This window comes from Archocentrus centrarchus, chromosome 16, assembly GCF_007364275.1.
Source record: "Archocentrus centrarchus isolate MPI-CPG fArcCen1 chromosome 16, fArcCen1, whole genome shotgun sequence".
Taxonomy (NCBI): Eukaryota; Metazoa; Chordata; class Actinopteri; order Cichliformes; family Cichlidae; genus Archocentrus; species Archocentrus centrarchus.
Window position 1 is genome coordinate 2,941,190 of NC_044361.1, and position 144,179 is coordinate 3,085,368.

The 144,179-nt window shown below is 41.6% G+C and overlaps 3 protein-coding genes across 8 annotated transcripts; all 3 read left to right on the forward strand.

Annotated features, from left to right (window-relative positions):
- Window positions 1–8,369: 8,369 nt before the first annotated feature.
- ube2e2 (ubiquitin-conjugating enzyme E2E 2) lies at window positions 8,370–46,203 on the forward strand. Of its 2 annotated transcripts, XM_030748920.1 has the most exons (6): window positions 8,371–8,547; window positions 12,427–12,610; window positions 14,931–14,981; window positions 39,838–39,970; window positions 43,060–43,207; window positions 45,382–46,203. In XM_030748920.1, the coding sequence occupies exons 2-6, from the start codon at window positions 12,435–12,437 to the stop codon at window positions 45,477–45,479; spliced, it is 606 nt and encodes a 201-aa protein (XP_030604780.1). In that variant the 5' UTR covers window positions 8,371–8,547; window positions 12,427–12,434; the 3' UTR covers window positions 45,480–46,203. The 2 variants fall into 2 exon arrangements, with proteins under 2 accessions (XP_030604781.1, XP_030604780.1); XM_030748921.1 differs by lacking the exon at window positions 14,931–14,981 and having other exon boundaries at window positions 8,370–8,547.
- A 5,099-nt stretch (window positions 46,204–51,302) lies between these two features.
- On the forward strand, window positions 51,303–68,209 carry LOC115793803 (ubiquitin-conjugating enzyme E2 E1-like). 5 transcript variants are annotated; one of them, XM_030748922.1, is made up of 6 exons: window positions 51,303–51,458; window positions 53,142–53,307; window positions 53,624–53,674; window positions 61,658–61,790; window positions 65,446–65,593; window positions 67,938–68,209. In XM_030748922.1, the coding sequence occupies exons 2-6, from the start codon at window positions 53,171–53,173 to the stop codon at window positions 68,033–68,035; spliced, it is 567 nt and encodes a 188-aa protein (XP_030604782.1). In that variant the 5' UTR covers window positions 51,303–51,458; window positions 53,142–53,170; the 3' UTR covers window positions 68,036–68,209. The 5 variants fall into 5 exon arrangements, with proteins under 5 accessions (XP_030604782.1, XP_030604785.1, XP_030604784.1 ...); XM_030748925.1 differs by having other exon boundaries at window positions 51,329–51,454; XM_030748924.1 differs by lacking the exon at window positions 51,303–51,458 and adding an exon at window positions 51,567–51,703.
- A 13,754-nt stretch (window positions 68,210–81,963) lies between these two features.
- nr1d2a (nuclear receptor subfamily 1, group D, member 2a) lies at window positions 81,964–88,280 on the forward strand. The gene is made up of 8 exons (XM_030749509.1): window positions 81,964–82,273; window positions 84,797–85,024; window positions 85,106–85,194; window positions 85,293–85,437; window positions 85,539–86,233; window positions 86,344–86,529; window positions 86,930–87,140; window positions 87,227–88,280. Exons 1-8 carry the CDS (start codon window positions 82,243–82,245, stop codon window positions 87,424–87,426), a joined length of 1,785 nt encoding a protein of 594 aa, XP_030605369.1. The 5' UTR covers window positions 81,964–82,242; the 3' UTR covers window positions 87,427–88,280.
- Window positions 88,281–144,179: the final 55,899 nt, after the last annotated feature.

Here is a 144,179-nt window from a genome sequence, read left to right on the forward strand (position 1 = left end):
TGGATTGGATCTGCTGTCAGGGACTGAATAAGCACTTTGGTGCTTTATGGATGCTCAGCTGAGTGGATGGGAGCGTTTGCACGGTTTCACAGCGAGTGAGACCACACTTACTCTCAATATTTCATGAAAGTGCGGCACTAGCGCAGTGTTGTTTGAACTGAGAGAATCACTGAACAAAGTATTTAATTCATGCATTGACTTTTCCACTACAGTTAAAACATCACGGAGCTATTTTTCTTTGGGATGTGGTTATTCAGCTCAGCAGCATTGGGTTTAGTCTGCATTACTGCGCTGCCTGACACAGGCCCTTGGGTTCTGTCCACATTTGTTTCACCAAAACAGTGATATTGATAGATATCATGGGTTAGTGGAGTGCAGTGAATGTGTCACAAAGAACTCCGTCCAAAAACCTCAAAGAAACGTCACCCACCACCAACTTTGAGTCAGTGTGCTGCTAAATTTAGGCTGGTGAAAGCTTGATGTGAGTGATTCCCCGTGGCTGCTTCGTGCTTCACTCGCTGCCGCTAAATGTTGCTTTTTTTGGTTGCTTTTCTAACTTCTTGCAGCAGCTGTGAGGGCGATAATTCCAGCGTTTCACAGGCGCTGTGAGAAAATTAATTTCTCCACACCCTATAAAAGGAATGAAAAATCACCTTTCTGTTTCAGTTACTTATCTTAAGGCGATACTGTGCCAGCTGGAGTCTAATGAGCATGATCACACAGTAATTTTGGAAGTTTACACTGACCCTTCGTGACCCTAGATCAGTTTCTTTCCTGCATCAGTCTGTAAAAGCAAAGCCATCCTGTCATTCAGTCAGAGGGTCTCAGTCAGAGAGGTCTGCTGCAATATTTGCAAAAACATAAAACAGACTTGTTGCGCTTTATTGTCATGTTTGACTCCAGTGAAGCGTAACTGCCTTTGCATAGAGTCTGTGTGGGTGTTTCCTTCACGGTGCTGCAGTGAGTGATAGCTGCTTGTACACAAACTAAGAAAGAGAGAGTGAGATCTCTCAGCTGAAGTGGGAATAAGGAAAAAGCACCTTAGACAAAGGTCTAAATCTCATTGGAAATTAGACAGTCATTATGTATGTTACAGGCTGACCCAGCCCACTGTGGTTTTGCTGTGTGGGCATGTTGTGTTGCTCTCTCTGCAGTCTTAGCAACCCCCCCCCCCCCCATCTTCCTGTATAACTAGGAAATTTCTTAGTAATGATCCCTCTGAGTACTTAAGCTGTCTGCTTGTACTTGCTTTCTTCTGCGTGTGAAGGAGCGTGTGTTTTAAATTTCTCTCATCTACCAGTTTTTATTTGTTTGTTTGTTTGTTTTGTTCTTGTTGAAAACAGATGCTTGGCGGTCTCTTTGAGTTCAATAATCAATAAAACCCTTTTGTCTGACCTCTGACTCTGACTCCCTGTCTCCTTTTCCTCTTGTAGACTTTTAATGTTCCTTCTCCACACTGGAGACTGGGCTTTCTGGAAAACATAACAAATGAAGGATTCAGACCCAGGACCTCTTACTCATGTCGTTTTTAGCTTAGATCATTCTCTGTTCTATTCAATTCAATTCAATTTTGTTTATACAGCGCCAAATCACAACAAACAGTCGCCTCAAGGCACTTTGTATTGTGGGTAAAGACCCTACAATAATACAGAGAAAAGCCAACAGTCAAAACGACCCCCTATGAGCAGCACTTGGTGACAGTGGGAAGGAAAAACTCCCTTTAAACAGGAAGAAACCTCCAACAGAACCAGGCTCAGGGAGGGGCAGTCATCTGCTGAGAGGGGGGGGGGGGGGGGGGGGGGGCAGAGATTAATAATAATTAATGATTAAATTCCGCCTGCTAATTCCGCCTGCTCTGTGTCATATCACGTATGACAGACAGACTCTTTTTAATATCAGAATACAGCACTCTGGCTGTATTCTGACACCTTTTTCTCCCGACCCGACTTGGCCTCAGGAGATCCAGCGTTTCCAGTGGGCCAGCTCAAACAAAGGACGGCGCGGAGCCCCCAGGTCACGGACAAGGCCCCGAGGGAAAAGAGCCGGCGTAAGAGAGAGGCTGAGGCGTAGAGCGCACCAAACGCCACTGCCGAGCATCCTGTTGGCTAATGTCCAGTCACTGGATAACAAGCTGGACGAACTCAGGGCCAGGATACAGTTTCAGAGGGACAAAAGGGACTGCAACATCATCTGTCTCACGGAGACATGGCTGACTCCCCTCATACCGGACCACGCCGTACAGCCGTCGGAGTTCTTCAGTGTTCATCGCACGGACAGAACGAGTGAGTCTGGAAAATCAAGAGGAGGAGGTGTGTGCCTAATGATTAATAACAACTGGTGTGACAGTAGGAATGTTGTCCCTCTGAAACAATCATGTTCACCTAACCTGGAGCTCCTAACCCTGAAATGCCGCCCCCACTACCTGCCCCGCGAGTTCACTTCGGTCATCTTCAGCGCCGTCTATATTCCACCTCAGGCGGATACAAACACTGCACTATCCGAGCTACATGAGGCTATTTCCACCTATCAGGCTAACCAGCGTGATGCGGCTCTCATCGTAGCCGGGGACTTTAACAGTGCAAACTTGAAAAAGGTGATACCGGAATTGATTCAACACATCGACTGCCCCACCAGAGGAGAGAGGACCCTAGACCACTGCTACTCTCCATTCAAAGAGGGCTACAAAGCAAAGCCTCTTCTGCCTTTTGGGAAGTCTGACCACACCGCTGTCCTTCTCATGCCGAAATACAAACAACGGCTCAGGCAGGAACCCCCTGCTGTGAGAGAAGTGACACGGTGGTCTGATCAAACAGAGGCCGCTCTGCAGGGTGCGTTGGATTCAACCGACTGGGACATGTTTCGCAGCAGCGCGGGCGGAGACATCGAGGAGTTTACGGAAACTGTCGTGGGATTTATTGGGAAAGTTGTTGATGACACTTCACTTAGGAGGACCATCAGGACTTTTCCCAACCAGAAGCCGTGGGTGGATAAATCTGTCCGCGACGCCCTGAGGTCCCGCACCGTTGCCTACAACTCCGGCCTCGCCTCTGGGAACATGGAGGACTACAAGGTTGCATCATACAACGTCCGCAGAGCGGTGAAAGAGGCTAAACATCGCTACGGCCGCAGACTGGAACAGCAACTACAACAGTCTGACTCCAGGGGACTGTGGCAGGGACTACGCACCATCACGGACTACAAAGCACCACACACACACCCGGTGAGTGCCGACGCTTCTCTGGCTGATGAACTCAACATCTTCTTTGCGCGCTTTGAGTCGGGAAGCCGACAGCCCGCTGCGCTCCCGGCCGGAGGGGCGGAGACACTCACTGTGACGGAGCGCGACGCGAGGAGGGCGTTTAGACGTGTAAACACCAGGAAAGCGGCTGGACCAGACGGTATTAGTGGACGTGTCCTTAAGACCTGCGCTGACCAGCTGGCACCTGTGTTTACACTGATATTCAACCTCTCACTGAAACTGTGTGTGATTCCCACCTGCTTTAAAAAGTCCATCATAGTCCCTGTCCCAAAGAAACCACACCCCAGCAGCCCCAATGACTTCAGGCCCATAGCGCTCACCTCTGTGGTGATGAAGTGTTTTGAAAAACTCATCAAGACATTCATCACCTCCTCACTGCCCACCACCCTCGACCCACTACAGTTTGCATACCGGCCAGACAGATCCACAGATGACGCCATATCCTTCCTTCTCCACAAGACCCTTTCACACATAGACACTGGTAAGGGGAACTATGTGAGAGTGCTGTTTGTAGATTACAGCTCAGCATTCAACACCATAGTTCCCTCCAGGCTGGTCTCTAAGCTGCTGGACCTGGGCCTGGGCCCATCCCTGTGCAGGTGGGTTCACAGCTTCCTGACCAGCAGACCACAGGTGGTACGAGTGGGTCACCTCACCTCATCCTCCCTCACCCTCAACACTGGATCCCCCCAAGGCTGTGTGCTCAGCCCTCTGCTGTACTCACTGTACACCCATGACTGCGAGGCCACGTCAGAGTCCAACGTCATCATCAAGTTTGCTGACGACACTGCTGTTGTGGGACTAATCTCTCACAATGAGGAGACAGCCTACAGGAGAGAGGTCTCCCGCCTGGAGAACTGGTGCCAGGAGAACCACCTCCTGCTCAACGTCAGCAAAACGAAGGAACTGATCGTGGACTTCAGCAGGAAGCAGCAGAGGGACTACCATCCACTTGTCATCAGTGGTGCTGAGGTGGAAAGAGTGGACACTTTCAAATACCTGGGAGTGACCATCTCACAGGACCTGTCCTGGACTCATCACATAAACATCACTGTGAAGAAGGCCAGACAGCGACTACTGGAGACATGCAGAGTCATAAACTTAAAATGATTGTGACAGGATGCATTTAAACTTGTGCTGGGATGAAATTGATATGTAAATCTTATTAGGGCCAACCTATAAAGACTGCTGTTGCGACCTTTACAGAAAATAGACCAGGATGCTCAGTCAGACATGAAGCAGACACATTCAGTGAACATCTGAAAGCAGCTTTAGCCACAAGATGTGACATTTGCTGATCTAAGCGGCTGACTTCTAAATTTTTAAGCATGGCTTTTTGTTTTTAGCTCTGTGGGAACAGCATGTGTAACAATAATCCAATCTCAAATATCCCCTTGCTATCGTTTTTCAGATATTGCATTTCATAGTCGAAATCATCGCTGAATCATGTGGTTGAAAGCGCCGTAAAAAAGCTGGTAGGTGAAAGTCTGAGCTCAAATTATTTTTTATGCTTCAGTTGTCTTTCTTTTTCCTCTTGACTGTCTTTTGCATGTGCTCCTGCTGCTTACGTAAAATCATGATTTTCACATGAATTGGCGCCGAGCAGGACGAATCTGTTATTGTTTGTTCTCATGCATCTTCAGAGCCGCAGATTCCCGCTCCTAGTTCGATGTGAAAGCACAGTCAGGGCTCTGTGTTCAAGCTGCAGCCCGATGTCCCCTCTGAGCTCTGAGCACTTAACGCTCACAGCCTTTAACCGACGTCACCGCCGCCATCCTGCCACGATCGGTGATGAAATGCACCAGTGCGTTCATGAACTGGGGTGTTTTTAGAGTGTTTCATAAAGCCATTTTATCAGGCTTGTTTCAGCGCTGAGCTGCAACTCATCACATTAATTTATTATGAACTTTACATCCAAAAGCAGATCTTTTCCACTTGAAAGAATCTGCAAAGTATTCCAGTCGATATTTATGCTTTTAGCCTGTGATTAAAAGAAATGGACAAGTTTGATGCATAAGAGGGCTGCATCAGACTAAGTTAACAGGACTGCACCATGCTGGCAAAAGCTCTCCTGCAGCATTTTACTTCACACTTTCCTCAGTTTTCTGGCTCTTATCCAGATCCAGGTTGCAGGAGCGTGCCCTAACCACCTCACCTAGGATGCCTCCTCAATAGGTGGAGGAGCAGTGGCTCTACTTTTAGCCCAATGATCAAGTTCCTCACTCAGACCCCCCCATTAAGAGGAACCTCACATCTGCTGCTTGTATCAGCAGCCTTATTCTTTCAGTCACTTCCCACCGCTTGTGGCCATAAATGAGGGTAGGAATGTAGATCAACCAGTAAATCTACCTGCCTTCATGCTGACTTCCCTCCTTACCACAGACTGGTACAACATCCCCATCACTGCAATTAATCTACAGTCTCTCGCTCCACTCTCCCCCCCACTCATGAATGAAATCCCAAGATACTTGAACTTCTCCACTTGAGACACCAACTGATTCCCAACCACGAGTGGGCCACTCCACAGTTTCAAGAACCACAGTCTCAAACTTTTCATCCCAGCCATTTCTCACTTGGCTGCAAACCATCACTATGCATGTGGAGGTCGTCACTCAATGAGGCCAACGGGGTCTGCAAAATGTAGACACAGCGATCCTGAGACCACAAACCTGGCACACTCCATCCTTTGGATGCACCTAGAAATTCCTATAATGAAAGTTAGAATCAGTGACTGAGGGCAGCAGTGACAGTGTCTCCTGGAACAAGTCTACCTCAAGTATGCTGCTGTGTGCCTGGGAATCTCATACTTGTGTCTTAACATGTCAGATTTCTTCATTGTGGATTTTTGTGGGCAGTGGTTGATGACTCGGTTCCCATAAGTCACATAAATAAAACTACACGCATACTTGATTTGCTGCAGGCTGCTTTACTGAACCAGATAATCCCATTAAGTGTGAGGCTCACTGAAACCACCGTTACAAAACCTCTCAGTGCTGAAAATCACAATATAAGATTGGTAAGATGTATTTTTATTAATGAAAATTTCCTTCATTAGGTGGAATTACACAGTCATTGCTGTATAGTGTTATGCCTCATCTGGCTACTCTCTCAAGGAAAGACTGCAGACTTGATGGAAAGTGTGCAAAAATTCAACCACAGACCCTTCAAGTACTTACTGGTTCCACAGTGGGACCATCCCGTCACAGAGTCTGTGAGCATGTAAAGGGAGACACAGGAAACTCTCAGCCATTGACCCCACTTACCCACACTGTTGCAGCAACGCCTCATAAAGAGATAACAATACAAGAGATTCAAAAGGCAAACAAAGACTTTGGATAATATGCTGTGTAATGATGAACACCTGTCAGATGAGGCTTTCATTTCCACAGTATAATAATTAAATAATGCAAATGGATTTCTTCTTCCACAGCATTATTTTAAAGAATGTATTCAGAGGAACATCTGGATACAGCAGCTGGTAAAAGCTCTATTTTGGTTTCTAGTATTAACGTCTTTTCCTGTCTAGGAAACCATCATAAAGTCATAAAGCTAAACTATATCTGAGTTTAGCACTTAATGATGAAGAAACGCACAACAGCCAAAGCCCGTTATTTAAGGTATTTAAGTTTCTTTATGGATAAAAACAACCCTCCTCCTGCATCTGTCCCATCTCTATCCTAAGCTCCACTCCACAGACTTGCATGGGCAAGTAAGTGTAAGCAGGTTCAATTTAATTTTTATTTATGTGGTGCCAGCTCACAACAACAGAAGTCAGTTTTATGGTAAAGACCCTACATGCACATGTGTCAGCTGATTGTTGGCAGCCATTAACAAGTGGAGGCTGCAGGACAGCAGGGAGATGTGAGATGATCAGAGGATATCCACCTCTATCTGTCCATTTATTTGAATTATATTCACAGTTGAGGAAATCTGCAAACAAAATTTTTTTTTGAAGTTCAATAAATGCATGTTTGTTAAATTAATAAATAATTGTGTTAAACTCCTGGTTCAAAGTGGGCTTTAGTGGGTGAACAGGCAGGACTGGTCCACATGATAAAGGCAATAACCCTGTCTTATCTTGCCTAAGAAATGTATACATATTTCATATCATTTTTCTCCATTTGATTAATAAAACTATATTTTATACTTGAATAAATGAAATCCATTTTTTAAAATAACGGTTTAACCTTTTTTTTTTTAAATTCAAATTCTGGTGAGTTTCCATTTCGGGTGTAGGCGGGAGGATTTGGGAAAAAAAATGTCTGAATTATTAATCATGGTCAGTGCCATAAATAAGAAACCCTAGCTTCAGTTACAATATCCTGAAAGGTTGTGGATGTTTTTGTCCAGTGGAGCCAAAGCCATTATCAATGGCCACCATTTCTGTGCAACTTTGCACTCATAAAAGTGTTGATTAGACTAAACAAACATAACATGAGCTATTCTATGTCATTCTGTGTTACTCTATGTCTGCATATGTAGGAGTTGGGACTTCAGCTGTGCGCACTGTAGTAGAGTAGAGGAGGAAAATATAAGGGAAGAACACTTCCTGCACACACGGGGCTCATAATTTGTGGCTACGCTCCTGAACGTACTCAGTAAAATCTGATAAAGACATTTTATATGCTACTTTACAATATGCTGAAAGCCCCCCCACCTTAAAGAGACCAAAAATATGTTGCCTGCTGCAGCTTTAAACCCTGCTTTCCTGTCAATATACAGGACTTCTAACCAACTTTGCACTCATGCAAGTTGTCTACTAAACAAACATATCATGAGCTATCTATGAGCCCATATGCTGCAGTTGGAGCTTAAATACCCCTGAGCTGTATGCATTGCAATGAAGTGTGTGTGTGTGTGTGTGTGTGTGGGGGGGGGGGGGGGGGGGGGGTACTTCTTGCACACATGGGGCTCATAATTTGGGACTACGCTCCTGAACAGGCTGATAAAGACATTTTACATGACTAACCTGCAGCGCGACTAACGTCTTTTATTCCTTGTATATATATATATATTTTTTTAATTTACTCATTAGGCCTTTATTGCCTTGGCCTCGTGCACTTCTCTCACCAATGCGGCCCACGTGCACGAGCGGTACGCGCAAGCCCGGGAGCGCGCGTGGAGGCGGTCCGGGGCTGCCTCAGTTTTCTGTAATCGCTTTTCTGCTGCTGCTACCTCCAGTTAAATAGCAAGGACACGGGAGCGAGCAGACGGCCGTGAGAGGATATACTTTTTTCGGTACCTTGGGATTACGACGCGGAATTGCAGCATCGACGGCCAGCTGTCAGGTAAGGTCGACACACGCGTTCAGCCGCCGCTCGTAGATCCGCGAAAAGTAAGTAAATGTCCCGTGAAAAGTGTCGTTTTCCAATGAAGAAGAAGAAGGGAGGAGGAGGAGGAGGAAAAGAAGGGGGAGGTGGTGGATGTGTGGGACGAGCCTCCCTTTGTGCCGAGGCAGGGTCACTGCTCTTCACCGCTCAATGTGGACACTCCAGAAACGGCGAGGATCCACACATTACCCCCCCTCCCGCCCCCTGCGCGCTCCGCTGGCCCTGCCGCCGCTCACCGTCCTCCATCAGCCCCGCCGTCGGTTGTTTCGGACGAGTCCGGCATTAGCGCCTTCTTCTCTGCGTATTTTAATTGAGTTTAAAACACCGAGGCCTGTTCGGCTTCTGTTCTTTCTTTTTAAATACCCCTCAGCGGTAACATAATGCACCCTACTTTCCCACCCCTCCTCCCCCCCGGCCTTTTAACGTTAGCTAGCTCCCAATTATGTTTATGGTCGCTTTTGTTTTAGCCGACCCCTTTTGTGCGTTTCACCCCCACAAATGTTGACCTCCTTGCTTTGGCAAAGCAATGAGGTGACGTCTCAATGCCACACACACCTTTTAACTTGTGTCTGTTGTTATTTTTGAGGGGATATAATGACCCTGGCATCTCAAAAGCGGGTACATTTCAGCCGTTGGTGTCCTTATCGCCTCCGTGAAACACCCTTCCCCCCCCGGGAGGGGAAAGATGACCTACCCCCTACTTCACTTGATCGTTTTGATTAACTTCGTGCCTATCAGAGAGCTTAAATCGAGCTGTTGTGTGTGTGTGTGTGTGTGGGGGGGGGGGGGGGGGGGGGGGGGGGGGTTATACAAGTTCACGTATTTATTTAAGTCCAGGGGCGTTTCCAGGGTTTAAAAAAAGAAAATGAGGTGGCATTTCTTTTTTCAGAAATTAATACAGTGTGGAAAATTGTTGGGAAAACAATGGATATGAATTTCAGGCTCATGCTGTGGCATGAAAAGTGCACTATACAGATCCTTTTTATATTAACTGTTTTGTAAAGTGGCAATGCGAGTGAAGGGGCCTTCACACAGGAGCAACCAGAGACCACTGAGAGTCAGTGGCGTTCAGTAACTTCAAGAGGACAGGTCTCAGCTGTGGGGCCTGAGATTGAAGCAAATACTTAATGACTTGATTGACATATGAAGGTGGTAAATACATTAGAGGGTTACCTAGGCAACCGGAGACTGCAATGACCAACTGTCAGCTACAAAGCATTTTGCCACGAGCAAATCGATGTATTCGTCCTTCGCCCGTTGCTTTGGAACTCATGGTTGGTTGGTTGCTAGTGGACATTTCCCGCCTGTGGTTGCCGAGGTATTTACCACCCCCTGTGTTGCTGCTAGTTGCTTCCCCTTAATGATATACGTTCATGCCAAACTCAACGTTTTCATGCTGCATGATGGCATCACAAAGTCGGCAACTCAAGCAGAGGTGAATCGGTGTACGTGTAAGTTGAAATATTTCAACTTTGGTGACAAATTCACTTCATGCTGCATTGTGGGAAAAACTCATCAGTTAGTGTTCTCCTGGCAACACAAAAAAAATCTGAAATGGTTCATGGACGCCATTTGAGGGCAGCTAGACTAGATGTGCGACTAGATGACAAATCGTCACTATTGTCACTAGTTGGCACCAGATGTACTAGTCAATTAATCCAATCAAGATTTTAACTGATGCCCATTATCAGTAAATGGTCATCCAAATGGATGACCTCGGTACTGGACGATCGCTTGCTAGTGCTGCCTGCTCACGGGCTACCTCAGCCCGGCGCAGCACCAGGCGATCAACTGCTAGCTAGAACGCTGACATTGTTGTAGTAAAACCCAATAACTCTGTTAGTTTAGGCCTGAAATTTTTGCTACGCCTATTATTGTTAGTTATTTTGAAGGCGAAAGATTTAGATTGCAGGTGCAAGTGGTGGAAATGAGCTTTCTCCGAAGAGTGGCTGGAGTCTCCCTCAGAGCCAGCGTGATGAGTTCAGTCCCCGTTTACGCTGTTTCGATGCGTTTCAGCCTTCCGTTTAAACGATAGCGTTTCAGAAACGATCTGTGCTTACACAGGGATGCGTGAAACGATGAAAACGATGTAGTTCCCATGCCAGGCCACAAGTTGGCGTTGGTTTTCTCTTTGCAAAGCTTGTTTATGCAAGACGCGCATGCGTGGAGGGACACAGTAGCAGCAAATTGGTCATTACTTACAAAATGGACAATGTGAGAGGTTTTGTGTGGACTGACGATGAGGTTGGATCGCTGCTGCACACAATGCTGAATTACAAAATGGTAAAAACACAAGAAAAGCACAAGAAGCACTCGTGAATCCGCGAGTACTGTTTATCAATTTGCGCATGCGCGGAAAACTGTGGCCGTCGCAACCATAGTGCGCATGTGTGAGTCACCCGTTTTCAAATCAAGCGTTTACACGAGAACGCAAGCCGGTGCGTTTCTGAAACGCTCCACTCTGGACCCCGTTTCCGAAACACATTGTTTTCACTCTGTTGTCGTGTAAACGGAAGGCCGGAACGCATCAAAACATCGTGTAAACGGGGCCTCAGTCATTCTGAAGGTGCTTAGAGTCGAGCCGCTGGAGCTATTAGCAGAATCATCTCTGCGTTGTGCTGAAGAGATATCAAGCGAAGCTGAGCTAGGGCTGGGCTGTGCTTTGAGGTAATACCAGTTTGTATCATAAGATGGAGCAGCAAGTCATTAAAGAAATTTAGATTTACAGTGATTGGCAAAGCATTGTGAGGAAATGGGGAATAGAGCTAAAAATAAGTTGAAAGAATAAAACAGTCACCTGTGGGTAAAATGCTTCCCTCTACAGCTGAAGGTTTGGGATAAATTTGCAAAGAGGAACCACAAAAAGTACGATGAGTACCTTTTACGTAAAGTAAAAGTGCTCATCGTTAGTTATCAGGACCTTCACCTTAAGAAAAATATCCAGAAATTAATTTATTCAAAAATAAAATACATTAGTGGAGGTTTTTTTTTTCTTTTTTTTTGTAGTAAATTATTTCAGTGTTTTTGAAGAATGATATTACTCTCAATCCAGAGCCAACCACATCAGGGGTTTTCCTGCTGAAAATGGGCCTATGAGGGAGAGAGTACGCACATTATCATGACAGGTCTGCATACAGCTAAGGCAGCAAGTCTGTGTTAAAGTCTTTGTATTTTTATGTCATATCCATTTCAGAAACAAAAATAAACGTTTTCTTGAGGAAATGAAACCCAGATTAGACTAAAACCTGTTTTGAGGGAGTACCGTATTTTTTTTTATGCAGAAAAACCCTGCTTACATACTGCTAATGCAGCACAACACATAAATAGATTTATATGTTAAAATCAGCAAAATAATATTTAAATACTAAGTATAGTATTTATCATCTGTAAAGAAACAACAAAACCAGGGTAGTGTATTAATGCCCTTTAGGACAACAAAAGCTCTTTATGGATGAGAAATATAAACTACCACATTATCCAGTAAAGAGCAGGAAGCGTGGACACAGAGCAGCGAAAGGACCTCTAGTTTGTTTTAGAAATCTAGGCCAGTGGAGTCTACCTAATGACTGCTCTGCTGTGTGTAACCCCTAGTAGATCATTGGGTGAATGTCTCATTATATTCTTAACAGGGGCCTTATACATGTGTAATCTGCTGCACTGTAGGCTTTGACAAATGTCTTTTCATCAACTTACAGTCTGCGCAGTTTTAACCCTCATCCACACCCAGCTTTTGATTGATTAAATTAAAGAAATCTTACTGTGGCTTCCTTCAAGTCTACCCAACTGTCTGACCTTGTGGAAACTTGCTGCCTATGACTATTTATTTGTTCCTTTTAGGGCCCACGATGTCCAGCGAAGTGCAGAGACCAGACGACAGCCCCAGCACAAGCGGGGGAAGCTCGGATATTGAGCAGCGGGAATCGGTACCGCCTGAACAGGAGCGAGAGCAAGCACAGCCCAAAAAGAAGGAGACCAAGATCTCGAGTAAAACCGCTGCTAAACTCTCAACTAGTGCCAAGAGGTAAGAAAAGGGAGCTCGAATCTGGCTTTGAGAGAGGCGCGTTTACACAGGAGTTGTTTGTTAAACTGAAGGCCTCTCCCCCTTTCTCGTGCCTCGGGGGTGTGAAGTAATATAAAAAGACTACAGTCCCACAGGCATTGTCATTTCAAACATCCACGCTATTCAGTGTGACACTAAACCCACAGAATGGAGGTAACTCGCACAGCTCTGCACCGAGGTGTCACCGCTGTCATTTATAAAAAGAGAGAGATTCCCGTTTCAGCCTGTTTGTTCGGCTGGATGCGCCTCGTGCTCTGCAGTCTCCTACGCCACCACCAACACTCACCTCCAACCAGTCTTCACACTTATTCCCAAAAAAGACAGCCAATGAGAGAATTATGCAATCATTTGGCTCAGGCCACTGAGCCTTTTTATGACAGACTGACATTATGAACATCTTTTTTTGGTTGTTTGTTTTCCTGTAAGCAGCAAGAGCCGAAACATGCACAGACTTCAGTGTTGTTTTTACTCAGCACTGCCTGAATCCTAATTTTATGCTTATCTGCAGCAAATGATCAAAGCTGCCTCTTTCATTCTTGTGCTTGATGTTAATTTTGTGTTTAATAAACAGACAATAGGAATGCTTAATCCGGTTATATTTAAGCTGGTGACATAAGCAAAAGAGCTTGCAATCTGCATCATTACAAACTCTGTTAATAATTATTTTTCCACCCGCAAAAGCGTGACTGATTTGCATATTGTTAAGGCAATTGTCAACAATTGTCCAAAACCACAATTTCAGTTCATGCCTGTGTTTTTCGTTAGTGGGGTGGATGATCGTGATGTCCCTGGAAAAAAAATCACAATAACTAGTCTAAAAGAAAATATTTGGCCATCAGTCAAAGCTGAGCACAAGCAAATGGACAAAATTACATACCCTCGATACAAATGTTCCATTTGTGTTATGAGCCATTTGAAACTGTTCATCATATACTTCAGAAACCCAATCATATTTTTAATATCGCGGAAATGTGTGGCACAAATTAGCTCACCGAGTGTGGCTCACATCAGCAGGCCGGCATCCACACGGATGTGCTGACACATGGCGATAACCAGCAGTATCATCACCATCAGGGCAGCTGCCGAGGAGGTTAATGTGCACCTACTGTGGTAGCGCTTTCCACCCTCCATAACGCATGTGTGGCCCAAATAGAAAAAAAACTCAGTAGCTTGTGGGTGAGAGAGGACCACACAGATGGGGAGGTTATTTCTGACTTCCAGCGTGAAAAGACGTTAACCTGTTGATATAGAAAGATGAGCGATTTAGTGCTGTGTAGGTGGCTAATTAGTTAAAAGTGGGTGAAAATCAGGTGAAACTCCTGAAACAGTATCAAGTCTTACCTTAGAGTCACAGCCCTGCTAACTCCTTCAGTCTGTTTCTAGATGTTTAAAATATCTTACCTACCTCTCCGCCTCCTCCTCCTCCATCGTGCCAAACTCGACACACTGCAGAAATGAAAGCGTCTCTCTAAGTGCAGTCACATTACACTGTAACTTAAAAATCAATCAGACTGTCATAAATATCCTCCTGTTCTCTCTCATGATGATAGATCAGTGATTAGATCAGTACACACACACACACACGAGCATGAGCTTGTTAGGTCATGTCCATGTTGCAAGTGTTGGCTGGTTGTGGAGATAGCGAGGCAGGTTCAGCTTATTATGAATCAAATCATAATATTAAAGCATCAATAACCGAGCTGTTGCCAATCATTTGGTCCTCAGTATCATCCACCTGCACGACCTTATCACACATCGCTCCAGTCCACAGGTTATATGTCAGTTTTCTCTGACAGAGCAAACAGCCGCCCATTGTCTACATCAAAATAAAATAAAGACAGTTTAACTGACTAGGATTTTGGGTGCAGACTATCGAGGGCAGCAGCATTTAATTGTGTAGTCGACCGCAGGCATCAACACTTGATTATGATTGGATTGCTTTTTTAGACTCAATATAGTGCTGTGGTGTGATGCTGAATGTCTCAGGATCTTGTTAGTTATCAGCCGTTTCATAGACAAAAGTGTTTTCTGCTTGAGTAAATGGCGCCAAAATTACAAGAAAAAACAGTTAAATTTCTTTGATTTTCTTTATGGGGAAAGGCCAGACCCTCTGAGGCTGCTGACAGCTTTGTTTTTCTTTAATGTGTGCAGGAAGAGCAGTGATGTGGTTAGAGATTTGGGTGAAACACGCACCTGTTTGAACGCTTGTATCACTGAAGAAATGAACTGAAGAAATCTCCACTCCTTCAGATGAATTTTAATGCAAATATTTCTTTTGCAGGATTCAAAAAGAGCTTGCGGAAATAACACTAGACCCACCTCCAAACTGCAGGTAAGGCGATGTTACACATTCAGAGCGTTTCTGTAATGACTCAGTCTGTGTGTTGATGCTGACGCTGATACGGACAGCGAGGTTCTCTTCTCATGGCTTTTTATCCGAGAAAAGGAGAAGTAATGCACTTGGTTTTGTTTTCGTTCCCATAATGCTGCTGTTTGTTTGTATTCTTTGTTTGCTGTATTCGAGTGAATTAAGGCCACTCTGGAGTTGTTGCTGCTGCATAATGCATGCTGCCTTTTTTTTTTAGATGACAGTGTTCTGGTTCCTCTGAAATGGTGGAAAACGAGTGTGCGGTGTGACTTTAAAACCTGTTTCGATTCTCGTGTGGTCCACATACACACACACACACGCGCACACACACACTCACTGTGCTGGGGATTTACCACAGACAATGGTTATTGTGTGCTACTGTCGCGGCTCTGAGCCCTTTGAGGAAGAGATACGGTCGCGAGCGAGCGGCAGGCCACATGTGCATCAGCCTCTGCGGACATGACAAAAGGCATACCTTTGGGAGGGAGCCAGCTTTTATTAACCCAAACCACACAAAGTGACGCTGTCATTGATTGTGGCTTTGTTTATTACTGCACAATAATTACTCTCTGAATCAGCACTCCACTGCAAATTAAGAAAGAAAATGGATGCCGGTGTTTGTCGAGGACACTTGTGGGAGATGCTGATGTTTTCTGACCGCTCTGATTGGCCATATCCGTTCAGGCACCTGCTTAAAATGATTAAGGAAAACGGCTTTGTGTGACTCATCTGGCAATTTGAAATTACTACACCCTAGACGGCCTTGTTTATTGCATGAATTAATCACCCCTGCTGGGTCTCATCAGAAGCCCACCATCATTAACGATAAACATTGAGCTAACCTTTTCATTTCAGCTCACAGCCCAGTTTTGTTATTGTACTGGGGGCTAAAAGAGATGTTGTTTTTCCTCGAGGTCTCTAATCTATTTCAAACCCCCCCCCCCATCCTGCCTCCCTCCTCTCTTAAAACTAGGTTGGCTCACATGAAGGATTTAGCTTGAGGACACAGCTAAGTCATTTGAAAGTAAAATAATCGCTAGCGGAAATTTCACAGTCATCGTCTTAGTGGGGGAACTAGTTGCCTGGGAAACAATTAAGCTTCTTCAAGATAATCCTTTTCTGTGTGTGTGTGTGTGTGTGTGTGTGTGTGCGTGTCTGTGTTTTTCCCCTTTTTGTACTTTTAAAATGACACCAAAAATCTAATAATGTGTTTTATTTTGGGTGTTTTTTTTCTGTGATGTACTGAACTACATTAGGCTTGTGTTAACAATGACAGGGTGGGGTGGGGGTGGGGGTGGGGGGGTCAGATGCATCAAAAACAATTTCTCATGCAAACGATCACAGCGCCATTTACATTCTCGCACGAATGAGCGCCCGACCGCTGCGCCATCATTTGTATGCCACACGCTCCTCCCGGCCAGGTTAGCCTGAGAGGTTATTCAATTCATTCCCCCCCCGCGACAAATGGAGTCACAGACTGTTGGCCCCCCTTCAGGAGGCAGACAGTGAGTTGTACCTAAGAGATTCACTTTAGTACTTTCAGTAAATGCGGTGTTGGGGGCCAGCTGATGCGCGTTATCTCAGCTCAGGAGCTCTCCAGACTCTCCCTCTGTTTGTGCGTCCTAGTCAGAGAGAATTTCCCCTCTTTTTATCGTGTAGTTCAAAATCTGCAGTCTCCTTTGTTTCACCGACAAGCTTTTCACCTTCAGGGCGGTGGAAGGGACCCTGCAGCTTTCCTCTCTGCAAAATGGAGAGCCCATCTTTGCATGTTTAGCCTTTTTCACGCATGCACAGCAGCTCTGAACTTTTTTAGGACTTGAGCTTGATTTATAGCACCTCACTGACTCCCCCCCATAGAGCCTACACTGTAGTGGGGGATGTCGTCGTTTGCTGGTCCGCTGGTGGTGTGTCTGCATTTCTCTCCCGTCACTAGGGAAGCTGAGCTGATCAGCTTGGTCTGTTGATCCGAGGGAAGGCTTCAGAACGGAGTTTATACACATCAGAGCTGTGAACATGAGGAAAACGGCTCACATCTACACTGGAAGAATACCAGCTATGTGCTTGCAGAGCGATGATGTAAGCTTCTTGTGCATTGGATGAGGCTCTCGTCTTTGTAACAGGCTGCAGTGCTTTGTCTCATGTTTTTTGTTTGTTTTTAAATAGACCTGAGCCCCCAAAAACTGTTCAGTTGTCGTTCTTTGCCTCTGCAGCCTTTTATAAACACTATTCATGTACACACGTTTTTTTTTTTGTTTGTTTGTTTGTTTGTTTTAAACTCTCTGGGTACACTACAGAGAAGCATGTATGCTCCCTTCAGGGCATTTTCTCAGGAGTGCAAACATGTCCAAAGTAGGGATGGGCATTTCATTCCTTTGGATTTGGGAAGCATTTGGCTTTTCTTCGAAGGCCCGCCCCCCTGCGCCTGGTCTTAAGCGTGGTTGGACTACACTTGTGACAGGCTAGCTTTACCTAGCAGAATCTGCAGTGTAGTTTTTTTTTGTACATGACACCTATAGCTGAAGAGGTTTGGGCATCTGGTCAGGATGCCTCCCTTTGAAGGTTTTCTGTACATGCCTAACTGGGAGTACACGTAAGGATGAAGTGGACTGGAAGCACCTCAGGATTCCCCCACGAGGAACTGCAAAGCAATGTTAGGGAGGAGGGCATCTGGAATACCCGGCTTAACCTACTTCCACTGTGACCCAACTTTGGAGAAGATGGATGAAAAGGGGACTTTTGCTTTTTGTGTTTGTTGTGTTTATACAGTTGAATCTAACCTCACCACGCCTCACGTTTGCTTATGGTAGTCAAAACATTTTTCTTGTTTTGCACGTTACAAAATAACAAGTGAAATTTTATATTTTGAGACAAATATTTATTTTAAAGCCTATTCCAATATACAAAAAAGCATGACCGTAGTCTGAGCGGGATTGTTTCCTGTCGTGTGACGAGGGGAAAGACAACTGTTTAATATTCCCTCCTTATTCTCCTGAAATGATCCAAAGTTCATGTGTAAAAATGTCTCATCAGTGTAGATGTGTGCTAAGAGTCCAGATTTACCTTTAACACCATGGGAAGTGTTGAAGATCTAATTTAGCAAAGCATCTGTGGCAGGAGGTTCCCACTTGATAAATATAATAAAACACCCACGCCTTTTCTTCATTCCAGGTTCCTGTGATAACCCTCGTCTGCATTAAACATCACAATCTGCTGTTTAAATAAGCTGCCTGTCCTGATAAATCTTTCTTACTAATGTCTCCTGGCTTTCTTTGGCTATAAAGAGGCTGCAATATTAATGCTTAAGTTGTTTTTAAAAAAAAAAAAAAAAAAAAAAATCAATTTCTGTGCAGTGTGAACAAACCTGTCATACCTTCAATGCGATGTCACCACTTGGAAATCGCAAGCCGGTATTTAAATGCGTCTCCGAGCTTTATCTCACCCTCGGCTTTGTGACAGTCTGCTTGTCACCTTGGCAGTTGTCATGCATCAAACGAACAGGAACATGTTGAAAGCCCAAGAGGATTTGACATGGCAATTATTCTCACTGTCATACACTTCAAGTATATTGTACAGGCAGCTTGTGCTTTTACACCTATTGAAGCATATAAAGCAGGTTTTGCAATGAATTGTTTTTTTATTTTGCTTTTCTTTCCATCAACATGTGCAAATATTGCATTGATCTTACCAGGATGAACTTTTGATTAGATGGGCTTAAAGGGAAGCATGAAAGGCTTATCACTAATACCAGATTTTCAAAGCCACAAAGATTCAAATGTATGCTGCTGCCATCATCTGAAAGTGTTGCACCTCTTCAGACAGTCAAAGGCAGCAAAGGCTGCTGACCCACAGAGGGTGTTTTCTTTTTATCAGCTGTTTACTCTCCAATAACATACAGATTATTTTCTTATTTGATTATTTAAATATCAGAAAAGGGTTTCATCACTTCCTAAATCCCTCCGTAGTACAAATCTGTGATGTACCAGCGTGCAAACAGTACAGGTAGTATTCTGGTACATTTGGTGCTTAATCAGATTTTAATCTTAATTATGAATTTGGCTTCCAGCGATTTTATGAAAAGAAAATAATCAATAAAAATAATTTTAACTGAGTGTAAAGGTGTGTTATGAATCAAGTGTACACCTGTCCCTTACAGCGGCGTGCTTTAGCTTTAAACACATCGGGAACTTTTCCATCGGGAACGTCCACGGAAGCCCGTTCAGTACCGTAGTGTACTCATTTTCTTTCTTTTCTTTAAATCATGCAAACGGAGAATGAATCAACTCAAAGAGACTCTCTATCGCCAGCTAGTGTTTTGGTGCAGGAAGCACAGCGATACAGGCATCGTGTCGATTCCTTACATAGGTCACATCGTAGGCTCTTGAGGAGGACGTTATTCTCTGGTGCAAACCTGGACAGCTGCGCACACCACGGATGAGTAGTCATTTGTGTTACGCTACTTTAAGGCTGGAAGGCGCATGTGGAGTTGGTTGATTGTTGTGAAGTCTCCCTGCAACTAAAAAATGGGCAGGCATGCACAAATCCCTGCGTTTACCATCTGACAAAATTTACATGGCTTGGACCCAAGCAGACCCGAGTATACTTATGGACATGGAAATTATAACCCGCCTTTAAAACTGACTCCTTTGTCAAGAAGATCCATGTAGAAGCAGTAAAGTTTCTGTAACAGAACCCATGGAAGGATTATCAGCTGCCTGCAGCTGTCTTTGTTTCCGGACCTCTCCTGGTCCCTTACCCAGTCCACTTTTGGTAGAACACAACACTTAGTTTGGCTTCGGCTCGCTGTCACCCTTTTCCCCCCGAGGCACCCAAGTCGACTGCTCCCTCGGGCCGTCTTCACCCTCATTTGCTCCCACAGTGGAGACGGGCTGGCAGGGAGCAGCATTTGCTCTTGTCAGAGGGGCTTTTCGGTTAAAAACTCCCACTAGTCAACTCCCTGACAGGAAGATCCTGTGCCCTCCACATGTCCGCCTTGTTATTCATTTATGTATTTCTCTTTCAGTTGAATTATATTTAAAGTTCAAGGAAACAATCTTTAAAAGCATGTTTTAACATAAAATGACTGCGTGATGTTTAAGTTAATGAATGGTTGTGTGAAATAATTGAGCCTTATTTTGGTTATGATCGGCAGCCTTACTAGTGAGTGGGTGTTGTGTGTCCTGCCTCCTGCACACTAAGTCCAGGCAGTTACCTCATCTAAACCACAGAGTATTTAACAGTGTAAGGTCACCTGAAGCGGAATATTTCCTGCTGCGTGGAAAATATCCTGACTTAGTTTTCCAGAAACTGTCCTAGGTTTACATGGGAAAACGGCTTTTGGTGCAAAATGCAGAAAAACAGGAATCCTCACAATTTATTAAGTGAAAATTAATGAATACTCGCTGCTTTTTCTGGATTATGTGAATTGTTTTCCAGCCCCGCGTGAATATCACAGATTTGAGCTCCAGCTGAAGAAGTTAAAACGTGGTGCTTCTCCCAAGGCGACCAGAAAAGTGGAATCATTTTTGCTTTATCTGCTAAATCCCATTTCATCATCATCATCATCCCACATCTTCCTCCTCGGCTCACTTTAAAACGCTCCTGCCAAAAACGCTCCTTCCTGCTTCTCGGCTGACCCGTCTCCTCATTTCTGTGGAATCGTGAGTTGTCGCTACTCATTCTGTCCACATTTCAAACAAAAACCCAGCGTCTGTGTCCAAAATGTGTTGGTCTGGACGCTGTGCTATTCCACCTCACAGTCAGCCAAACAAAAACTTCCATTACAGTGTCAGAGGAGTGATAGCCAAATAACGCTCAGCTGCCTGAAACGTTAATAGTAAAAGCCAGCTTTGTGTGTCAGCCCATCCAGACTCAGAGAAACGGCTGCTATTGTTCAGCGATGTTCAGCAATCACGGCAGAATAATCCGTCGCTGAAGAGCTAGACGTACCAGTTTCTCTTCCTGGAGCAAATCGAATAGATTAAAAGCAGCGCAGCCACAACCCACGGTGCACTTTGAGTAACAAGTTCAGCTCTCTCTTCTGTCAGGATGCGTTCAGGGAAATATAGGAAACCACTAACTGAAGTGGAAGTAGATAAGGTTGAGGGAGACTTGATTAAAAAGTCATTTAAAACAGAAAAGCTTCGGTGCTGATTTGAGAATTATAAACTGAGAGCACTTGAACAGTGTACAAATACGCAGTCGCAGGCCCCGTGTTACCGTTAGTAGTAGTGTTCAGTAGTTTTTTTATTTCAGACAAAAGAAGACCAAACCAGGTTTTTTTTATTTTTATTTATTTATTTATTTATTTTCTTGCAGTTTCAGCATCCATTTAACATCATATTTATGTTCATGCAGCACATCATTAAAGACTAACACTTAAACCATTTGTTAACCAAAGGGCAGACTGGGACTGAGAGCCGCTGTCAGTCCAACAGAGCCAATTGGGGTGAAGCTCAGCTCCACCCAGCTGTGATTTATAAGTTAGTAATTATTTACCTAAAATGCTGGAGCAGACCAGTCACACATAACTGACCCTGAACTAAGCTTTGGAATAAAGAAGCATCCTCGCTATCACTCCCGGTTCTCCTGGGTTCTTTAATTATGGTGCATATCTCTGAAATGCACAGTCCACACACGGCGCCCTCTGACCTCTCTCTCTGTAAAGCCGGCTGTGCAACAGGTGCAGAGGGGCTGTCTGCAAAGTGCGAAAAACATACTGTTTACACTGTGACCAAAGTCACTCCATAAATCATGGGATTTCTTTGCATATTAGTAAAATTTACCCCAGATTTTGAAACCTCATTTTTGGCAGGTATTAACCAGAACTGTTCTTATCCTAAAATCTAAAGTTAAATGGTTGAAGTATTATAATATCCCAATTAACTGGTCACATTATGCAAACAAAGACACTACTCTGTGGTGTTTCCTGGCTCAGAGAAGTCATGTTCCTGTTGTTTCTGGCCATTAGATGAACAAAATATTAAAAGAAAATCAGTCCTCGTAATTTTCCTTTTGTGAAAGGTGGAAGGCCAAAACCACCTTGCTGATTTCTTTTTTTTTTTAATTAGACATATTCAGAGTATGCAATTATTATGGATAATTGAAGAGTAGTTCTGTTTTTTTTGTTTGTTTTTTTTTAAGCAGTTTGCATTTGTTTCTTAAAAGGAGGGATTAGCTTTGGTCTGCCTGTTTGTTATGCTGGTTTTACACCGTTTGCTGACATATTTAAGACAAGATTAACCGGCAGGTTATCAGCGGGTTAATCAAAAATAATCCCGTCTTGCAGGCCGAGTTATTTTTGCTTGATTGGAGCATCAGCTGGCTGCCTCACACATCATTCTTCCCTTTGTCGAGCTTTGTGATACAGATGTATTACATGGCTGACCTTTGGAGCAAATAGTCTCCTTCGCTCCGTGCGTTTCCTTTTGTGTTGACATGATTCCAGAACTGAGCCGTCGCTGCTCGATGATGTCAGGCGAGCTGTTAGAAAAGTGTCCTTTTCACACAGCATCACGCGCTCGCTGGTTCACAGCCTTAACGCGAATACGCACCTCCATCATCATCATCATCAAGACTCCCCCAGAAATGAGGCTGCCGCTGTCGTAGGTTCTGACCTCTAATTCTCTTCTCACTGATGGGATCGTCTTGGTGTCTGAGGTGGCCGCTCATGCATCTTGTGCCCCCCCCCCCCCCCCCCCCCCCCCTCCAGGGGGATTATGTGCGAGTGACGCAGCCAGCATAATTTTTCATGGCGTTACCATTAAGCACAGCAGGGAGGGCTTATCAATATTCATAAAGGGGAGGAGGGACCAGAGGAAAGGAGGTGGGGGTGGGCTGCAGGAACACCTCCCGGGTGTTCGACTTGATAACCGTGTTGTGCCTTGAAGCATCGATGAATTGTTATTGGTGGGATTTTAGTGCTTTGATGTGCTGCAGATTAACACACACTGATAGGCAGATGGGTCACACACAGAAGCTGTTTCAACTGCAGACCTCCACGAGGTGTTTCTCCACAGTGTCAGCCGCACGAAAGGAGAGACAGCCTGGATGACCCAGAAAACACACACAGACACACGCCATCTGTCACCGGTATCAATCATTCACTCAGTGACGGATTTGTCGTAATTCTGGGCTAATTTTGCATGCTGAGTGTTTTTATGTAAATAAACTCGAGTTATTTGCATCCTGCAGTGGAAAAACACATCGTTCTTTTTGTGGCTTTTCTTTGATGTTCATTTTACTCCGGAGAGTGATGTACCTGCTGAGTTTCTCACCTTCATCTGCCATTTACGCAGGTGTGATGCACATGAAGATTTCTATTTACATACATTGTAAATAGACTTGTCTGTGAAATGGAGACAAATGTTAGTTACTGCTATCTCAGCTGACTGAATTCTTAAGAAAAGTGTAGACCACAGTTTTCCACCTTTTGGATGTTTTTTTTTTTTTTTTGGTCTGGCCAGCATTGTTAAATAAAAAGATATTTAACACACAGCAAACACAAACAGTGGAGATTGTGGGGCTGCAGAATGTGTTGTTTTTCTTATGAATGATTGAGTTAGTGAAACTATTTGGATCTATGGCACTTCTCTGATTCTCCTCATGATGGTCTAAAGCTGCGATGACACAGGAAGCCATTCACATGTCACTTATGGCTTTGAAGCTGAGGGTCGAACGCTAGCGGCCATTCGGGCTCCACTTGCTTAGGTAACCCTCTAATGCATTTACTACCATCATATGTCAGTCAAGAGTGTCCTGTGTCCTCGCTGGTAGTTGCTTCAAATCTCGGGGCCACCCACTTTGTGACGCCAGCATATTTTTTTTGTCTGTAGTCGGACTTTATCGACTTTATGCTCTCTGGTCATCACGTTGCTGCTGGTCACTTCCTGCGTGGACGATGGTTTACATTCATTTTTGTTTGTTTTTTTATTTTGTTTTCTTTCCAATAACAGTCACTGATAAAATAATAATAATAAAAACATTGTCAGTTTTAAAATCATATGTATTTTCTTCAAACTCCACCAGTTTACTGGATCTTCTCTTTCACTTAACCAAATCTCAAAATCAATTGCTCTAGAAATTAGGAGAGCTAACACGTTTAACATGTCAGCTCTGTAACTACAACTCCAGAACTCTGGGTAGTGGTAGTCTTAGTAGACGTTTGTCATTTTTATTGTTTTCTTTCCAAGAGAATAATGCCTTCTGTAATGGATTTACAGGTGGAAAAGCCCATAATTGTTATAAAGGTTCAGTCGCTGTTAGCCAGCAAGCACAGGCCTTTCTAATATGGTGTTTCCTGCCTGCTCTCGGGCGGACTCCACCTGCATGATTTGGACTATAGCTGGTGACGGCAGTCCTTTTTTAATCTGGAGAACATGAGGGTGACTCTAACCAGGACCCATCTAACACTGAAGAAGTAGGACTACCATCGGCAGCTGCAGTCTGTGACAGATGAATTGGAGTCTGTCCACAAGATGAGAAACTCGCAGGAGAAACAGCTGATTATATCGTTCTATTATTTTTGTCACAAAGTACTTATCAATTAAAAGCATTTGTTAGAATACTGCGTTATAAACTACTTTCAGCTGCTTCCTTATACACAAGGGGTCGCCACAGTGGGTCGCTCCACGAGTTTGATTTGGCAGATTTTTTTATGCCGGATAGCCTTCCTGATGCGACCCCAAAGGGATTTCTTCCCAGAATCAAACCAGGAATCTTTCACTTGTTAGGTGTAAACCGCTACACTGTGGAGCCTCTTCAGAAAGTACCTTTTACAATCTGTATTATTTGATCATCGATTTAAGAAAGCGTGTATGAACCTCCATTCGCTTTATGCTGACAAACCTGAATATCGTATAGTACAAAATATGTAGTTAAGTTTATTTGCTCAGATGCACAGTGATGTGTTCCTGAAGAGCAAAGTACTCTCAGACTATCAGGGAAAAATGTTAAATAAAGAGATCTTAAACGTGCATCCTTTCTGTGTCCCCTGTACGAGAGCTCCAGACAAACGAATCTGTCCTGATTGTTTTTCTCCTCACACAAAGCTTTGAGTGCAGAAGGGATAAATCTTCTCCTATAGATTAAAGCTAGCACATGCTCTCCCTCTGACACAAGCCAGAGTTTAATTCATCCTTAATGTTTTCCACTGCGGCACTTGTTTGACAGTGAACGCGGCCTGGCTTGATTCATGCGTGTCATTGTATTCTCGATGTCCTCGTTTGTGAGGTAGTTTTTCTGGCAAAAATTTGTCCGCAGCGTTATTAATGGGTTTGTGGGGAAGTCGAGCGTGAAGCACGGCGTGTGGACATTTTGTGGTGGAGTGTTGCCGTTACAGCGCTGCTTTCACACAAGCCGTTTAGGTCATTGAGAATGACTGACTGGTAATCTGAGGCTGGCGAGAAAGCAAACAGAAGGAATCTTTTGGCAAGCAAACGAATACTGTAACTCACAAGTAAACAGTCGCTCTGAGATCCCATTACCCCTGTGACTGGGATCTTAAAACGTAATAGATTTCCCCCTGAAGTCACAAATCACAGCTCCTGCCAAGAAGCTTTAAAGTGTCTTAATGACACATTTGCGGTCTCGGGGATGAAATGTTAGCGCTCTTAACATTCTGATGTGAGTGGTGAAATGAATAATAAGCAGTGAATAAAATCCCAAATGAATGACCTTTTCTCTTTGCCGGGTTGTTTAATGTGCAGCTTTAAAAAAAAAAAAAAAAAAAAAACTCGATACATTTCTCTACCTGCAATCCTTGGAGCTAATACGGCGTCGAGGGAATAGACCGGAGAAGTATCAGGCTCTGTAGCAGACCTGGCAGCTCAGCTGTTCTGATCACTGACCTTTTTGGTAATAAGTCCACTCCCTCAGCCATGAGACCAAATGGCTGCCCAGAGCACCTCTGTGGAGGGAGCAGAGAGGCTGAAGAGACCAGCTCCAATTATGGCTGAACAGACTTTAGCGGATGGCTGTAAAATTAAAAATATTAACACTGCACACTTGGCTAATTTAGTTCATAAATTGCAAGATGCTGCAGTTTTGTCTCAGAGGCAAATCTGTTTTTTAGGCAGTTTTCTTTCCTGAAGCAGCGTTCCTGCGAGTCCCCGGCCAGGCGACCAGTTTGCATGTCAGCACAAATTCTAGCTTATTTTATTGAAGCAGAGCAAATGTTTATAATTACATGCTCATAAAGCAATTATAAAAGCTTCTGTACACAGATTCTGTTTATGATTTGGATCTTGGCATGTTTTTTTTGGTTTTTGTTAAATTTTGCCAAACTGTCCACATTTTGTTTGTGTGTCCTCATTTTAGGGAACTGAAGTTTCTCCTTTTGTAGTTGTCATCATTCAGTTACGCGGTGTGGCTTTGTTGGCTAAGTGTTATTTTTATGACTCATGATGTTGTGCTGTAGTTTATGCAAAGCATGTGTGTGTTATGGTAATGATATATGCTCTGCTTTATACATTTTTAGCTTGAGGCAAACATTTGCACTGCACCAGATGCTGGCAACAAGCAGCAGGAGCAGAGATGGGAAAAATGCTTACTACACTGAATTCTGTGTTGCACCTCAGAAGTGTTTGCAGACATCAGATCCCCTGGTTTATTTACAGCTTCGTGAACATGGGAAGAAAAATGCGCATTTATTTGGAACAAAAGAAATTTCTTTCAGAACCAAAGATAAGATTTTATTTAAGTCCTGTAATCTGCTGTAAATTGCCTCATCGTACTACAGTGAGCGTTTTTATTCCATTTCTTGTCAGCAAGTGTTTATTCCTCATGCAGTATATATCTCTAGGGCCTTTACTTTGAAAGGAAAGGACAGGAAGAAGCTGCTCTCACTCATGTGTAGAATAAATTGGTTTTCTGGTACAGATCTCAGTCATTTCCCTTAACCCTATAATGGTGAAGGTGTTGGCTGTGACACAATGTTCTTCAAAAGTGCTGCCGTTTGCAGACTTCCAGCAATAAATACTGTAACACCCCTTGTGTGGCTGTGAAGTGCAATTTCTGAACTTTCAGGAACTGTTTGAATTTTTCCGATAGGACAGACGGTCATGGGGTTATGGTAAAAAGTCAGCGATACGCTATGTCTTAACCAGCTGTTGGCGACTAGTAAGGGCAGGTAACCGGCACTTCAGCGGCGATCGCCCGACGTTAAAGGGTTAAGCAACTTTGGTTGTGATTGGCTGCCTCTGGCAAACAAAGGGTTTGAATAGCAAGTGGGTGGGGCTTCTCTGCTCACAACCAGAGCTGTCTGAGAAACGGTTATTGTTGTTTTACTTTTATTCAAATAAAAGTAAAAATAATTAACCTTTAGGGAAAAGTAGCTTTTGTTCTTAAAAAAAAAAACTCACAAACTAAACTAAAAAAATATGACAGAAAGGTCTTTTAGTTTTTGCTGATACTGATAAATGTGTCACCATGTTAAGCATGAGGAGGTACTGGTGCGTGTGTTTATTGTGGCTGGGATGTCTACATGAGCGTACATTTTTACCCGTCATATACCCTAAATATCCCATATATTATAATAATTAAAATACAGCTGTATGAACATGACTCCAAACCCCGGTGGGGACAAACCTCTGAGGAAAAAGGCCACTTCTCCAAACCTCTCTCTTAAAGCATGCTTCCTCAGTTCGATACTCACTGCTGTGTCAATTGATTGAACCCAGCGTGCACAGTTGTCTCCCTGTGGGAATAAAACTGGATTATTCCCTTCGACTTGGAAATGCATGCATCCACCTACTCAACCATTTCCCTTGTTGCTGTATAAACCTTCCGGTCAGTAATTGCAGTATTCATTGTACAGACTAACAAAAAAAGGCTTGATTTTTTAAAAAAAAAAAAAACCACACCATGTCATTTGAGACAATAAAGACGAGAGAACAGAGGAAGGAGGTGTCACCCCGGCTGTCGAGCTGCACAGTAATTGGTCTTGGGGCTCTTTCACGGTTGGGGGGAAAGAAGATTGCTTCATTATAGTTCCTCTTCTGATAACCGCCACAGCCGCTCTGATAGAAAAGAAGATCTTAACTGAATGGTGGTGCTGTTGTTGAGGGGGGGGGGTGCCTGTGGGGAATGAACTGGAATGGCGAATAATGCAGATAATAGCTTTATTTGTGCTTCGCGGTATTCACAAGCTCCAAAACATACTGATTCACATTCAATTACGAGTTTACTTCCCTGTTTTATTTATCAGCCCCTTGGTGCAGTTTGTGGCTCAGACAGCTATTTACCTGCCACTATAAACAGCGCTCTGTGTGACGGGCTGCTTCTGGACCGCTCTGTTTTTCTGCTTTGTTTTGCTCACCCACACACACACACACACATGCGGCATCATGTTTGATTATGTTTGCATGTTTCTGCTGGGTGACCTTTCATATTACGTGCGAGCAATATCGGATCTAACAGCATCTTTTCAGCATCGCAGTCCTCACCCTTTTTAACACTTTAAAGGTGGCGGCGTAGTTTCTGGTTTCAGGGAGGGTGCCAGCTGTAGTTGGCTCGGAGCCGTGCCGATTACACCGGCTTCCTGTAGAGACCAGTTTTTACAGCGGCTAGAAAAATAAATCCATAGAAACCTTTAAAACCATTCCTGCAGCTCACAGCTGTAAGTCTATATGTTCTGTATATAAACAGTCATATGTCCAGACAAATATTAACAGATCGGTGTCAGGTGAGCTGACTTCATCCACGTGTTTTAATAGAAGTATCAGCTGCGAGCGTTGGGAAAGCATTCTCAGGAAAATGTTGAAACATTCACATCCTTTTATGAGAAAAGTGGAAGACCAGCACTGTGGCCAGAAATTTCACACATTACTCAACATCAACCTTTCACACGGTTGATTAAAGGGGACCTGCTATTATGTTTATTTCCAGCTCCATATTTTTATTCTCGGACTCTGCTAGAATAACTTTGCATGATTTACAGTCAGTAGTAATCCCAGATTATCATACGATTCATCTTACAGTGAACCTTGGTGAAGATGATTTACTCTACATGTGTTACTACACCCCTGCCCTTTAAAACAATTATTTTCTTTTGTTACCTGCCTTGTGTATATTATGTTCACATATAGAGTTGTGTTGTATAGAAATGGAAGTTTCTTTCTTTTTATTGTTATCTTATTGATAAGGGTGATTTCTTCCATCAGGGTAAAAACTAAAATAACTTCTAAAACAGGATGTTTTATGGATCTTGTATTGGGATTCTCCTCCTTCTAATGCTCAGTTTAGTTCAGCTATGCTCTTTTTTTTTTTTAAATACTAATATTCATGAGGACCAGAAATATGTGCATCTTGACCCTAAACATGCAGGGTGAGGCCTTGGTGAAGAGTTACAGGACAGAGTCAAAACTTTGGGCCGTCCACCCGCACCAGTAAAGCACTCGCTTTGATAACATCTCCCCCCCTCTCATTCCACACAGTATACACTCCTAGTGGCAACCGTCACAACCACAGCCAGCACAAGATAAGGCAATCACAAGCCTTAGTGAGTCACATTTATTTGATTCTTTTAAATACTTACCTCACATGGAAATGCCTACAAATACATGTGCAGTCAGGCTAACTGCTAGATTATGTCCACGCCTCTCAGTTGCAAAACTAGCGCCTTTTAGTAAAACCAACTGTGGCTTTTTAAAAGAAGAGGGTTTGGCACTGGTGTGTACCATTGGTAAATCTGGCCCTGTGTCTCAGCCGGCTCGGGAACGCCTCGGTGTTCCCCCCAGAAGAGCCGGAGGAGGAAGAGTCTCTGCTTAGACTGCTGCCCCCACAGCCCAGATAAGTGGCAGATGATGGATGGCTAACATGAGCAGTGTGTATGACAGGATCAAATTAAAAAGGATGATAGTTCCCCTTTAATTTGATATGACTGTGAACTACTGTTGCTGAACAAAAATAAACATCAGATGCAGATTTATTAAATTATATCCTGTTACCACTGCTGCCTAATATGCTGTGTAACCAGAGAGACCATTAAAGAAGTGGTCTTACCGCCAAATTTGTTGGTTGTGTTTCAGTGACTGTGAAGAGGGGATTTGTATATTGTTTATCAGTCAGTTTCTGTAAGACTCCATCACCGCCACGCAGCACACAAGACGGTTTGTTCCTGCTGTTTCCCTGCAGCTGTGCTTTTCACTCTTACATTCTTTAATGGTGATTGCTTGCAGTGTTTTCTTTGATGTAGAAAAACTTAAGTTTATTCTGGTCTGACATTTTCAGTTTGCTCCAGAGCATCCTCACGTGACATCTGATGTGTAACAATTTCCCCCTTAAAGAGTCCGTGAAAAGCTTTTTCCTGTAAACACGATCAGAGCAGATAATTTTACTTTGCCTTATAAATTCACAAGCCTGTCTCATGACTAACACTCTTTCGTCAACTTAACTTGATCCCTGCTGCCTCTAGGTGACAATAACTATGAGATAGGTTAGCAATGTTGCAAAGATTAGCATAGCTCCCATGCTTTAAGATAAAGGTTATCTTCTGCCATTGGCACCTATCTGTGGATTACTCTATGAGGTGAGGCTGTGTGGATGATTAAATTTGCAAAGGACTCTCTGGTCACACGGCCGAGCTGTACTGTGGGAAGGAAAGATAATTTAATATATATGGAAATATGGCCGTCTGTGATTATGGGACAGAGCTTGGATAGTTTGTAGGCACTGAGAGTGAGAGGTAAAAATGATGAAGCAGGCCTGTAGTACCGTGCCCTCTTTATAAACCACAAAAGAAACTGAAACCTCAAGATGGTTTGCAGAGGAAAAGAAAGCACTGTCTCCAGTTGTTTTTCAGCTTTTGGCTCACTTGAGGGTTTTTTTTTGTTGAGTCAAAACACGCAAGATGCCATTACTCGAACCTCCTCACAGGCACCGCAGTCATGAATTTATTGAAGGTTTCATACATGCAGAAGCCCTAAACTCTTCTAGAGATCACCCAGCAGAGGTGCGTGTGAGAACACCGAACATTAGCCAGTGTTAACCTCTAATTTTCTTAGTCTGCGTGATGTCAGAGTTTGGCGAACAAAGACTCAGGCGGGAGCAGAGTCGTGGCTCAGAGTAACTGCGTGGTAGCTGTATCTGTCACAGTGACTCTGAGCGATCCCACGGCAGCTCGAGGTTGATAATCCTTCTACAGGCTCACCTACAGAAACCTACAGATTTTGTTGAGTGAGGGCTCTGCTTTACTCGTTTTAGCTGGAGCTGAACTAAGCAGTGAGTGAGCTCAGGCTTGGGGGGGGGGGGGTCAAGGTGCACCATCGTAAATGAAAGGGGCAAAAAACAAGAGTTGTGCAGCAAAGGTGGAAGCAACCGATCTCACACCTCACTTTCATCAACACAGCCTTCATATTTTTTATATATATATATATCTGTTTAACCACATCTGTTAGATTTTGCTCAGTTTTGACTGTTTTCTGACCGTTGACATGTTTTTTTGTTTGTTTGTTTGTTCTGTACTGTTTTAATCAACTATTAAATTAGTCATTGGGGGCATCTCCAAGTACCCAGAAGCAGGGGCAGTATGAATCTGTGGTAAAACATCATTTTGGGGCTCTGCTGTGCAGGAAGCAGCACAGCTGTCAGAGAGGGTTCCTCCATGATTGTAATCTCAGAGGACAAGGCAGTGGCAAGATTCTCACAGACACCCGCACACTAATGCATCCCAGACACTGAAACAAACTACCTAAATATTAAATTGAGGTATTTGGATGACAGGGCGCGGCAGATGTAGCGTGTTATTAATACAGAGATTATTGTTATTTCAGCCTCTAACAAAGCCCTTAAACAGCACTGTTAAGGTGGTTAACGTCATATAAGTGTGCAGAGCTTCATCTGTGTTCCTGAAGAGGAGACGGTTTTCCCACAGAGGCAGAGAAAGACAGAAGTGACGGGGAATATTCATGACTGTCACTCTCTGTTTCAGGACTTCAGCACTAACCTGCAATAATCTGAGTGTTTGTAAAGCACCATCCACGCATGTTTTAGTGACCAAGACATTTTGAGTGTATCTGATGAAATATTTTAAATATTATGTATCTACAAACAAGACTTAATTCAGATTTAGTTTGAAAGAAAAACATAGGAGCATATGAAAAAAACAGCCTGAGTATGATGACTTCATTGTAATTTGTTGACTATAAACTGGTGACTGAAGTATTAAGTCACCAGTTTATATACTAGTAAGCGGTAATGTAAAATTTAAGGTATTGTTGTGTGTATTTTCATATTTTTCTGTTTATGAATCACCCCAAAAATTTGCTTTCTTGAAAGTGACACGTGTAATTTTTGTTTGTGCAGTTTTTTTTTTCTTTCAACTCATTTTTATATAAAAAGACAACGATGCATAGATGCACATGGACTATAAAACCTCTCTGTGCGAATTAAAAAGTATTATAAGACTGAGCGTAGACAGCCGCTGTTATCCACAGCTGTTGCCGCTGTAAATTATGGTGAAGCTGGAGCCGCTCTGACACACACGGTGAGCAAAGGGGCAGCGCCGTGATTGGCTGGAGCTAAAGAAAAGAGAAGGTTCCCGTGCACTGCGGGTTTGTTGACAAAGCTGTAGAATAAGTTTGAATAAAAGCTGTCTGTTGTATAAACTGTGAGCTTTTTTTTCCACAATCTCGAAATCTCCTGTGAATTTTGCTCCAAGCTGACAGCGGCGACCCCTCAGAGTCGCAGGGATTTAAATCTAAAGGGGGGTGTAGGCACCTAGGTTAGTTTCAGAGCTCATTATTTTTGCAAGCACTCGTTATTTTGCTAATTTTGACTATTAATCTAAAATGTACAAATAAAATTACTACATATTTATAGTCATACTGTGTTGTCAACAGCCTTGTGAGTCTGGAGTGGTGGTGGCTCCTCGGTGTGTTGCACCCTCAGTGTTGCAGTGATTCTCACACCGTCAGGACGGAGGTACGGCGTACATTTTATACTTCCTAGCACGTCTCTGCTGAACAAATCCAGGTGAAATGGAAAGGCTGTGTTAATTGTACTTTGCGGTGCTTTCAGCCTTGGTGATGCTGCTGTTGTTGTTATGGAGCACTTTGTTTTTTGAATATGAAATGTCTCTAATTGCAATGTTGTCTTTGTTGTGGTTGTATTTCTCGTGTCTGTTGCCACATGTGCAGCCAGTGTGGGGGAATCATGTTACATTGGCCTCTGATAAGATAAAATAGAAATAGCTTGGAGTGTGAACTCAAACAATGCCTTGATTACCTGCTAATTACTGCATACTGTGCAGGGCGAGTAATGTAAGCATTTAACTCCTAATATTACCACATATTAATAACAGCCTGGTAAAGAGAATCGCCTGCAAACGCTGACCCAACTCGAACTTTATGACGGCCGCACCGCTCGAATCTCCCAAAACTAATAGCAGAGAAGAGAGACTGTCAGATCCTGAATGAGCTGGCCTTCAACCAGCTGCAACAAAGCACCATGGGAGCGCCGGTGCCGGTGGGGGGAGGAGGTCTCCAAGCAACAGCCAGTGGTGGCATGCACATTCAGCTATTGACTTAGCCTTTATCCACAGCCCTTGTGCGGTTGTCAGCTCCCCTACAGCAATCTCGCTGCTGAGCGAGGACCTCTCCCGTGCCCTATCATCACTATCGTTCCTTCATGTCTGAGTTATCGCCGCTACAATCTCATCATCCTCAAAAGAAGTGAGCATCTCCTTCTGCTGGGGATGCCAGAGAATGAAATAGTCACCTTTTTTATTCACCGCAGTGTCACAGAAGCTTTTGAATAGATGTGATGAAAGTATTACCTTGATATGTGAGTGTGTCTGTGTGTCTGTAGCACAGAAATGTAAGCTAAAGAGTCACAGAGGGAAGATATCCTCAAGCAAGAAAAGAAGCAGTCTTTTTGGTTCTTCCAACAGCAGGAAATACAGAGTAATGTTGAGCCAGAGTGGCTCGGTTCAGTCGTCCACATTTGAAAAGAACCAAATCCTTTATCAGTCAGATTTACACTAAAAGGTCTGCATGCGAAAGCAATACCCACTCACAGATAAAGGTCGGTGTATGCTTAGAATAAACTAGATATACAAAGTGTCATCTGACAGCATCTGAAGGTTGTTTTGAACAGTTGTTCATACCAACTGATGAGGTAAAAACCTGCTGTTCAGAGGGACTGAAGCACGAAAATAATTCGCGTAAAGGCCGGCACTAACATAACGACTGCTGTGCCAGTTATGACAACATGTCGGGACCAATTTGGACCCGTGTGGGTCGGCTGGTGCTCACATTCAGTCGATAAATCAAATGACGTGTGATGTGTAAAGATTGGACTCATCAGTCTCTGTGCCAGTTGGTGTTTTTTTTTTGTTGCTGCAGCATCAGCAGTGATGGCAAAAATGTCGTTTCTTGAAGATTGTTCATTTTTATAATTTATCTTTTTTTCACAAGTTATTTAGATCATCACATTACAGATCAAATATGTTTTAGAACCTACTCATAAATAACTAACACATCTAAATAGTTTTCACTATTGTTGAAAAAGATCCATCCATCCATTAGTATCTGAACTCTAAGGCTAAGTGGAGGATTTCAGACATCCTTTTCCCAGCAGCACTTTCCAGTTCCTCTTGGGGGATCCTGAGGCATTCCCAGACCAGACAAAATATATAACCTTTCCAGTGGGTTCTGGGTCTACGCCGGGGTCTCCTCCCAGTTGAGCGTGCCTCCAAAACCTCCAAAGGGAGGCACCTAGGAAGCATCCTAACAAACCCGAACTGCCTCAACTAGTTTATTTTGCTACAGAGGATCAGGGGCAGTTTTTCTCCGAGCTCTGCACCCAGTCTCTAAGGTCACTTTTCCACCGATGGGGTGCTGGTGCCAGTATTTAAACCGTTCATGTTCCACGGTGAACACACTCGGTCCTTGGCCGAAAAACGGGTTCAACTTGGGCCCCGCAAGCTAGCTGGTCTCGAACCAAGAACGCATGACAAAAGAGGCAGAAGGGCGTGACTCTGCCGTCTCAACATCAAGTTTTCTACCATATTACATGTGTATTACATGAGAAAAACGAAGCGATTTTCACGGCTGTGAATTGGGTTGGGCTCTAAGGGTGAACTTGCTGCTTTGTATCAGTTCATATCACAGATAAAAGGACACAGTGCGTAGTTTTCGTCCTTTGCGTCCTTGCTCTAATCCCTGTCTGTGTTTACCTCTGTGCTGCACACAGATGCTGCAGTAGTTTGGTTTGGACTGTAAAGTGTGTGCGCAGCACAAGAAAGGGGAGCGTGTTCTCCCACGTTTGCGCTCTTCGACTTCTGTGTCCAGACGAGGACCCGCTCACACTCATACGTAAAGGAGCGGTTCACAGAAACGCGGGCCCGTTAAGCGTTCACTGAAATCAACACCAGCACTGGCACGAGCACCGGCACCTCGGCGGTGGAAAAGTAGCATAAGGCTGCCCCCAGCCACCCTACATAGAAAACCAGTTTCAGCCACTTATATTTGCAAACTTGCTCTTTCACATCTCATGACTGTAGGAGAGGGTTGGGATGTAGATGGATGGTAAATCAAAAGCTTTGCTTTTCGGCTCAGCTCCCTCTTCACCACAACAGTCTGGTGCAACGCCTACATGACTGCAGGGTATCCCGAGATACTCGAACTATGCTTGGGGCAGCCTCTCTTCCCTCCAGCCCAACTGTAGTCTCTCCTCCTCAGGCCTGAAACCCATCCAATTCAGCTACTCGCTGCTAGATTTCGCTCTCGACTTGATTGAATGTTTCCCGCAGTCTGGACCATCTTCTCAGTCAGCTACAGTTCCTGCTCTGTATAGACTGCTGCCCTCATGTTTCCCCACTCTGGCCCACTTTGCCCTGGCTCAACATGCCATCCCCGAGCCATTCAACCCTCCAGAAGTTATTCATCTTTTATTTGACTCCATTGTCTATATGTTTATCAATCAATCCTAGCTAACGTTGGGTCATGATACAGGGCTTTCAAATTGTTTTAGAGTAGCAGGGGGGCATACCAAAGTAGCAGGCGCCTTATGACCGAGACCGAAGCCATGATGGCAGCAGACGATATGAATAGTCACATGGCAGTCGTGAACCAATCAAATGGCTCAGATTGAAAGAATGTAAATATTGCCACGTGCGTCCACATGGCGCTGGAAATGGAGACGGCAGACAGTGCAAAAAATTTTTTTAGGAAAATGAAAAAGTAGACGGTGCAGAGAGGTGGAGTAAGTGGAAAATGCGCCTGCTGTCGGCATAATTTGAAAGCCCTGATGATATAGCAACCTGCGTGTCAAAATGGGAACGTCTGCATTTATACTTCTGCGGCATGTGCCTGCAACACTGCTTGTCAGTGGGGTTTCTTTCTTCAAGTGGATCCATTATCTTCCATTTGAGTGTAAAAAAAGTAGTAGTAGCTGGAAATGCACAGGAGGAAATGATGGTACCAAATGGGCCCATCACAGTTGTGAGCTGCATTGATGTAGTTATATTTCCTGGGACGTGTTTGTCAGGTTACAGCGTAGGATCTTCACTTTATATGTCCTTCAAACTGCCTGTGGATCAGATTGACTCCCTTGGTGGTTCTAGTGTTCAGCCTGTTTTACATTTATGACTGACCCTGGTAAATGACTAATTAGACATTAGTTTTACTTGAAGTGAGCTTTGTTTTATACCATTCAAGCCCCTTCTGTTCTGTAAGCTCCACAGGCCTGCGTCTTTCTCCCTCCAGGATCTCAGTGAGATTCTTTTCCTCTGTTTTTCTGAAAATATGGATATTCTCCGAGCCCTCGTCATGCAGACATAAAAACACAATTCCTTGGCTCTGATTTAATTTCATTTTTAAAGGGCGAGTTAAATATGAGCAGTGGTTCATAATGTGGGTTTCCCCTCACTTTACATTGTTATGACAGGCCCAAACTGCTGGCTATCAGATGTCAGCATCTGTCTCTGTGTGCCTGTAAATCCTCCTACTTTCTGGTCACTGCCTCCAGTGGGTTTAGATGTCCGAACGTTTGTTTGGAGGAGAAACAAAGCATCAAATTTTGGGGTTATTTGGTGCCTTTTGAACATATTTAGACAGCACTGTTTGTGCCTGCTGAAACAAACCAAACCAGTGTTGTAATACCCCGTGGTTTAGATAGACCTTCTTCTTACCGTGTGTGCTCTCTAACACCACCTGTGTCCTTTGTATGACAATCGCTCATCCAGCACTTACTTTGTACCACTTTAAATATCACACTTTAAAGTTTACAGATACAAATGACCAAACCACAGTTTCTTTCAGAGCCCAGATTGTTTTTATTATCATATCAAGTGTAGTCTGCTGTAATTCCCCAGAGAATAAGTAGTCATAATGAGCTAATTAAAGCAGGCTTAAGAGAGGGGCAGTGTGAAGGAGTGGCAAAGTAGATTAGTGGAAATTTGTGTGTGTGTGTGTGTGTGTGTGTGTGTGTGTGTGTGTGTGTGTGTGTGTGTGTGTGTGTGTGTGTGTGTGTGTGTGTGTGTGTGTGTGTGTGTTGACACTGGAAGGAAGAAGGAAATGTCTCAACTGTGATGTCTGATTTCTATTTATGGAGAGTGATCTATTGTCAGGGGCATGCTTGGAGCCAGATGCTGCTTTTAACAGTTTAATGTTGGAGGTTCTTCCAGGAAACATCCTTCTCAATCTACTGGTTTAAATAAAAGTGCTTTCGCAGCCCTGCGTGCCTGCATTTCATATCCACACATTTGTTAGCACATCTGCCAGATACTGAGGTTTGGCGTTAAACACCATCCCTGGTAATTACATGAAATAGGAGGGATTGTTCATTGTCCTGGGCTTTGTGATCTGGACATTGTCCCAGTCTCTTCCTGGCTCTGTGCCAGATCAGGGTCTTACTGCAAACAATGGTGGGAGGGGGAGGAAGCCCTTAATATGGAAATGGTATTAATTACGGCGCCTATACAACAGATGTGACCTCCAGTCTCCACTTTACATAAATACTCATCTAATGCAGAAAAAAACCAGCCTGAATATGAAATCATTTTGCACCCTTTGGCCTATAAATATCTTATGTTAAAGACTTTAAAGTTATTTTTGTAATTTTTCAATGCAAAATAGAACAAATAAATCCCACAGACAGGGCTGTCAGCGGTAAAATGAAATGCATGCGGTATCAGTTACATCTAGATTACTTTAGAGCAGGGGTGGGCAGCACTTTTCCTCTGAGGCTCAGATTGAACATCTTTTCTGCATGCAGACATAAAATACACCAGACTGTAGTGGACTTACATAATTTATACATTAAATCTGCCTCAGTGCATGAAGAAAGTATAAACATTTACAGAGACAGTATGGATTAACACAATATTGTTTTCACTTGTGTAGCCAAGTCTAAATCTAATGCTACCACGTAATAGGAAAAAACGTGGCTAATATTCATTTATTTATGTGGAAATATGATTTTTTTTTCCATCCATCTGAGACGTTATTGATTTACTATCAGAGAACATCCACACTCGTTTTTAAAATACAGTCTCTGCTAAGCAGTTAGCCCCGGCCCTTCTCTCTCCTCATGTTTCTCTGCCGGTGGGCTCCTCGGGTCACTGCCGTGAGCCTCTCGTCTCCAGCTCCACCGTCTTGGGCTGCATCTGGTGACGGCAGTGCTTCTTCTGCTATGGAGATTTGCTGAGCCGGAGGTCCACTCTAACCAGAACCTACTGCAGGTTGAGATGTGGGTGAAGCTTGTCCACGCTGACCTCATCACGGCTGCAAAGCAGAGCGAGGACTGCCGTCACAAACTGCTGTCTGAGATGTGGAGTACGAGTCTGTCCGCAGGAAGAGGAGCAGAATGAGGCCAATAACTTGGTGGTTTTATTGTCAGTGTATTTAAGCAGGGGTGCACCTCCTTCATGCTCACACACACACACACACACACACAGCAGACCCTTTCATTCAGATTTATATATAGATTGGTTTCGTTTTTGTTTTTAGGAGAGGCGTCAAACACTCACATCCAGAGATCTGCTCTGTTGGGTCTTCCTCCAAAAAAAAAAAAAATATACAATAACACAAGATTTTCAGAACAAATCGATGCATATCATTTCACAGTTGAATACAATATCCATTATTTTTCCCAGTATTTCAATTGTTCCATTTCACACATTTCCTGAAGTATTTTTCTTCATTCAGAGAGAGCTGCAGATTCTTTCTTCAGCCATTTCTCAGTTATTGCTTGTCCTGTTTTTTAGTGTCCAGTCAGCAAATTTTTCCAAATGAGTGTCATGAAAATCAAAATGAATCTGTGGGCAGATTATTGACCTCCTCTGTTACCACATCAAACAGTGAGAGGAAACCACAGGACAGACCAAGCACACATTCTCCAACACTGATCATGTTTTGGTCTATCACTGTTTGATTTTTGGTGCTATGAACATTTACAGTGTTGGTGCTTTTGCAGATAAATTATCTCCATTTACCTGTATTTCTGTTAGCTTTATGTGTATTTTTGGGTTTGTTGAGCTCTCGTGCTCCTGCAGCATCATTAGTGTGTGTCAGTTTGTCAGAAATGCTTCACTTCCTCGACTCCCGGTGGCCAGAAATCCGATCTTCTGATCAAAATTTTTGAAAGATCGTGTAAATCCTACAAAAATAGCCTTGAACTAAAAAAATCCCTCAACCCTCCACGGCTTCAGCATTCCCCAAATCTCCATCATTAACATGTCAGAAGCAGGCATTTACCCCCCACCCCCCCAAAAGAAAAAAAAAAAAAAATCTATCAGCCTGCTGGCGGTCTGAACTCCAGGATGTCGATTTCAATGCTCTGTGCTGATTAACATATTAACCAGTCTTTTGTTTCAATTTTCCAGCGCTGGTCCCAAAGGAGACAACATCTATGAGTGGAGGTCGACCATCCTGGGGCCACCGGGCTCAGTGTACGAGGGAGGGGTCTTCTTCCTGGACATTGCCTTCACGCCAGACTACCCCTTCAAACCCCCCAAGGTCAGCAGCCAGAAGGCACGACTGTTCAGATGTTTGGATTGTTTTTTAGCAGCAGGCCAAATATTGACTTCACACTGCAGAGTCTGGAAGGACTGGGAGTGTGGAGGATGTCTGGCTCATTTCTTAATCTGGGATCCGAGTGATTGGCGTGTAACAGCGCACAAAGTATGACCGCATATTTCCTTTCATAATAAAACCACATTCATTTTATATTTTATATTTTCTGAGCAGCAATTTACATAACAGTATCTAAACTGACCGTTCCCAAATGTAGACAGCCTTATCTCATTCTGAAATCTGAAGTATTTTTGTAGTTTTTCAGTGGTTGATTCTCCACTAACAGCTTAACTTCAACGTCAAAACAGCTCAAAAAAAAAAGAAAAATAAAGTCTCGTGTAGCCTTTGTCATCCACAGAGCCCTCGCCAGCCTCACAGAGACGTTTAGCAGCATTTACTCAAGCAAAATGATGCTACTTTATTATAAAGCATCATCTTTACCAATAATGAATTAATTTCTTTGTGTAGTTTGGCTTCTTTAAAATTAAGAACATTTAAAGTGTGCAGAGGGCCTTGATTGACACGTGCTCGCTGGGACGGGCAAGTATGAAAATGAATCAATAGGTGCATGGCTGCAGTGTGACTGCATATAGGAGACAAACTGCAATTAAAAAATATGAATCATCATTCAGTGGAAATTAAGGCCGGAAAGCTGTTAAAATCGAGCCGTTGTGAATCTGTTCTGCAGCTTTTGGTCACAGCTGCTTCCCTCCTCGGTTTGCACTTTCCTGCTGTGCTGTTTTAGGAATAAGTGCTGCGGTTGAGTTGAAAATCGGACCCGTCCCGTTTTCAGTGAGTGAAGGGCTCCTGTTCTGGTTTTTATGTGGCGTTGTCTGCAGAGCGCTTTAGCGATGTCGAGTGGATGTCGTTACCGAACACGCAGCCTGTCGGGGAAAATCTCCTTTAGTTTGCAGCGCTCCCGATTGCCCTTTTACTTGGCCTTCATCTCCCCCGGGCCCCCCCCCTCCCCCCCGTCAGTTAGGCGCACCCCTCCCCGTGCTCGCTCTCCCTCTTCCTCCCTCTTTGTGCCGTGTAACCACCAGCTATGTGTTTGACAGCAGACTCAAACAAATCCACAGGCTTCAGCCCAGCTTTCTGTAGCCAGAGGCAGCTCAAGTGTTTCCGCCCCCTTCAGTACCTCCACCCCCTCCAACACACTGTGATCTGCAGCCAGACCCCCCCTCCACACACACACACCAGACCACACCACACTCTCCATCCTGGAGCCACCACACACTCCCTCACTATAGAAATCTGAGCCTTGGGAATCTTGGATCCACAACCTGACCTGCTTTAAAAAAAACAGCACTCGGCCTGACAAGTTCACCAGGTGGATGTTTGTGTTTCTGAGTCAGGAGAGGAGCGCTGCATCTGCAGAGGCGGTGGGGGTGGGAAGGTTATTTATAATGTCCTGCTTTGTGTGTGATTTTTTTTTTTTTTTTTTTTTTGGGGGGGGGGGGGGGGGTGCCAAGGCTCATTAGAGGTTTCCTTTTGGAGGGTCAGGAGGGCCAGATGTTCATGATTGGAGAAGCAGAGGTGTCCAGTGTCAGGACCGAACAGATGTCGAGCTCAAATCTGAGCAGAGACGGCCGACGTAAGCGGCCCGGTGTTTGGAGGCTGTTAGCTGGGAGGGGTGTGTTATGCTACATGTTGCAGTGTGTGTGGTTGGATCAGGCTGTTTACAGAGACGGGAAAACTGATGAGCCCCTGGGTGTTGTATTGTTTTTACACCATGCTGCCCTCTGTTGGCGAGCCAGTTTCAGTAAAAATATAAAAATGTGAAATTATTCCAGAGGATAAAACCGAAATAATGATGTTCACAACAATAAAAAGCTGCCGTTTTAGGTAAGCTGTGTATTTGTGGCTCAATATTGATCCAGGAGCTGTGACAAATGGTGTAAAATGGCCCTCAGTGGAGCGATCAGGCAGACCCATTATACTGGACCTGATACTGATACATCAGTGTTAATGTGAATAACAGAGAAAAGCTTTTAAGCTACCTCTGCTGTCTCACCTGCTATTATCACTAAAAGTATCAGACTACACAGCCAAATACTCTTTAAGGATTTACAAATCATCTCCTTCAGAAAATCCTTTTTGTTTTTCTCTTTAATCCCATTTACAGCTAACGTGCTGTTTTTTTTTTTTTTGTTTTTTTACAGGTTTATCAAATTATTTGTTGCCTTCTTCACCTTCTGCTGTTGGAGCTTTCTGTGCAGCATTAATACTGGAGCATCTCCATTAAACAGCGACTCATTACTATTGATTGGTGGAGCGTTAGCTTTTATGGAATTAAAACGGGCGGGGTGGCGGCAGTCTAAACAGAAATGCCAAGACCTCCTTTTCCATTGCCACTGCCTCTAGCTTCTTGAGGGGGGGGCACAGAGGTATTTCTGGGGCAGCCAAGGTTGCATCCAGGAAGCATCCTGGTCAGGTGCTGGAACCACCTCACTTGGTTTCCTTTGGATGTGGAGGAGCAGTGGCTCTACTGAGTCCCTCTTGCATGTCCGACCTCCTCTCCCTGTCCCTGAGGGAGAGCTCGGGGGCCCTTCAGACGAAGCTCATTGTAGCCGTAATCTTTTTCTTTTCTCCCCAGAGCTCGTGGTGATATTTGGGGTGGTAACGTAGATTGTCTAGTAGCTCAGGTTTGCCGTAACACTCGGCTCTCGTGTCACCACAACAGACTGGTACAATTTCCACAAAGCAAAATAAACAGATATCATGTTTTTCTTAATGCCAATGGGTCCGAACAAAATATCAGCAAAGATCACCAAAGCAGTGTAAATATCACAGATTTGAAAATGTCAAAATATTCCTAATATTTTCTAATTGTTTTCATTTTTTTCTACTTGTGTTTATTTTTTTCCCTACTTGTTTGTTTTTGTAGTTATTAATCCAGTACCGTATTCTCTTTATGAGCACTCATTAAGAACACCATTTCAGTAACACCTGCTCCCACGTGCCCTTTCTGTCCTGCTCGTTCCTCAGCGCTCCAAACTTCAGCTCTAAGCTGCATTCGTTTGTGTCTGCAGGTAACTTTCCGTACGAGGATCTATCACTGCAACATCAACAGTCAGGGGGTGATCTGTCTGGACATCCTGAAGGACAACTGGAGCCCCGCCCTCACCATCTCCAAGGTGCTGCTGTCCATCTGCTCCCTGCTCACAGACTGTAACCCAGGTGAGACGTCAGCATCGTAGCACAGAGACATTTGGCATCTGTTTACATGAAAATCTTCAGTCGTGAAGAAGGCGACTGCTCTGTGCTCAGTCACTGCTTTCTCTGCTTTGAATGCAGTGTTTGTTTTTAACTCAAGGCCACATTTCACATCAGAGTTGTTTCCAGACTACTAACTATTCCAGTGTATTAAATAAACCGCAGCCAATTCAAGACCTCATTGTTCCCCCAAGGCCGTCAGATGCTGACAGATATTTGGCACAGTCAGAGTTTTAAAGTTGTAAATAGCAAAACCACATTTCACAGCACGAAAGAACAACTGACCCACAGTGTTATATGAAAAAAACACAATGTCATAAAAAAAAACTAACACTGAGTTGTTATTAGCTTTGTGGCTTTAGAGCAGGATGTTATGCTCACACTGTTTCTGCCACCATTAAGCAGCTAAACTTTGAAGAAGTGGGAGAGGAAGGGGTACAAGCTGGAAATCAGGGCTTAATGTAGAAAAATGTAAGTGTGTCAAACATTAAATATTTACATTTATTTACAAGCTTAATGCCTCTGAAATTAAGTCACTGTGGGTTTAAGCTCACAGCTGTGGAGAAGCTGAGCTGTCCTCCTCGGGCTCATACGTAACGAGGGCCCAGCGGCCCGCAACAGTAACAAAGTATGCCGGTAAGGCGATTGGCCAGCTGCTGGTCCCTTCAGGCCAATGACGGAGTTTCCAGCAGCCACAGCTGTGAGTTCACCTGTGAAACAAACAGGCTGAAGTCAACCTCTGCAGTCAGTGTGCTGTTTGCAAATTAAGGACGCGTTTGCAGTGCTTACAGCTAGTTTATGCTTGCTTTTGTCGTCCTCATGAACCGCAGCGTGCACCAAAAGTCACATCACAACTGCTGGTGCGCACCTCACTTTGTACATGCAGGTCAGTCTTTACCACCGCTCCAATGTTATCAGTGCAGGAACGATTACAGAGAGGGAGGGAGAGGCTGCAGCAGCTTCAAAACGTGAGTCGTGGAATAAATCTCTGCGACTGCTTTGTGCGTTCTCCCCCGACTGCACCAGTGTGGGGCTGTGCTCGTGTCTTTTTGTTCTGAGTGGCGACACCTATCGACACGCACCTCGAGCGGTTAAAAATAAATACGCACAGACTCTAAAACACATTTATGAGCGCGTGTGTGTGAATAAAAGTTAAGATTCAGCACAAACAGCTGGAGGTTTTCTCAACAAAGGTTTATAACTCAGCAGCAGTGAACCAATCACATCCTTTGTGGGTAAAAAGCCAGTGAAAATCTTATCGGTCCACCTTATAAAGAAGCTCAAATGTGAAGAAAAGCACCCTTTCAGCTGCGCCCATCCACAGGTGGTTTCTTTTACAAAGTGGCAAAGCTCTGAGGTCTAAGTCCTCAGTCATCAGTGATGATCCTGTGCTATCAGAGTCTCAGCAATCAGGGGACAAAAAAAATAATCATTCTGCATGCATCAAAAACGTTTGCATTTTAACCAAAAAGTACTTTTTGCTTTTCTCCAAAACTCAGGATCAGGATTAGGACAAGTTAAAAAATAAAGTCTGTCTGTATGCAGATAAACTGCTGGTTTAGCTTCAGTCTTTAAATTTGGCAGATTTCGTGTAAACGCTGCTGCCGTCTGACAGCAGCCCTCCAGCATGCGGGGGGGGGGGGGGGGGGGTCAGAGCTGTGTGTGTGTGTGTGTGGGGGGGGGGGGGGGGGGGGTCAGAGCTGTGTGTGTGTGTGTGTGTGGGGGGGGGGGGGGGGGGTCTCAGAGCTGGGGAGTGGGGTGTACTCAGCAATATTTACTTCCAACACTTGAGATGTTTTTGGTTTTGTGGGCCAGTTAGGAGGAAACGGTTACTTTGGAAGAAGTTAGTTCATTTATTTATTTATTAGGGCTCCCATTGGCTGTAACACTGCACTAAAATTAATGAAAGCAAAAAAATAAAATGCTAAATAATAATTAATCTGACAGCCGCATATAAATGAAGATCCACGGGTTTTGCTTTAGTGACTGTTTGATATTGTTTGGCACCCAGAACCTTAATGATCTGCATCCTGTGTTTTTCACTGCTTATTTTATTTGAGCTGCTGTTTGTTTTACGTCTGGACTTCTGAGCCTGCGATAAAGATTTATTGATCTCGCTCTCTGTTTGTGCCTTTCAGCCGACCCTCTGGTGGGAAGCATCGCCACACAGTACCTGACCAACAGAACAGAGCATGACAGAATAGCCAAACAATGGACGAAGAGATACGCCACATAGACTCCCCGCCGTGACCCGCCCCCTCCTTCACCCCCCCTCGCCCCTCGCTGAACCTCTCTCTACCTCTCTCACCCTTAGTCTGTCGAAGCACACACACTAAGTGCAGCGGTAAACCTGCCCTTCTGTCACCCTTCCACCTTCCTCACCCTCCTCCTCCTCTTCTTCTTCTCCCCTGTTTATTTACCTTTTCTGTGTAAAAACAAAAAACAAACAAAACAAAAAATGTCCTTTTGTTCCTTGTTGACTTGAAAGCTTCTTTTTTATACAAAGAGTAGATTGGGATTTTTATTTTCCAATATGTGAATGTTGGAAGTATTGTATTGGAGAAAAAAAAAACACAGAATATTATAATTATCATAAGCATTGTCCTCCAGCTATACATTACGTATTCTCATTTTCTTAGTGGCACCTGGAACAAACATGCAGAGTATGCTTTTACTTTGTTTTCCTTGTTTTTATTTTTGTTTTTGTCAGTATGATATCTGCATGGAACGGGAAAGTGGCTCATTCATGCTTTTTAACTTTCTCTGATTTTGTTTGTACTGTATGTATTTTTTCAAAGGCTTTTGAGGCAGACCACAAAAGTATAGGTCTGCCTGTGAAAGAGGCAGGACTTGTATATTTACTGGCTACCCGCCACCTCTGCAATTGCAGAGTGGTTTGTTGTGCACTTGTATTACTGAAGCACCCAATAAAACACACTGTGGTTGGCTTGTGAGAAAAACGCTCTGCTCCCTGTGTGTAACTGCAGCCTCTGCAACCTTAAACATTTACACTTGTTCACTCAGTCGCCTGACTGACTGCAGATGTCACACGTATCACACAAGCAAACACGCCTCATTTATAAAACATTACAGTCAGAAACATCAGCTCAGACCTACAGTGCTTCTTATCACACGCTGTGGGAGTGGTAGCTTTTATTACCCACATCGAGAAGATGTGAAGTTTTTATGTTGGCCAGTCTTAGAGCTCCAAAACTCACAAATGGATCTCCAGTGTGTGGACAGAAAGATGGACCTTTGGAAGAACTGTAGAGACTATACAAAAGATGGATGTAGCCCCCCATATCACCCATGGGTTTGCATTTTCTTCATTTAGTTTTGAAGCCATTAGAGTTTTGGCTGCTGCTATGCTGGCTTTTTTTTTTTGGTTAACAGACTAATAAAATATGAGATTTTTACTCTCCAAAACTGAAGGACAAACATCTCGGGACGGTCTTTCTCTCATAGCAGGGCATATTATTTATCAAATAAATCCATTAAAATGTTTCAGAAAGCTCCAGCGCACAAGTGACTCCATATAGCAGTGATGAGCGACTTTCACCTGTCAGGACATCTGTCAAAGTGGCCACGCCCCTAATGTTGTTATCCAGATGGATGAGTTTTAAAAAAAAACATAACTCTCAGATGTGTCAGGTGGGAAATTAGCTATATATATATATATATATATATATATATATATATATATATATATATATATATATATATATATATATATATATATATATATATATATATATATATATACACATTTACTCCCTTTTGGAGCCTCAAGTGGCCACGAGTGGAACTGCAGTTTCTTTGGCACTTCGATGCCAGGTTAATTTTTGAGCTCCGGAGGACACGACTTATGTTCTGGCCAAGTTTATTTAATTCTATTTAACTAGTTTAGTCAGCTGAACTAAAAAACAACTTCAGAATAAAACAAAATTAAAATATGCTGTATTTTAGTCATTATCAGCATGGTCAAATTTGTCAACACAACCTGATGACGTTTAGGTGCATTCGTTTTGTGTAACTGGTGTGTGCTTTGTATTGTATTTTATTATTGTACAATTCTGAACTTATAAAATACAGTATTTGACTTGTCCTTATAAGAATTTTGATTAAACTGTAATAAAAATATTTATTTAAAATGCAAAAACACTTCACTTTTAAGTTCATCAGCTCAAAAAGATTCATAGTTTTTTTTTTTTTAAGTTCTCTTAAATTTGGGGGGTTTACAGGGCCAGATCAAAAGTTGGATTATGCTTTAAATACACTTAATTTAAATTATTACAACTAGGTCACACTATTGTATGCTGTCAAGTATTATTGGGCGTAATTCTCTCATTTTAATAATTTGTACTTGATTTTTCTAAGTATGAAACACTTTGGCGATGGTTAGTGTTGTAAAGACCTGACAGCCTCTGACAGTGGACTCATCTCTGTGCTTGTCCTGTTGGACCTCAGTGCAGCTTGATACTGTTGACCATAACATTTTTTTACAGAGATTAGAGCATACTATAGGTATTAAAGGTACTGCACTGCAGTGGTTTGAATCATATTTATCTAAGAGACTCCAATTTGTTCATGTAAATAGGGAGTCTTCTTCACACACTAAGGTTAATTATGGAGTTCCACAGGGTTCTGTGCTAGGACCAGTTCTATTTACATTATACATGCTTCCCTTAGGCAGTATTATTAGAAAGCATTGCATCAATTTTCATTGTTATGCAGATGATACTCAGCTTTATCCATGAAGCCAGATGATACACATCAATTAGTTAAACTGCAGGAATGTCTTAAAGACATTAAGGCCTGGATGACCTCTAATTTCCTGCTTCTAAATTCAGATAAAACTGAAATTCTTGTACTCAGCCCCACAAATCTTAGAAACATGGTGTCTAACCAGATACTTACTCTGGATGGCATTACTTTGGCCTCCAGTAACACTGTGAGAAATCTTGGAATCATAGTCCCGTATCACCTCAATAGAGCACTTCGCTCTCAGACTGCTGGCTTACCTGTGGTTCCTAGTAGAATGGATACTTGATATTCTACATTAAACATAACGATGATGCACTGAGTATTCCTTCTTCACTCTCTGTGTTTATACCCCACTCTGCATTTAATCATTAGTTATTATTAATCTCTGTCTCTCTCCCCTCAGTCCCAACCGGTCGCGACAGATGACCCCCCCTCCCTGAGCCTGGTTCTGCTGGAGGTTTCTTCCTGTTAAAAGGGGGTTTTTCCTTCCCGCTGTCACCAAGTGCTGCTCATAGGGGGTCGTTATGACTGTTGGGTTTTCTCTGTATTATTGTAGGGTCTTTATCTACAATACAAAGCACCTTGATGTGACTGTTTGTTGTGATTTGGCGCTATATAAATAGAATTGAACTGAACTGAATTGAATTAGAACTGTATAACTAAAATTGTCATTACACCAAAAGGATTCACAATAGTGATATTAACACTATCTATTGAAAATTTGAAAAACCATAATAATTTAAAACATAATGTCCTCTTTAACTTGATTTGTTATGAGTTCTCTCTCTTTTTTGGCAAATCTGTAAAGTATAAAGTATGCAGGTGGACAGAGACAAACGTCTGAAGTTCTCTTTTGTTTGAGTAAAAAAAAGTAAAATCTGAAAACTTTCTAATTTAATAAAAATCAGTCTACTGTCATTACAAAGGAAGAACTGTTATAACTGTTATAGATGCAGAGATGTGTCAGTGTGGCTCCTTGGGGTTACCACCTTAAAACTGACAGTGACTCAGATCTCTGGCTCAGCTCAAATTACCAGTTCAGAAAAACAAGTCCCCCGGTGCACAACGCAGCCAAAAGGCATCAAACCTCTGCAGTTTCTGAAGAGCCACCCAGTGGGCCGGGTTGGACCTTTTAGTGTGCCGATTATGGCCCAGGGGGCCTTATGTTTGACACCCCTGGTTTATAGTGTCGTATTAAAAAAAGGTTCATGCCCATTTTTTCCATTAAACAACGGTCAATAAATCCCTCCAGCTTGTTGGCACAATCAATCGTGCTTCACAAGGGAAAATAAATGAGATCTTTTATGAGTGTGTGAGCTTTGGTCCAGAAGTATTTAAATATTCAGAGCTGAAAGAATGGACCCGCAGGGGGATTAAAAAAAAAACAAACTTTGTAGGACTTCACTGAAGACAATATGTTTGGCAGCGTGCCATGTTTGAATTATAAATGAGTCATAGAACAAAAAGCTTTTATGCCTTTTCAGTAGAACAACAGCCGACTCGATCCTTTATTTTCTGCAGATTTGGTATTCCGGTTACTCTCCTGATTAATGCTCCAATTGGCCAGAGCTTTGCATAAGTAATAATGTGGCCATTAGACTGTAAGACTAACCAGGAGGCTGCTCGCCAAACAGGATAAAGTCTCCATGTCAGGCTAAATTGGTGTTTAAAATAACTGCATTTTTACCAGACAGTAGAGGATTAGGTTGATGTGTTGCTTTAAAAACAGCAATCTTTCCTTTGTTGCCTCTCATGCTGTTCTTAATGCCCACGTACAGTCCATGGGCTTTTTCCAAAATAATAAAGGAGAATTGTATTTTAATTCCACTCCATTACAGCACGTTAGGTGGAATTTTTTCCACTTGATGCACTTTATAACATCAGTGAAGTGCCAAAGCAGCTAGAGTCAAAAACCTGTAAAACAACTGGGTTAAAGAAAACAGTATTCCACCATCAAAACACAGCAGCAGTCACAGTTTGACTAAATTACCCCATTAACCTCTTAAACCAGCGCACCCATTGTAGGTAACCGCATCGTGTACTTCATGGGTCATTTAACAGCTGCAAGGCACTGTTTCCCTTACAAATCTATTAATATGTAATTTATCAGTAATTGAGCCAGGGCCAGCCCAAATAACAAGGTTTTGAAATGGGTTTTTTTTTCTGTGCATAATGGCAGGCACGAGTGCAGAGGATTGATGCACTTTTAATACTGAAATGCAAACTAGCTCCCATTAACCTTCTGAAACTGTGAAAATGTGCTCTCAGGCCAACATTGGTCGCAATACTTTCAACTCGTGGTCCTATAATAACACCTCATGAGTAATTATTGGAGGAGTCCACAGACATGTGGTCAGTTTAAGTATAGATTTTTTTTTCAGTTTCTGTGGCTGATGAGGCACCAGCTTAGTCATAGCTGAAGATCTGTTAAATAAGAGCTCCTGAATATAGCACACAAAACATCGCACTTCTCAATCTGCTTTAGGTGTTGCGAATGTGACCGAGGTTTAATAAACACCTCATGAAGTATTTGTTCAAACTAATCATATATTTGTTAAATTGTAGTTGTTCAGTGGAATTAAGGCTGATTTGGGATAGCCCTAAACTACTGCTAGTCCATCCATGTTGTTTCTGTGGTCCTCCAGGTCACAGAATGTGACAGGTTGTTGAACTGACCACTACCAATTTTTTTTCCTCTAATTGCTTTATTGATCTTGTTTCCAGCTTAATAATGGCATCATTCAACTGCACTGACATCTGTTTGGACCTCATATTGATGTCCAAAGAGAAGTCCTTGAGATTTGTCAGGGAGCAATGAGGGTACAGGCCTCACCTGCCTGTGAAGCTGCTTGTCGGTCAGTTGCTTGTGAGAAGGGTTTAATAAAAGTATTGCAGCAAGTGTTTTATACATAGCCCCCCCCATTTTCAAACACTTGCTGCAATACTTTTTTTAAACCCTTTGAATTAGAGCTGGAAGCCTGCACTTCAGTCACTTCTGGACGGTTAAAATCCACCGTCATGGTGTGCAGAGGCAAAATGACAGTAACTGTGGGATTGTCCAAATGTGCATGGGTCTGACTGTAAAATCCTGTTTCAAGTGCAAGCTGAATGTTTAAATTAATGTCGTGATTGATTAAAAATGCAGGCACAATAACCGAGCCTGCTTTAACACATTCCCCTTGTTTCTGGATTCACTGGAACAGCTGCCCGTTTGCTTTCTAATCGCTGCTCTTTCTTCTTGTGTACTGAGATGGGCTGCAGTGCCTGAAATAAACTTTTGTAATTATGTAATCAGCGTGAAGCACCCGCTGTAGGCCTGTCCCGTCTCCAGAGTAGGACCGGTGCCGTTCAGCCCACTGCAGCCGCGGTAGGCTACTTCCGTTCCGCAGAGGGCGACAAGCACCAGCCAGCCAGCCTCGACTGTGGCGGAGGTCCAGACACAATAGAGTGGGTAAGTTTAATTAGCGAATAAAAAAAAAAAGATTATTTAATAGTCTTTATTTTTATTGTATTATTGACCAACGCGTTTGAAACGCCTGCGCGCGCGCGTTCAGCTGGAGTGGAAGGTTTAACAAGAAGAGCACGCGAACAAGAAGGTCGCGGTTATCACTCGGGCTCCGGCTATGTGCTGGAGCGCAGCTGTTGCTACCGGCTAGTTCCTGACGTGTTAAACGGTTCACTCTCACACTGACACCGGTAAGGTTAGTTTGACTTACGAGAAGGCGACGCGAGCATAAGCGATGCTGCACAGGCCCGACGTTTAAATGTATATTACTGCAGAAGGCCGCAGTCTTGCGAGTTGAAGTTGGGGTGAGTGAGGAGATTTACGGGGTGGGGGAGAAGGGTAGCAGGTAGCATTAGCTTTGTGCATTAAAAGGAGGTGGAGGTGGGTGGTGTCACCACCGATATAAACTTAGAAATTATCTGAATTTATCAGCAGTTGCTTCGCAGCAGGCAGCCTGGGGTTATGGCTGTGAAATTATTCATTTCAGTGTGCGCTTACAGCTAGCTAGCTAGCTCGCCTGCTAACGTTACCGTCACGGAAAACGTTAGCTAACGTTAAATCAGTCGTTACCAGCTTTGTTTGCACTCCCTCACGCGTACCCCTACAACCTGAACAGACGAGGAGGTAGTTGGTAAATATTTTTAACATGTACGTATAGTGTTTGTTGGGTTATTACGTAATCCAAAATACTTCAACTGCGTCCAATTAATCGAGTCGAACTTTAGTTTTCGCGAATTGACGCGAAATCGAGTTCGTGTCAACGTTCGCTTCACGCTGCGTCCCGAAAACCGATCAGCTGGTGTTCTCCTGAGGCCACGGTCAGTCAGAAACACGGCTTATCGACGCCCTTTCAGGGCAGCTGGGGCTGTATTGTATAAAAACACACCGCCAGGCTGCTGGTAAATACAGCAACAACAAAATAAATGACTTTAACCTCTTTTTGCTTGAGCCTCGTGGGAAAGGTGTGAAGAGTTCTTTGCTTTATGCCGGTCATATACGATAGACTGATGGAAAAACATCACTTTATTACTGAGGCTGGAATTTTAAAGAACATAAATAACTGTCCTGTAAAGTGAAATGAAATGCGTCGCACTGAGTTCAGTTGCTCGATCTTTCCACTCCACTCTTCCCACAGGATGATCCGGTTTATAAAGACAGTCTGTGTTAACTTGCTTGTCACCAGTTTGTCCATCTGTTATTCCTGGTCATTTTAAAATTAATTTTAAGCTTGAGTAAATTCAAACACACTTAAAACAAATAAAACAGGTGGCAGACCGGAACCTCATTGGTGGGTGCCAAGATTTTTTTTTTTTTGTGCAAGGTTGATCCTGTTTACTTAAGAGGAAAATGCACAGATGTCTCTTACTTCTGGTCATTTGATAAATAAATACACTCTTATTATATCTGCCATACGTTCCTTTAGTTAAAAACCTTCCCAGAAACTGAGTTTTCAGCTGCAAATGAGTTCAGTTTGAAGCTCTGTGTTCACTCCTCCATCAGCTGCTTTTCTAAACATCCACATGGATGTTTCTAAATAATGGAAGTGGTTGTAAACCGGCCGCTTGGAGGTCAAACTAATAGATGTCCCGGTCAGAAATGCTCTGAACCCGTTCTGCTTTCCGCCTTCAGGTTCCGGCTCTTCTCCAAACCAAACCGGTATGTCGGATGAAGACTCCCGTGCCAGCACCAGCTCTTCCTCATCGCCATCTTCTTCCAGCCAGACCAGACAGAGGGACACGTCTTGCAAGAAGAAGAGCAAAGCCAGCATGAGCAAGACTTCCACCAGCGCTAAACGGTAAAAACATAAAGCTGATTCTAATCTGTCAGCACAGGAAATGTCTTACGGACATCCCAGTAATTCTCTTTAATCTCATGTTTTTGATCACTTTTAAAATTCTGTGTGTTTACTTTTAGCAGTAAATTTCAGCATAATTCAAAGGAAGAAGTCCATTATAGACTCTTCTCCTTATATTAAAAAAAATTAAAAATAGCAGAAATTGCATTAATCCCCAAGTGAATATGTAACGCACATAGATAAGAGGGTCTGATTGATAAGCTCTGTGGTTTTTGGAGTTATTATTGCTGTGACTGATTGTGTCTTTGATGTGCAGGATTCAAAAAGAGCTGGCTGACATTACACTGGACCCTCCGCCAAACTGCAGGTGGGTTTCACTCTGTTACACCTGAATTTTCTACCTAGTGGTGAACTTTACTAGTAATAAACCCATCACTGTTTTTTTTCCTTTGATACCAGCTGTTGTAATATACACTACAGTAGCACTGTGCTCAAATCCAAATCTTAATTATGCCAGTCAACAATTTTTCAGAAGTTGTCTGCTTTGGATTTTGTTTTAAATCCAAACATAAATAAAAACAGCTGATTAGTTGCTGTTTCCAAGATATTTGTTATATTTGATACCTGTGTACGTTCTTTAGATGGAGCTTTAATCAGAAATGTAAGCTTCTGCTCTGTTTACAGTGGCTTCATATGATAATATTTCACCTTTTCTTCATTCTGTAACAATGTAAAAATCAGATCTCTTTATCGAGAAGAATTAATATGAAACATATTAGAAAGCTTTGCAGGGTTATTTCACCTGAAGTCACAAAAACGGGATTACTTCCTGCCAGGCCAGTTGGGATGTTGTGACATGGAGAAATTTTCATCATTTACCTGGAATATTATTAAATGTAGATATATGTGTGTGGTTGCTAAATGTCTGCATATGGATGTCTCCATTACAGATTTTACTGCTACTAAGAAGGTCAAATCCAGCATTTCTTACTTGATACAGTTCCAGTTCATACAAACCCAATTTCATCAAAACTGGATGAATAATTTAGGAAGAGTGGCCATCTGACAATCAGCACCACCTCTGTTTCAGCTCTTCTTACCAAAATTCAGGGACTGATTTCAGTTGAGACCTTCTGGTCTTAGAACGACCAGTTTATCAAAATTAGTAAAGTTAGACTGCATTTATTTTGGAAGCATTTTGACTGTTCATGTATATCTTAATATTTAATGTTGGGTGATACGAGCATCAAAATTAAAATGGTATTTGCGTAATATCACAATATTTTTGAGAAAACTCTACAAAGAAATACGTAATAATAAAGAAAATTACATTCCTTGGCATTAAGCCCTGTATTTTATAGTCTTGTTTAATTCATCGGTCAGTTTCTTTGAGATCAGTGGAAAGAAAATAAACATTTAGGCATTTATTTCACTGCACGTTGGACCTGAAGGCAAATTAGTGCATGTTTAACGAACTAGACGCACCAGTGCAAACATTTAAAAAACCTTTGTGAGTAATCGGTCGGTGACGTTTCGTGTTGATGTTTATTACCTTTTTTCAATTCAATTCAATTCAATTCAATTCAATTCAATTTTATTTATATAGCGCCAAATCACAACAAACTGTCGCCTCAAGGCGCTTTGTATTGTGGGTAAAGACCCTACAATAATACAGAAAAAACCCAACAGTCAAAACGACCCCCTATGAGCAAGCACTTGGCGACAGTGGAAAGGAAAAACTCCCTTTTAACAGGAAGAAACCTCCAGCAGAACCAGGCTCAGGGAGGGGCAGTCATCTGCCGCGACCGGTTGGGCTGAGGGGAGAGAAAGACATGCTGTGGAAGAGAGCCAGAGATTAATATCAATTAATGATTAAATGCAGAGTGGAGTATAAACAACGTAAATAAGGTGAATGAGAAACAGTGCATTATGTGAACCCCCCAGCAGACTAGGCCTATAGCAGCATAACTAAGGGATGGTTCAGGGTCACCTGATCCAGCCCTAACTATAAGCTTTATCATAAAGGAAAGTTTTAAGCCTAATCTTAAAAATAGAGAGGGTGTCTGTCTCCCGAATCCAAGCTGGAAGCTGGTTCCACAGAAGAGGCGCCTGAAAGCTGAAGGCTCTGCCTCCCATTCTACTCTTAAGTATCCGAGGAACCACAAGTAAGCCAGCAGTCTGAGAGCGAAGTGCTCTGTTGGGGTGATATGGTACTATGAGGTCTTTGAGATAAGATGGTGCCTGATTATTCAAGACCTTGTATGTGAGGAGAAGAATTTTAAATTCTATTCTAGATTTAACAGGGAGCCAATGAAGAGAAGCCAATATGGGAGAAATATGCTCTCTCTTTCTAGTCCCTGTCAGGACTCTAGCTGCAGCATTTTGGATCAGCTGAAGGCTTTTCAGGAAGCTTTTAGGACAGCCTGATAATAATGAATTACAATAATCCAGCCTAGAAGTAATAAATGCATGAATGAGCTTTTCAGCATCACTCTGAGAAAGGATGTTTCTAATTTTAGAAATATTGCGCAAATGCAAAAAAGCGGTCCTACATATTTGTTTAATATGTGCATTGAAGGACATATCCTGGTCAAAAATGACTCCAAGATTTCTCACAGTGTTACTGGAGGCCAAAGTAATGCCATCCATAGTAAGTATCTGGTTAGACACCATGTTTCTAAGATTTGTGGGGCCGAGAACAAGAATTTCAGTTTTATCTGAATTTAGAAGCAGGAAATTAGAGGTCATCCAGGCCTTAATATCTTTAAGACATTCCTGCAGTTTAACTAATTGATGTGTGTCATCTGGCTTCATTGATAGGTAAAGCTGAGTATCATCTGCATAACAATGAAAATTGATGCAGTGCTTTCTAATAATACTGCCTAAGGGAAGCATGTATAATGTAAATAAAATTGGTCCTAGCACAGAACCCTGTGGAACTCCATAATTAACCTTAGTGTGTGAAGAAGACTCCCCATTTACATGAACAAATTGGAGTCTATGAGATAAATATGATTCAAACCACTGCAGTGCAGTACCTTTAATACCTATAGTATGCTCTAATCTCTGTAATAGAATGTTATGGTCAACAGTATCAAAAGCTGCACTGAGGTCCAACAGGACAAGAACAGAGATGAGTCCACTGTCAGAGGCTCTAAGAAGATCATTTGTAACCTTCACTAATGCTGTTTCTGTACTGTGATGAATTCTGAAACCTGACTGAAACTCTTCAAATAAACCGTTCCTCTGCAGATGATCAGTTAGCTGTTTTACAACTACTCTTTCAAGAATCTTTGAGAGAAAAGGAAGGTTGGAGATTGGCCTATAATTAGCTAAGACAGCTGGGTCAAGTGATGGCTTTTTAAGCAGAGGTTTAATTACAGCCACCTTGAAGGTCTGTGGTACATAGCCAACTAATAAAGACTGATTGATCATTTTTAAGATTGAAGCATCAATAATTGGAAAGACTTCTTTGAACAGTCTAGTAGGAAGCAGTAAATACTAGTTTCCAATTACAGAGTTGCACCATGTGGACATTTAAAGGCTGTTTACACAAGTTAAGCTTTCTCTCATACTCTGAGCCAAAAATCTTCCTTCAGCAGCTCTTAGACCCACCAAACCTTCCTGTAGTATTTCTGCCTGCAGGCTGAGGGCTTTACCGAAAGGTTTGTTCATTCAACAGCTACGACTTGATTTATTGAGCTTTTTTCGGCCCTGGAAACATCGTGAAAATGGACTTTTTCTGTTGACTGAACTCTGATTTATGGAGTGATGTCCAAAGTCCTTTTTTTTTTTTTTTTTTTTTAACTTTACTGCTGTATTTATTAGCGAAATGAAACAAAACATGTTTATAACTACTAAATACTAGTTTCTAACTAAAAATGTATGAATTATTCAGCCCTGATGAGTTTACAGCTCATCAGGGCTGAATAACTTTTTCATGTACTCTGAGCCAGAACTCTTCACTTGAGGCGCTGCGCGCACACCAAACCAGTTTTAGTCTTTATTCTGAGAGGTTTCACGTTTACAGTCTATAACGTGATTTTACCCACAGTAAATGTACCACTTCAGATAGTGGGGAAAACACAGCAGATTATTTAATAATGCCGTTCCTAAATAATAAAAGTAGGGTTTAAGCACCTTTATGCACAGCTGTGATCAGAAAGACTGTCCTTAAAACTGGAGTAGTTTGAGTTCAGCCTTTGCCTGCGGTGTCCTCGGGCAAATCACCAAGGCCCTCGGCGCTCCAGGTGGCTGCTCGGCAGCTGTCCGACCTCTGACCTCTCTATGAAACGAGGGAAAAAAGAGCGAGAGGAATCTGTCCCACTGTGGCTCCGAAAATCAGACAAACAGCCTCAGGCCACAGATCGTCACACGAGTGAACTCCGTCTGGATGTTTGCTGATAAATGAAAGGAAAAGAAACTGGTGATAATTTACAGCTGCAGTCTAAAAAAAAAAAAAAAACAGGTGGTTTCTACTTTGACTTTAGTTATTACTGCTGAAACTTTCCAGCGAACATCAGCTTCAGCCTCCTTCAGGCTTCAGACAGAAGCTGGTCAGTTTCATTCTGCTGTCTCTGATTCCCAGCTGTTTTCACACATTTCACAGGCAGGAGGATCCGGTCAGGATATTTTAAACACATACTCCTCCTCACATGTGGCAAACGGCAGAAAATAATCTCCTTCAGACACGTTCGCATTACTAAAAATGCCATGTGTTTAGAAATGTTTCAACCTGTTTACTGAATCAGACGTGTTTGCTGCAGGGACGCACAAGCGTGTGATTTATGCAACGCAGTCGTCACCTAAAACCTGATAATTGGTTATATTTTTCTCCTTTGATTGTTATTCAGTAGTTTCATTGTGCAGATATAATACAGAAAACGTTTGTAGTACTTTTATCCACAAGTTAAAAAGCAGCTGCAGATGTTGTCTGTGTGGTTAAGGCAGGAAACAAACTGGTTACACAGATCATTTTAAAAAAAATCACTGCACATCTTTCTCAGAAGCATTAAGTGAAGATCATTTTTAAAGGTCTCGGTTCAATTACGTAAACTGTGCAGTGAGTGCGGACACTGAAGGATAACCAAAATGACATGAATGGGTTTGTAATTTTATAGATTTAGAATACAAGCTTAATTGAATCCTTGGCATTATATGATAATCTGAATATTGCTGTGGGTTTTTATTTCACTTTAACAGCAAACCTGCGGTCGTGTGAGCAGAAAATTGCTTCTAAGCCACTAATTCTGTTTTATTCTTAGGATACAGAATTGGGCTCCATAAGTGCCCATAAAGTACTTTTATAGTAAAATAAAAATAAATTACTTCTAGCACAGTTATATATTTCTATAATATTTAATAGATGACTCAATCTCATTTTGCATCATTTATGCACCGCAAATGAGTAAAAAAAAAAATGCTTACGGCTAGTTTTTAGTAGCTATTAGACTAAAATCATGACTTTTACATAGTTTTTCTGTCTTCATTAAGTTTTAACAGATGACTTTACATGACAGGGACAGTAGTGGTGGTAAAAGGTGTATAAATAACACTTGTACTGCTAAGGAAAGGTACAGGCTTGTGAAATTAGAGCTATTAACAATAACTGATTATTTATCTGTCTGTTACAGGTGACAGGTTCACCTCTTATGGGCTCGACACACGGGGAGCGACGTCGCTCGCTCTCCATTCATTTCCTATGGAGCTTGTGCGATGAGGCGACAATCGCTTGCCCTCCTCCAACTAAGCGACCGGCGACGTTCGTGCATGTGAAATTTCAAGCTCGTACACGTAGACGTGCACACGCGACCAGGCGACGCGACACAACAAAGTTGGAAAATGTTCTACTTTTGTCGCTGTCGCGTGGCACTAAACCAATCAGCAAGAGTTTCATTGACTGACCAATGAGCGAAGAGTATGCTACACACTGCAGTCTGCAACCACTTTCAGCAGAAAGGAAAGCATCGTTTTAGCTGTGTTTGACTTTCCTATATTATATGACACTTCACGCAGTGATTATCGAGTTAAACATAAAAGGCAGCCATATGAGAACGTGTTGGTGCAAGACTAACGTTAAACAGACGGATAGAGAGGACTTTTGTGCTAATATAGGATGAACGCGAGGTTGTCTTTTTCTTTTGTAGAAGAGACTTAACAGCAAGATTTCTGTCAGTTCAAATAAAATCTTCAGACTCCTCATCTTTATTGCCGTGTCTGACACGGACTGCTTTTAAAATGTCTAAATCCCTCCAGTTTCATAACCAATCACATTTCTTGGAGACGAGTGACGTAAGAGCGCGATTCGCAAAGCTGCCATCGCTATCGCGTCCCGTGTGTTCGGTTTCACCCCAGTGGCGATGCGACCCATTCGTCGCTGTCGTTTGTCGCTCCCCGTGTGTCGAGCCCATTACTCTGCAAATTGAGCTTTCAGTTTAGAGAAAAGCAGCAAATCCTGCAGTGAAGAGGCTGAAATTTTCTGGCTAAATCCACCTCGTTCAACAACGAGAGTTCATAAAATCTAAGTTATGGTAGAGTACTCGGCTGCGCTGCCTCCTGTCCTAAAAGATATTTGTTGTTTAAACAACACTGACTGTTTTAAAGGTCCTTTTTGGACATACTTTATATAACAGACATATTCAGACTGTGCGTCATCTTGCTTTAACACATGGAAGAGGGGGTGGAGTCCAGTTATCTTAATCCAAGGTAGTTCAAACAGATCGTATCCTGTATGATGGCAAAACGAATCTGTCTCCTGCGGGTGGACGGTACTTTGAGGCTGAATAGCAGCGTGGAAATAAAATCTCAATTAAAATTCATCCACTTGGAAGTCAGAGCCTTTCATCTGTCACGTTTGCAGTTGTATCTTTTAACATCTAGTTAATTAGCTCTGACTGTGCTCCCTGGATCGATACCACGTGTTGTCGTTGGCAGTGAAGCTTTGTGCTAACTTTGATTAAAAACGTACAGACGAGTGAAAGATCTGACACTGCCCGCCTTCCCCCGCCATGTCCCAGGAGCATTCGATCAATACTGTTATTATGTCCTGTAGTGATGAACCCCAAGGGGTTCACGGACGCATGTTCTGCATGTCAGAGGGAGAGAGGCTGGGCTGCTTTGAGGAAAAATCAATATAGATTACAGATCATGAGGCAGAGACACGTCACCGGGGATTTGCTCTGATTTCTTCTGAATGATCCACAGGGGGAACAGCTTTGACCGTCCATGTTTGAAGGAAAGATATACAAGTGTAGTGTTTTGGTTTTGTTACTGGAATTTACAGATGTTTTCTAAACGCGTCACAAGTGATGATGTTGCAGTTTTTAAGAGAACGGCTGAAAGGATGCGCTGGCTGAATGTGTGCGATTGCGGCTTTCTTGACAAATGCTCATCTGTTCTCTTCCTCCTTTTCCATCTCCTCCTCCTCCGCGCACACGCTGTCACTTGGCACATCTTCATTGATAAGATATTGAAACTTAAATTGAATGTTTGAGCTGCCCTTTTGTAAAAATTTGGAGACTGTCAATAATCATTGGCACCAATGATAAATTAGATAATAAATAAATTAACTGTTTTTCCAGGCTCATATGGATCTAGTTTTTTTTTTTTTTTTTTTTTTCTTCAGACATAAACTGGAAAATTATTAGTAAGATGACAAAAATCATTTATTTAAATAGTAAAACTAAATAAAATGGAAAGTGTTGCAGCTCAAAGATGTTTTCTGTTCATTCTTAAAGCTTTAAAAAAAAAAAAGAAATTGTAAATGTTTTATTTGGGTGGGGTTTCCATTTAACGACCCGCGGCAGGCAGGGTGACATTTATCATCAGCTTCGGTTCTTCTGCTTCCTGACGCCTTCTTCAGGGCGCTGCCAGTAAACCTGAATTGTGATGTGATTCATGGTGTTTTATACACACAGTACCTGAATGAATGTGACTTTGATACTGTAGTACACGCTGCTTTGATCACTGCCGCTGATGCACATCCACCGTGAACTGCTGGAGTTTCAGTGTGTGGGTGTTGCCCCTCCGACTGCATTTGCATCGGTGTGTCTGCTGCGTGGATGTCGCCTGTTTGCAGATGAGATTTGTATCACCAGAATGTTTTTTTTTTTTTCCTCCCTCGTTATTATTGATGTAGTATGATAAATACCAGAAATGACCAACAAAAATGAGAGCATGCATTATTTAAAATGATTCACGGCACAGCAGCGGATGAATAATGTATTTTAGGCTTTTTGGAGGGGAAACAGAAAATATAATAAACTAAATGTATCTGGACATTTTAAGGTGATTTTGTGGATTTACTAGAACACAAATCCAGTCTAAGTGAAGTTAATCTTTCTGATTGCAGCGCTGGTCCGAAAGGAGACAATATCTATGAGTGGAGGTCGACCATCCTGGGACCGCCGGGATCTGTGTACGAGGGAGGCGTCTTCTTCCTAGATATCGCCTTCACAAACGACTACCCCTTTAAACCCCCGAAGGTACTGATACACACTAATATCACCTCATGTCTGTTACTCGGCCTCACAAACAGGCAGCAGGTGTTGGGACTGAAACTGTTTCAGGTACACGGTTCAATCTTAGAGAACATCAAACCTTCTTTGGACCATATCCGTGATAAGAAATACAATATTTATTCAAAAAGTTGGGAGGTTCCTGTGTTACTGCAGCCAAAACATTACACACAGCAAAACCTGAATAAATATATAGCTCAATAAATATAATCCAGTAAACTAAACCAAAGAAAGGAGCCCATCTAAATATAAGTAATAAAATAAATTAAAAGTACATGCTGTGCTAAAAAGCTGAATACAGTACAATGAAGTGGTTTTATAAAGTGAAATGGCTCAGATTCAATTCATTAATATAAAAAGTTTATGAAATATAGTTTAAAAAAAAAAGCTGCAGGTGTCATCTCATATTAAAGTGTAACAGTAACAGTGTTGCAGGGTTGAAATGAACATCTGTTAATATCTGTTAAATGTTTCATTGTCAAGTTTGCTTATCAGACACCAAGATGGAGCAATATTAGCTATTTATTTTATTTATCCCCATTTCTCTCTCTGCATATGTCTATATAATCTAAATCTCTCTTTATATACATATAAAAGTAAACAAGAAAAGTGGAACAAACAGAAATGAACAGTTCGTTCTTTTTAATAAACACAAACTCAAAGGAATACATTTTTTTATATAAATTTCCAGAAAAAAAGGGGAAAACTCAAAGAATTAAAAATTAAACCAAAGAAATGCATCATTTACTAGAAGAAAAAAAAATTATTCACATCGACTTCCAGTTAAATCAGCATCCCCACAAATTTCCAAAAATGTGTCAGTGTTTATTTTTGTTGTTCAGTTTCAGACGGCGTGGGTTTCACTTTATTTTTGAATCCATTGTGAAACAGAGGCAACAGTGTTCACTCACTCAGACCACATTTGACCAGTTTAACAAAGACTTACACCAACAGCATAATCTATATATTTTGTTTTATTTCACCTCGATTTGTGAGCACACAAAATCTAGTTTTTGAATTTTACCGCGGCATACTGAAATGTTTTTCACACCGAGTTTTAGTTTCCTTTAATAACCTTTCATAAAGACACAGTACAGTTTCATAACACCATCAGACTTTACAAGAAATCTGGAGTTTCATTTAAAAAAAAAAAAACTCCCTAAGGGGCGCTGTGGCTTTCAGTCATTACTCAAACACCGTATTAGGAGTGTGTTGGGGTCTTTTTTTTTAAGCTGCAGATTTAGTGCTCTATCAGAAGAAGTTTTAATAACGTATAAACTCTTCAGTACAGCTCACAAACCCTCTGAATGTGAATATCACCAGTTCTTGTTTTCAAGCAGTGAAACGATGCTTCAAGCTTTAGTAAAACATGGAAATCTTTGTAGACTAACATACTAACTAATATACCCTCTGCTTTAGCTGCAGTCCCCAGGCAGGTACACACCACATTAATACTATGCACACATGGCTTAAAAAGCCTCCAGCCCCGCTGCAAAAAACACAAACACATCACGAAACCTTTTGTTTGCCAGACGGCTCTGACCCGGCTCTGCTTCTCCTGCTTTTGTCGAACAGCACAGCAGCTCGTCATGGTCACATTTAACATCTAAAATTACTGCCTAATTATCCCAAACACAGTGTAAAAAAAACAAGTGGATTGAGTCCAGAGTTCTGGGAAATCTGTGCCTCTTTTTTTTGTTTGTGCTAATGCAGTTTGTAATTTCATGTTTCCTAAATGGAAATGTTTTCCTTTTCCAGCCTGTAACTGCTTCTTCATCTGCTGACTCTGGATCATCATCATCATTTAGTTTACGCGAATGGTTCGTTTGTTTGTCCCCACAGAATTATTTGGACTAATTAAGCAGCGCTGTGTAACAAATAGAGTCACAGTGGCGACAGTGAAAACGTTCGTCCCAGCAGATAAAACAAAACAGATAAATAATATTTACCTAAACAGCAGTGGGAAAACAACCTGTTCTGAGCACGGCACTTATACATAATTTACATGTTTATGAGGTTTGTTTTTCATAAAAACAAACATCTGGTCCACGTGTTCGAGTATAATTTAATTATTGTTTTTTTTTCTGTAAATATCCCCAGTTAAAGGCAAAAGTCACAATCAGCTGTAAACACATTCCTGAGAATCGCAGCAGCTTTGCTGTGTGTGTGTGTGTGTGTGTGTGTGTGTGGTTTGTGGGCAGGCACACATTAAGCTGACTTCATCAGACACCTGATCTTGAATTTTACACCTTTTCTGCATCACTTTATGATGGAGTTCAGCACAGAGCAGCTGCTTTTCCATTTATTTTGGTAGCAGAATAAAAACTGTCTCACCTGAGCTCCCCAGACTCACCTGATTTATTTTCTATTGTATTCTGTACAGTAAATGCAGCCTATTTAATGAAGCCATGCAATATTTTACCTTCATACTATGAACAATTTCCAAGTTACAGGCCCTCCAAAAGTTACTTTTACCCACAAAGAATGGCGGCTGTTAGATGAGCCTCGTATCAAAATGTAGATAAAGTGAGACCTTCCCTGCAGCTTGTTCTGAGCACCTGTCAGTAACAAGTTTACCAAAACACACTTTCTGAAGTTGTCTCCAGTGAATTATCATAAAACATGCTGGTGTCTGTTGCTCTATGCTACAGACATTCAGTTAGTGCAGTTTTGCTACTGAACAAAATGATTTATGAACAAAAACATTTTGTCTTCAGGTTGTGACACTCGGAGTGGGTGCAAAACCGATTTGGTGGCATTTTTCCTGCTTTTTTTCCATGTGGATTTGTTCTGTATGTAAGACGATATGTGGGCTCAAAAATGCTGGAAAAAATAAGGCGAAATAAAAAAAGTCAGGCCTCTAACTCAAAGTGTTTGGTGTTTAGGGGCATGGCTGCGTTAAATACAATAAAGCTGACTCTGAGGGGTCAGGGGCAGCAGTAGTATCCACACCTTCTTAATCTTCCCCTAAAAGCATCGACGTCCCGCTGAGACGCTTTGTTTCCCATGACTTTTATTTCTGATGATTCATTTACTGTGTGCGTTTTTTTTCTCTCTCTGTAGATTAGATTTGCAGTGCCCGTGAGGCACGATGCAGCGTGACAAATACCTGAGATGACCATCAGAGACAAAACCAGACTTTCATTCTTGGAAATCTGAGTCACGGCCGCAGAAGCAGATAAATCAAGTGTTTCAGCTCTTTGGGGGGAAAATGAGTATTAAACATTATACGCCGAGATAAAAATAAATACCCAGATTTCCTCCAAATGTTTTCGACACTTCAATTGTTCCGTGATAATTTGCGTTCAGTATTGAAATGGAACATTTACTGTAAATGACTCACTGTTTATGGTTGATTGATGTACTGATAAGTACAGAAGTGTGTTTTCCTTCCAACACATGATGTGTGTCTTTTCATCCACCAGGGGGCTTTTTCTCTGCCACAGTAGTTTCACCGCAGTCCAATATTGACAGAAAGATAACATTTTTATCACATCCTGGGCTGTACGACTGCTTCATTTTGTTTTAAATAACACAGTAATACATGACTGACTCTGTACTTTAGTCTGCATTTCTTGTGACTGTTTGTGTGTTTTTCCATGCGTCATGTTTGTGTCTGCAGGTAACTTTCCGTACGAGGATCTATCACTGCAACATCAACAGTCAGGGGGTGATCTGTCTGGACATCCTGAAGGACAACTGGAGCCCCGCCCTCACCATCTCCAAGGTGCTGCTGTCCATCTGCTCCCTGCTCACAGACTGTAACCCAGGTAAGCAACATCAGTACTGAAAAAGTGACTGAGGTGTGAGACTGTAACAGCAGCAGTGATTAAGTCTTGATTATTTGGCACAATTATTCATTAAGAAACATGCATTTATTTTATTGAACTTTAAATGTAGTCTAATCCCAATGAAAACGAAATAAATGGAGAAAAAACGGATTTGTTGAATAAAATGGGGTCATTGAGTGGGGAGTTTTACCCAAACAAGTTTGTTTCCATTGAAAATCCCAATTCAAGGGCACCTGCCTGTCCCTGCCACCCATGACTTCAGCTTAATTTATACTCGTGCGCTGACTCCATGTAGCATCTATGACGTATCCTACAGAAGTGTGCAGTATTTACACTTGTGCATGCTGTGGCTGTTACTCTGCAGTTTCCCCTCCAAAACTGTAGCTGATGGTGGAGTTTCTCTCTTTGAGTCGGTCCGTTCTCTTTCAGCTGATGGTGGCAGAAGTCGCCAGAAATGTGAGGAAGTACCGAATGGGCCATTTTTAAGGAGATACACGTCAGGTTCTGTTGTCGATTTAACTCAAGGATAAATCCTGCATTACGTGTCTGAAGAGAACTTCACGGTAGCCACGCAGAGTAATGGAGGCTAATTGAGCTTTTACAAACACAGTGAAACCGAGAAGGGTAACACAAACAGGAAATGGAGACAGTTTGTCTTCAAAACAAAAGTTGTGCCTTTTGAAACGTGTTGGCTGCAGAACCGAGGCACAACTTTTACTCTAAAGGTCCGTTTCTGGTTTATGTTGAACTTGTTGAAGTTTCACTGCTGCTGGGCTAATAGCAAGTATCTGCAGATACATGTGAAAAACTACATGCACACAGCTACAGGCTGCGTTACGTCCAATGGCACACCACCGCAAGCAGACTGGTGAAACCCTCAGATCTGGAGATGAAGGCAGGCGCAGACGTTAATGATCATTTTACAGGTTTATCCTCCTGAAAGCTTTCACTGCTTCTGCACAGCAAGTGGCTTTAAACTTTCAGGGAGTGTGTAGCTCTCTGATTTCTATCTAGTTATAAGTGCACCCCTTCCCTTTACAGCACCGAGCGTTTATTCCTCCTTAAAAGTTCAAACTCACGCTGAAAGTAAAAGCTGTGGAAGGATCCTTAATGGTCACCCTGTCAGGATCCCTCCCTGTTGCTTTGGCTCTCCGTTGCCCCGTGGCTGCCATGCAGGTTTCCCGAGGTAATAAAACAAAATGTTTTCATAATCACTGGAAGCCAAAGGGTAATTAAGATTAAAATTAGATGAATGGCTCTACCCTAATGCGTGTCATGGCGGTTTTATTAGTATCTTAGTGTGAGACTGTGATTGTGTTTGATGAATAGCAGCACAGTTTCCACCCGGCTGCCTCAGGTCATGCATTTTAAAAATGAGGCTCTGCGAAGTCTTCTTTTCATCACATCCTGCTGCAGCAGTCACCGCATTTTCTTTGTGTTACATTGTATCTTGTTTGTTGCAGCCACGGGCTGTTGTAGTCTTGTTGTGAGAAATCATACAAATCTTAGTCAGGAGCTCCATGTTAACTGCAGGTGGACGTGTCTCACCACCGTTTGACAACCATTTGAGTTGATGACCCCGTATTTTTACCACATACTTTCCACAGCCGTGACCTCTGATCTCATGTGACCCAAAAGCTGCACGATGTAAACGCGCCTTAATGGGTCAGATTTTTGTGTGTTCAGAGTGGAGTAGGCCGCACACGTTTTACTGATTCGTTAGAAGTGAGGCCAACCTGTTTGAAGGACAAAAGAAGGGCTGTAATTTAGTTTTTTGAAACATCAAGGCAGGTTGTGTTCAGACTGACGTGCAGTTTTAGAAATGTGATCTGAGTTCCAGCCGAGGCCCCTAAACGCCACCTAAGCAGCACGTACACGATTTTGTAAAACAGGAATGTTTACCTTTAGTTTGAGTAAACGACGTGCTCATATACACACATTTCATTAAAAGGAAACTTCTTACAACAGGCGTCACATTTCTAAACAGTTTAATTTGTATCTTATTTGTACTGTACATGCACACTGTGGTGAAATGAAGCAGTTTATAAGTTAATGTTTTACAGTGGTACCAGCTGGTATGGAACGGGTACAAGCCGACCTGCAAGTTGAAATAAATTTTAGGGAGCTCTAGAAGTTTCAAAAAGTATAATTGTGCCATGGTTTTTATTTTTTATTAAGCTGATATTTAAGGGTTTAAATATCAAAACAAAGAATATATTTGAATGTACTGTAAAAGTGTTCTAACAAGCTTCTTTGTGTCATGAATCGAATAAATAATTTGGAATCGTATCAGATAAACTCAAACTTTCTTCTGTTCCTGCAGCTGATCCTCTGGTGGGGAGCATCGCCACCCAATACACCACTAACAGAGCAGAACATGACCGAACAGCCAAACAGTGGACAAAGCGATACGCCACATAAACCCACAGAGGACAGCAGGAGGGGGGCTGAGGGGACGCTGGGTTGCTTGTTTTGGGGGGAGGGGGTGTTATTTCTATCTCAGATTTTTAGTACTTTATTGTCTGGTATATTTTTTGCTTCCTGATTAAGTTATCTCCAGAAACATGGTAATAAAGGGAACACAATGGAAAGGAAGTGATGTCTGACTCTTTCTTTAAACGTTAATTGAAGGCTGGATTCCACATGCGCACCCCCCCCCCCCCGCATGTCGCAACCTGCAGACATTGTAAAAATATTTGTGAAGGAACAAGAATGCATCACGAAGCACACATCACAGCATTTATAGCCTGAGACAATGCTCCTCCCAAGATAGACCTTTAAAATGTTTGAGCAACACACACAAGCTGCACAATAAATAAACACAAAACTCAGAACTGAAGGCAAACAGAGGAGTAACACAGTGACGCAGCACACTGGACTGCAGTACTGATCCCTCTTGGAAAACTGGTACATTAGGGGACTCCAATAATCTGGTGACCTGTTCAGCATTTATAAACTAATTTAGTTGAAAACTCATGTGCACAGTGTTTATATGCTAAATAACTGCTTAGCCACACATTTAGTTACACATTTAGCATTTTTAAGCTCGGCTGTTTAGAAGAATAAGTCGAGGTATTCATAGCTATGGTGTCGGCATCTGTTCAAGCAGTATTCTTCCACCGTGGTGGGTGAGAGTTGACTGGTTTTATTATTTTAATAACCTTTATTTAACCATGTTTGTTCCATTGAGGTCCAAGATCGCATTTGCAAGGGAGACCTGGCAGCACATAAAGTTAACACAAAATTACACAAAGAGAAAAAGAATACAAATAATTGAATTTTCAAAATTAATAGTCTTCTTAAATACAAAATGCCATTTCTATCCCAATAACCTCGACAGTAAAAAGTTCCTGTTTGTTTCTGTTCGGTGGTTCGTGTTGGTAATTAGGGCCCGAGCACGAACTGTGCGAAGGCCCTATTGTAATTGCTTCGTTTATTATTTTTATTTTTATTTTTATTATTATTCAGGCAAATGAATTGGCTTTTTGGGGGCTTTATCATATTCAAAAACTCATGAAACTTTGCACATGCGTCACACCTGGTGAAAATTTAAGTATTTTAATGGGCTCGGGCAAGGGCGCGCCCAAATGGCTCGCTAGCGCCCCCTAAACTGGAGCCCCACCGCTGTGTTTCACGTACATGAATGAAACTTCATACACATGTATATCATGTCCAGGCGCACAAAAAATCCTCTTGGAGCCATGCCCTAAACCCAACAGGAAGTCCGCCATTTTGAATTAATTATGCAAATTTGGCGATTTGCAGCCCTCACACTTTTTCTAATAACTCAGAGGTTTTAGACGTTATCATCTTCATATTTGGTTTGTCTAACCTACACCCCCAGGGGAATCTAAATCTCGAAAATGGTGAGTTTTTGCCAAGGGGGAGGGGTCCTTATGCCCCTTTGAACTTTGATCATTCGCCATGAAATTTTGATTGCCTCTCATTCATACCTACATGATCCAATGTGCATCAAACTTCTCCAGTAGGATGAGGGTGCCCCCCTGAACACATACATATGACAATATTTAATATCAGTCGCAGCGCCACCTAGTGGGAACAGGAAATGTCATATTTTACACTTGGAGGTCCAGCTCCAAGGTGGTTTAGCAGAACCATCTCAAATTTCACCTGGAAAGCCTTAAGAAGTTGGACTTACTGTGTTTTCAAAACTGTGAGTTTTTGGCAAAAGGGCGTGACCCTTATGGGACGGCAAAGTTCGATGATTCGCCATGAACACAAAAATGGCTGTAACTCAAAGCCAACTTGCCCAATCTGGCTCAAACTTCAGTGGTGTGATAAGCATGCTGCCCTGAACACACTCATATGCATAAAGTCCATAAACGTTAGAGCGCCGCCTAGTGGCAGCTCGGAATATCTTAAAATAGCAAGTTTTTTGAGTAGCCCCGGAGCTACGTTTTATCTACATGTATGAAAATGTACATGCTCATGTAACATACTAAGACGTACAAAAAAGTCTCTTGGACCCATACCCTAAACCCTACAGGAAGTCGGCCATCTTCAATTGAAGGTGTCAATTTTTGCGATTTCCACGCCTGCTATTTGAACGAACTTGTCCTAGGGCATTTCACCCAGTGACACCAAATTGGCTCCAGATCATCTACACAAGTAGCCCATCAAAAGTTATTCAGGGTTTTGTAGAATATTGAACGGTGTTGCCATGGCAACCCTCTGAATTTGGACTTTTTTCAATTTCAAATTCACAGAGATTCTAAACATCAGCCCCTGGGCTGTGCTTTCTCTATGTACCTGAAAATGTGCCTGCTGATGTAAGATGCTAACATCTACAAAAAACTCTCTTGGACCGATAGCCCAAACCCAACAGGAAGTCAGCCACGTTTACTTTAAAGTGTCATTTTTGCAGCATTTTTCGCCTTTTTCAGGCCTTTTTGCCTCAACTCCTCCTAGGGCATTTGACCCAGTGAGACCAAAATGGCTCCAGATCATCCACACAAGTAGCCCATCAAAAGATATTCATGGTTTTGTAGAATATTGAACGGTGTTGCCGTAGCAACCCTCTGAATTTGGACTTTTTTTCCATTTCAGGCCCAGATAGGTTCTAAACATCAGCCCCAGGGCAGTGCTTGGTCTGTGTACCTGAAATCGTGCATGCTGAAGTAACATCCTAACACGTACAAAAAAGTCTCTTGGACCGATAGCCGAAATCCAACAGGAAGCCTGACATGTTCTAATTAAGGTGTCATTTTTGCAGCATTTTTCACATTTTTCAGGCCTGCTATTTGAATCATCTTCTACTACAGCTTTTCATCCAGTCACACCAAAATGGCTCCAGATCATCTACACAAGTAGCCCATCAAAAGATATTCATGGTTTTGTAGAATATTGAACGGTGTTGCCGTAGCAACCCTCTAAATGTGGGATTTTACTCATATACCACAGTGCACCAAATTGTTACATCTCTGACATACATTGTCCGATCTGCCTCAAACTTCACAGGCTTAATGGGAGGGTAAGGGAGACCGGACACACCCCTCTATCAGCTTTGTTTCACACTCATAACGCCACCTAGTGGCAACAGGAAATCAGTAGGACACTGATACTCATCATCCTATGGTCATTACAGTTTCATTGATGGCTGCAGGCATTACATAGAGCATTGTGACATATTAATTAGTGGGCACTCACCGACGCCACCTAGTGGAAGCGGGAGACGATCGACGCGAAGTACGGCTAGCCTGCTGAGCCGTCAGCAGCCGGGTGAGCCAGCTACTCTCTCGTCTGCGAGAACCTCCGAGCGCGGTGCGGCTGGAGCGTGCCACGGGTCGACGCGCGGCTTGGCTGGAGCGCGCCAGGGGGCGACGCGCGCCGGGTGCGAGGGCCCGCTCATCGCCGCTTGCGGCTTTAATTAGTTTTGTTCTACTTTTTAGTTTAACAGTCAGTGAGGTGGGATTTCTTGGCACCGGCTTTCACAAGAGTTAAACCCTCTTTCTGTGCTGCTTTTACAGTATGACATGAACTGTGGATGCTTCGTTGTTTTCATGTGTAAGGTAACCTGAAGATCCTGGATCTCCACCCACCAGTTTAGTTTGATCCATCTGTCAGGAACCACAAAAGTAGTGATCTCTCAAAGAGTAAAGATGCCTTGTGCCAGAGGGAAGGTGCTTAGATTTCATTTTTTGTCAGTTTGGTGACATCTGACAGCACAACCTGTCTGATGAGGCTTTGATGGACACGTCTGACACTGTGTCTGCATGACTGTGAGAACAGCAGCCTTCACAACCTGTTGACTCTGTGTTGTAACACCTGTTCTCTTAAATCTTAGATCTGAAGCTGCCATGAAAACAAATGGAAATAAGACTGAAGTGAGCACACACTCTGGAAACCACCGAAACTAAACAATTCAAAACAAAAAGTCAAACAGAAATAAAAACTGATCAGAAAATAAAACTACACTGCTCAGAAAAATAAAGGGAACACTCAAATAACACCCTAGATCTGAATGTATGAAATATTCTCATTGAATACTTTGTTCTGTACAAAGTTGAATGTGCTGACAACAAAATCACACAAAAATCATCAATGGAAATCAAATTTATTAACCAATGGAGGCCTGGATTTGGAGTCACACAAAATTAAAGTGTAAAAACACACTACAGGCTGATGCAACTTTGATGTAATGTCCTTAAAACAAGTCAAAATGAGGCTCAGTATTGTGTGTGGCCTCCACGTGCCTGTATGACCTCCCTACAACTCCTGGGCATGCTCCTGATGAGGTGGCGGATGGTCTCCTGAGGCATCTCCTCCCAGACCTGGACTAAAGCATCCACCAACTCCTGGACAGTCTGTGGTGCAACGTGATGTCGGTGGATGGAGCGAGACATGATGTCCCAGATGTGCTCAGTCGGATTCAGGTCTGGGGAACGGGCGGGCCAGTCCATAGCTTCAATGCCTTCATCTTGCAGGAACTGCTGACACACTCCAGCCACATGAGGTCTAGCATTGTCCTGCATTAGGAGGAACCCAGGGCCAACCGCACCAGCATATGGTCTCACAAGGGGTCTGAGGATCTCATCTCGGTACCTAATGGCAGCCATGCTACCTCTGGCGAGCACATGGAGGGCTGTGTGGCCCTCCAAAGAAATGCCACCCCACACCATTACTGACCCACTGCCAAACCGGTCATGCTGAAGGATGTTGCAGGCAGCAGATCGCTCTCCACAGCATCTCCAGACTCTGTCACGTCTGTCACATGTGCTCAGTGTGAACCTGCTTTCATCTGTGAAGAGCACAGGGCGCCAGTGGCGAATTTGCCAATCCTGGTGTTTTCTGGCAAATGCCAAGCGTCCTGCACGGTGTTGGGCTGTGAGCACGACCCCCATCTGTGGACGTCGGGCCCTCATACCATCCTCATGGAGTCAGTTTCCCACCGTTTGTGCAAACACATGCACATTTGTTGCCTGCTAGAGGTCATTTTGCAGGGCTCTGGCAGTGCTCCTCCTGTTCCTCCTTGCACAAAGGTGGAGGTAGCGGTCCTGCTGCTGGGTTGTTGCCCTCCTACGGCCTCCTCCATGTCTCCTGGTAGCGCCTCCAGCCTCTGGACACTACGCTGACAGACATAGCAAACCTTCTTGCCACAGCTCGCATTGATGTGCCATCCTGGATGAGCTGCACTACCTGAGCCACTTGTGTGGGTCGTAGAGTCCGTCTCATGCTACCACGAGTGTGAAAGCACCACCAACATTCAAAAGTGACCAAAACATCAGCCAGAAAGCCTAGGTACTGAGAAGTGGTCTGTGGGCCACACCTGCAGAACCACTCCTTTCTTGCGTGTGTCTTGCTAATTGCCAATAATTTCCACCTGTTGTCTATTCCATTTGCACAACAGCATGTGAAATTGATTGTCAATCAGTTTTGCTTCCTAAGTGGACAGTTTGATTTCACAGAAGTTTGATTTACTTGGAGTTATATTGTGTTGATTAAGTGTTCCCTTTATTTTTTTGAGCAGTGTACATTAACCCAGCAAGTAATTCAGTTTAGCCCTGCAAGTACTGTCACAGGCCTTTATTAAATTTATCATTAACTGCTTTAGCATATTTTCACCCATAAAGCTGTATTTGTTAACAGACACACAAGTTAATGTTTCAGTCCAATTGTAGCCACATTAATGTGTAACTAAGTTAAACATGTGAAAGGAGACTCAAAGAATTATGTTATTGTATTGCCCCACCTGAACTCCATTGGGAAAGGGTTACCTGACTTAGCTTAACAAGTGCATCGGGTAGTTTTAAACCCAGGACATGATGAAGTGAAATTACAATCTAGAGTACCGTGCAAAAGTCTTGAGTCACCCCTCATTTCTTTATATTTTGCTTCCACTGATCCAGATTTTCTCAATTTTCTTGATCTACAGTTCTCCAAACTTTTTCTTTGGACATTTGCTGTTTTTCTTTTTTTACTCTTTCAAACCAGTACCTGACCATTTTCAGAGGAATGTTTGTTCCTTATTAAGCCTCTTAACATTGACCTATGAATCATGTGTCAAACAGGAAGGCACCTAACTCAAAGAATGAACCGGTGTTGTGTCTACACATAACAGACAACAAAGAACCAGTTTTTAAATTATATCTTCAGGCGCTTCAGGCGGACGGTTTGACAGATGTAAAGTAGGTCAAGGCAGATGACTGCCCCTCCCTGAGCCTGGTTCTGCTGGAGGCTACTTCTTGTTAAAAAGGGAGTTTTTCCTTCCCACTGTCACCAAGTGCTTGATCACATGGGGTTGTTTTGACTGTTGGGTTTTCTCTGTAATTATTATTGTAGGGTCGACTGCTTGTTGTGATTTGGTGCTGTATAAATAAAATTGAATTGAAAATTAGAACTATTAGCCAAACTTGACATATTTCGGCATGCTGTGCAGTCTTTAAAAAAAAAAAAAATCACAGGAAGCTAGACAAGTGAAGGACAAAAGAAGAAGCGTCAGGCCTAAAAACTGTCTGCAGCAGACAAACGGTCTCTGAAAGTCATGTCCTTAAGAAACAGGAGAAATCCAGCAAAGATGTGAAACAGGACCTGAGAGACGCATCAGTGAACAGAGGCTTCAGTGAACAGTAGACAGTTGATCCGTCTACTGTTCACTGAAGCCTCATCAGAAATGGTCTCAGTGGAAGGTCGGCTGTCAAGAAGCCGTTCTTAAGGAAGGAAATGGGGAGAAGGGTCTGAGTTAGTCCACACCACATAAGAACTGGACTGACAATCAGGTCAGTTTGGTTTAAATCATCATCAATATGTATGGAGGAGGTCAGAGAGGTATAGGCTCGGTCATGGTTTGGAGATCTTGGCAAAATTGATGAAATTATAAACAGAACAGTACCATCAGATTTTGAACCACCATCTGGAAAACATCTGCTTGGCAACAGCTTCATCTTTCAGCATGAAGATGATCCCAAACACTGCAACTGCAGCAAAAGCATACCCGTCATGGACTGACCTCCCTAGATCCCGGACCTCAGACCTCAGCATCATTGAAGCAAAGTGAGAACAGAGCTAAAGGCAGCTAACATCCAAAGAAGAGCTTTCATGAAACATGGGAAGTATTTAAAGAAATTACAAGAACATTCATCTAATTGAGTTCAGGCTGTGCTAACAAATAAATGTGGTCATATCAAATACTGACTTTAAGCTTGCTAGAACTGAATAAACTTTGTTTATGCCTCATACCCTGTATTTCCATGCATGCTTGCATGTGTTTGAAGAAATCGCTGCACCCATTTTCCAAGCAAAATCTAAAGAAATTAGGGGTGGCTCAAGACTTTTGCACAGTACTGTACATAAAGGAGGGTTTTTTTGGCCAACATGCAGCAGCTTTGACACTTAGCTAAAGATGAAACCGCTGCTGGCATTTACCAAATATAGAAGGTCTTTGATGTGGGTTTTAGGTGAGTGTTTAGTATGTAGATCAGAGAGGTCAGGTCAGCACCAGGGATGTCATGCTCCAGATTTTTTGACACTGGGTAACCATCACTTTAAAAAAAAAAAAAAGGACTGTGTTTATGCTCACTGTTGCACCTATGAGTAGAAAAAAAAAAAAAAACTGATTACCTACATGCAAAAGTAACCAGAGGCATGAACAGTCAGGGAGAGTGTTTGAATGTAGTAAATGCACGCGTGAATTTAGCACTAAAGTCTATCTAACATGTGCCAAGCATATGTTATTTAATATTTACCATCCTGCAGGTTTAGGCTCTTTTTATGCACTGACCTGAAAAACGTATGTCAGGCTTCTTAAAATACCTCTGGTGACTGACAGGGTGTGAAGGATGGACGACCCCCCGAGTGAGAATCATTCCACGGATGCCTGAACTCTGGTGAGACGGCTGAATCTGGTCATTATGCACTCAGTCACACATGCACGTGTTTACACCCCAAATTTTTGAGCCGTGACAGAGTTTTTGCCTCAGTTTAAAAGAAAAAGGAAACTATTCATATAAAAAAATTTTCCCCCAAAGAACCAAAGAATTAAAGTTATAACTGACAAATTTCCAAAACAGCTGGATTTGTGCATGTTCAAATTCCAAACCCAAACAAGTCCACATTCCTTGAGGTAGCTATAAATGTTAATCATTTACATCAGTCAACCACACTGTAGGTGATAGCGTAGCATGAGGCTAAAAATGGAATAAGATAAACATAATAAACATTGTTTTATTGCATGCAGTTCAAATGGATCGCGAAGGTCTAGGGCATAGTTTTTCAGAAGTGACCCTATTTGAATGAGAGGGTGCCGTCCCAATGCTGAGTCTACAGGTGCAACACAGAGTCTCACACATCATCTATTTATGGCTAAGAAACATATTTAAGATGCTAGAATTCACCAAAAACTGAAGCACAAACTTATTGGACAGCCTGTGCCTCACAGCAGGTAATACTGCTCATCAGCTAATTCTATTAAAAATGCTCCAAAAGGCACTTGCACCATAAACAAGTGTGAACAGATCCAGTTCAGTTTTCAAATCAGCACATGTGACGTCCAGCAGACAGCAGCCGGCTCCAGGTGCCACAACTTTAATCTGTATCCAGATTAAAGCCCCACACAAATTTTAAAAAGGGGGAAACTATCCATAACTACAAATAAATAAAGGGCCTGGTTATAAACATGTTTCCTTTATATAAATCTGGATGTTTTAACTTGGGAGTTTAGGGAGATTGACTCACTTTTAGAGTCAGTCTTAAGTGGCCTTTAGAGGAAGTGCACTTTTTGGTATTTTTGCATTGGTTTCATATTTCTGCCCCAAAGGTCACAGCTTGGTTTACACTCTATTTTGCCATTTGAGTGAGTTTGAACTTCATCCTGCATCTTCTGTATCTAACTATCTTTTGCAGATTTGGTGTTTGTGGGGGCAATAGCATATGATTCACATCATTTTCCCCCCTGTCAAACCATTCGGAGCCCTCGTGCCCCATGGATGCCTCCTGGAAAAGACCACTTCCATCAGGATAGAATTTGCAGTGGCCTTTCCCTTCAGGAGGACAAGGGGACTCAAACCAGGCCAGCAAAGCAGCAAAGAGCCACAGGATCCCCTCACTGCAGGGGTCAAAGGTTCAGGTTAAATTTATTACCTGTCTGTACATACCAAGCAGTCCAAGCTGGATGTGAATGCTGCCTGAGTGGCTGTGAGGGAATATTAGGTACATCCTAATTTTGTAATGGTCAGTTTGTGTTATCAGAAATGTGTACATATGCGATTATGGTCAACTTGAATGATCGTTGTACATTTGTAACATGGCAACGGCACTTTACAATGTTTTAAGTAAACATTTCTAATTCATTTGCCGGCCTGTCTTCATAATATTGCAATAAATCTTCTTTCAGCTGCTCCCTTCAGGGGTTGCCACCATCATCTGCCTCTAACTCATCCTTCCTCTGTCACACCAGCACTCTGCAAGTCCTCCTTCACTACATCTTCTCTGCAGTCTTCCTCTTTTCCTCTCCCCCAGCAACTCCATCTTCAACATCCTCTGTCCAGTAAAAACCAACATCCCTCCATCTAAATAAAATGTATTTCCACACTTGACTAAAACTTAAAACCAAAAGAAATCCTGGCTCACACTGAGTGTTTCATCCTGTTCTTTAGAACAACTACTCCAAGACTACTGCAAGAAAACCTGAAACGTGGTTATTAAAGCACATGTAGGTTGATGCAAGAACGCAGAATGAAGTTTTGGTTTTTTTAAAGTGTATATTTCTTTTTTAAATGTACAGGTGCTTCCAGAGCATTTTACAATAGGTGGCACAGGGGGGCCAAGAAGCAGAAGTACTGCTTTGAGTCCCCACTGCAGTGGGTGACATCATCGTTTGCATGTATACCTCTGCACTAGTGTGTGTGTGTGTGTGTGTGTGTGTGTGTGTGTGTGTGTGTGCTTCCTCATGAGTCACACTGAGCTTAATATGTTGGACTTGGAGCTTATAAATTTTTTTTTTTTACTCAAATAGAAGTCCTCATAACCAACTGAGTGTGCACACACACACACACACACACACACACACACTTATGGTGTCAAGGCTGGAGACGGGTCACCTGTCCAACTTTGAGACAGTCACACTCTTACATCCAAATCTTTGGAAGCAGGGAGAAGTTTGACCCAATATTACGTCTGTCAAAAACAGCAATCTCGGTGCAGCCTTTGATTAAAAAAAACAAAAACAAATTTTGACACCTCAGTCCAGATGAATTATTGCCCAATCTCTAAACTTCCTTTTACTTCAAAGATTTTGGAGATGGTCTTTCTTCTTGAGTTTTAAACTTTTTTAGATGTGAATGGGATTCTTGAGGTGTTACCGTCTGGCTTTGCGGCATTTCTCAGCACAGAATTGGTTCTTAAAGGTTGTTAATGATGTTTTATTAGCTACTGACTCTGGGGTTTCTGTTATTTTAATGCTTTTAGATCTTACAGCTGTCTCTGACACCGTCAACGACAGTATTCTCATTTCTCGCCTTGAGCACTGTGTGGGGGTCACAGACACAGCTTCAGAGTGGTTTGGTTTGTACTTGTCAGAAAGAAGTTTTAGGGTCAGTTTTGGAGGCTCAACTTCTCCCTCTGCACTGGTCCTATGTGGAGTTCCACAGGGTTCTGTTCTGGGGCCAATTCTTTTCTCTTACATTTACTTACACTAGGATTCATTCTGAAAAGATACGGTACGGTCCACTTCTATGCTGATAATTCCCAAATCTGTTAGCCCCTGAAAGGAAATGATGGCAGCTTATTAAAAGTGTTGGAATGTTTTGATGACATTAAAGCCTGGATGGCCTTAGAATTTTTTAATTTTAATGAAAATGGATGCCTCTTGGGTGAGGTGTTCCGGGCATGTCCCACCGGGAGGAGGCCCCGTGGCAGACCCAGGACACGCTGGAGAGATTATATCTCTCGGCTGGCCTGGGAACGCCTTGGGGTCCCTCCGGATGAGCTGGAGGAGGTGGCTGGGGACAGGGAAGCCTGGACTTCTCTGTTTAGGCTCCTGCCCCCGTGACCCGGCCCCGGATAAGCGGAAGAGAATGGATGGATGGATGAATGAAAGAAAGACTGATGTTATGATACTTGGACCCAGTCATTCCAGCAGTTGTCCAAAATTGGACCTGTGCCCGCCAGATCTTTACGCAGGGTTCATACACCATTTCCAGGATCAAATTAAAGGTTTTTGAGGTCAATTTTCAAGATTTTCAAGCACATTAACACTGGGATACATATTTATACAAATACATACATACTCAAAATTATTTCACATTTTTTAATTACATTAAAAAGATGGTATTATGCCATTAAGCCACTTGACAGAAAACAATAACTACTGATGGTTAATTCTGGAAACTTTATTCTCCAGATTGTGAACAAATCTGGTTTAAAACTGCTCTTATGTTGTTGCCATGGTGTAACTCGGTCTAATGCAGTAACCTGAACTATCCATCAAAGTGACCAATCACATTAGGCTCCATACGCTCCGCCCAAGTATTCATGCCACTCGGGAGGAATGAATACTTGCACAGATTATGTTTTGAGACTGACAGGTCACATGCAAACGTGCAGGCCAGGCCCAGGCGGTGAAATTTTCATTTTAGACTTTCCAACTCATTTTCTTTCTCTATCTGATAAGCAAACTATTCAATCAGATAGTTATTTTTTAAATTAAATCAAAAATGGTTACAATTTCAAGCAAAAATTAAAGCACTTTTCAAACCTTGAAACCTTGAAAACACAATACTAAGATCCAAGCATTTTCAAGGATTTCCAGCACTCCTACAAACCCTGTTTATGTTAAGACCGACGTAAACAACCTTAGTGTGAAAATGGACTGACTTAAAACTGGACAGATTCATCTTGTTGTGAAATCAGGTTTTTACCAATTGAGGCTTCATTCTAAGGTCAAGCCCTTCTCATCTGTTCATAACTGTGAGACAGTTACAGGCTTCTATCCAGCACTGGACGCCCAGCACTGCGCTATGCTGAGCATTTCACCAGTTCGCTATCGAAACTCTTCCATCGCTGCAATTAGCAAGCGGGGCGCACCCCGCACATGTCGCAAATACCAGACTCGCTGCACTATAGTATTATTTCATAGCAATTTGCAAACGTCTACCGGGCACGGCCAATTTCGTTCACAATGTGCCAAGTGTCAATGTGAAGAAGAAGAAAAAGGAAACTCAAAGGACAATATCAGGCTTCTTATTAAACATAAAATCCCAGGAGCTGTGAGAGGCTATGTCATGCTGACAATGACAATGACCAATATTCAAACGTAGGGAGTGCTTTTAGCAGCTGATCGGATTGATAAAATATCTGGATTATAATGTTTTGATTTCTGCAAACCAATTAGTGGAAGGAAATGTCGCTCTGGGACATATGTAAGTGTAACTCTTCTGGTTTATATGCAAAATGAATTATCGCTCTAATAAAGCCTGAATTAGAGCTCTGCGTGGGTGATACGTACGTAACCAGCAGTCCTGTCTAAACCCTACACTGTAACATACAACATAACCTGACACGCGCCTCTCGAGAAATGTAACTACACACCCACAAGAATTGTGATTATCGCGTAGCCTTCAGGGGGGATTTCTGGTTACCTGCAAAGACCCGAGGCAGAAGTCTAATTCAGGCCTAACTGTTCACCATCACTCAATTTGCAAGCGGGCGTGGCATTTATCGTTTGCTAATTAGCTAATTCTAACCCCTCCAAAAAATGCACCAGGGTGAAATTCTTTTTGGCTAGAACCCCATGTTATAGTTATGCTATTATTATAACATTGGTGTAAATCAGGCCCCCCTTTCCTGTCTTCAATTGGTCCAAAATGCCGATGCTCGCTTTATTACCAGAACCCGTAAGATGGAGCATATCACCCCTGTTCTGGCCTCCCTTCATTGGTTTCCTGTGTGTTTTAGGACTGATTTTAGGATTTTACTGCATGCCTTTAAATCCCTTAATAGGTTGGCTCTTGCTGATCTCTTATGTGCCCTTATGTTCCTTCAAGGTCACTGAGATCTGCTGATCCTCCATGTTCCAAAAACTAGACTTAAGAATGGGGGGTGTGATCACGCTCTCTCAGCCATTGCCCCTTAACTGTGGAGTGAGCATTTAGACAAACGTCTCGATCAGCATGTTAAAAGCCATTCACATAAAAAGGAAACAGTACAAATACCATATATGTGGTTGGACAAGAGTATGAAGAAATAAATATTCCACATTTACAGGCTGCAGAGATCACAGCTGGAATCCTACAGGGGACAGATGTTTACGCTTTAGTTGCGTTATTTTAAATGCATTATTCATTTTTATAAGGTTTAGACACTAAAACCTCTCGTCGTGGAGGTCAGAGTTAAAATGCATCAGTTGCCACATTTCTTTCCTCAAAGCTTGTTTTCTTGGTTGCCGTGGTGACACCTTCCCCACGGAAAAATCTAAAAAACAGATTCGCTGCAAAACAGGAAACAGTTTCAAACAAAGTGTCGCTGATTGACTTAGAAAACCGGCGGTTAGCGTCAGTGAACAGAAACAAAGAGTTCTCCGTGCCTGCTGCGCTGTGAGGGGGAAAAAGGAGAAGCGCTATTAAATAAAACCTGACTAACTCGACGGTTGGCCGCCGGGACGCCTGCAGCTGCAGCGCTCTCCGGGGCTTCACCCTTCACGTTGTGCTTTGCAACGTGACCGCTATTATCCATTCCCCTGTTACGTCGACGGGGCGCTTGGCTCCGCCCACTCCAGGGTCCTGAAAGTGTGTCACTGGGTTAAAGTGGCTCGAGCAGCCGGACGGAGGGGCGTGGCTGACAAATGGGTCACATGGGCGAGCCCACTATTGAGAACATTTAGTTCTCTCCACGAGCCTGTAGTCACAAACACAGCAAAAAAGGGGGGGAGTTCCTGCGATACAGCCGCCCGTACTCGACGCACTCTTTCTCAGACGCGCCTTCATGAGTCACCGACTTGGACCTGCAGAATTTTCCCGAAATAGCAGCACGGTGTGAGCTCCTGCACCGTCTCCGACTACAATCGCAGAGTTTGTCCCCCTCTCGTTGATGTGACAAGTGGCCGAAGTCGTGATAGATCATCCGAGTTTAGTCAGATATCCGTTGGAGTTCTTTTGTTTTTAATTCACTGATCGGAGATGCCTGAGGACATTGGGACAGCCAAGCCTGGTAAGTTTATTATTTCTAATCATTACAGAAAAATAAAAGACTCTTAAGCCTGTCGTAGCCATTGCAGGGACTGTGCGGAGACGCTGCTGCAGTGGGATTTGATTAAGCTGTCATCTGTTCTTAATACCGCCTTTATTATAGAAAGTTAATCATAAGGGCTTTTTTACGGTTGTCGACGGGATTCCCATTAAAGTTATGATGCGGGTCATTGACTTCAGATTATACGTGTGACATGCAGACTTGTTATGAATAATTCTGAATTTAAGATGTTTTGAATGGCGGATTAAATGAATGGTGTCCTGGTAAGCAGAAGGGGTTTATCTTGCAGTATTTTAACCCAAACGTCAGGAAACGTTATCATGATTTTAAATGCTTGTGTCAGAGTAAGTTGTCGCGACTTAAAGTGCTGTAACAGACGGTATTTTCGCTGTTTTGCCGTGTTTTCGATCGGGGTTAGGAGTGCCAGTGAGCCGATGCGTTTACATTTGACACAACAACCGTGTTCTACTTCCCCGAGCCCGCTCACATGGACGACGTAGCCTAGCCATGTGCCTCTGTGTACACGCTCCCAGGGAACACTCCTCTGATTGGTCGAGGGGCGTGCCCTTCGGCGAGCACGCTTCGGCGGTGCTGTACTCTGATTGGCGTGGACGAAGCCCGTGACGTAGGACATTGCATAATCCACTCTGTACGCCGCACTCCTGGCGCGAGGCTCTTCTGCGAGGTACACGTGAGTCGGGGAGAGACAACAGCGAGCTGACCTAGATTTTTTTCTCTGTCCTGGCGTTTCGCTTTCACAGAAATTCATGACAGGTCCACGTGTGGGAGGGCCGTGAAAAAGAGCAGTCATGGCCGGTGTTAGGTAATCGTTTGTCGCGGCCTGTGACATTAACTTTTTTTTTTTTTTTAAAGAAAAACGAAGTTCAGCTTACTCACGGATGTTCCTGTAAACACCGAGTCTTCACTGGACACGTTATTTTTGTGGAAAGTTCCCAAGTATGTTTGGCAGAGGCGTTTCCAGGATTAAGAAAAAACGGGGTGACCCAGAATACTTTAGTACAGACGGTGCTGAGTTTTTTTTACTCAATACTGTAGAAATGTAGCATCAAAAATACTTAAAGTAAAAGTACTCATACAGAATAATATACATTATAACTACTGACTTTCTGATGTGCATCACTTTAACTTTATATGTAATGTTAGTTTTTCCTGTAACATTACATTATCTATTTTATACTTTTATTGTAACTATAGCTTTAAAGTAAGTGGTATGCAGAAGCAAGGACAGTAGTGTGCGTGCACGTGTTCAGAAAAGCACTCATGAGCTTTTACAGAGATTACAGATTTCAGGCCCAACGATGCAGTTTTCTCTGTATTATTTTTGAAAGTAAGTTTGACATTTAACCACCTCACCACCCATTCATTCACTTCAGCTTGTCAAACTGGGACAGTTTGCCCGAGGGCATTTAAACTGCAATTATTTAAATTTTAAAGAGCTTCATAAACGCCCCCAGTGACCACGTCTTTGGAGCTGCTGCGTCTTAAATGGACAACTCTGGGATTAAAACTCAGGATCCATCTGTAGAGATTTTCTTGCTGAACATGTCATTACATAACACACGGTGGATGTTTCCCCTTTGCATTATTTGCTTCCTACACGTGTTGTCCTGCTCTGGTGTTTCACTGACCCCGTCTAGTTAAGTCATTGGAGCACGCTCCCATAGCACAGAGACCCAGGCTTCTTATGTAACAGTGTTATCCAACCAACAAGCAGTGGAGGTGATAAAGCAGGTCAATCACAGCGTTGAATAAGCCAACCAGGAAGCGCACACACACTGGACTCCTGTGCTGGGTGTGTCAGAGGCACCAGTTTGTGCTGCAGGTGTTTGTGTTGTTGTAACTTGCTCTTTAATTCCTGTTATCGTTTCAGTTTCACATTAAAGCTCGCGAGCTTTGTTTTGTACCATCAAAAAGAACAAAACACGGATGCGTTGCCGGGGTTGTGCTCTGCGTGTTACAGTTCTTAGCATCAGATTTACATGGAAACAGGCTATCACATGTTCAGAGATAGCAGTGTTTGCCTTGTGTGTTTGCACTGGTTTACTTTCATGTTAGAACAAGGTTGGTTTTTCCCAGAAGGCCCTACTGACACAAAGTGAGCAAAGGTTATAGGTTACAGAGAAAATAATACTGAAAGGGAAACCCAACTCAAATGCTGTATGAATAATGTGTTTAAATGATCCAGTTCTCACATATGCATCTCTGCACAGGACACTAATGAAGTCCATTTCATTAGAATCAAGTTAAAAAGCAGTACATTTAAGCCATTTTGCCTTGAGATTCCTCAGGATCACAGTGCCTCTTGTTGCTTTCTCAAGGCCATATTTTGCCCACGTGTTTATTAGAACAGCAGCAATAAGTTGCGTCTGAATTTCTATGTTGAGAAAGACTAAATTTATGTATATAAGTAACAAGTCTTTTCCTGCTTTAAAGTCCCATAACACTCTGACCCTCTCTCTGCAGGAGGTGTCATTGCCTACATTTCCTCCGGGTCGGCCCCCAGCCCAGAGTCCTCTATGGGCAGCAGCGGCTACATGTCCACATCGCCCATTCCTTCTCGCCCCTCGCTACCCAGCAGGGCCGTGGGCATGGTGGTGGATATCGCTCCCCCAGCCAAGAACGGCAGCCCGCGCGGCCATGGCGCCGAAAAGGCCGGCCGTTCGTCTGCATCTGCAAAGAGCAGCATCACGAGTAAGTGCTAAAGCCTTCATTTTATCATCAGCACATTATACGTCACATGTGGTGAACCCCTGCTCATCTTTGTCTTTGAAGAAATCAATGGCATGGTGCTGCTGTGTAAAGTGTGTGGGGACGTGGCGTCAGGCTTCCACTACGGCGTCCACGCTTGCGAAGGATGCAAGGTGAGACGCATGTCTGGAACGAGTGATTGCAAATTAAAGTGATGTCCTCTTATGCACGTGGCTCATGCTCATCACTGGGGAATTTTGGGACTCTTTAGGGCTTCTTCAGGAGGAGCATCCAGCAGAACATCCAATATAAGAAGTGTCTTAAGATGGAGAACTGCACCATCATGAGGATCAACAGGAACCGCTGCCAGCAGTGTCGCTTTAAGAAGTGCCTGGCTGTTGGCATGTCCAGAGATGGTGAGAATTAAGATTGAGTTACATCCAAAAAGCAAAAAAACATCTGCTGACTCGTGCTTTTTCTGAAAGCTTATTAAACCTAATGACCGTCCCTCTCTCAGCTGTTAGATTTGGCCGTATCCCAAAAAGGGAAAAACAGAGGATGCTGCTGGAGATGCAGAACGCCATGAACAACATGATGAGCAACAACAGCCAATTACACAGCATGCTGCAAGGACACCAGAGCTCCTCTGTGCCCATGGAGGCCATGACAAGAGACACCAGCTCCTTTCCATCTTCTTCCTCCTCTTCTGCTTCCGATTCTCCGTCGTGTTCCAACCCATCCTCCCCGCAGTGCCCTCAGGACTCAGAGTCAGTGGTTTCAATGGACACCACCTCCAGCTCTGCCTCCTCCTGTGCGTCGGACAGCGGTGAGGACGAGGCTGTTGTCACACTGAACAGGCAGCACCAAGATGCCTTCACGTTCACCCAGCAGAGGTCACCGACACAAGGTCAGACCTCGCCCTCACCCGTCACGGTGTGTGAAAGCCGCATGGAGGAGCAGCAGGATAGGTGGAACTGCTGGAACGACAATGTGGCCGTGGGAGATTACCAGAACTGTCCTTACAGTAGTGGCCAACATGTCACCAATCCTGCCTACAGGGAGGAGAGGAGAGGTTACCAGCAGCAGCTCAACAGCGCCCCCAGCTGCAAACAGTCAGAAGACAGCCAAAGACAGCAGACAGAGCTCCAAACACAACCTGCCTCAAGTGCTTACAGTGGACCAACCAGCTGTGAGACTAACAGAGCACATTTGGTGAGTGATTTCATTTATCCAACTTTGAAATCTTCAAAGTTCACTAAAATGAAAAGCTGGATTAATTTTTGTGGCACTTCCTGACACCTTTCCTGTTTTTTGTTTTCCAGGTGTGCCCAATGAACGCCTCACCTTACGTGGACCCCAGCAAGCCCAGCCAGGAGGTCTGGGAGGAGTTCTCCATGAGCTTCACACCTGCCGTGCGGGAGGTGGTCGAGTTTGCCAAGGGGATCCCGGGCTTCCGCGACCTACCCGAACACGACCAAGTCGGCCTGCTGAAGGCCGGAACCTTTGAGGTAAGAGGGCAAACAGGCCGAACACAAACGCTGTTATTTTGTCCTTGCTTTCAAGTCAGATACTGCAGGAATACAGCAGCCACACAGAGCAACCCGTCAGCTGTGCGCACAGACTCATATTTGTTCTGATAACATGAAAGAGGCTTCTCCAATCTTCTGCAACTGTGTAACATTATGCCAACCCTTCATTTCTTTCTTTAAACTGATACAGACCAAAGAGATTCTCTTGAGTAAGACGCTATAGAAAGTTTGAATTAGGATTAGAAAATTGGGCAGTTAGGACACTAGAAAAAGTGTCAGTTATTCTTACTTCTTATTCGGGGTGTGTTTGAGTAATTATTTGTCTGTACAAATTAAACTGTAGCTTAAGTCTCTCCTTCCTCCCTGTCTTTACTCCCAGGTGCTGATGGTTCGATTTGCCTCTCTGTTCAACGTGGCCGAGCGGACCGTGACCTTCCTGAGCGGCAAACGCTACAGCCTTGACACACTACGGGCACTAGGTGCCGGCGAGCTCCTCAACTCCATGTGCGAGTTCAGTGAGAAGCTGGCGGCACTGCGGCTCAGTGCAGACGAAATGAGCCTCTTCACCGCCGTGGTGCTCGTGTCAGCCGGTAAGAATATACATCATAGATATATGGATTACTTTTTACAGCACATCTAGTAGCAGTGTTAACGCTCTCCCTCTGCTCCGGCTCAGACCGCTCAGGGATCCAGGACCTAAAGTCAGTGGAGGTTCTGCAGGACAATCTGATCCGGGCGCTGCGAAACCTGGTGATGCAGAACCACGGCGACGAGTCGGCCACCACATTCACCAAGCTGCTGCTCAAACTTCCCGAGCTGCGTTCGCTCAACAACATGCACTCAGAGGAACTGCTCTCATTCAAAGTGCACCCTTAAAAGGCTTCCGGAGCGGGCACTCGTGTACCCTCCACCTCCTCCGCACACCACCACCTGGACCTGCCTCTCACTGCGCCCTCTCACTCCCCTTCCCTGCAAATCGACCAACCCAGATGTATGTTTGTTTCTAGAATGTATGAACCTTTGTTTTTGTTTTTTTATTCTATTTTTGTTGAAGAGAGAACAATTTAAAATGTACTGTATTTATAGAAGAGGTAGCTTACGCTTGTTGCACACAAACACACGCAAGTGCTCGTGTGTCAGAGGTTTATAGTTTTTGCAGTTGGATGCAGTTTTCTATTTTTAAGAGCAAGAAGAATATTTAACTGGCTTAATGAGAATATAGAATAAAAACCAATTAGTCAATGATTTTGATTATTTTTTAATGTTTGTTTCCTCCAAAAGCCATTTAATTCCAAAGTGTATTCTGAGTGGGTGAATGTGAGAAATGAGATATATATATATATATATATATATATTACTGTAACTTACATGTTTTTACTGCTACATGTTTGTTGAGGAAGACGAGCTATCAGAAAATATACTGAAGATTGTGTGAAGATTGCTGCTAATGCATGGCTGTATTAATGCAAAACTACTATTATTTGGAAGCCCCGCCCCCCTCGCCTCAGAACGCGTCAGTTCATTGACTCAATATTTATACAGTTGTACGTTTTATCATACTCATGTCCACGTTAACTGCCTGCTCACAGTCCAGTGATTTCTGGGGGGGGGCGTCGATGATGATGATGATGCCATTAGAAGCAAAAACACTACGTTTGCACGTTTGGGAGCAGAAAAAAAAGTTACAGAGAAATAATGTAAAACATGTCGATACTTTCAACACACAAATGTTTATTTTCCACCTGCCTGGGCTTTACTGTTTTTTTTTTTTTTTTTTTTTTTTATAAATCAAACTGTTTTCAGCCCAGCACTGAATTTGAAACTTGTCAGCCATTTTGTTAAAATATCTGTTTCTTCTACTGGCAGCACTGCCACCTGTAAATAATATATATATATATATATCTGAAAATAGAATATAAATATGATATAGTATGAATAAAAAAAAAAAGGAAAAATAATCTGTGTGGGCAGTGTTTTTATATTTCACGTTTTCATAATATTGAAACTTTGGCGTTGCAGTGATAGTCATTTACCACTAGGTGGAGTAATGTGCACATGACATCTGGATTTAAACGGGAACTGTTTACAGTATCTGAGAACCCGGTCCTCGAGAAACAGGAATTAAATCCAGCAGAGACCTGAGAGACGCATCTGGCCCTTCATCAAAACTGATGAAACACAGAAAAAGGCCATCAGATTTGATCCACCGTGAAATGTCACGTGGAAGACGTAATTGCAGCAGCTTTGTTTTTCAGCATGCCAATGATCCCAAACACACTGCCAATGCAGTAAAAGCATTTCTGAGCAGAACAAACGCACAAAAGGACGCTTCCCCAGAGCTCGGACCACAACGTTAATTAAGCAGCGAGGGACCCTCCCCACAGATAATGGAATAAAAGGCAGCCAACATCCAGGAAGGCTGGAGAACTATTGCTGAACACAGCGTCAATGCATTTTAATTGGAATGACAGGAAACTGGAAAACTGGTAACACTGGATGCAGCTTTGTGCCTTAAAACAAATATATTACCTGAAAATGATTTTTTAAAAGAGCCTGGAAATTGTTTATTCAAAAACTATTTTGCAAAGTAGTGATCAAGTATTTATCCTCCTTACCAAAGTACAAGTCAGGATTCTATTTAAGCCATAATACAAATGTTTCAGCAGCAAAATAGACTTTAAATAACTAAAGTAACAGTGCCCATTAGGCAGAACCCTAAACATATTCAGTCATTAATGTGCATTTCTCTTCATTCACAGCCAGCGATGACTTATATTGCTGAGTAGCTTTATATATAAAACACTGTGTCATACAAATAATTTAAAATCTGCTTCTAATAAGTAAAGTTTTTTAAAAAAATGTAATGGAACACGAAGTACAATATTTTCATCCAAAGTGGTTAAAATTTAGCATAAAAGAGAAACACTTCAAACACTGTACTTCAGCAAAGTACTCCCCCAACCATACCCTCATGCAGTTACTTTTTGTACTGTAATATTAATGGTACTCTAAGCTATTGGCTGGTGGAGGGGAGGGTCCAGTCTTATTTTTGGGGGGTAGGTGCTCTGGTGCATGAAGTGTTAATCATTAGACAATTGATAAGGTTCACTTAACATCTGGGTACAATTAAAGTTCCAACATTCTGATGTTTACTGAGTAACACCCTTTTATTATTATTATTACTTCTAGGCTGGACTATTGTAATTCATTATTATCAGGCTGTCCTAAAAGCTCCCTGAAAAGCCTTCAGCTGATCCAAAATGCTGCAGCTAGAGTACTAACAGGGACTAGAAAGAGAGAGCAGATTTCTCCCATATTGGCTTCTCTTCATTGGCTCCCTGTTAAATCTAGAATAGAATTTAAAATTCTTCTCCTCACCTACAAGGTCTTGAATAATCAGGCACCATCTTATCTCAAAGACCTCATAGTACCATATCACCCCAACAGAGCACTTCCCTCTCAGACTGCTGGCTTACTTGTGGTTCCTCGGATACTTAAGAGTAGAATGGGAGGCAGAGCCTTCAGCTTTCAGGCCCCTCTTCTGTGGAACCAGCTCCCAGCTTGGATTCAGGAGACAGACACCCTCTCTATTTTTAAGATTAGGCTTAAAACTTTCCTTTATGATCAAGCTTATAGTTAGGTTACAATTATAGTTATCCATGGTGTTTCTTCTTCATCATTAGTTATTATTAATCTCTGGCTCTCTTCCACAGCATGTCCTCTCTCTCTCCCCTCAGCCCCCCCTCAGCAGATGACCCCCCCTCCCTGGTTCTGGTTCTGGTTCTGCTGGAGGTTTCTTCCTGTTAAAAGGGAGTTTTTCCTTCCCACTGTCACCAAGTGCTGCTCATAGGGGGTCGTGTGATCACTGGGTTTTCTCTGTGTTATTGTAGAGTCTTTACCTACAATATAAAGCACCTTGAGGTGACTTGTTGTGATTTGGAGCTATATAAATAAAACTGAACTGAATTGAAAATTCAGCAAAAAATTTATATGCACTAGTGCAAGATATTGTGTGTAGCCGTGTCAGTTTAAATGCAATACTGATGCACGGCCGAGTCATTCACCTGTCTTCCACTTTGTCCTCTTCTGGGTGTTCGGGCAAATGTGTCCCCAGGGATCAGAAGACCCTTTAAAGGTTCCGGGTTGGTCCAAGAAAGGGAAAGAGTGGGGGAGTTACTTATAGATTGATGGGTGTACTTTTAAGATTATACTGTTTTGTTGCATAAATTTATTATTTATGTGTGGTGTTTATGTAGCTATTTAATATATGTGACAAGATAACTCACCTCTTTAATCAGAAAGTTTGATCAAGCAGTTGATCAAAATAACTATAAATCTGTGCACGCACACAGTCCTCCTCCCATCATTGATTCCTGCTGTGCATCTGTTACACACTGAAGGTAAAAACACTTCAGAAGATACACCTGCAAATCCTCCTCTGTCCTGTGGATACATTTTAGAAATTTGGAGAGCCTTCATAACATCGAGTACAGAAATTCCTCCAACTCAGACATTAAGTTGAAAGTTTGTTACTTGGATTTTGAAAAATAGCAATAAAATTTTTAAATTGAGTAAAATCAAAATACTACTGGAAAAAAAAAATGCAAATTTTATTTGTGCTGGAACATCATTTGAATGTCCACCAAGACTTTGGCACAAAACAAAGGGCTGCATGAGGATGTTTACTAGGGGTTTTCTTTCTGCTACAGTTCAGTCGTCGTCACATTTGATTGCAGGCTGACATTATGTGGCCCAAACATTTGAATGAATCCTCAGAGGAGGTTTGAATGTAAATCGGCACACGCTTACAACCCATATGTTTTTTTTCAGCACTCAAGTTCTATGAAATTTACCTGTGTAATGATCTGAATCACAAACAATGAGAAAGCTGCCATGTGGAGCTTTAAGTCATATATTACAATAATGGACAACACCTGAATTCTACAACAACTTGGAGAAATCTGTTTAAGAAAGCTGAGATATGTCCTGATTATATGATCCCAGAATGGTGTAGGAGCGAATTTGCATGTTGTATTTTTCTTTCTTAGTTGTGCAGTCGATGGACCAAAAACAAAACAAAACCACACTCGTGTTTATTACTTTATTAATGTTTTGCCCTCAGGCTCATTTATTTATATACAGTCTCTTCAGACAGTATTCAGAACCTCCAGTCACCTGGCCCAAAGTAAAGCGCCAAGGCAATCCTTTAGTGGCTTCAGAGCACATTACCTGTCCCTTTACCTGTGCCGTGTTACCGCAGCACCACACCCTGTGGCTTTTTCAGCACTTTAACTTCTTCATTCATTCAGTACCAAAACACACATCAGAGTGCATTCATGTGTAGAAGCTTACATCTTTACACTGTAATCTCATCCATATGTTAGCTTAATTCTCATATGTTATTACTTGGCATCATATTGGAGCTGAGGCACCAGCGGAACAAATCAGAGCCGGGCCGGGGGCGGGGCAAATGACCGGGCCCTTTATACCCAAATAAAGTTCATCGTAACATAATTTTCCAACATACACATGCCCACAACAGCGAGAAAGTGTATGTTATGAAGTGCCACTCATGTTAGCTTAGTCCATAAAAATGCTCCACTTAGTTTACAGTCTGTTGCCAAGTGACTGATGATGATGTTGGTGGATGGTCGGTGACGAGTTTTACCCAAAATACACTTGGAGAAAATATCGGCGATCCACTTGAAAATGTGCGTGTCATAAAGTTAAACGTAAGAGTGAAAATAAAGCCAGTCATGCAGCACAACATTTTATTCAATATTTTACACCTACTACATCACTAAAGTCAGTCGGTCTTGTAAAGTTTTTAGCAACCATGACTGACTGTGGCAACCTTTAAAACCTCTGTGTAAAACATGAATGATGGGTGATGTAAAGTAGGCTGTCCCTTCGACCAAACACCGTGCTCAACTCTATACATTCTCCTCGGACGTGATAGAGGCCTGGCTACCTGAAATCTTATCCTCTCTCCCATCCGGGCCCCCTCTAGGCCCGGGCCGGGGGCGTGCCATCCTCCCAACCCCCCCAGAAGCTCCGCCCCTGAGCTGAAGTATTTCTTGGTAAAGATTTCAAAATGGGACAAAATGTACTTTAAATGTAGTTCAATGAGAAGGAATCATTTGGAGGAACTGAACATGATTTGTTGGCCTGCAGAGTTTAATTGAGCTATCTGGCAATTAGAATCGCTGTGGTGGAAGGAATTAGGACAGGACCCCAACCCCCCCCCACCCCACAGAGTCTAAATGCTGGTCCTGGTGAATATGAAGATGGAGGCTTGGATGGCCAGGGTGAGGTGGAGATGGAGAGGAGATGGGTGCACAATTGAGAATCTGAGAGACAGAATAACCAAAGTGGACTGAGATTTGAAGCGTGCAGAATGGAGGCTGACTGGCTTGGAGAAAGGTGGGCAAGAATGATTGGATGAGAGCAATGATGTCAGCATTGACATCGTGGGAAAGTGGAAGTAATGTAAAGAACAGAATAGCAGCCAAAGCCTCAGGAAAGCAGGCAGATGAGTGAGTCCAGATCTTCCTTATGGATAAGGTTCATTTTAAAATGAGGTTTGAATCCATTTACTTAAATCTGTCTTAGTGTATCTGTCTAATACCACATGTCCATCTTATCCGCTCAATCCAGAGTTTAATCTTCAGTTTCTGTCATCTGACAGATTTGAGCTGGTACTCAGGGCCACGGTACTGCAGCCCAGAGTGGGGCCCATTGTAGGGCTGCAGCATGCCCACAGTCCACAGTGTAGACCTCAACCCCAAACCTAATGCTAGGCAGTCAGAATATGTTCTTTTTTTTTTTTTCATTAAATTGTTTTGGCCATTATGGAATAAAGAAAACAATCCTCCTAACAGACACACATGAAAAATATTTGGATTTTTTTCTATAAACAATCTGTTTTGGCCTTCTCAATCATACAGGTTTAGGATTACCACACATGATGACCTAGACCTCAGACAGGTGACAGTATTTCTTTTTTTTTTAACCTCTTGCTGGCAATATAATACTGCAGTCTTTGTGTTATTCTTCATGGTTATATTACATACATGTGTATAATTGTGTCCTGCTGCTTCAACAGGCAGCCATTACATTATTGATGAGAAACCGATAACTTGGAGAGATGCCAAAACCGACTGTGAACACATTCATTAAACTCTGCTACAAATCCATGACATCACAGCAAATGATGAGGTCAGGAATCTCATCCCAAATGATCAGTCAGTGTGGAATGGCCTGTGTTTATCTCCACCGTGGTCCTGGTCAGAAACCAACCAAATCAGCACATTCATGAACTGTGAAAAAAGGACAAACCTATTCTTTTATGCAAGTTCAAACATTACCTTGATTTTTGAAAGAGATTTGAAAGTGTAGACACATAATATTAATAATAATGCTCCAAGAGCAAGCATTCAGTTTTATATGAAATAGAAAGTCCTATTTCCACCTGCTCCACCAACAATAAAACTAGTGTAACAGCATTATAAACAGCTGAGTCATCTATTTCAAACATGCCATCACCTGCACATACCTGTACATGTGAGCCCCAGTCTGTAGACTTGCACCTGCCACGATGGCCTGATTTACAGCTGCATTTGGTCAGATTTGCTGTTGGCGACTCTTGGCTATGGGGGAGTTGGCTGTCCAGAAGACCTGCCATTCTTCACCAACCTTCTGCCATCTCGAGTCAGCAGGGCTTTCTGCTTCCGGCTGACCCGGGAGAACGGGGACTCCCCATTCCAGACAATTTCCAGCACATGATCAGGATCGATGTTAAACTTTTCTCCCTTCAAAATAACACTTTATCGCAGTTTGCACCTCATATTTTGGGGAAAGAACATTATACTTGTAACCACACATGGTTCTATACTGAAATTAATGACTTTTTGATGACTTACCTGTATCCTTTTAATTTATCCATTTAAAGCAATGTCTTTACCTGTATTGCCCATATTTTTGAAAAACAGGCATTTTCTTACTTGCTAGTTAGGAAAAAGAATTTAATTCACATGTAGCTATATTAGATTTGATTTTATAGTCTGTTAGCCTAGCTTAGCATAAAGGCTAAATTAAAAAAAAAAAAAAAAAACCCTGGCCTGACTTAACAAATAAACTTAAAGTCCACAAAATGTCCAACAGATTGTAAATGAACTCATCAAATAAAGCTTCAGCCTGTTTATGAGTACTTTTAAAACTGCACTTTATTCTGTGTGGAGTTTCCATGTTCTCCCTGCGTGCCTTCTCTCTGGGTACTTTGTCTTCCTCCCACAATCCAGAGACTCAAATATTAGTCTCTCTCTTTTGTGTTAGCACTGCGAGATTGGCTACCTGTCCAGGGTGCACTCTGCTTCTTGCCCGATGGCAGCTGTGATAGGCTCCAACCACCCATGTGACCCTGAATTGGCTAAATGTTTAATAAAATGGATGGATGGACCAAACACAGGTGCTAATTACGTTAACTCAAAAATTAAACTGTGATTACCTGAAAGTTTGTTACACTGATTTAGAAAAATAGCAATCAAATTTAGAAATTGGTTAATCTCAAAATCCTATTAAAAAAATAAAGTAAACTTTATTTACACCCCATTGTATTAGTAATTTCCACCAAAATGTTGACACAAAACATTTGCCAGTATAATGATGTTTACCAGGATTCTTCTTATTGCTACATTTGATGCAGATTAACATTATGTAGTCCAAACATTTGAATGAATCACTAGTGCAGATTTGAATGCAAATTAACAAAACTTGCATTCAAATGTGCACTTGGAGCTTAGGCGAATGTTTACTCAGCACTCAGTCAAGAAAATTTAGTTGTGTCATGACCTCAATGTAAATACAAATGTTTCGAAGGAAAGAGCAGGGCTAACTTATACATTGCAACAGTGCACAACATGTAAATTATTCAACAACTGAAAGAAATCTGTTCATAAAAGCTTAGCTATTAGGTATTATATTAGCTTAGGAAAATGTAGGAGCTAATTTGCATATTGTTTTCCCAACTTTGTTTTTAAAGAAAAAAAAAAACAATCTGCACACTCATGTTTACCCACTTTATTAATGATATTTTATCCTCATCATTTGCATACATTCCCTTAGCCCAGCCATGCAGGGGGACACAAACCAGTGTATTCTTAGTATTGGTCTCATTGGGCAGCACGGTAGCATGGTGGTTAGCATTGCTGCCTCATAGCTAGAATGTCATCTAGAAGGTCTGGGTTTGATTCCACCTTTTTTCCATACCAGGGCCCAGGGTAGTCTGTAGGATGACTTTAGAAACCAAGAAGAAGGAAGTGAAGGCAGAACCAAAGATTAACTGGTGGAAGTTGAAGGAGAAAGAATATTGCAAAAAAGTTCAGGGAGGAGCTGAGACGGGCTCTGGGTGCAACTTTATTTATTTTTACTTGTGTTATTTTTCACATACATGTATGTGCACTGTAGTAATGCCAGAATTGACAGACTGAGAACAAAAGCAATTAAGAAAAAAGGGAAAGGGGGAGAAAATATAAAAACTGCAGTGGTTCATCAACTGCTGCACCTGTAAAAAAACAGAAGTAAACAAACAAACAGTACTTGGAAAAAAACAAATATATGTAAAAAAAAAAAACAAAAAAAAGCATGGCTTCGCAAACCAACAATTTTATTGTATTGTGTGTTTGCTTGCATAAGTAAACACACAATCTCATGAAATGTACTTACTAATGAGGGCAGAAAGTCACAGCAACACCCCCCAGAAGCCATCCACCTCCCAGAGGCCAGCCTCCACGGCGGCGGGGCCCCAGGCGCCTGAGAACTGCCTGACACCCTGAAGAGCCCCCCTTACACCAACGAGGCCAAAGCCACCCCGAACCCCAACCTCCAAGGGACCGGGCCAACGGCCACACAAGAACATCCGGGCCTGCCCCAGAACCCTGAAGCACCCACACTCTGGGAGGCAGCAGTGACCAGTGGGAAGCAGGATTGATAATTTGTTTGCAAAGCACAAATGAACTGGCTTGTTTATCTCAGAATTGGAGCTGATATAATATACTGTAAATAGTCCGGCCTGTTAAGGTTCAACACACAGGCACATCATGTACATTGTATATAGTGTTATTATTAGTAGTATTAAGGTTAATCTTGTTTGTTGATTTTATATATATTTATATTCTTTTCTTAATAGTGTGAATTATTATATTTTTACTTATATTTATAATAACTGCGGCTGCTGTTACACCCAAATTTCCCCTCTGTGGGACAATAAAGGCTGTTTCTTCTTCTTCTTCTTCTGATGCTGCAGCCTTGCATAGCCATGATCATCTGACTGGACAGAGGTACCAAGGTGCTCCAACCTGTACTGGTGCCATTCTTGCAGCAGCACTCCACCCAGCTGCTGTTTGCCAGAGTATTTATTCCAGATGCGTCTCCTACTGAACATGCCTGGGATAGACTGGGTCGACTTGCTCATCCATGAAGCTTCTGGTGCACAGTTTTCAGGCTGATGTTAATGCCAGAGGAAGTTTGGGACTCTGCAGTTATTGAGTCTGCAGAGCATTGGTCAACCCTGCTCTGTAACTTCATGTGGTCTGAAACTAAAAACTTCCACTTTCCAATGATACCGTTTACAGGTGATTGTGGAATATCTAGGATGGAAGAACTTTCATGATGTGACCTGTTGAAATGGTGGCATCCTGTTACAGAACCACATTCAAACGCAATGAACTCTTTAAGAGCCTTGAGGCAACTCTTTGTTGTGATCTGGTACTATATAAATAAAATTGAATTGAATTGAATTGAGAACGACCCATTCGGTATCAAACGTTTGTAAAGGCAGACTGCATGGTGATGTTTGATATGATACACCTGTGGCAATGGGATTGAAAACACCTGAATTTAAAGATTAAGACGTGTGGCTCAATACTCTTGTCCATATAGTGTATATATATGTGTGTGTGTTACATAATTGAATGCAGTTAAACCTAAAGTGTCACTTACGTTGCCTTCACATTGTGCTATCAACACACAAATTATTTATTATTACTATAAACACTGAAAAAAGCTTTTTTTTTTCCTGAAAGAATGTTAAAAACAGTTTATAAGGGATGGTCATGAGAAAGCCTCACAGTGCCATCAAGGGTGTGTCACAAGTTGATCCTTCAGCTTCAACATCACACTTATTTGCATCGTCTTATAAAAGCAAGAGAAAAGAAACAGTCACACACTGAAGAGCAGAGACAGCTGTTTGTGTTTGGCAACTGAAGAAGTTTGGTGAGTTATCTCATAAATATGGAGTTAAATATAAAAACATAAAGGATGATTATTTTTTGTTGTAGTAATATGAAATTATGTGTTAAGGAACTGAACACGAGACCCTTAGCTAAAGGCAAAAATTAAATTTCTTCTTCTCTTTGCTGAGAATAAAACACAAATCTAAGTTTAATCACAGGGCCAGATGTTTGAGAAAACAAAACTAATCAAATCTTGTTTAGCTGCTTTTTTAAAAATAGTTATAATTGGGGGTAAAAAGTTGAATATGTATTAGAGCTCTAATAAAGTTCATTCATTCAGATCTCCTGTTGGATCTTTTTTGCCTCCACAGTTAATCAGTGTGAACATGGACGTGTTTGTGATCATCCTGCTTTCAGGTAAGATGTGTTTTCTGTCTTCATTCATAACTGTTCCAGCAGTCAGGTAAATTTTGGTTCAGCAAAGAATAATTCGCTGTTCTTTCCCAAATATAAATTATTTTTGTAGAAACACTGAATTTTTATGAGACGTGCTAACTGACCCATAATGCCACAAAATTGCACAAATTTCCTGTAACTGATATTTGAGGACAGCTGTTGCTCCAAATCCTTGTAACATCTGCTATCACCTAATAGATAAAGCATAATCACTACAGTTGGGCACACTGCAAATATTGATTTCTGCCTGTGTTTTAGAGTACTAGTTAACTGAATAGTTCTCTACATTTAATATACACTCCTGATCAAAATCCTTAGACCTGTTAAAAAATTGCAAGAATTTGCATTTTGCACTATTGGATCTTAAGAAGGTTCTAAGTAGAGCTTCACAATGCTGAAAGAAGAAATCGGCGCAAGAGACAAAAACTTTGAGCAGGGAATTTATTGAATTTTTTTAACTGGTCTTAGGATTTTGATCAGGAGTGTATGCATTCACAGTAAACCCAATTTAAATCTGTCAAGCATATCAAATCAAGCACTTTGTGAAACATCACTGAGCTTCAGCTCGTTTTCATAAGTTAGCCAGTTAACTGTTTTTATTTGCTTTATGTTAACGAGTTCATGTAGTACCAACATAACACTAAGATGCTGTAATAACTGATGCTGATTCAACCTAAGGCAGACATTAAAAATTCACCTTTAATGTGAAGAAACTGGTGAAACTGTTACTCACTTATAAAAAGCAGCACAGAGCAGAGCTCTGCTTAAACTGCATGTTTGAACTTTTCACACACAAATCCAGATCAATAAATGTTTTCATGCATGAATTCATTTGTGCAAATTTAGGACTACTTCCAGCCATGCGTATATACGCAAATAATGTCTTGGTAGTGTTAGTATTATTTTTTTTAAAAAGGCTAATATAATGAAATAAATTAAAAATAAGGAATTAGATTAAATGTAAATAACATACTAACAGAAAAGGTATAGGGAAGCTTTAGATTAAAATATTAATTTTTATTAATTCATATATCTACCTATTAAATATTTTTTAAAAGAGTTCCAAACATTTACCATGTCAGTTATTGCATCCCAAGTTTTTTAACCATCGTCGTTTGCTTGCTTGAGACGTCGTTGGCCTCTCCCTTTTAGAACGTCACTTTTTTCTCAATGAAAAACTGATTAAATGTCTAAGATAGAGAAATGAGGTTGTGATAGCATGCTGATTCCTGATGCTGCAGACTCAGATATCAATTTAGAAATGTTTCGATTCACTAACATACGTATAAAACAGAACTTGCGTCTATTAGGGCTGCATAAAATGATTATTTTAGTAATCGAGTATTCTATCAATTATTCCATCGATTAATCGAGTAATCGGATAAGAAATACTTTTTTTATTAACAGTTTATCTGCATATTTTAACTTCCGTATTGCAGTTTTTCACCTGTGAACAAACAGCGGTGGATGGAGCAGCTACAAAGTTCTCTTTTCTTCACCTTAACACTTGCTGACCAGGTGCTTGATGAAGGACCTCCAGCTGTTTCCCAGTAAAGATTTTAATGATGGTTACTAAAAGAAAAAGCTGCTGTTTTGGACGCTGGAAAAACGTTTCCTTTTTCACTACTTGAGCTCACCGTCACAGCTTCGCCTCTTTGCGCTTGCGCAGTTAAAACCGCTGCCTGCTATGAGTGTTTTGAAAAACTAGTGGCTGCGGGAGCCATGGCGCATGTGTGAGTAATGTTGTAATGCTTTGTATTCACAAGCATTCTCGAAAATACGTTTCTACTGCAGGTCTATATTTAGTCACTAATAAGGGATTAAAGTATAAAAAATATTTTGAAGGAGCCCCTCGGTCCTGGGGGGCGGGCCTTCCGGTACCGAACCATGGCTAGTGCTAATGGCCCGCGCTCGCTAGCAAACCAGTTCTGGTAGCTACAGCTGAAGTAAAGACAAAAATAGCAGCTGAGATTCTCAGCGAGCACAACACACACAGACACGCAGAGAGCAGTGGAGGCGTGGAAATGCATGTCAGCGACAACTGCCACCCCTCCCGTAAAGTACGGAACCCCTCATGTTACGGAGCCGTATTCCACGGAGTCCCGTAACATACGGGGTTCTGTATTTTACGAGACAGGTGGCAACGCTAGATGATCCACTCTGTGTTAAATGAAATCCATCGCAGCGACGGAGAGCTTTTTAGAATATGTGTGTGTGTGCGTGTGCGCGCGCGCGTACGTGCGTGATTCATACTCCAGTCCAGTAGGTGGCGGTAATGCAGTTCTATGTTGGTTTGCCAGCCACCAATAAACCCACAAACAGACGACGGAGCACTAATGCTGCTAATGCTAATGAGGAGCGCCGCTTACACCGAGACAGCTGAGCGCTGCAGAGTTTAAACGAAGCATCGACGCCGTAACTTTGTGTTGATAATTTTTTAGAATCGATTTAATCAAGTTAATCGATGAATCGTTGCAGCCCTAGCTTCTATACACACATTAATGAGGAGAAACAATGTGATCCATCATTGCCATATTTGAGTTATTATAGTACCCAGACATACTAAAATCTTATTTAAGGAATTCTAACACTGCAGAGTATCATTTTACCTGTGTACACAAGCACTCTGAATAAATATACAAAATCCAGTATTAGAAAAAATTCAAATAAAAATCCACTTCCCTTCACAGGTTTCTGTGTCCCCACTGCTTCTATTCCATATATCTATTCCTTTGTCAATAAAAATATGACCTGGCCTGAGGCCAGTGCTTACTGCATCAAGGAGCACGCTGCACTTGCCCAAATAACTCAGCCGGACTACATCACTGCTCTGAAGAACACTCCAACCAGAGGATACACAGGCAAGGCCTGGATAGGACTTTACACAGCCCTACAGTGGACCTGGCTGGATGGACTACCAGACACCTATTTCACTGAGAGTTATGCTCCATTATACAGTGACTATTGTGCATCCATAAAATATGAAAAAGATCTAAAAAAAAGATCACGATACTATAGTACATGTACAGAAAGAAGACCTTCTGTTTGCTTTAATGGTAGGTATAAATCAAGATTATGTTGTAAGATTTCTTCCACTAGATTAACCTGACCCTGGTAACTATGTTTTTATTTTGAGCAAGGTTCAAAACATAAAATAAACAATATTCACTGTTTAAAAAAGGAACAGTTTTTAATCAGAGTTCAGCATCAAGTCAGTTAAGATATTGATCTGATCAGTAAGTAGCAGAGGGGGTTGTTAATCAGATTAGTTCAATTACCAAAAGGTGCACTAGAGAGGCAACAATGAGACAACCCCCAAACAGGAATGTTTTACAGGTGGAGGAAACTCAGTTTTCCCTCCTCAGCTTTTGTGATTGCATCTTCACTTATTTTGCATTTGGCTAGTGTCAGTGTCACTGCTGGCAGCATGAGGCCAAAGCTACATATACAAAGTTATCTTATTATTCTGGTCTCGATTCTTCTGGTGTGAGTTCTTCTTAACTGAATGGAACTAAAAGGCACTTACCTGTCATTGTGAAGAAGGTGTGCATCTACCCACAATCAAAAGCTTGTGTCTGTGCTGCTAATACAATACTTTTGTCCACATGTTCATGCTACACTACAACATTTTTTTCTTTCTTAAACAGGCAGTCATTACATTGTTGATAAGCAACTTAGGACTTGGAATGACGCCAAAGCCAACTGTGAAAGCCAGCAGTCGGCTCTGGTGCAAATCAAAAATGCAGAAACAGAGGCTGCTGTCCTGAAACTACTGTCAGCATTTCCGTATGTGTGGATAGGCCTCCGTACGTCTCTTGTCTGGTGTTGGTCAGAAACCAACCAAATCAACACAGTGACGAACTGGGAAACAGGACAACCCGACAACCAGACCGGAACACTCTGTGCTGCAGTAGTGATGGAGAATGGAACCTGCACCGATGAGCCGTGCGATGCACAATATCCTTTCTTCTGCTATGACCGTATGAATCACAGAAACATTTCTCTAGTTTTAATGCTGCAGTCAGCTACCAGAGTTGGCACAGCCAGGGCTGATTTATTTCACACAGTATTTGAGATACACTGAAGATAATTTAGTTGTTTTAATTTGATGAATAATTTCTTCTGTTAATTTTTTTTTTGTTGCCATTTCTGATAAATGGCACAGCTGGTCATGTGACATCCTAAATGTTTCAGAAGTGGCTCCTGAAGGTGGAAGCCAATGCTTAGATTAGTTTAATAATTGATTAATCTGCAGATAATTCTCTCATTTGTCATTTAAATAACCAGAAATCATTAAAAAAAACAACATTACAATGATAAAGCGTAGCACATTTGGTATTTTGTTGTTTAAAAGTTACTTAAATCATTTCTAATTTCAAAAAAATTCTGCATCCATCACCTAACCTACAGCTTTAGCAAATGCAGGTTTATGAAAGTTTAAACATCACTTTTATATCTTAAGCATTATATTTGGACCCATTTTTATTCACTTTATCCACATTTATCACTTGCAGGATTTGTCGTTAATAGAAAACTGGACACATTTTTATTGAATGAAAGTCCACCTGCAGTACCAACAATAAAAGCTCTGAGTTTCATTCAGGACAAAGACAGAATTTGGACCTCTTCTCTCCAAACATGGCATCCTACTATTATAATTTTGTTTTGGAAATTTTAACAGGGTTTCAGTATATATTTAACATGTTCTGTCTTTGTAAGATTTTATAAGATTTACTCTCAAATGTTTTGTTGTGCTGCACAGTTCACAAATCAAAGAAAACAGTGGTGAGGATGAATCTCCAAACTGATGCAAACCTGGAAAATCCAAACAACAGCGCCGCCCTGATGCAGCAGGTATAGTGTGTGTGTGTGTGTGTGTGTGTGTGTGTGTGTGTGTGTGTGTGTGTGTGTGTGTGTGGACATTTCTGTATTTAAATGAAATATTCAATCAAATTTACTTTGTCAGTAACCAATCAGAGAGCTGTCGCCATTCTCTCACACAGTGTTGTGTCCACCTTTATCCATGTATCTTTTTCTTTTGGGCCACATAAAGGGCAGATATGGTAAAAATGTTTCTCTTATATTTGAGAGAAGGTTCGAGACCCACTGAGTTAATATGAGCATAGTGGTTAGAATGGAATATGGGACTGGGGCTATTCAGAAGAATAGAAACACAACATTGTGAGTGCCATTCAGAGATAAAAGAGAAAAAAAGAAACAAAACACCAAAAAAAGCTAAAAATTACACAGTAACAAACTTCATCATCTTCCTCCTTCTTTAGCTGCAAGCAGCCCTCACTGCACAGGGCGTGACTGACTTCAAACTGACATGGACGAAACAGCCAGTGAAGAAGAGCAAGACGACAACTGAAGGTAGGTACACACACACACACACACACACACACACACACACACACACACACACACACACACACACACACACACACACACAGAGTTTTCTCTGAATATCTGAATGTTTTGTCCTTTTTTCAGATCCTTGTTCTCCCTGATATCAGCTCCCAGAAAGCTGCTACGACACAGAGGAGGATTCCTTTGGTCACGCTTCAAGCTGAACTTGTCTTTGTTTAACATAAGTTAATTATATTAATCTGGGTTTATAAAGTGCTGTGAAAAAGTATCTGCCCCCTGATTTCTCAGGGTTTTTTGCATATTTGTCACACTTATATGTTTAAGATAAAAAAAATTTTTTTTCATCTTAGACAAAAATAACCCAAGTAAATACAAAATGCGGTTTTATTGAAAAAGCTTTACAAACCCACCTGGACTTATGTGAAAAATGAACCCATAAATCTAGTAACTGGTTGTGCCACGCTCAGCAGCAAGAACAGCAAATGAGTCTTTCACATCTCTGTGGAGGAATTTTTGGCCCACTCTTCTTTGCAGAATTGCTTTTTAGCCACACTGGAGGGTTTCCAAGCATGAACGTTATGTTTAAAGTCATGACACAGCATATCAATCAGATTTGACTAAACCACTCCAAAATCTTAATTTTGTTTTTTGAGCCATTCATTGGTGGACTTGCTGATGTGTTTCAGATCTTTGTCCCGCTGCATAACCCAAGTGCGCTTGAGCTTCAGGACACAGACTGATGATCGGGCGGTCTCCTTCAGGATTTTTTGGTAGAGAGCAGAATTCATGGTTCCATCAGTTACAGAAAGCCGTCCAGGTCCTGAAGCAGCAAAGCAGCCCATCACACTACCACCACCAACTGCAACTGCTGGGATCATCTTCTTTTTATGCAGTCCTGTGTTAGTTTTGTCAGATGTAACGAGACTCGAATCTTCCAAAAAGTTCAACTTTGTCTTGTCAGTCAAAAAATATTTTCCCAGACGTCTCGGGGATCATCAAGATGTTTTTTGGCAGATGTGAGACGAGTCTTTGTGTTCTTTTTGGTCAGCAGAGGTTTTCTCCTTGGAGCTCTCCCACGGATCCCGTTTTTACCCAGTCTCTTTCTTATTGTTGAATCATGAACTCTGACACTAACTGAGGCAAGTGAGGCCTGCAGTTCTTTAGATGTTCTCCTGGGTTCTTCTGTGACCTCCTATATGGGTTGTTCATGTGCTCTTGGGGTGATTTTGGCAGGCCGGCCACTTGTGGGAAGATTCACCACAGGTCCAAGTTTTCTCCATTTGTGGATAATGGCTCTCACTGTGGATCACTGGAGTCCCAAAGCCTTAGAAATGGGGGCAAACACTTATTCACGGCACTGAAGTGTAAACATTAGATTTTTCTGATTTTGATTATGTATTTAATGGTAGTGTGTTTGACATCATGTGTGACTTTGAGTTAATATACGAGTTATCCCGTTCTCATTCCCTCAGAGTGTCAAATAATGCTGTTTTTTTAAAGCTGCCGGTGTATCTCAGTCACTCACAATGTGTCCTTCAGGAGTGGAGTATGACACATCTGGTTATTGCATTAGTGAGACGAGACTGTCGTTCCAACTTGTCATTTTTCAGCATCGAAGGTCATATTTTAAACCAGATACACAATCTTTTCTTAACCTCTACCAGTGAGTGAAAGGCAAAAAACAAGCAACATATATGATAAACTGGCAGCATCTGACAAAATGACATTATTTGATACCCCAGGAAGAGAACATACTGCTGTGACCTAGTTATTTAGAAATATTTATTCCATTTAATCCATCCATCCATCTTACGCTTATCTGAGTTCAGGTCGTGGGGGCAGCAGTCTAAGCAGAGATGCCCAGACCTCCTCCTTCAGCTCATCTAGGGGGACACTGAGATGTTCCCAAGCCAGCTGAGTGATATAATGATGATGATGATGATGATGATGATACTTTATTGATCCCACAATGGGGAAATTACAGTTAACAGAACACCATCCAAGAAGACAAACAGAACAAACATGGGGAGATAGGTGAACTGTGGCCATGCTGCCCCCCCTTCTGGAGGTGCTGCCATTAAAAAGACAGAAACAATAGTGAAAACATATAGTGAGGAAAAAAAATCATCTCATACTTTGTATACATATGCACATACACAGTATAAGGTTACAAAAACCTCTGCAATAGGGCAGAAACATATAGCATGGGAGCACTAGGGTGGGGAGGGATGGACAGGGAGCCAGTGGAGGCGAGGGGGGGTTGGGCTACTGTAGGGCTGACTCAAACTCCCTCCTCAACAGTTCTGATAAGATGTAGAGTTCCTCAGCAGCTAGGTCAGGGAGATCAGTCCAACACAGGTCAGAAGAAGACAGGATAGCGGGGGGGTTGTAGAGCATCTGTTTACAAACATCCAGGAGACAATTTGATAAGCAGCAGTCCAAGGCCGCCAGGGAGCCAAATTCCTGATTCTACCACTTGTTTTGGTGCAGACTGTACTGATTAATTTGTTGACAGCCTTCAGTCTTTCTGGCACCTCTCTGTGGCGAAAAAAAATCCAATTAATCCGAATCTTCTTGGTTCGTTCCTTCGCTGTGCAGAAACAGATACATACATCTCCAAGATCTTACCCCTCCGAATCAGCTCCAGATATACAGAGTCTGAGTTTGAGTCTGTACCCTTCCAGCGTTCCCGTCATAAGCAGCCTTACCAAGGCCAGACAGCTGCCTAGACTTCCTGAATTGCAACGACAAGCCAGGTATCTCCAGGTCCAATTTGGAGGAAACCCCAGTGTCAATAAGCCAAATCTGTGTGTATTCCATTGAAAATATGGCCAGGCACATCATCTTCCACACCATACAGAAATCCATAACGTAGCCAGCTGGAATGTCAATTGATAAGAGGGAATAGGGTTCTCCTTCCCCCAATCTCCTCATGGTGGAAATTTGATCAAAACAATGGCGTTGAGAGACCAGCTGACCAGATCCATAATTATAAATTCCAGTTTGGAAGTTGTGTGAGGAGCAGCTCTAACGCAGCAAAGCAGCAAAGCAGGGGGAAAAGGAAGGCTGGGGAGAGAAGAAAAAGTGAGACCGTCTCCGCTGAGAGCTGAAGAGAAATCTCTCCAGGTCTGCTCCTGGGGTCTTCTCCCGGTAGGACATGCCTGAAGCACATCGCTTGTAGGTATCCAGGACGCATCCTGATCATATGTCCAAACCACCTCAACTGACTCAGTTCACCTGATAGCTCTGATTCCTCTGATCACAGTGATTGCAAACTTCAGCCCCACCATTCACTACTGTATTTCACTACCTTCACATCCTCATTGTAGTTATTGTGACTCACTCAGAAGTGCACTGTTATGCTCCGGTTGCCTATGTGTCTGTTGTATTTACTACCAGGTCATGTGTCAGTCAGTGGCATTCTATAATCTCACTGCTAAATGAGAGTGAAATTAGAAATTAGCCCTAAGCAAATGCACAATTTCCATATCTTTGGTCAAAATTTCAGAAAAACTGAACTGCCAGGCAAACACAGCAGAAGCATCAACATCATCTCCCCAGACAAAACCGCTCACATATGGTGGCAAAGGACAGCAGAGGTGTGACTGTTGTTAGAAGAAGAGTCGATAAACATCGCTTTCACGCAACTTTTTTTGAGATATACTGCTGCCATTAAATTCAAAGTGAGCTAATATTTTTCATAAAATAGTAAAAGGTCTCAGTTTAAACCCTTTACTATGTTTTCTGTGTTCTATTGCAAATAAAATATGGGCTTGTGGGAATGACACTGCATTCTGTTTCCATTTACCTTTTACACATCGTCCCAATGTTTTTGGAATTGGGTTTGTGCATTTATCTGAACTGTATCCAGGAGGAAGTAAAAATGTGAGTCAAGTGGATGAGCAGTTAATCTCATACTGACAAGCATCTATTTCACATCATACACTGTTTATCATGATTTTTTAATTAAGTGATAGTTGCCATCTGTGGTTCTCCATGAACTTCATCACAGATCACAGTTTATTAGCCTTCTGGAGAAGATGCTGGTGGTGACAGACTACCACACAGCTGGTGTGGTCTGTATATTATAAGCGCTGCATACACTGTGCTGACTCCTAAATGCAAAAATTTGCATTGAGCTAGCCACTGTGCTCTGCCTGTACTATGTAATTTTTGCAGCTGCTCACGTCAGTCTGCATCTCTAAGTGGTTGCAGGACTGTACATCACACTGCACTATGACACATGTAAGTGCTCCCTGGCTGGTGCACTAGTGTTCAGCTGTGCTTTGCTTGACGAAGCACAAAGCCATTATTGCACTGTGCAAGCAATAGGAAAGAAGAGTTTTAGAGTGCATGCCGTTTCCTGTGTGAAAGGGTATTATGGGGAATGAGAGCAGAAATTTGAGCATTTTATGAGAAAAAAGTCAAGGGCATTCCAGAGCTCTCAGATGTAGACTAGAAGGAAGACCTTGCGTTTGCTGTTGTGACTGCACACACTGAACCTAAGATAAGATAAGATAGTGTTTATTTGTCACATGCACAGTTATACACAGTACAATGCACAGTGAAATGTATTTTGTACCTGCAACCTTATATACACACACATATAAATAAGAAGAATAAAAAAAAAAAAAAAGTAATTCACACTATACACTATACTCTATATACTATACACTATACACACTTTTTAAATTATAATATTTACACTGTGCAATAATGGTCCAGTTAGGGCTCAGAGTTGAGCAGACGGATGGCTTGTGGGTAAAAACTCTTCTTCAACCTTTCTGTCTTAGTCCTCAGGCAGCGGTAACGCCGGCCTGATGGGAGCAGGGAGAAGAGAGAGTGTCCGGGGTGGCTGGGCTGTTTTAGGATCTTCATGGCCCTCAGCCTGCACTGCTTGGTGTAAATGTCCTGCAGGTTGGGGAGGGTGGTTCTGATGGTCCGTTCAGCTGAACGAACCACCCTTTTTAGGGCCATGAAGTCCTGCTTGGTGCAGTTTCCCATCCAGGTGGTGATGCTCCCACGCATGATGCTCTCGATGGTGCAGGTGTAAAAGTTCCTGAGCACCTTGAGTGGGAGCTTGAAGTCTCTCAGCCGCCTGAGGAGGTAGAGATGCTGTCTGGCCTTCTTCACAGTGATGTTTATGTGATGAGTCCAGGACAGGTCCTGTGAGATGGTCACTCCCAGGTATTTGAAGGTGTCCACTCTTTCCACCTCAGCACCACTGATGACAAGTGGATGGTAGTCCCTCTGCTGCTTCCTGCTGAAGTCCACGATCAGTTCCTTTGTTTTGCTGACGTTGAGCAGGAGGTGGTTCTCCTGGCACCAGTTCTCCAGGCGGGAGACCTCTCTCCTGACTCTAAGGTACTTGTTCACGTCCAAAAGAGACTAGATTTCTCTCAGTGAATAAGAAAAAACCCTGAAAAAACTGCAAATGAAGTAATTAAACTTCAAGCAAAATAGTAATAGTGCTTTGTAAAAAGTTAAGTCTTTGACAGTTTGCAAAAACATGCACATTTTGTTAACAATTGTTTTGGGGAATGCTGATTAAATAGTGATAAAATATTGGTGTTTTACTATTTCTATTTGTTCAGTGTTGGTGAAAGAGAACCAAACATGTAGCCGCAGAGAAGCAGACTGAATTAAACAAAAGATTAGCTGTTTATTTGCTGTTGAAAAGTCCAATAGACAACAAAATCTGACCATGGGGCTAGGAGGAGGAGAGAAGCAACTGGGTGGCCAGCAGTGGACACAGAACAACTCAGGTGGCCAGCCTGGTGACCAGCAATAGAGGCGGAGGCTGGGAGGCCAGCAATGGAGATAGAGCAGCTCCAGTGGCTTAGTAGGGGGCTGCTGATGGCTGAGTAGATGGGACCCCCCCCAGGACACAGAGGAGGCAAAGCCATTCAGGGGTCTGGCCAGGAAACTAGTGATGGAGTTCCTTTAGATGACACAGAACCCAAGGGCTTGAGACTCTCAGCCTCTGGCAGCATGAGACCCACAGGCTCTGGACTCTCTGATTGAGGCACAGGCTGCTCAGCAGGGCACATTGAAGTCTCTGTTGACAGGCAAGGTTATTGTCAACAAAAACAAACGATATAACGAAAACTGAAATTGAGAAAATATTTTTGTTAACTGAAATAAATAAAAATGATAATTAAAATGAAATAACAATAAATAACTAAAACTCCCTTCAACACCGATGTTCATGTGTGTCCTTAATATTACACACATTTGGCACGTAATGCTGCTATCTTGTATACATTTAGTTGTTGAAAACACTTTTTTAAAGGATATCTTGTCGAGCATTTATTACACAATAGGCACCTTGAATCTTGCACCTGACAAAGAATGAAAATACTAGAACTAACAAAAACTAAACAAAAACTCAGCATTAAACCAAAATAACACCTAATAAAAATGAGCAAAACCACTAAAAACTAATTAAAACTAACTGAATCAGAGACAAAATGTTAAAACAAAATAAAACTAAACTATAAAGTAAAATCCAAAACTATTATAACCCTGGTGACCTCTCATCTTCCTCTTTGTCTTTGGGATAACCAACAGTGACAGATCAGCTGACCTGAGGGAGCGTGCAGGGACGTATAGGTGGAGAAGGTCAGACAGATATGGTGGGGCGAGGCCATGAAGACATTTAAAAACAAATAAAAGAATTTTTAATATCAATCCTAAAATGAACTGGGAGCCAGTGAAGTGAGGCTAAAATCGGTGTAATGTGTTCAAATTTTTTGGCACCAACTAAAAGTCGAGCAGCAGCATTTTGTACCATCTGTAGTCGGGTGAGTAGTGTCTGGTTCAGCCTAACATAAAGTGCATTGCAATAGTCTAAGCAGGTAGTGATAAAAGCATGGATTAAAATCTCAAAGTGGTGCCGTTAAAGAAATCGCTTTACCTTGGCCAGTTGACTTAATTGATAATAGCTGGACTTGTGTTGGACTAGACACAGACATCTACAGGTGAATGTTAATAAAAGTGTCCGTGTGACAGCTGGGACATGTAGCTTTGACTCAGAAGTGCTTTTTTTGTTTATACCTGTTGGGAAGAAAAAATATCGAGATATATATCGTATATCGCCATTCAGCTAAAAAATATCGAGATATTACTTTTGGTCCATATCACCCTACTGTTATGGTTATCTTGCTTTCAGCAAGCTAATGACGAGGTTGGCATGGCTTGAGTGCAGGGGTGTGGTAGCACATCGAGCAGACTCTATGAGTGGGTGGGTGGCTGCAGTGACAAAGAGGTGGAGTTACAAGAGGAGCAGGATTGCTATTGCTATGGTGAAGGTTCAGGTGAGTATGTGGAGCAAATGTCCAAAACTGTGGAAGACTGAAGTAACCATGGATGGTTGTTTATTATTCTTCTCATGGCTGAAACTCCTACTAACAAGGCCTTATTATCTGTGGACCCAGAGATCTGGGTGGAAATCTTGAGGAGCTTTGCAAACTCCTCCATCAGCTCCTCATCAAACAGGATGGTGAGGTCTACTGGGTCCATTGTTTGGTCACAGCCTTCTTTCAAGTGTTGGTGAATGAGGACCCAAAATGCAGAAGTGGAGAGGCAGATTGAATTAAACAAATTAAAAGTCCATTAGGAAGAACACGAAATCCAAACATGAAAAGGGAAATGTAAACTTAACACCAAGGCATGTGAACAGGCTTAGAAGGGGAGAAAAGACACTGTGACAAAGACAAAAGGGAAGACAGCAACTATAAATAAACAGAAGGGACATTGAAGCAGAGAGGACACACCTGGGAACACAGCTTAATTGAATCAGAATAATAAGACATGGGGGAAGTAAAGCTAAACACCAAGCACAAGAGCCTAACAAAGTAAAACAGGAAGCAGAGAAACTGTTTTGTTCACTAACATAAATGTTAGTGAACAAAACAGTTTTTATGTTTAATTTTTTTTAATTCCTGTAAAAATTCTTTGTATCCAATGTTTAGATGTTAAATACATAAAAGGCATCAGTTGTGAACCGGCACTTCATAAAGTGAATCGAACTGAACGGAATTAATGAATCTAGTTAAAAACTGTAGCTATAATTTCTTCAGTTAAAGGGATTAATTATGGATTGTGATCTTTATATGAAAAGTTTTAAAGTGTTAGAGGTTTGTAAAAGCTAACCCAAAAGGAGTGGGTTAATATGTTGAATGCAAACACAAAGTCTAATGTATTATATTGGTTATTAAATTTAATTGGTTTGTTATAATTTCTCTGTCCCAACATGTTTAAGTTTCAATAAATGCCAATAAATATATCTCCTACAAACCATGTGAAGGAGCTAGGACAATACAGCTTGCAAATCAGATGTAATTGATGAGCAAGTGGCCCACTTTTTTGACACAAATATACATCATTTACATTTAGTCTATCACAGAGCTGAACTTCTTGTGAAGGAAAATGCAGCTGGAACAGGAACACTATGGATCATTTAGAAAACAAACAAAATATGTTTTCACTCACAGATGTGCATTTCCTTCAAATTTAACATAATGGATAAAAATGTAATACTATAGGATTTATGTATTATGTATAATTTCATATACGAACTTTCTCAACTCTAGACTCAGCAACAGTGACGTGCGGTGAGGGTCGTGACTGGTGAGGCACTGACGTCATCACATCAGATTTACAAACATATAGCTTATTCACCATTTGATTGGCAACAGTTGTTTTGTTTAACATTAACATAGTCTGAAGCAAACCTTTTAGCTCCGGTGTTGGTCTTCCTTTAATTATTATCTTCTGCTTCGATTGAAAGTCCAGTTTAGAAAATTCTTTCAGTTGAGTTATGTAATCTTCCATGTTGAACATAAGGCCAAGCAACAGGAAAAACTAACTGGCCTTGCTAACTGTTTATGGTAGCTTGCCGCCGAGGAGTCGTAGAGTCCCTGGGATCACCAGCGCCCCCTACCATGAGGCACGAGAACTGCGTGCCTCACCTAGTGTCTCTTCGCAGCAGTTTCATGATCGCTCAACACAAGAATGCATTACACACACATACAGTTGTTAATGAAAAAAACAACAAAAAAAACTGTGCATTATATACACCAGCTAAAATATAGAAATTTAGTTCATATAGTAAAAGTGTTAGAACATTTTAATAGCCACATGCAAAGGGAAAGTAATCCGGTCTCACTGCATAGCATGCCAGCACAGTTAGTAGTCATTGGCAATGACTATACTGAGCCGCACCACGGATTGCGCAATCCGTGGTGCGGCTCGCCGGGCTGGTGCCTCACCGTTCGTCTCTTAGTATTTGACCGGCAAATGCAAAAATTCAGCGATTTTGAAAAAACTAATCTAAAAATGGTGTAGTTAAATGGAAAAGAACTTTAAAATACAAATCACTGAATGAATATAACCATTTAATTTATTTTTTAATTTTATATTTCCACGATGACAGGTGAGGCCGTGCCTCACCTGCCTCCCCTGACTGCACGTCACTGCTCAGCAAGTCACCAACCGCTCCCATAGGATTTGTCTTGTGATTTACATATGAAAATGAGGTCAGAGAGTTTATTAAGGGTGGAAAATTCATCATCTGCCTCCATATGTGCAAGATTCAGACCTCAATCTTAAAACAACATCCAACAAACTTGTGAGTATGGTTTTGTATCACCAGCATTTGCAAAATTTCTGATTTATAAGTAGGGTTTCTTCTTATTGCATATGTGGGTGTTATTTCAGTCTGTAAACACAATAACTCAAAAGGTTTTGAATGAATTTTGATAAAACTTTGTAGGGGTGTTGAGCACAGTCATGTTAACGAGCCATTAAAATTTGGCTTACATTCACCACGGTCTTCGAGGTCAACCTTAATGATTAAGTATATTGAAATGGGTTTCAACAGAGCAAATAACAAAAGTTGACACTTTGCACTTGTTTTTACTGCACTACAAACTTCTTTCAAGAGGAACAAAGAAAAAAAAATGAATATATACAAAATACGATACTATTCCCTAAAGAGTAAACACTGCCCAGCGACTGAGCTGGCTTGGCGAAGGTTTGCGCTCTCAGAGGGATTCTTGTTGCTACTGAGTTTTGTTCTTAAAAAAGTTTGCTCTCTTGGCATTATTAGTGAAAAATAAATACACACCTATACAGAATCTATAATGGTAGTGTCATGGTTCTGGGCCGGTGTCCCATTGTTTTGAGTTCCTTTTTGTTTAGTTCTGTTTTGTTGTAATTTTGGGTTGTATTTTATAGTTTAGTCTTCTCAGTTTGTTGTGTCTTTGTGTAATGTCTTCTCCCCTTGTCACATCTTCTGTGTCAGGTCTGTGTGTGAGAGTTCTGTTGTTTGTATGCAATATTATCTTGATATTTTTACTGTTGTGTATTGAAGCTTGGGTTTTTGCATGTTCCCCATATCATACTTATAAAATCATAAAAGTTCATCTCTTTCCTTCCTCTTTCCAGGGAATCAAAAATGGACTATTTCATGACTCTGACTCTCCTCCTCTTTGGTGAGATCATAAATTTGCATTATGGAAAGTGTGATTTGAATTGTAAAGTTGAAAAAGGAACAGCAATAAGAGAAATTAAAGTACTATTAAAACAGCATATCAACATAATCTTATGTTTCATTTGGCACACTGCACTTTTCAGTTTTTTATTTGTAAAAAATGTTTTGAATCATGTATAATTTTCTTTCCACTTCACAATTGTATACCACTTTGTGTTGGTCTTTCACAGTGTTGGTCTTTCCTTTATTATAAGCTGAGCAGCTGCATAATGCACAGGTGACACAATAACTTCATAATCAAACTCCTTCTCCAGGCATTGAATGAACCCCTAAAAATGATCTCTGTTCATCAGAATGAGATATATAACACTATACATTTGACTCCTTCAGTATGCAAGGATATTAACATGCATGTTAGTCTCTGGAGCTTGAAAAAAGGTCAGCTGGACTTCTTTTTGTTTCTTGAAGACGCTTCCCCTCTCATCCGAAAGGCTTCTTCAGTTCTCAAACCAAAAGGTGGAGAGACCCAGGTATTTAAACCCCTGTGGGCGTAGTCCCCTGGAGGTGGTTATGACCGTCTATTGTTCATATGCGTAAACACATGTGTCAAGGTGTGAAAGAAGGCGTGGTTCATTATAATCAGTTGTTTTGGTTGAAACCAATTTGGGATTTCGCCGCAATTTATCAAGTGACCTAGTGAAATTACCTGAACTAAGGTGTGAATGGGAGTTGAGGTGCCTGGGGAGGGAGCTCAGGATTGGACTTTTAGCAGGGGAAAGTTGGTGATGTAATCCACCTCCTCTGTTCAATGATGGTTGTTCACAGTGGACATAGATGGCTTCTTTTACTCCTCCTTCAAACCATCTGTCTTCCCGGTCCAAAATGTTAACATTGGCATCCTCAAAAGAGTGACCTTTGACCTTTAGATGCAGGTGTACAGCTGAGTCTTGTCCTGTCGAGGTGGCTCTTCTATGTTGTGCCATTTGTTTGTGAAGAGGCTGTTTGGTTTCTCCAGTGTAGAGGTCCGAGCACTCTTCACTGCACTGGACAGCAGACACTATGTTACTGATCTTGTGTTTGGGAGTTTTGTCCTTGGACCAGTTTTTGCCTTAGAGCAGGGGTCGGCAACCTTTAACACTCAAAGAGCCATTTGGACCCGGTTTCCACAGAAAAGAAAACACTAAGAGCTGCAAATACTACTAAGAATACTGATATTCCTAGTCATAAAAATATTTCCTACTATGAAAAGCCTTAATGCAGATACTTAATTCTCACATTACTGCACTCTTTTAGTCATTTTAATCACCAGAATAACTCAGTTATTTTGGTGAACGGTATCCGATATTTTGGTGAACGGGGAACGGTATCTGATGGCTTTATGTCACCCATCAGATACCGTTCCCCCTATAATAAACTGGGGGAACGGCAACTGATAACCGAATGACAGCCATCAGATACCGCTTTTTGTCGCGTGGGCGGCACAGAGCAGCGAGGAGACGCTGGGGAAACAGTATCTGATGGGGAAACGCGAATCGACGTAACACCGGAAGGACCCCTTCCCCGTCAAAATATTTTTGATACTTTAATCCCTGATTTGTGACTAAATATAGACCTGCAGTAGAATCGTATTTAGGAGAATGCTTGTAAATATAAAGCATTACAAGACTGCGCTCACGCAGCGCCTAGTTTTTCAACATAAACACTGATAGCACAACAGCAGCAATCAGCTGTTTTACGTGCAGTCTGTCTGCACAAGCGGAAAGAGGCGGGGCCGGTCAGCTCAGATGGAGCAGAAGGAAATGTTTTTCTAGTGTCCAAAAGAAGCCTTTTCGTCCCTGTAACCTCCATTAAACCTTTACTGGGAAACAGCTGGAGATCCTTCATCAACCACCTGATCAGTAAGTGAAGAAAAGAGAACTTTGTAGCTGCTCCATCCACCCTGTTTGTTTCACACAGGGAAAAACTGCAGTACGGAAGTTAAAATATGCAGATGAACTGTCAATATGAAAAAAGTATTTCTTATCCAGTTACTTGGGTAATCAATATAAATAGAATACGCAATCGCTAAAATAATTGATAGTTGCAGCCCTAATGAAACATGCCATAAGCATCACCTTCTCACACAGAAGCAACAGGATTCAGGTGATAGTTATTGTTGTAAGTAAGTAAAGTTTATTTATATAGTGTTTTTCACAGACAGAAAGGCGCTGTACAATAATTAAAACACAATATCAACCCCCCCCCCATGTTAAAAACATAATAATATTACTGTATTAAATGGTAAATGGACTAGCTCTTATATAGCGCTTTTCTACTCAGTCAGAGCACTCAAAGCGCTTACACAACATGTTTACATTTACCCATGCACTCACATTCATACAAGCACTTCCATGTTTATACTAAGCTAAGTGCTTTTAATTAACTAGCATTCACACACATTCATACTCCGACAGGATGGTCGGAGAGCAACTTGGGGTTAAGTATCTTGCCCAAGGATACATTGGCATGTAGCCTGGAGTAGCCAGGAATCGAACCGCTGACCTTCTGATCAGTAGGTGACCTGCTCTACCTACTGAGCTACAGCAACCCCATTAAAAGAAATTAAAAGAAAAAGAATAAAAATAAAGTCAGAAACCAGAAAGCCTGGGTAAACAGAAAAGTTTTCAACTATTTTTAAATGATGCCACAGAGTCAGCTAAATGGAGCTGGAGTGGTAAACACTTCCAGAGCTTTGGTGCCACTGCCTAAAAAGCTCTGTCCGCCCTGGTCCTTAGTCTTGTATGTGGGACAACTAAAAGACTTTGATTTTGTTGTGTGAGACTGGATCAATTTTAAATATCGGATTTATATCGGTATCGGCTGATACCCAAATGTAAAATATCGGTATCGGTATCGGATATAAAAAAGTGGTATTGTGCCATCCCTACTTCTAACATTGACCCAACATTGCTGTCCTCTTTTAGCAGTACAGGTAGACTGATGTGTAGGCTGTTAATGTCTTTTTTTTGTTTTTTTTTTAATCACAGTGGGGCTGAATTCATCAGTATGAGCGCTTGGGTTATAAATAATTTTGATAGATAATAAGTTTAATCAATAATTTTAATATTTGTTTTTGCATATATTGCACAAATAATTAACCTAACACCACTTATGCTATTTCTTATCATTGTTAAGGAATTGGGCTCTACTCCTGCTCAAAGTTCCCCCTCCGTACGTACTACTATGTTGACAAAAAAATGAACTGGAACGATGCTCAACAATACTGCAGAGAGAAGTACACTGACCTGGCCACCTTCGAAAGCATGGATGATATAAACAGGCTAAAACCAAATTTTTCCTACTCATGGGCATGGATTGGACTGTATGATGACCCCAAATCCTGGAAGACTACCATGGGCAATGACACCAACTCCTGGAGATGGGCAACAACCAATAAAACGAGCACTTACTACAACTGGGACTCTACCAGTCCAGATAATTTATCTGGAAGGGAATCCTGCGTGGTAATGGGTACTGGAGGAAGGTGGTTTGATAGAAATTGTAACTCATCCAAAAGTTATGTGTGCTACAATGGTAAGAAAATGTTTTCATTCATACCATTGCATTATTCACTGATACATTTTAAAGAAAATATCACTGAAGATTTGATGTATAAAATGTAAGGAACAATCCTAGTGCAAAAAGTTTGAAAATACACAAAATTAAACTGATTATCCAAAACTGGTAATGGTTAATTTTAGTGAGAACTGTTTAATATGCCTAATTATTTCCAGATTAGATGGAAGACCCCTTTGCAGGCAGCCATCTTGTACTACAATTACTTTTATGCTTAAGCCCTATTTTTCATGCCCCCCCTCTGGTTTATTTTCTATCTCCTGCAGTTACAGAACAAAACAAGAAAAACTATGTGTACTTCTCTACTACAAAATCATGGACCTCTGCTTGGGAATACTGCAGACAAAACAGCATGGACTTAGCAGTGATCGAGAACAGTGAGGAAAACACTGAGGCCAATTTAACAACACCAGCCAATCAAGACAGCTGGATTGGTCTGTACCGAGTGCCATGGATCTGGTCTGACAGGAGCCAAAGTGCTTTTAAAAACTGGCGAAGTATCAGCCCAAATAACGCTGGAGGTAACCAGCATTGTATGTGCGAGAGTAACACCCATGTGTGGGATGACGAAGAATGTGCAGTAAATTACGTTTTCATTTGCCATCAAGGTGAATGTTCAAGTACACAAAGAAAATTATACCCTAAGTCCTGTTTTTCAATTTGCCAAAACTTACTGTTATTTTATGATTACATGTTTCCTGCTAAGTCGCAAAATTGAAGACCACAGTGAGCCTGAAGCTTTTGACTAATGCTAACTTAGCAGATTCTGCAACCAACACCCAGATCCTCCAGCAGGTAAAATCCCTGTTCACATCTTTTTGTGAAAATAAAAACAAACCAAAACAAAGGATTCAATTCAATTCAATTCAATTTTATTTATATAGCGCCAAATCACAACAAACTGTCGCCTCAAGGCGCTTTGTATTGTGGGTAAAGACCCTACAATAATACAGAGAAAACCCAACAGTCAAAACGACCCCCTATGAGCAAGCACTTGGCGACAGTGGAAAGGAAAAACTCCCTTTTAACAGGAAGAAACCTCCAGCAGAACCAGGCTGAGGGAGGGGGGGTCATCTGCCGCGACCGGTTGGGCTGAGGGGAGAGAAAGACATGCTGTGGAAGAGAGCCAGAGATTAATATCAATTAATGATTAAATGCAGAGTGGAGTATAAACAAAGTAAATAAGGTGAATGAGAAACAGTGCATTATGTGAACCCCCCAGCAGACTAGGCCTATAGCAGCATAACTAAGGGAGGGTTCAGGGTCACCTGATCCAGCCCTAACTATAAGCTTTATCATAAAGGAAAGTTTTAAGCCTAATCTTAAAAATAGAGAGGGTGTCTGTCTCCCGAATCCAAGCTGGAAGCTGGTTCCACAGAAGAGGCGCCTGAAAGCTGAAGGCTCTGCCTCCCATTCTACTCTTAAGTATCCTAGGAACCACAAGTAAGCCAGCAGTCTGAGAGCGAAGTGCTCTGTTGGGGTGATATGGTACTATGAGGTCTTTGAGATAAGATGGTGCCTGATTATTCAAGACCTTGTATGTGAGGAGAAGAATTTTAAATTCTATTCTAGATTTAACAGGGAGCCAATGAAGAGAAGCCAATATGGGAGAAATCTGCTCTCTCTTTCTAGTCCCTGTCAGTACTCTAGCTGCAGCATTTTGGATCAGCTGAAGGCTTTTCAGGGAGCTTTTAGGACAGCCTGATAATAATGAATTACAATAATCCAGCCTAGAAGTAATAAATGCATGAATGAGCTTTTCAGCATCACTCTGAGAAAGGATGTTTCTAATTTTAGAAATATTGCACAAATGCAAAAAAGTAGTCCTACATATTTGTTTAATATGTGCATTGAAGGACATATCCTGGTCAAAAATGACTCCAAGATTTCTCACAGTGTTACTGGAGGCCAAAGTAATGCCATCCAGAGTAAGTATCTGGTTAGACACCATGTTTCTAAGATTTGTGGGGCCGAGAACAAGAATTTCAGTTTTATCTGAATTTTGAAGCAGGAAATTAGAGGTCATCCAGGCCTTAATATCTTTAAGACATTCCTGCAGTTTAACTAATTGATGTGTGTCATCTGGCTTCATTGATAGGTAAAGCTGAGTATCATCTGCGTAACAATGAAAATTGATGCAGTGCTTTCTAATAATACTGCCTAAGGGAAGCATGTATAATGTAAATAAAATTGGTCCTAGCACAGAACCCTGTGGAACTCCATAATTAACCTTAGTGTGTGAAGAAGACTCCCCATTTACATGAACAAATTGGAGTCTATGAGATAAATATGATTCAAACCACTGCAGTGCAGTACCTTTAATACCTATAGCAAGCTCTAATCTCTGTAATAAAATGTTATGGTGAACAGTATCAAAAGCTGCACTGAGGTCCAACAGGACAAGAACAGAGATGAGTCCACTGTCAGAGGCTCTAAGAAGATCATTTGTAACCTTCACTAATGCTGTTTCTGTACTGTGATGAATTCTGAAACCTGACTGAAACTCTTCAAATAAACCGTTCCTCTGCAGATGATCAGTTAGCTGTTTACAACTACTCTTTCAAGAGTCTTTGAGAGAAAAGGAAGGTTGGAGATTGGCCTATAATTAGCAAAGACAGCTGGGTCACTGATGGCTTTTTAAGTAGAGGTTTAATTACAGCCACCTTGAAGGTCTGTGGTACATAGCCAACTAATAAAGACTGATTGATCATTTTTAAGATTGAAGCATCAATAATTGGAAAGACTTCTTTGAACAGTCTAGTAGGAATGGGATCTAATAAACATGTTGCTGGTTTGGAGGAAGTAACTATTGAAGTTAACTCTGAAAGATCAACTGGAGCGAAAGAGACTAAACAAATACCAGCAGTGGTATAAAGATATTGACATTATATTGATATTGACTTATTTTCTGTCACAGATAGGAGCCATGCTAACAAGTCAAGGATGGACTGATTTCAAACTGCAATGGAAGATTCAACCCAAAAAACAAGAGAATGAGGAAAACAGAAAAACTCTGGTTTGATGTAAATGTCTAATATCCTGAATTAGGGTCTGAATCCACTGCCAATGGCAATTTCCTAAACAAATCCCATGAAGCTTATAGGATCAGCATTGCATAGCATAGAATTAGTATAGACCAGGGGCCAGAAACCTTTAATATTAGATATTAGATACCTTTGCTAATATTAGATATACCCCCATCCACACACACACATTCGTTAGGGGAAACAGTTACTTAGGTATGATACAGTACTGTGCAAAAGTCTTGAGCCACACCTTAGTTCTTTATAGCTGCTCAAAAAACAAAACAAAACACTTTTTCAGAGTTTAGCATCAAGTCATTTAAACATCTGGGATATTGATCTGGTCAGTTAAGTAGCAGAGGGGGTTGTTAATTAGTTTCAGCTGCTTTGGCATTAATTAACAACAGGTGCACTAGAGGGGCAAAAATGAGACAACCCCCAAACAGGAATGGTTTTCCCTCCTCATCTTTTTTGACTGCTTTTTCACTAGTTTTGCATTTGGCTAGGGTTAATACTGGTAGCATCATGAGGCCCTTAACTCATCAGCAGGATGGTATCTGCTCCTTTGTACAAGAAGGAACAGGATGAGCACTGCCAGAGCTACAAAATAACCTCCAGCAGGCCTCTGGGGTGTCTCTGACCAAATAATCAGAAATAAAGAGGAGGGCCTTGGTCATTTTTACCTTTTTCTTATATGTTGTGAATATTTTGGAGTTGTCCTTAGAGGAAAGATGATGTTTTAACTTATTGGAGGTTTTGTATGTCAAAAAATAAATACATAGACGCATAATAGCAGATATCCACATCTTGCAAAGCAAATAAAAGAAGTGATTCATGAGCAGTAATAGTGTAGACATGTTGTTATTCCTCCTAATATTTTTCTAATATAATCTCAGCCTTAATTCATTCTTTTTGATCCTTTTTAAGTTTGTTTGATTTATAGTAGTAATCATTATATTTTAGAGGGAAAAAAAGAGTTTTTATATACTTGTATCTGTTTTTCTACGAAGTATCTATGTGCATAACCCATTGTTTTAAAGCATGCAGAGCTGTTTAGAAGCAGGATAGGGACAGAGATGAGGGGTAGACATAAGTGCACAGCTGCTACTGCACCTTCTGTGTGTGTGTGAATCCAACTGCAAGTGCACAGGAAGTCAGAGGTAGCAAGAGGCAGAAAGTTGCTGAGCAGGAAAAAAGAGGAGACTCATACTGTGCTGATGTATTGGTTTATTCTTTTGTTTTATTGTTTTTATTTTTGTCTTATTTTTTTATCATTGTAATCATTATTTGATCTATATGTAATATGAGGAAAAAAAATAATTTTTTTCTACATCTTATATACATACATCCCACGTAATCTTTTATGTATGCGCTGACGCATTAAAAAATCTGCACAATAATTTATAACTCAATAATGTTTAGTTGCAGGCTACAACAATTCATTGTTTGTTTTGCTCTATTTCCACTGGCAATAGCAAAATAAAAATGTGTCATTTAATTTAAAATTAATTATTATGCTGTGTTACAGAGTTTGAGAATAGATATATACAGATATATGAGGAACTCATCTTTACTACAGTGAGACCATAATTTTTATGCTTAAGATTTGCTTAATTTAGTCATATAAGTACATGGGTAAGATTTTACGGATTAAAATTTCCTGAATTAATCCCACCATTGGAAGTAATTCATTCTTGTGTGCACACATGTATATGTCTCATGTAGCATGTATACGTATTTTCTTTCTCCTGGTCTCCATGTTGGATTTGAAGTGTGGCTTCACTGCTGTAAGTGCTGGGAACTCTTTCTTTGCAATTTCTTTAATGCTTTATGTTTTGTGACTTGATTGGTAGATTGTACATATTGTATATATATGTTTTTGTCAAAATTATAGAAACACAATTGGGCCAATAGGTTGTCAATATTTCAGTTCAAGCGGTGAATTAAACTGTGTTTGATTCACGGTGAACACGATTTTGTTGCACCTCACAAAGATGAAACGATGCACGCCAAAGCTGTTTTCCTGCCATCCTCTCAGTATTCCTTTAGGTCGTAGTTTGGACTCCACTCAACCACCATATTCCAACTTTTCCAGATAAATGTGCCGCATAAAAAGTCAATCAAAATATAATTTATTTGATTATAACTTAAGGAGTTCAAGAACTGCCAGATTACGGTATGTGCCCCACGATAATTTGACCCTTTCAACAAACCATTTTAACAGATGTCAGAAAAAATTGGACTAATTATTCAAAGCTATGAGTTATATGCTTTTTAAAAAATATATAGTTATTTTCTTGATTTCAATCTTTGCTTACTATTTTATTCTCTATGTTATTGTACTGAACCCTGCAAAGACCAAATTCTGAATTAAGTATTTTAATGGATAATTCATTATTGTCATTTCCTGCTTTGTTATAATTGCTTTATTTAAAGATTTACTGAGATACATTTGGCAATAAGGCACAGCTTTTATTGTCCTCGTGCTGAAAAAGGGACTTAGTTATTTAGTGGCAGTGGTGCAGTGGGTAGGCGATCGCAACCCTCCAGCAGGAGGGTTGCTGGTTCGAGCCCCTGTCCCTGCACTGCGTTGTGTCCTTGGGCAATACACTTAAACCACATTGCCTAACAGTAGCGCCGGTCTCTGGCTGCATGAAAGCAGATGCTTGTCTCTGGATGATCTGGATCATTTTGTTGTGTGCCTTGTGCGCACAATGACAATGAGGTGAATCTAATATCTAATTGTCGCATCGGCCAGACGTCACTCCCCGAGACGCAAGAAGAAGGCAAAAATATATCTTTTTACTGAGGAAAATGAAAAAAGAAAAAAAAAGTAACGCACAGTGACTTGAATAAGTAACTTTAATCTGATTATTGGACGGCAACATGTAACGTGTTAGATTACTCTTTACCAAAAAAAGTAATCAGATTAGAGTAACACGTTAATAACACGTTACTTACATCACTGCTTGTTTCCCAGTTATCTGTTAATATGTGATGATCAATTCTGTGTGCCACACTTTGCTCTGAGCCAGGCAAACGTTAGCAAATTTGAATGTGTTCTATTTTCATAATGCAGTCTTTAGTAAACTCACCTTATGTAAAAAAAAAAAAAAAGGTTTGCCATGTTTATTAATCAGCATGGCCACTTCATAGCTTGCTTTGGCGTTGTTTTTATTTGACTGAGTGCCAAATCGGCAGCGTACACCTGCAGAACCCTCTATCACCTATTCAATTCAATTCAATTCAATTTTATTTATATAGCGCCAAATCACAACAAACAGTCGCCTCAAGGCGCTTTGTATTGTGGGTAAAGACCCTACAATAATACATAGAAAACCCAACAGTCACAACGACCCCCTATGAGCAGCACTTGGTGACAGTGGGAAGGAAAAACTCCCTTTAACAGGAAGAAACCTCCAGCAGAACCAGGCTCAGGGAGGGGGGGTCATCTGCTGAGACTGGTTGGGCTGAGGGGAGAGAAAGACATGCTGTGGAAGAGAGCCAGAGATTAATATCAATTAATGATTAAATGCAGAGTGCAGTATAAACAGAGTGAATGAAAAGAAACACTCAGTGCATCATGGGAACTCCCCAGCAGCCTAGACCTATAGCAGCATAACTAAGGGAGGGTTCAGGGTCACCTGATCCAGCCCTAACTATAAGCTTGATCATAAAGGAAAGTTTTAAGCCTAATCTTAAAAATAGAGAGGGTGTCTGTCTCCTGAATCCAAGCTGGGAGCTGGTTCCACAGAAGAGGGGCCTGAAAGCTGAAGGCTCTGCCTCCCATTCTACTCTTAAGTATCCTAGGAACCACAAGTAAGCCAGCAGTCTGAGAGCGAAGTGCTCTATTGGGGTGATATGGTACTATGAGGTCTTTGAGATAAGATGGTGCCTGATTATTCAAGACCTTGTAGGTGAGGAGAAGGATTTTAAATTCTATTCTAGATTTAACAGGGAGCCAATGAAGAGAAGCCAATATGGGAGAAATCTGCTCTCTTTCTAGTCCCTGTCAGTACTCTAGCTGAAGACCAAGAAGACCAAGAATGGAGTCTTTGGTACTCGACACAGAAGAGGAACACAGAGGAAGATATATTGTTAATCATGACAGAGAATGTTCTATCTGTCAGATACGAAGCGAACCACCTCAGTGCAGTGCCACAAATAATGACAAAGTGTTTCAAACAAGACAAAAGGATAGAATGGTCTACTGTGTCAAAAGCTGCTGTAAGTTCTAATAAAACAGGACCACAGGGCACTTACTATCTACAGATATAGCAATATCATTTTGTATTTTCAATAAGGCGGTCTCAGTACTGTGCCTCAATCTGAAACCCAAAAATAACATTTGATTCTAAAAATGCCTGTAGTTGTGTAAGAACAATTTTTTCTAAATTTTTTGAAAGAAAAGATAAATGAGGAATTGGTCTAAAATTAGATAGAATTGAATAATCAAGGTGAGGCTTTTTAAGAAGAGGGCTCACAATGGCATGTTAAAAAGCACTAGGTACAATTTCTAAATTAAGGAAGGAGTTCATAAGAATTACAAGTACAAAACCAACAGTATTAAAAACCTCCTTCATTAATTTAGGGGGAAGGCAATTCAGAGGGCAGTTAGTAGGTCTCATATGGTGAATTAACTCCTTCAAGTAAGAAAAGGACACTGGTTCAAACTGCTCAAAAACAGCTGAAACAGGACTAATAGAAAGATCAGAACTATTCGGCATGCCAGAAACTTGCCTTATAGATGCCACTTTTTCAATAAAATATGAAAGAAAACTATTGCACGTCGAGACTCATGCCTCAAGTAAAACCGGGGTTGGAGGATTAGGAACAGAGTCGATTAAATGAAATAACATCCTGGGTGAATGATTGCTGGTTGAAATTAGGTTGGACAAAAACTGACACTTTGCCTCCTTAACTGATCTCTGATACTGAGCAAGACTATCTCTTAGTATTTCCAGTGATACTAACAATTTATCTTTCCTCCATTTACATTCAGCTTTACAGCATTGTCTCCTAAGTGCACGGGTGGCATCATTCAGCCAAGGCTCAGCTCTACGTTTAACAGATTTCAATTTACTAGGAGCAACAGAGTCCAAAATCTTATTCAATATTTTACACCTACTACATCACTAAAGTCAGTCGGTCTTGTAAAGTTTTTAGCAACCATGACTCAAATGTAAATGTGTGTTCAAATACAAATACAAATATTAAGAAATTACGAATACAAAATAAAAGTACGCATACAAACCATTAAATACAAGTACACGAATCACCTGATACGCACGGACAAAACGACAGTTACGCACAAATCAGGTTACGAGTGCACAAAGTTTTTTGAGACACATTTCACGCTTCCGGAGAGCTCCCAGATTCGTGCGTACATGGTGTGGTGGAAAGCTGGGTCATCTGAGTTTTGTTCAGAGTCTAGTGTTTTTTTCCGTTGAACTTATTTCACTCAATATTTGTGGCAAAGTGTCAAAGACGATTTTCTGTGGAAAAATGGGATACTTAAGCACCCCTTAGTTATAACACATACATCTACATCTACTTTTTAATATTTTAAGATTGCTTATATATATGCATTTGTGAGCTGCACAAATGTAATTACTCACACAAACACATAATTTACATAAAAAATCTACACAATAATATATAACTCAATACGGCCTAGTTTCATCACTGTTGACAAATGGTGTTGGATCCATTTACATTCAGTTCTGCTGGTTTGATTTTAAAGAAAAAAAAATCATGAAATGATGTTTTGACTCACAATGTGCTTTTCCTTCAAAACTATTTCAAAAAGTCCAAAAAGACAGAGGAATAGTTCTGGGAGTCGGCCTGGCCACAGGGTTAGGTGGAACAGGCGTAACAGTTCTGGAGAATCCAGCTTACAAATCAGATGTAAATGATGAGCTTTGCTGACACAAACATCATTTACATTTACAGTCCATCACAGAGCTTAAATTCCTGTGAAACAATGGAAAATGCAGCAGCAGCAGAAACACTGGATCATTTAGAAAACAAACAAATGATTTTTTTTTCTCACAAATTTAATTTCCTTCAAATTTAACATCATGAATAAAAAGAAACAACAGGCTTTATGTAATCTTTTATATATTAACTTTTTCAACTGTGGTGACTTACTGGAAGTGTCTAACCACCCCCAAAGGATTTGTCTGATGCTTTACATATGAAAATGATGTCACAGACTATATAATTATCAAGGGTGGTACATTTGTCTACTTTCATGTGTGCAGGGTTCAGATCACAAACTTTAAACAGCATCCAACAAACTTGTGAGTATACCTTTGCATTTTCAGCATTTTCATAATCTCAGTTTTATAAGAAAGTCTTTTAGCAAAGGTATTATATACACATATTCAACATATATACATATATACATATTCAATTACTACAAGTTTTAGGATACATTTAAGTTTTATTATTGCCTCAACCATGGAAATTATGTTCTTGACAGTATTTGGATGTGTATATGTTATTCTGTCTTTAATAAGTCAAAAAGTTTTGTATGAATTTTGATAAAACTGTGTAGGGGTGTAGCGTGGGGGCCATGATAATAATCCATTAATACAGCCTACATCCACCAAGGTCTTCAAGGTCAATGTAATAATTAAATGTTTAAAATTTGAAAAAAAAACCAACTTAGAAACTATGAATCTGGCACTGGGGTGGCTCAGCAGAAGAGCAGGCCGTCATGTATGCTGTGAGGCGAAAATCAGGCAGCGCAGGTTTGCGACCTGACCTGCTGCTCTTTGCTGCCTGTCTTCTCCCAGCTTCGCTGACATTGTTTTTCTCATGCATCTAAAATTAGCAGAAACACATGGATCATGACTATAAACAGAGAGAAAATTTGGCATTGGTGATTTTCAGGTGTTCAAAAAAAATTAACTATTTAAAAGAACACAATAATAATGTAATAATAAACATTATACCACTGTTGGTGAGAACTAACTGTAACCGCCTGTTAAATAAACATGTTTTCCCCTTGTTTTGCCTAATAAGACAACCTCTCAGTACGGCTTCTGCCACTTCTACATTAGATGTGGTTTTTCACTCCATGTGTTTTGGACACATTTTATTGCACATGCCATTTGTGCTAACTTGAAAATCTTGAACCTCTAATATCACACATCTCCATAAATCTGTTAACAATACAAACTATAAAAGACATGCCATGATTGTAATTTAATCTGTCTTTGCACACATTAAAACAGTGGTTCCCAAAGTGTGGTCTGGGGCCCCCAGGTGGGCCGCGAAGGTACTGCAGGTGGGCCGCAATAATAACTGAAATTCAGTTTGAAATTACAAGTATGAACAGTTACATATTTATAGAAATTACATACTTAAAAATTAAATTAAAACTGATTATATAGCCAGGCCTCTATTGCTCGCCTACAGCTGGTGCAAAATGCTGCTGCCCGATTTTTATCTGGGGCACTGGCTTGCTGCTCCCTTATGCTCCATCTGATTCCCTTAGATCAGCACACCAGGTGCTCCTATATGCTCCAAAGTTGCAACACAATCTCAGAGGAGATCGAGCTTTTGCAGTTGCGGCTTCAAAATTATGGAACAAGTTGCCATTGTATGTAAGAGAGGCTCAGTCACTTGCTGTTTTTAAAACTCGCTTAAAAGGACATTTTTAGTCCCTGGCCTTCGATCCACTGTGAGACTGTGACTGTGGTGATAAGTTAATTTTCTGTTTTGTAGTTCCTTATTTTTAAAACTTTTTGATACTTTAAGTATTTAAATTTTTAATACTGTGTTCATTATTGGTGTGTCTTTTATATTGTTCTGTTCTATGTCTGTGCTTGTTGCTGTGTTATACAGCACTGTGGTCAGCCCTGTTGTTGTTTTTAAGGTCCTTTATAAATAAATTGGTATGTATGGTATATTTTGTGATACTACTCATGACTGACCTAAATTTACTGCTCTTGTATTAAAGTTTGTGTTCAAGTGGCTAGTAATGGGTCAAGTCGTGAACGATCCGACTGTAAGAGCCGGCCGGCTCTTTGAAGTGAACGATGGGAGCCGGCTCCTGATAGTGAGACATTTCTTTTTTCTTTTCGTTTGTTTCTTTTTTTTTTTTTTTTTTTTGTGGAAGCCGCACATGATTGGTTAAGATGAATGGAAGCATATGATCGTCTTCACTGAGCGGGAGGGGAGGGTCCACGGACACACTGCACAGTGAGTGAACAAACACCAGAGAGGGAGGGGCTCCTGCAAAATTCGCTCGGAGACAGGAAAGAGCTAAAGGAAGTTGCACGCTACATAGAGGGAATAGTGAGGAAAATGAGTGATGGAAAATATAGTAAAGACTGGACACATTTTAATCTTATACCTCCGAACATGTCAAAGGACACACAGCGTACTTCAGAAATGCCGGCGTTTGCGGACTTCCGGCAACAACTTTTTAAAAAAATTAAAATCTGAGGAGCCGCTTGGGAGCTGAAAGAGCCGGCTCTGTCTTGGTGAGCCGAGCCTAAAGAGCCAGCTCTCTGAAAAGAGCTGAAAATCCCATCAATAAAAGTGGTCCCATATTGGCATTAGCGCTTTACACGTGAATTTGTAGCAAAAGTAATTTATAGCCAACAGCCTGTGTTGTTTATGTTTTTTGAAAACAGTTTTTAAGGAAATACATCACTTATTTGATTCAAGTGAAGATTTAAGATTGGGGTGAGGGGGTGGGGGGGCAAATGGAATATTCTGATTTTCATGTGGGCCGCAGCACTCCTGACTTTGCAGCCACTACATACTGTTTTTCAATTATGAGGTGTTCACAATTTAGCATTACATCCTTCACATTATATGCCACCTGCAATGGTTCCCCAGCACTATCACTATGAAATATCTTTATAGAACTATGATGTTTTATTAACTGCAATTTCTGCAGCCCTCTTGGCCAGATCTCCTTTTAAAAAGACATTTTTAATATTAATGACACTTTATTACCCCAATAAATAAAGAATATATAAAAGTCATTTTGCCAGAGAGTGGTTGTAGCCTCTGCCTTTTGACAGGAATGTTGTTACTCAGTCAAAATGACTTGTTATAATTAATGAGAGATATGTTTGACAGATTATAGGCCAAACAGTCATTTACAACAGTTTAAATACAGCCAATACTTTTTGGCAAATACCGGAAATCACTTTTTGACAGACGATCACTTTTTGGCATAACACCAGCTGCTGTCAGCTGTCCGGGAGGGTCACAGGTCAGATCTGCTGAAAATCAGCAACTGCAACAATATTGGGAACAAATAAGCATCAGGTAATAAGGTAGTAAGGTGATATGTAGATATACCTCTCAAGTGATATGTAGTAGCCACTGATCAATTGATCATCAGTTACTCAACTTTACTTTGTTTTCTAGTCAAATGTGACTTTTGTGTTCACTGAAAAAATTTTATTTTTTTTTGGTTATTGTTTGCGAGGAATAAAGAAGTTCTAAGTAATTAGTTTGTTTTTTAGTGACATAAATCATTTGATCAGGAAAGAACAATATCATGTATGCAAATGAACCAAACAAAAATTCACCAAACCGTAGCTTCTGTACCGCAATATGAACCAAATCGTGAAATTTTGTACCGTTACACACCTAATAATATACCGTAATATTTTGTAAAATCTAGCTTGCATTTATTAGCACTACATTAACTGTAAACTCATTAAGTGTTAAATATGCTTTTTTTTTTTTTTTTACAGAAATTGGAACATCTCAGGCTCACTAAGTACGGCCAGTCATTAGCTAATCAGAAGGTTCCTCTCCACACCATTTGATGGTACATGAGTATGTGAAAAAGTGATGAATACCTGAATGTGACAAACTTATTGTTTGCAGAAAAGTCATTAATGGGTCAAAAAATAACTCAGATTCTCCTGTTCTTTGGTAAGAAGTTTTTTATTTACAACTTGAAAAAAAAAAAAAAAATTCACTTTTCAATTCACTGACTAAAGTTAAAATTTCATATAAATATCCTGCAGGTTTTTTTTTCTTCAAGTTACAGTGAACCAAGTGCATCTGTGGTGTGTTAAAAACATGTTGTTAAATAGTCAATTTTCATGTCTCTCAGAATAAACTTGTGAATGTAGTTATGTCCATTTCATTTCTATCAGATCAAAGTATTTTAAGTATTTAATCTAAATATGTACCCTATATGATCATTCCCCAGGACTTTGCATACATTTCTCTTACCACATTCGCCTCTTCCACTATGTCAACTTACAAATGAGCTGGACCGATGCTCAAAATTACTGCAGAGAGAAATACACAGACCTGGCCACCATTGAAAGATTGGAGGACATAAGCAAACTGAACAGACCTTCTTTGGACACCACAATGGCATGGATTGGATTGAGAACTGACCTCAAATCCTGTAAAGGAAAACTGAAAACTGACACAAACTCTTGGAGATTCTCAGCGACTGGTCAACCAAGTAAAACTGGGTATGCAATTTGGGATCCTGGCTACCCATACAATGTTCCCTGTACTGAAATCTGTGTGATGATGTCTCCTGTTGGAGGATGGTATGATAGAAACTGTACAGATACTTCCTGGTTTACGTGTTATAATGGTAAGAAAAGATTTGTATTGATTTTAACTACTGGCTTATGTCAATTAATTTATTGTTTGGACTATGACAAGGTCTAAGTCAACTTATAATTTTTTGAATTGTTGGATAGCAGTTGCTATTATAAACCATTTACAAAGAGAAAAAAGAACTTGCCAAATAACCACTGTTCAGTTGTCCTGGCTCCTTCTCATAGCCCAAATTTATACAAAAAAAACACACACACACGAACACAAACACCCAACCCTTCTGGTCATTACAGATGAGGTAAAAAACATATACTAATTCAATAAAAGGAGATGAACACTTAATGAGTCCCTTAAGCAAAGAGTTCTTACAAGCTGCAAATACTTCAGAGTGGGGAAAAGAAACCTAAATCCTAGACAGAAACTGTGTGTTTGGAACTATTTTTACTGTTTGAAATGTTGCACTTGAAATGACCTACGACTTAAAAAAGTAAATCAATTTATTCTCACTTTCCATCTGTAATGATACCTAGATGCTGAAGATAAGTACAGGAACCCCAAGTTTATTGTCAGGATGAATGACTGGGATGAGAAGGCTAGAGGTGGAGGATGTAAGCAGGGCTGTGGGGTGACATTATTTCCTGATTTGTATTTATGGCAGCAGCCGGAAGGAACACCAAGCTTTAGTGCATGACAGACTTTGATATCATGTCTGGCACACTTTGATTCTTGCCTGGACATTAGCTAATGATGTCATCATTGTACATAGATCTCTTTGTTTCAGTTCTGTTTCTCTGTTTACAATTGTTGTGACTTTTTTATTTTATTTTAGAGCTTATGCTAAAAATTTAGTGAATTCAGTTCTTTCATTATTTTGCATTGTTTTTGTCTATCACAGAGACAGCAGGAAATAAGAAAACCTATGTGTTCAAATCAATTCTGCTGTCATGGCCTGATGCACAAGCTTACTGCAGAACACACTACACAGACTTGGCTACAATCGAGAGCTCTAACGAAAACACAGATGTCTACCTAATAAAACCATCTTCAGCTGGGGTGTGGATTGGTCTTTACCGAGGACCATGGGTTTGGTCTGACAACAACAACAGCTCGTTCAGAAACTGGTTTAATGGAGAACCAAATAACCATTTTTTAAACGAGTCCTGTGTGTCTGAGGATCTTCAACATAAATGGTTTGATAATGATTGTACCATGAAGAGTGCTTTCATCTGTCATGAAGGTGATTGTTCACTCCTACGTAGAAATGTGTTCGTTCTTCTTCTGCTTTAATAAAATTAATAATATGTCTTTCTTTGGTTTATAATTGTGTGTTTCAGATTGTTCAGCTGTGCATAAGACTGTGGTGAAAATTAAGTTTCAAACTGACATTGACTTGACAGATCCGGCTTTTAACACCCAAATCCTCCAACAGGTAATTATTTTTCTTTTTTCTCTTACAAGTAGGAAAATTAAGAGATGAAACTCTGACATGCGGTTATACTGAGTTTAACGGAAGAAAATTGTACATAAAACAGTGTGTTTATGTTCTTCCTCAGCTAAGTGTAGCACTGGGAAACCAGAGGCCGGCTGACATCAAGCTGCGATGGAAAGTTGAGCCCAAAAAATAGATTGACAACTTCAGAGCCTTCTTGCAGTTACATTTTTCTACTTACTATCAGAAAAAAGTAGTCAGTTTGGAGTATTAGGTAATATGATTGAATGGCCACTTGTGAGCAATAATTAGAGATACATAACAAAATTACTTTTCATGATCCGTTGTTGTGTGTTTCACCACTGAAGACAAAAATCTTTTTCAATAAGCGGTGCAGGCATGTGCCATCAGCTACAGATCAGCATGCGTTAAAAATCACTGTATTCGAGACTGAAGACACCAAATGACAAGAGATTGTAAAATTCTTTTATGCACCCAACCATGTTTTCAACTGAAAGAAATGTTGAAAATATGTTTTCTTATCCTTTATTTACATTTTCCTGAGATCAGAACAGCAGCCTTTTAAGAGTCAATAAATATCTGAAAATGACTCGGCTCTACAACGTGCTCTACAGCATCATGGGCTGCACGTTTACACTTATAAATGATGAGGTGAATGATGGTCTGGTTAGAGATCTTTTCACGCAGGAGTGTGGCTACTCTGCACCAGCCCATCACAGCAACAGTCCAATCACTTGAAAAGCCAACAAACCATGCAGGTAATATTTCTTCAGTGATCTTTGCAAGAGGTTCTAACTGCAGGACAGAAAGTGGCCCTGTTACATAACTGCAACTGAACAAGGTAAAAAGAAGCTGCAGATCTCAGTTTGTAGGGATTTCTGATGTAGACGATCAGGCATGTGTTTGACACTCAGTAGGAATATTTTTAGACTTTTTTAGTGTCCTGCAAAATCTGAATGTATCATTTCTCTCTTATGTAGTTAGTGTTAGTTTAACAGTGGTAAAACAGTTGCATAATCAGTTAGGATGAATGGGATCTGGTTCTTTACATGTTTTATGAAATGATTACGAAATAGCATTTTTTAAGGAAACCTGAAAACTCATTTTTCTTTGTCTCTATCAGCTCGATCCCTCACACAAGACTAGGAAAGTGACTCAGTAAACTCATGTTTAGTAGTTATTTAGTCATTCAGTTTTGTTAAAATTAAATACAAAGTAGAGCTGACCTTTATGAAACTGTAATCAGTTTTATAGCCATGCAATCAAAGCGAGAGTCAAGTTATGTAGGTCAACCATTTTGTATCATTTGTTCTTAGGTGAGGTCTCTAGATTTTGATTTGTGCTATGTTTGCTGTTGTAATACATTTGAAACAATGTTTTTATGTTACATTTTAGAAAAATATTGTTCTGTATTTGCTGGCAAAGGGGCTTCTATAAAAGTACTTAATTAAAGGTCTGAATACTTTTGTAAGTTACAATTTTTAGTTTTTTGATTTCCAAGAAATTGACATTTTACTTTGTCATCACTGATTTCTCACTTTACATTTAGGGGGAAAAAATCTTAGTTAATTTGTTTACAATGAAATGTATAAGCTTCTTAGCTTCTCTCCTCCTGTCATCCCTCCAAACTCCATCCCCATAGAGATGGTGTCTGCTCCCAGACCACCAAAAATCAGCAAAAACAATTTAAGTATAAAAATTCAACAGCATCAACAAGTAAATCAATTAAATGTGGACAATTAAACAGTAGGTCTCGCTACTCTGTCCCTGTTAATAACTGTTTTTTTATTAATTGATCAAAATATTATTCTGCCTTACAGACCCCTATGGTTACAGCCTGATGAATTGGTTAGTTTAAATGAATCAACTAACTGAGTCACACTCACTGTCAGAATCCTTGAAGCACAGGCCAAGGAGGAGGAGTAGCAGCAATCTTTCACTCCAGCTTATCAATTAACCAAAGACCCAGACAGAGATTGTTTTGTTTTGTTTTTTCCATTTGAAAGTCTGACTCCACCCTAACTGGAAAAGTCAAGTTTGGGTTTTTTTTTTTGTTTGTTTGTTTGTTTTGTTTTTTGTTTTTTTGTTTCTTTACTAGATTTCAAACCTCCTGTGTTGTTAAGGCTTTATATCAAAAAGGCCATACACAAATAAGAGATGCTTTAAATATCTGAACTAATATTTATTCTGTAGAACATTTGAGATTACAGCTGTGCCTTTTTCCTCTAAGTCTTTTCTGACTTTGACTCTGACTGGTCGATTAACAGAGACTGGTGAAACATGATTATAGATATCCAGAAATCATTGTTCTAGTTATTTGCACGTGGGATGACTTCTACAAATGTACTTTTAATAAAAGCTTGGATTCGTGAAAGAATAAAAATGAATTTGATTTTTTTTCTATAAACATGTACACTAATTTTGATTATTGCATCAGCACCATTTACGGAATTCATCAGATTCACATTACACATATAAGTGGATCAAATATAGACTTAATCACATTCACATATCACAAAAAAAATGAAACCATAATAAAACCCCAGTAATGCAAATTCTAACACTGATATCAGTTTAGGATGTTGTGCTATTCAAAGGTTATTTCTCTTGTTTTGTCTAATTTGATGTTCTGTTTAAAACTAAATTCCAGTGATCAGCTGTTTTCCATTCAGCACATTTAATTGCACATACCACTCGTCCCAACCTGAATCAGCATATCAGAGTCACAATGAACATATCCATCTGCAGCGCGGTTTACAATCCAGCTGCAGTAGACAAATATGAGTAAAATGTGTTGTCTCGTTAAACACTTTAAAGCTGTTACTAGCAAATCATCAGCCACTACTTGCTGCTGTTCACTTATCAGGAGTACACTTATAAGGATTCAGTGTCACATCCATCATAAAGGCCATCTGCAAGCCTTACAGAATAAACCACAAAGATTCTACATGGCTGACTTAACTGGATTAATTATTATCCATCCATCCATCCATCCATCCATCCATCCATCCATCCATCCATCCATCCATCCATTCTCTTCTGCTTATCCTGTTCAGGGTCGCAGGGGTGGGGGGATGGAGCCTACCCTAACCCCTAACCCTAACCCTAGGGCAAGAGGCAGGATACACCCTGTACAGTTCAGCCTGTCGCAGGGCTAACACAGAAAGACAGACAACCATTCACACTCACACCTATGGGCAATTTAGAGTGACCAATTTACCTGACCCCAGTAATTGCATGTCTTTGGACTGTGGGAAGAAACCCACGCAGACACGGGGAGAACATGCAAACTCCACACAGAGAGGCCCGGGCTCAGATGAAATTGAGCCCAGACCTTCTAGATGTCATTGTAGCTGTGAAGCAGCCACCGTACTGCCCAATAATTATCATAATTAGCTTTATAGAACGTGATTTGTTTAAAGATTTACTAAAAGTTTGTTTTTGTTTTTTGTGGCTCAGAAAGGTCTGCCTTTATTTATTTAACAGAAAACAGTTGAAGTAAGTTATTTAATGCTTGAAATAATTGTTAATACATGTTACAAGTTATATTGCATCATGGCCTGTACCACAAAATGAAAATATTAGTGATGGGACTCGATTAAAATTTTTAATTGAGTTAATTACAGGGTCTGTAATTAATTAATCGCAAACCGTATATCAACAAATTAAACATTTTCAGTTAAAAAATCCTTTTGCTACTAAAATTTTGAATGAATAGACATATATGCTTAACAACAAACATGTTTATTGCTTTTTGAATTTTTTTTTTTTTTTTTTTGTTATTAAACCAACAGAATGGGCAAAGTGCTATTATAGTTATTTAGAGTCCAAGTATTTCAGGAACCCCTGATTGTTTAACTTATTGAAAAATAAAAAAATAAATGTAAACAGTACACTAGACAATAATGATGGCACCATTTCTTGTACAGAAGTGTAAAAATTAAAAATAAATAAAACAACTATACAATATTGCAACTCTTGTGAGAGTTTAACATCTGGGGTAAACAAAAATTAAAGTGCCATTTCTAAAGTAATAACAGAATTATGGCAAAACAACAAATTGTATTTAAAAGCAACAGTCTGTTGGGATCCATTTAGCCAGGGAGTTGCTTAATTACTCAAACGTAGACTTACTTATTTTGGCCCTGAAACCTGTCATCTGGTCGAATGTGGGCTGGCTGGAATGTTTATTTGGGGGACGCTGACATTGGCTGTGGGGACAGCTGTGCGTGCCGCAACATGTTTTGCATTGAGATGGTATTTAAGGCTCGATTAGCTTTGGTGATAACTTTGCACAACTTGTATACAACAGTAGTCTTTTCTTTTTTTTTTTTTTTTTTTTTTTTTTTAGCCTGTCATGTCTGGTAGATCTTGCAAGCAGAACTGTGATCTGAATGCGTTGTTGTGCCAAACATATTTGCTTTTTCAAGATGAGCTCTATAGGTTCTCAATAGGCTCTTCTTGTTGTTGTTTTAACCCTTTATTTTATTTATCTGAGTTATTTTTCCACATACTATGTAACAGCCAGAGCTGACAGGCTGAAGAAGAGGAAAATAAAGAGAAGAAAAAGGGAGAGAGAAAGGGAGCAAAAAAAAAAAGGGGAAAGAGCACAAGTCTATTAATCAGATAGTTCATCACTTTAACATATAAAAAAAAATACTATCAATACTTGCAAAAATAAATTTGTGTGTGAAAAACAAAACTAACAAAGCATGTTACGCACACCAACAATTTTGTTGAGTTGTGATTGAGTGGGCGTTTGTGTCTGTGTCATGTTTGTGTCTGTGTCATGGAACGTACTTACCAATGAGGGCAAAACGCTGCAGCTCCACCCATCAGAAGCCAGAGGCAGGTACGGAAAGCCCCCAGAACCCCAGGCCACCCGCAGCCCACCAAGGGCCAGGAAGACCCCCGGCCACTCAGTCCAAAGACAACCGCACACCTACCCCAGCAGACGGGAGAGGGTGGTCTCAGACGGAGCCCCCCCAGTCGAGGAGCGAGGGCTCCAGGGAACCCAAGGCGATGAGAAGCCAGCCCCCCCCAGCGGCCAGCCCCCTGCACTGGCCGGCGGCAGGGCTCCCGGGCCCACGGCACCCAAGGACCGCCCGACCCTCCACAGAGCCCCCCCCCCCGCCGAAGAAGCCAACGCAGCCCCGCACCGCACCCCCAAGGGGGGCAGGCCAGTACCCACGCCAGAACCCCCAGCCCCACCCAGGAACCCCGAGGCACCCCCATCCCAGGGGGGTAGGGGGGAGGAGGCAACCAGCAAGGAGCGGCCAGGAGGCAAGGCACAAGGCCCAGACCCAGGTCCAGCCATACATACAAACACACCCAGACACCCGTGTACACATTTATACACAGATACTCATACATGCCCATACATACTTACCCACACACAGATATGCCATACATACACATTCACTCACCCACCCATACTCACGGAGACGGTGACAAATACACAAAGACACACATTCATCCATAGCTACCCACCCTCTGAAGGCGGGGCAAGTGGAAACCACCCCAGGGCCAACAGCGACCCCAGGACGCCACCAGCCCGGTCCCCAAGGAACCACCCGACCCCTACCCCGGGCGAGACGCAAGAAATCGGGGTGTAAGATGACCCATCCACCCCTCCTCCTCCCCAACTTGTAGGTCTATGTGTTAATGTTTGTGAGTGAATGAGGTGTATAGGGTGCAGTTAAAATTGAGGGGACAGTTATGCCACAAGCGCCAACTGTTGGTCGTCAGCGCTTGCCCACACTGCCCCCCCAAAACCCTCCATGTCTAAAGTGCAAATAAAATTTGGAGACAGACAGTGACGAGGATCCGAGTGGGGCCACCTCAGCGGCCCATCTCATCAACCTCTGAGTAACATGCCTGCCCCAAAGGTCCTATGTGTATCAGGGTGTAAGTGTGTATGTGTTGTGAGTTATAATGACTAAAGTGCAATTAAAACGGAGAGGCAAGTGGTGGTGCAGCTCTCCACGTGGCCTCTCCATCCTACATCTGTGAGTGATGTGTATTCTGTGTGTGTGTGTGTGTGTGTTTGTGTATGGGGAGGGGGAGGGGGGGGGGGGCATATGACCAGGAAAAATCCTGGAAGAAGAGAGCCAGCTGGCCGCTGGCTCAATAGGCACCCCGACCTCCCACACCCCAGCACAGGGCAGGGGGAGGTGAGCCCGGGGCCGCGGTGACAGCATCCCGGAGCACTGCAGCACCCGAGGTTGGCGCCCTCGCCCCCACCGCAGAGGGCGGCCCGCTCCTCCTAGATGCCCATTCACTCAACAATAGACACAAACAGGCGACAGGACATACTGGCCTGGGCATGGAAATGCAGTGCCCAGTCCCCCCCAACCACCCCACCGCGGCCCCATCCCCCACCCCACCCCCCTGCAATGCAGGCACCCCAGGGCCCCAAAAGCGTAGACCGGACATCCCGACGTCAGGCCAACCCACCCCACCCGGCGGCGCGGCCGGGACAGCAGAGGCCCCCCCCGCGCCAGGGGGGGCCCACCGGGAGCCGGCGCGGCCCCAGTGCCGGGGCCCCAGACCCCAGCCCCCAAGCCATACAGGGAAGACCAGCCAACCGACCGAGGGCCGGCACCACCCCCCCAAGCACCCCGCCCACACCCCAGGACCGAAGGCAGCACCATCCAAGCCCCCACCACCATCAACCAGGACAGGCACACAGACATCACCAGAAGGTCGCCCCAGGACCCCAGCCCCAGGAGGCTACCAGCTACCCAGGCCCCCGGAGTCCCCCCCCACCCCCCCACAAAGCACATCAGGAGCAGAGCCCGCAGCCCACCACCCCCACTAAGTAATGGAGCTGAGCAGTGGGAACCAAAGAGAGTCAAATTCCTCCAATTTGTTTTTAGAAGAAGCAGACATTCTCTCTAAACTAACATGATCTACTAATAAATTTCTGTACTGAGTAATACATAGTTTATTTTTTGTCTTCCAGTTCATGAGGATCATCTTCTTAGCGATGCACAAGGCAGTAAGAACTATGTGTGATATATTTAACTCCATAATTAATTCACTGACATCACCTAAGATGCATAGTCTGGGGGAAGTTGGGATATGACAGCTAAACCATGTGGATAGATCTTCACAAATCCTCTGCCAAAATCTCTGAACTGGTACACAAGACCACAGAGCGTGTAGATGATTATCCTCTGAATTGCTTGTACAGTGGGTGCATATGTTTGAGTGTGTAAGGCCCATTTGGAACATCCTTTGTCCAGTGTAGTATGTTCTATGGAGAATCTTATATTGTACAAGTTGTATTTGGGGTCTTTTAGTCATTTTGAAGATATTTAAACATATTTCTGTCCATAAATTTTGATCCAGGTTGACAGAAAGATCACGCTCCCATTTTGTAATTGGGAGGGAAACTGAATCATCAGTTTTTATTAATAATTTATATAATTTTGATAACAATTTTGGGGTACAGAGGTTAAGAAATTCTGTTACCCAAGTAGGCATTTCTAGATTCAATTGATTAAGGTTAAATCTTCCCTGTAGGACGGACTTAACTTGTTGATATTCCAGAAATCTACCGTTGCCAATTCTATATTTTGATATAAGTTCTTGGAACGTGATAAAATTTCCATCTTGGATAATATGTTCTAAGTTATTTATACCCTTATCACGCCATAACGGAAAATTCAGCATTTTCTTTTTCTGACAAATATCTGGATTGTTCCAAATGGGTGTTAGTTTACAGGGGATGAGTGAAGACTTAGTTATTTTTAAAAATTCCCACCAGGCTGTCAGAGAGGTATTTATACTAAGGACTTTATAGCAGTTATGATGTTTAATACTGGAACTAATGAAAGGTAAATCTGAGATTTTTATTTTTCCACAAAACGCCTGTTCTAGATCCAGCCATGGGTTGTCTAATGAGTTGGATTTGATCCACTTTGAAATATACTGCAATCTACTGCTTAAGAAATAGTAATAAAAGTTTGGTAATTCTAGACCTCCACTGTGTTTTGGCTTTTGTAAAGTTTTTAAGCTTATTCTTGACGGTTTGTTTTTCCATAAAAATTTTGAGATGTTTGAATCTAGTGACTTGAACCAAGGAATAGAAGGTTTATTAGGGATCAATGAAAATAGATAATTAATTTTTGGTAAAACCATCATTTTAATGGCAGCAACTCTCCCCATAAGTGATATAGGTAAACTGTTCCAACGTGTGAGATCATCCTCTATTGTTTTTAATAAGGGGATATGATTTAATCGTACCAAGTCTGAGAGCCTGGCGGAAAAATTTATGCCTAAATATCTAATATTTCCTGACTTTAGTGGGGTCCTAGAGGTTCTCTGGAAATTACAATTCAGAGGCAAAACTGTTGATTTACTCCAATTGATAGAGTAATCAGATATAGATGAGAACTTATCTATCAGTGTGATAGTCTTCAAAAGAGAGCCTTGTGAATTCCCAAGGAAAAGTAATACATCATCAGCATAAAGGCTAAGTTTATGGTTCATATTTTCAGTTTGAATCCCTTTAATATTTGCATTTTGACGGATTGCTGCTGCTAGCGGCTCAATGAAAATTACAAAAAGAGAGGGAGAGAGTGGGCAGCCCTGCCTAGTGCCCCTCTGCAGACTGAAACTTTGTGAAATGAGATCATTTGTCCTAACTCGCGCATTCGGAGAGCTGTGTAGTGTTCTGATCCAGTTTATAAAGGATGAACCGAATCCAAATTTTTGCAGAACTGCTAGTAAGAATTTCCAATTTACCCGATCAAATGCTTTCTCTGCATCTAAAGACATGATTGTCGTCTCTAATTTGTTAATAGAACAATAGTCTATTATATTTATCAGTCGACGTGTATTATTGGCTGAGTGCCGACCCTTGATAAAGCCTGTTTGATCTGGATGTACAATAAATGGAGTAATACTTTCTAATCTTTTGGCAAGGGCTTTGCAAATTATTTTAAGATCTACATTAATGAGAGAGATTGGCCTGTAGCTGGATGGGAGTGTGGGGTCTTTGCCTGGTTTAAGAAGCAGGCTAATGTTAGCAGAGTTTAAGGTTGGAGATAAGATGTGGTCATTCTGAATCTGAGTTACCATTCTGAAAAAAATGGGAGCTAGCTCAGACCAAAATTCTTTATAAAACTCGGCTGGAAAACCATCTGGGCCTGGGGCTTTATTATTTGGGAGATGCTGTAGGGCTTCACTAAGTTCACACAATGAAAGAGGTAAATCCAGAGCTGCAGCCTGGCTGTCATTTAGTTTTGGTAGATTTATATTATTAAGAAATTCTTCAATTTCAGTATCAGATGGGTTAATCTGTGGTGAATATAAGGCTTCATAGAAGTCTCTGAAAGAGTTATTTATTTGTTGTGGGTCATGAGTAATAATACCAGTCGAGTCTTTAATAGAAAAAATAGCTGTTTTTTCTTTATTCAGTTTTAATTGCTTGGCCAGGAATTTTCCAGATTTATTTCCATGCTCAAAGTTTTCCAAACGCAGCCTCTGCAACATAAATTGTGTCCTTTTATCAATTATTTCATTTAGCTCCAGTTTCAGTTTCCTCAGGCTGATAATTGTATGTTCTTGTGGTGAAGCGGCATAAGCAGTTTCTAAAGATTTAATTTTTTGTTCTAATTCTAACACAAGTGCTTTTTCTTTATTACAGTAGTCTTTTCAAACGTCCCATCAGAATGTTTTTTAAAGCTAAAGTCGTCCCTCAGTGGACCAAGAGTAGCAGCGTCGTCGTCCATCGTTGTTGTTTGCAGATGTCGCTTGTGCATCAGATTTACAGGCATGCTAGAACACGCGAATACAAAGGTTCCAGCTCCAAACTTTAAAAAAATGTGATTCATTGCGATAAAATTTTTAACGCATTAAAATCTTTGTAATTAATTAATCGAAATGAACGTGTTAAAGTCCCAGCCCTAGAAAATATTATTATGAAAATAGGGGAAAGATCACTGAGATTTTAAAAAAGAAAAGTGTTTTTGAGTTGCATAAAATGGATGTAAGAACCTAAGACAAACCATCCATCCGCTCATCCTGTTCAGGGTCACGGGGAGGGCTGAAGCCTATCCCAGCTGTCATAGGGCAAGAGGCAGGGTACACCCTGTACAGGTCACCAGCCTGTTGCAGGGCCAACACAGAGAGAATGGCTCTCAGTCACACCTATGGGCAATTTAGTGTAGCCAATCAACCTAACCCCAGTAAATGCATGTCTTCGGAATGTGGGAGGAAACCGGAGTACCCAGAGGAAACCCATGGAAGCATAGGGAGAACATGCAAACTCCACACAGAGAGAGGGAGAGGCCTGAGCCAAGGTGGAATCGAACCCAGACCTTTCAGATGTTATTCTAACTGTGGGGCAGCAGTGCTAACCACTGCACCACCGTGCTGCCCTAAGACAGCATGTTTTTGTTTTTTTTGTTTTTTTTTAAGACAAACCAAAAAAAAATAAAAAAATCGCTCATCCGTGGAGACATAAAACATATCTGTGGCCCACGGGACGTAGAGGGCACCGAGTCGGCAGAGTAGGTGAGCACAAATGCCCACCCTACAAACAATTCACCAGTACCCCACCTGCTATTAGTTACCTGTCTCCAATTTAAGATCCTACCCTGACAGGTAAGAGGAGAGTCAGCAGGGTTCACCACCAACTTCAGTCTGGTGGGAAGCGAAATCTCCTACAAATTGAGCACACACTTAAAACTACTGTGATCTGTAACAGGAAAAGGAAATGATACAATACCACAGTGAGAGCCAACACCAAATAAGAGCACTACCCCCACCTTCCATCACACTATTCTATTTCACATCTGCCTTTCTTTCAAGTTGATCCCAAAATTTGTTCTATCATTAACCCCTTAACTGGCAGCAAAAAAAACACCTGACAAAAACTACATAACGCCTTCTGGTTATTATTGGCTCTGAAAAACCCACTTCATAGCCTATTAATCGGCTGCGTCTGGTCCGCGGGCCGAATGAAGTGCATTTATATGGCAGGCTAGACCCGCCCATTTTGACTGACACCTCATTCGGCCAATAATGTTAAGAAATGGGTTTCCCAGAGCCAATAATACTCAGAGGGCGTCACGTAGCTTTGTCAGGTGATTTGGTGCAGCCAGTTACATGATTGGCCGAATGACGTGTCAATAAAAATGGGAGGGTCTAGCCTGCCATATAAAAGAGACTACAAACGGCCCGTCACCGGGCCCTTGCCAGTTAAGGGGTTAAAGAAAGTATGGTCCAGAGAAAAAGAACAAATCCACATAGTCAAGTCATGTTTATTTATATAGCACATTTAACACAACAACAGTTGACCAAAGTGCTGTACATAAATTCAGAATTTAGAATCAATTTAGGACCAAATTATTGTTGTTACATGTCAAACATATAATGAGCGTTTCAAAACACCCATCCAAAGACAAAGACAAAAG

Excerpts from the sequence above, each read along its gene's own strand:
- ube2e2 (XM_030748920.1), top strand. The coding sequence starts at position 12,435 with ATGTCCAGCGAAGTGCAGAGACCAGACGACAGCCCCAGCACAAGCGGG. Across the intron at positions 12,611-14,930 it reads CTCTCAACTAGTGCCAAGAG|GATTCAAAAAGAGCTTGCGG; the intron begins GTAAGAAAAGGG and ends TTTCTTTTGCAG. Across the intron at positions 43,208-45,381 it reads GCTCACAGACTGTAACCCAG|CCGACCCTCTGGTGGGAAGC; the intron begins GTGAGACGTCAG and ends TGTGCCTTTCAG.
- LOC115793803 (XM_030748922.1), top strand. The coding sequence starts at position 53,171 with ATGTCGGATGAAGACTCCCGTGCCAGCACCAGCTCTTCCTCATCGCCA. Across the intron at positions 61,791-65,445 it reads ACCCCTTTAAACCCCCGAAG|GTAACTTTCCGTACGAGGAT; the intron begins GTACTGATACAC and ends TTGTGTCTGCAG. Across the intron at positions 65,594-67,937 it reads GCTCACAGACTGTAACCCAG|CTGATCCTCTGGTGGGGAGC; the intron begins GTAAGCAACATC and ends CTGTTCCTGCAG.
- nr1d2a (XM_030749509.1), top strand. The coding sequence starts at position 82,243 with ATGCCTGAGGACATTGGGACAGCCAAGCCTG. Across the intron at positions 82,274-84,796 it reads CATTGGGACAGCCAAGCCTG|GAGGTGTCATTGCCTACATT; the intron begins GTAAGTTTATTA and ends CTCTCTCTGCAG. Across the intron at positions 85,195-85,292 it reads ACGCTTGCGAAGGATGCAAG|GGCTTCTTCAGGAGGAGCAT; the intron begins GTGAGACGCATG and ends GGGACTCTTTAG.